The following is a 106,638-nucleotide window of genomic DNA, read 5'->3' as shown; positions in this document are numbered from 1 at the left end:
TACCTACCTACCTATCTATCTATCTATCTACCTACCTACTTACCTACCTACCTACCTATCTATCTATCTATCTATCTATCTATCTATCTATCTATCTATCTATCTATCTATCTATCTATCTATCTATCTATCTATCTATCTATCTATCTATCTATCTATCTATCTATCTATCTATCTATCTAGCCATCCATCCATCCATCCTTATTCTAAATCAGTCTATGAACACAAAGTGTGTATTAGATCTAATCAAAAAAATAAGCTGAAATAAATATTAAAATTTACAAATCGTCAGAATTTTCAATTCAGCGCTTCTTTGGACGACCGAGAGATCTCTTCCCGTTTGGACGATAGTGGAGCATGACTTTTGGGATTCTATCTCTATGCATGCGATGTAGATGATTTATCCAGTTGTTCTGATAATGTTTTACGTGATTAATTACAGGTTCTAGTTGTAATTCTTCCATTACATCTTCATTGCGTTTGTGATCCCATCCTACTGAACTAAAAAAAAAAAAACTTAATTTGATTACAAGTTGTTACAAACTTCAGTCTTTCTTGTAAAATGTAGATAATATGTAAAAGATTATTTGAATTGCTGAATGAACGGAAATCAAATTGTAATGTACACAGTCCTTTGGATGTTGGATGGAATTTCGGAAGGGAGCCTTACGACCAAGCACTGCGAGCTTTCAAGATCTATTGCGCTAATTCTCAAGCTAGGCGCATTCCCAAACCCACACCGGCTGACTACAGTAAGGTTCGTTGCGTACCCAGGTTTCGGGCAGACAACCTCACTCGTCCCTAGGCCAGCCCCCTTCGTGCGTCGCCAGCCTGCATTCTGGAAATTCTATGGAATGATGACGAAATGGAGAAATGTTGACGGAATGATGTAAATGCCTAATGTAGGGACACGGAAGAATCCCGAGAAATACCTCAACTTCGATCTTGTCCGCCATATTTCACTATGGATTTTTCAATTAAAAAAATACCAGGCCTGACCGGGACTCGAACTCGGACAGCCTACGTAATAGGCTGAAGGCCACTCAGCCACCGCAGAAATGCCTTGAATGTTACTCTAAATAGATAATTTTGAGTGAAATCATTTAACGTAGGCCTATAACCCTTCGTTACTCGCGTTAAATTCCGTAACGCCAGTACTCACCTGGATTACAATGGTAATCCACATTTGTTTTTGTTTACAGACAAGGTTTAAACATTGGAATTAGATTTAAATGTTAAGAAATATATTGTTTTCAGTTATTACAGTAATAAGAATAGATATGGTACGCATAACGGAACGTATTAAATATAAATATTAATAATGAAATGGATAGTACACAAATTGCATTCAAGTGACATGTTTGCATAATATTTCAACACTGGTCGTGTCTTTGAGTCATAATTTATTGTTGCATCATAGTTATGAGTTAGTTCACTATCATCATAATTATGTAGGTTATCTAGCATTGTTGCTCACTCGATGTTTGAAGGTCATCTGAACTCTTGATCTCTCTTAATCTCTCCCACGGGAAACGCAAGTTCACTACTGCTGACCTTACTTACGTCATATTTGATAACCGAATACCTCACTCAGGGGTGTAGCAATGAAAAAATTCAGGGATGTAACAATCATTCTCACTTCACTTGTAATATTTTACAGATGTTTTTGTGTATTGTAAGAAGGATATTGATGCACTTTCATGTTTATGTTTGCATTTCACACTTTACACACGTGAGTCTAATCTACATCTGATTCAATTATCTGAGTAGGCCTATGCATTTCTTCTACACAGTTCAAACAAATTACATCTGAATGAGTAGGACAAATTCTCTTCAAGCACTGGGAACAAGATTGTCTTGTGCTCTTGTTTCTTGTTCTACCACACATGTAGCACCTACCAATACCTTCTGGCCGTGTTCCTTCTTCTTGACCTGTTTGTGGAATGCCTAACAGTTGCTCTCCTCTTCTCTTTATTTCTCTTGGAATTGTCTGTTGGGTGATACGCTCGGAAATTAGTGGCTTCATTAGGTCCAGAGCAAGGGTTTTTAGGAAGTTTTTCCGTAGAATTTTTTGTTTGTTTGCAGAATAAACAACAAGAGCATTGACACCTGCTATGTTTAGTAAGTCAAAGAAAATAGTCAGAGGCCAGCGGCGTGAATTTCTGCTTACATCATAGGCTGAGCATAACTGGTCCAGGACATCCACAGCACATTTAGTTCTATTATAAAAAGATATTATTTCAGGCTTCTGACTTCCTCCTGTTTCCTCATCCATTGCCTTATCATAATGCATGGTTGATAATGCTAACACTGTTTTGTTTTTCTTTGGTACATACGAAATAATTGTGCAGTTTTCATGGAATCCAAACAATGTACTGTTAACTTCCCTGTCTTGAGTAGTTGTGAAATGAGGAGGGATTTCTCTTTTGTTTTTTTTTCAAGGTTCCTACAAGTGTAATTTTGTCATTTTCTAGAAGATCTAAACACAGAGGTATGCTCGTGAACCAGTTATCGGTGGTCACATTTCTTCCTGTTCCTTTGATGGGATGAACCAGCCTCTTCACCACTGCATGTGCACTGTTACTTTGGTGAAATGGACCATCTGGTTGAATACCAGCATAAATTTCCAAGTTATGAGTGTAATATGTTTTCACATCCACCATAGCAAAAATTTTGATCCCATATTTTGCTGGTTTAGTAGGTATATACACTTTCATGGGACATCGTCCTCTGAATGCAACCAACTGCTCGTCTATAGTTACATATTCGCTTGGAATGTAGCACCTTTGTGAATTCTGAACAAATAACTCGAACACTTCACGTACAGCAGCCAGTTTATCAATTTCTTTCCTTTCCTGCCTGTCATGAATGTTATCAAAGCGTAGACATCGTAACAAAAATTGGAATCTATTGTAGGTCATAGTCAGGTAAATTGACTCTATACCTGTTCCATTTTTATCCCATAGTTCTCTTACGTTCAGTCTTCCCGATTTCAAAGCACCGGCAAGATACAAAATACCTAAGAGTGCTCGAATTTCAACGTCATTTGTTAATTTGCAATCTCTGTCACGTCCGTAATTACGCTTCACTTTTTCAATATAAATATTAGTACACCTTACTATTACATTGATTATTGTCTGATCAATAAAGCAGTCAAAACACTCTGTGTGTGTCCGCGCATTTTTTGCAGCTCTTTTAGGGCCCGGTAAATGAATCACTATATTTTGTGCTCTTCTTCTCCCTCGTAGAGATACTGGTTCTTCCTGCCAAATTGTAGTGTTGTCTCTTCCCGTATAGCAGTTTCCATCATTTATAGACATTAGTCTTTCATCACCATCACCATAATCATCATCCTCCTCCTCATTGTCTTGTTCTGAATTAGAATCGTGAACTTCATTCAAAAGATCTTCTTTGTTGCTTTCATCATCACTTTCATTTTCAATGCCAACATCCAGATCTTCATCTAGCCACTTGCAAATATTGCTTGTATTTTCCGTACCCATTGGAGCCAACTACAAAGAGGATGGAACGATATCACACACTTTTTTCATAAAGTTCCTGCATTGCATCACTCATAACCATATAAAAACTATTTCACTTACCTGAGCAAGAAACTGACGTCAGTACTCGCGTGGATTACAATGGTAATCCACTCGGAAAAACTGCGTATAACTTGATAAAACTCCGTATAACTTTCCAAAGTGTTGCGACAAATACGTCTAAACACCAGTAATGCCTCACTTAGACTGTGACGAGAAATTGCATTGACGCTCAGCTACGCAGTGCTGCAGACGGTGACGTAATACAGGATTAAATATCAGTGGATTACTATTGTAATCCACGCGAGTACTGAAGGGATAAGCATAATATTACCCTCTACAGCAGGGACTCAACCTTTTTTCGACAAAGACCCAAAGTCAACTAGGTGATCAAATTGCACGACTCTACAGTAGACCTATTTTGTAATTAATTATTGCTAACGTAATAAAACCGTGTAAATAATAATTGTATAAGTTTATCATTATTATTATTATTATTATTATTATTATTATTATTATCATTATTATTATTATTATTATCATTATCATTAACATTATCTATCTATCTATCTATCTATCTATCTATCTATCTATCTATCTATCTATCTATCTATCTATCTATCTATCTATCTATCTATCTATCTATACTTATTCTAAATGCAGTCAATGAACACAAAGTGTGTATTAGATCTAATCAAAAAAATAAATAGAAATAAATATTAAAATTTACAAATTCTCCGAATCGGTATTAAAATAATAATTATCGCAATTAATCGAACAAGAGCTGAAATTATCGATCCTACAATTCTATTAGAAATAACAAATGGACAACGAGCTGAAGTCGACAAGGAAAAAAGGACATATATGAAACTACAATACCGTACCATTGTTTTTATACAAGTATAATATAAGTTTTATCAAAGTGACTGGGCTTTTTTTTTTTGGTTCACGTGGTACAATTCCTAAATTACTCTACACTTCGCTTGTACGACCTCTTTAAACTTATGCAGCGCCAATGTGGGGGACTGCAAATAAGACTCACATGCATCGCCTACAAGTTCTCCAGAACAAGTTCCTGCGTACTGCAACAAATGCCCCCTGGTTTGTAAGAAATCAACAACTGCATCAAGAATTGGGAATTCTTCCACTAGAACAGTACATCCATTCAATGTTAAAATCTTTCTTCAACAAACTTCCTGGTGTTCCTGGAGCTGTGACATATAACATTGGAGCAAGATCTTGTCAGCCATCTCGACTTAAAAGGAAACTCCCTCAAGACATCCTTCTTAGTGATACTGACGACTCTTCATAATTTTAACACAGAAAATCATCATATTTTTATTCACATAATTCACAATTAATTAGAGGAGCCTTTAGAGCCAACCTCAGCATGATATTCTGCATGTGATATTCCATACCAGTGGTCTGTATAGCAAGTTTGCTGGTCGACCAATATTAAACATAAAAAAATCCTAAATTGTTTGTTGAATGGAGGGGAATTTATAAATTTAGAGAACTTTTTACAGAAGAACATTGAAATATGTCTTATGATGCATTCAGTTGCTACATTAAGAAACCATTTAATATGTTATTCAAAATTCTTACAGGAAAAACTTGGGAGCATAAATTTATTATGTATTTCATAGTTTGTATCCATCAAAATAAAAATTTGTAAATTACTGTTTCATGTTTTTATATGAATTCAAAAATTGTGAGTTATTGTGTGTCAAATGGCAAACCCAAATTGGGCCAGACTGAACAAATATATAAATATTGTAGAAAGACTTAGCTACGAGCCATTCAGAGATAATTCTTTTAAATTCACCCTTGCGCTTATAATATAAATGGCGGGGAATTTTATTAGCCACTCTTAAAGCCATGATTTCAAAATTGTCTGTAGTCTTAGTTCACTTAAAATGAGGTAGCCTATGTCAAACATAATTTGCTTCTAGTGTTATAACTATGAAATTCACTTCTCGTAATATATTTATGAAAATTTTGTTTACCAAATAACCATAACTTTACTCAAGTATGTATAGGCCTGTGACAGTCATTACCTTTTCTCTCTTAAAGAGAGGACTGCAGTGTTCGTAAACACAAGAATTTGTAATTATTCTTATAGCTTTCTTTTGCGATGCCAAACACTTTGTTTATGTGAATACTGTATCCCAAAAGTAAAATTTCATATGCTATGATGCTACTAAAATATGCATACAGTTAGAGGAAAGAAAAGCTCAGCTTCTCAATAAATACCAAAATTTTTAATAATTTTTCACATATGTGTTCTATATGGTGTTTCCGAGTGATTTCGCGTCAACTACGATACCCAACATATTATAATATTGTGTATCTGATATTGTTAGATTATAAGGAAAAAAGTAATCATTTGGTTTTAACACAATATAGGTGTGGTTTTATCGCGAAATACAGTGAGTCATTGTAGAGCGAAAAAGTTCGCAGCGCTGAAGTTTCGTATTTTTTCCATATTACCCTCATTGTTTTCAGTGTTTTGTCAATATATACTCTTTGTAATAAGTTTGTCAACACCATATTTATATTTTGTTAATCTGAATTCGTTTTTCATAATTTTATTTAGATTAATTACCAACAAATATTTTTCCTAAAAAAATAAAACTAAAAACTATGAAAACATTACGAAAATGTATTCATATGAATCCACGTGGCATACTATTCTGTGTCCAGGGTTGGGGACTTAACGTGTTCGCGTTTCATACACAGTTTTATTACCGGATTTCTAGGTTGAAAGTTAAATTTTTACTTAAGTTAACTCGGAGGTTGCATACTGTTGTATAAGAGAATTGGAAAGAAAGGTCAACCACCTGTGCAACCTGAGTCAAAGCAAAGCTATATTTAATCTGTGATCGAAATGTACAGAATCGATTCATATATCGTTTTTTCGAAGGTAAAGTTGTTCGATGTCTCGAACATCTCGAAAGTTTGGAGCTTGTTCGAGTCTGTGGGGCCTGATGTGTGTAATGAATGTGAAGTACATCTTTTAATTTGAATTATAATTGTATTTTGTAGATTTACTTTTATGGAACCTAGAGACGTAAGGTATTGCTAAAGTATAGTTTGTTTTTACTAGTATGGTTCTCGTTTTTATTCATAGAATTAGAAATAAAAGATACCTAGTGAACAAAAACAACACCCTGAAAACAAAAGAATTTATGTTTATTACTTTTAATACATGTGCCAAGGAATGATTGAAAACAAAGCGTTGATAACTGGGAATGCAACATATTTCGGATTCCCCATATTTTTTACATTTCTACCTGTACATATTTTAATTCTGTAGTATGCCTTTATGTATTTGCAGGTGGACTGCCAATGGCCTATCATTTTAATGACAATGTTTATACCAAATCATTTACGCCACGGGAATATCAAGTAAGTTGACATGCTATATTATATAGTAATATTTAAATATCGGAACTCTGCTTTCAAAGAAACGGTCATATTTTACAAAATTCAATAGAAATAATCCCTGTCATACTCGAATAGCTAGTTCTAACTTTGGAAAACAATCTGTGCATCAAATAATCTAACTCCGTAATAGATTTACCATTTACGATGAGCTAATAGAAAATCACTAGTAAGTGTAAGATTAATAAATCATATTCTCTTTAACCTACACTTGAGACACGTTTGTGTAAAATGATTAAGAGTGTAATTTTGTATTAGGTGGAGCTGCTGGATGCTGCGAAAGAACGTAACATCATTGTTTGCCTCGGTACAGGATCGGGGAAGATCTTCATAGCTACAAAGCTTATTCAGGAATTGGCCAATGCTATACGAAGGTTAGTGTGAATGAAGGATTGGTAAAAGTATGTGTTGAACGCAGTGGTCTATTATTAATTACTTCAGTTCATATTGTAGCTACAAATCTTAATCACGAATTGGCCACTGCTGTATAACAAAAGCCTAAACCAACCTAACCTGTCACAGATTCGTATATGCAAGGTAGGCCTATAGCGTGAATGTACAGTAGCCTGGAACTTTCATAATGTCACCAAAGCTATATTGGTATGACTGGTAAGACGGTTGAAGGTGCATAAACGGAATAGAAAGGGAACTACCTCAGCGCGAGTTTAACCAAATGGTCATTCCATGTCAAATCAACCAGGTCACCGAACCTTCATGTCTCAGATCTTAGATTATTAGAGGAGAAAAATTCGCTCTGGCGCCGGGGATCGAACCTGGGTCCTTGGTTCTACGTACCAAGCGCTCTAACTGAGCTAAGCCGAAGTTCAATCCACAGCACCGGATCGAATCCCCCTCCTCTAGTGTTTTTCCCTTTGTGGCCTTACTCCATGTTGGACATAATATGTTAACATATGTAGGCCTATATTAAGTCAACTGCCATTATACAAGGAACACACTCAATTGAGTGACATGATGGCCGGGATTCCACAGTATGTAGGCTATATGCACTGTTGGGTGAAGAATCTACGTAAAGATTAATTTTTAGTCGTGCAGATGTTATGGTAACTCGTAATCCAGGTTTTACTGTAATTGTAGTAAAATTTCTGTTTCTGCGACAAGAAATCTTATGTTTTCAAGTTCATCGGTCCCTCATAGAATTCATCTACAACTTCATCAATTCCTTTAACTATTGTTTTAATTATGCAGCGATGTGCAGTAACCCATTGTTTGTAAGAAATTTGGTTAACAAAATTTTCTTCAAGCCTCTGAATTAATTTTTCTTTCAGTCCATCTATCCCAGGACATCCATGACATTTATTTGAGAGACATTCAGACTCAGGACTCAGTTCTGGATTGTGTAACTTTCTCCATTCTCCTGTAACTTCATCCCTCTTAGCCCTAAATATTTTCCTAAGAACCTTATTCTCAAACGCCCTTAATCTCTGTTCCTGTCTCAAAGTGAGAGTCCAAGTTTCACAACCATACAGAACAACCGGTAATATAACTGTTTTATAAATTCTAACTTTCAGGTTCTTTGACAGCAGACTAGATGGCAAAAGCTTCTCAACCGAATAATAACTCGCATTTTTCATATTTATTCTGCGTTTAATTTCCTCCCGAGTGTCATTTATATTTGTTACTGTTGCTCCAAGATATTTGAATTTTTCAACCTCTTCGAAGGGTAAATCTCTAATTTTTATGTTTCCATTTCGTACAATATTCTGGTTACAAGGCATAATCATATACTTTGTCTTTTCAGGATTTACTTCCAAACCTACTGCTTTACTTGCTTCAATTAAAATTACCATGTTTTCCCTAATCGTTTGTGAATTTTCTCCTAACATATTCAGTATTAATCAGCAAGACGTTGCTGTTTACTACCATTAAGTTCGAAATTCTACCAATCTCCGTATTTTCCACTTAAAAATAAAATACAAATTACATTCTTCAATCCGAATTGTTGTTTCTAGCATTATGGAAGAATGTTTATATTTTAACATAATTTATATTCAATTAAAATAAATTTCAGACCATTTCATCATGGTGGCAAACGAACTTTCTACTTGGTGGACACAGTGGCTATGGTGGCGCAACAGGCATCGTATATTCGCCACCTGACGGATCTGAAGGTTGGAGAGTACACTTCCAGTGATGCTATGGACATATGGGACACTGAGGACTGGGAACAAGAATTCCGAGAAAATCAGGTATTAGAAATTAAAATCAGTGTGTGTGTGCGTGCGTGCGTTTTTTTTTTCTCTTTCTCTTCTTCTTTATTCTAATTTGTAAACTATTTTTTAACATTTCTTGGCCGTACATTCTGAATTATTGTTTTAGGTTTTAGTCATGACAAGTCAGATATGCCTGGAGATACTGCAATGTGGGTTTTTACAAATGAACTACCTCAATTTAATCATATTGGATGAATGTCACAGAGCTCTTCAAGATCATCCCATAAGGCAGGTTAGTGTCTACTGTTTCCTGAATTTGTTCCAGTTATAAATTGTGGCTATTTAAATTAAGCAAGTAATACGATTTTATGAGATTTAAGTCTTAATGTTGATTGTTGTAAATAAATGCAGGCTTTTACATATACAGGGTATATGTAAACTTATCAGATTACCAGGAAACAATTGGCTTTCATACAGTCCTCTCTGTAGATTGAAAACCCAAAAAAGTTTCATATCCATTGTTCAAGAATTAAAACAGAAAATGTTGGTGTCTAGTGCCTTGCATTTGGCAATGAAGCCATTAGCAGTTAAAACAGAAAATCAATATCCCGAATTTAAAAGAAAACTTACAAATTAAACCAAACCCTTTAACTCTATTAAATATGGAATATAATCTAAATTTAACAGAACAACAATAAATATTCACGAGAACAACCCAAAGAACAAGAATAAATACCAGAATAATATATTCCATGTTGGCTATATGAATAAAGGTATAAAGTATAAGCAGCACTAAAAAAAAGATAAAAATATTAAAGTAGGCTATATATAGTTAATCATGACCAGCCAACCAAACTATTTAATAATCTAATCTCACCTAATAAATTTAATGAAGGTGGAGCAGCTATATTACAAGATCTTAATAAAAATCACCACATAGTCATTCTAGGTATAAATACCATTAAACTAAGAAATACTGAAATCAGAAGTAAACATTGAAATACTGAAACAATTGTCTTTAGAGGCAATTAATATTAGGTACCCTCCACAAAAATGGCTTCATTTATACACTGACGGATCCTTGATTTCCAGAGAACAAGGTGCCGGTGCAGGTGTTACGTGCTGTCTCTTCTCACTTTATAGATCTCTTGGATATGGAACAAGTTTTGATGGTGAAATCATTGCAATAAGTGAAAATCTCAGGAATCTTCTATGCCACATCAATAAATTTAAGAATGCAGTTATATTGTCAAGACTCCAAAGCAGCTATTCTATCAATAGTCTCTAAACACACACCTTCATCTCAAACAGCAGAAATAACTAAAATGCTCTCTCAATTAATATCACTCAATAAAAGAATTGTATTCCAATGGATACAATCCCATTGTGGAATCCTGGGAAACGAGAATGCGGATGCTTTAGCAAAGAAGGGCAGCACTGCTACTTACAGACCTGTTACTAAATCTACGTATTACTCTGTGAAAAGATTTATTAAATCTACATACTTAGACTTCAACAAACAAAATTTCATAACACAATCTCAAGGGAAAAAATAGAACTCTCTGCATCATAATCCACAGTTAATTCCCGATTTACCACGAAAATCGTCTGTAGCTGCATTTAGATTGGCAACAGGCCATGATTGTTTGGCCAAACACCTGCATAGAATTGGAATATATCAGTCCCCTAACTGCCCATTGTGCAACTCAAACCAAGAAATGGATTCGGAACACCTCAAAATCTGTGCTTCAGTGGCTGGTCATGATAATATCTTTGAAAAATATTGGAGTGCAAGAGGTCAAATGACTTTATTGTCAAACGCCTGGCATTAGAAAACAACAACAACATAGACAGGGTGTAAGTGATTTTCAGAGTGAATAGCGAAGAGGTTTTCCTATAAAATATTGTAGGTGATTTTATGATGGTAGCATTATGTGTTTTAATGATTTGATATACCATCCTATACTACACGAATTTCGATGTTCATTTTGCAGATCATGAAAGAATATGTGACTTCATATGAGCAACCTAGAATTTTAGGTCTAACAGCTCCTCTTCTAAACAGTACTTGTGATCCAGGACGTTTGGAAGGGGAACTTAAGCGCTTGGAGATGGTGCTGCACAGCACAGCTGAGACAGCGAGTGACATAGTGTCAGTTCTCAGGTACGTAAATGGGATGGTGTATCTCTAGTTATGAATGATAAGAAAATATTCAGTTTGATCAACTTTAAATAAACTTAGAATAACAGAGATAGAAAAAAAAAGAATATACTGTACTGTATTATAACTTTTAAATTTCATTTACTGGAATAATGTTTCTCAAATTCTGAAGATTCCTGGGTAATCTTAGCATACTTTACACATGACTACTAATTTTTTTATAATATCGTTGCATTAGTACGGTATTTTAAATTGTTGTGCCTATGAACTGTTAACACTTTCAGTGAATGTGTTCACTAAAATTACTAGTTTTGAACATTTCACTCATCATCATTGTCTCTTAGGATAATACCAATACTAACACTATGTAGACAGCCAGAATTAAAAATAAACACTGGCCACCTTCTTACCTGTAAGAAACTCAACACCACAAAACAGCAGACAGCTAATTTAGCTCAATTGTACTGGGAAATTAGATTCCAAATGAAGTAGATGTTTTCAACTGGAAGGCCATTGGACAAACCAGATGTAAATTTGTAATGAAATTTATTACAATGGTAATTCAAACAGAAGTTTAGCCAAATCTTTAGGCCTATAGTACAGTATTTGAGACCTTTATTGAATTGTGTTGGTGATGTGACAGTAGAACAGGTCAGGACATAATCTTTAATAGTTTGATGATGATGATGACGAGGACGACGACGACGAGGAGGATGATGATGATGATGATGATGATGTAATTTATAAATGCATACAATATGACTTCATGTGAATTTCTGTGGAAGAAGAATTGTGCAGTTAGTGAATACTATAGAATATTGATAACCTGTAGATATTTTTGTTTTCTTTATTAGATATTGTACAAGACCCAAAGAACTGGTGCTAGAATGCAGCTTACCGACACCTGGAACTTTGGATGAAATCTTGGAGCTTCAAGTTCAGAATGCATTCACCTTTTTAAATGATCATCGCTATGATCCATCAGAAGTATATGAAGATGAATTCCAGGAAGAGTTGAAAGGAATTCCAGATCCAAAGATAGATCCACAAAAGATTTTTAACGACTTTTTAGATGTGCTTCACACATTAGGTATAATGTTTGTGATATATCTATGTTTGGCTGAAACCTCGTGTTTATATTTTTTCACCATGTACATTTTTTTTCTGTCCTAGCAATTTTTCTTTAATCTGATTGTATTTAATTCTCTTAAAAAGCACTGTTCGAAAATTTGTTTTCCTGGCTTGTACGTGGCTATCGCAACTTAATTACTTAATATTCTTTTTTTTTTTTTCTCTCTTCATTTCTTCGAAATGTTTCTTGTTGTCTTCTCCCTCCCATAGTCCACATTAAAACTAGTTTTGATCAATCAGCCCTTATCCATTCTTTGCATGTTGCTGAATCTCATTAGTTCAGATTTTATGCCGTTTACTCCTGATTTCTCTCATTTTAATCTATTCATTAACAATAATAATACAGTAAAACTTCATTTATACTTTTATATGGGATCTGAAGAAAAAAAAACACTAAGTGAGAAAAATGTATAACTGAAACTTCCTTTAATAAGATCTGAAATAACATTTGAAATCTATATGGGGAGAATTATAGTCCCGTCACTCTAATTTCCAGCAGCCAATCATGTTGCAGGTCGGCTACATTTAAACGTGTGCATCTTGTGATTAGCTTATGAAGATGTTAAGCATTTCCTAAGGCTCAATAAATACTTAATGTAATCGCCCGCCATTTTGGCTCTTTCGTTTGCATTTGTAGAAAGGACACGAGGACGTTATTTGCCGCTCAATTATTTACTGAATTACAGTGTGTTTGATTTATTATCATAGGAGCTATGACATGATAATATTTAACGATGTGGCAAATAGATTCCTCGTCTGGTAGCTCGGCAACGAAAGAACAAAAATGGCGAACGATACTACCTACCTAGACTTTATAGAGCCTTGACTTCCTAAGACGTAAGTAAAGAGGAGGAGTCATGCCAGGAATAACAGCGTTGCGACTATAGTTAAGTCACTTTAGTCAAATTTTCACAAGAGAAATTTGTAACTTCACAGTTAACTCATCTTCGAGACTAGGCTACAGTACTTAAATTTATAACACATATTCTTGAATACTGTAAAATTATATTCTGTTAGACCCAAAGCTGGCTAGTATGTTACATTTCAAACTCCAGCCTAGAAAATTTTATGGCATTGACTTACTTGTTCTTTCCTGTGATCTTCATTTAGTAATAAGTGATTATTTTACAAAAAAGTCAGTCATTTGGGATTGCTTGTTTCTAAGGAATAAACCATGTCTCAAATTGTATGACTTGAGGCTTTCCCAGCATTTGATATAGAATAACTCTTCTCGGGTTCTCAGCCAGGTGAGTTGGAGATTAGCTTCCAAGCTTTCGACGGCTAGCTCTGCCATCTTCTTCGTCCCTGAAGAGTTATTCCATGTCTCAAATTGTAATAATTCTTCCGAAATTTGTTCATGGTGTGTTACAAAATATTTCACTGTTTCTAGAGCAGTAACAGCATTATTAAAGGACACAAGATTGTTGGAGGCAAGTATAGACAGCTTCAAATGTTCACGGATTTCAAAGTAGCTCCATCTTAACGATGAACACATACTGTATTTTCATTTTCTTACATTTTCACTGCGGCTGCAAAACGGTATTTGTCGAATTCAGGGGGGAGAGCCATTAATCCTTCCCATTGAAGGCTTTAAGGAACCAACCTGGACAAATACCCAATGTCCCATCCTTACCTTCCCGTGGTGCAGCTGTTAGTAAGCATAATTTTACAAGCTGGACTAATGGGAGGGGCTACTCATCCATTAGCACTGGTCAGCTTGATGAGTTAATGACTGAATTTGGTATAATTTTCCTTTATTCAATACCTAATTCTCTCTTTACCCTTTCTTATCCAGTCCTCTGACTGAACTCTTACTTTCTTCGACCCCGACAGTATTAGAGCATTCGAGGCCTAGGGGTTCATTTCACTTTCCTTCCTACCCTTCCTACTTTTCTGTTCCTAGTGCTGACCTGCTATGGCACTAAAATCGTCCTCCAGTGGCTTAAGAAGGGGAAGCTGGTGATCAACAAGATCTCCCAATTAGGTCCAATGGACCCGTCGACCAACAGCAGGTGTGGTCCTCCAGACATTCTGGGGGTTGTGTGTGAATGAAGTACCCACCAAAACGTTGAAATATGGTGTTCACTTAAATCGGCTACAACTTGCCATTTTTAATCAAGAAATGGATTCAGAACATCTCAAAATTTGTACGTCAGTGGCTAACCATGACAATATCTTTGAAAAATATTGGAGTGCAAGAGGTCAAATGACTTTGTCAAGTGTCTGGCATTAGAAAACATCAACAACAACATTTTCATTGCAATTTACATAATATTGTGTAGAACTGATTTAGAATATATAAGTGATGTTTCGTAACTCCTGGGGATTAAAATACGATCGTATAAGTGTAAAAGAAAATGTAGAACCAAAATAAATGAACATGGAAAGTATAGGAATTTTGCCAGGACTTAAGGGAAAAAAAGTATATGTGTAAAAAACGTATAAATGCGAAATGTGTAAAAGAAGTTTTACTGTATTTGTAATTAATTTTCCAATAGCTTGATAATCATAGTGCAGAACAATCAGTAAGAAATAGAACTGTTGGTTCCTAATACAGTGAAACTTCCCAATAGCGGACACCGCCAGGGAAAAATTAAATGTCCGTTATTGAGAAGTGTCCGCTATTTAGAAAATCATTAGTATGTAGGCTATACAGTACATTAAAATTTCTCATACATATTCAACACTATATTTTACAGTACAGTACAGTAGACAGTGAGATTTGCAGTATTCATCCCGAGAGAAATCGTATCAGTAAATGTTTTGTAAATGAAATAAACATCAGTCACTGTACCACTTCACCTTACACAAAGAAATCTAGAATTGCATTCTCTGTGTATGATTTTAAAATAGCATCTATTGTTTTTGAAAATTTCACTAATCTAAGTTTTTCCCACATTAAACTTTGTGGCCAGCTCACAAACACTTAATTTTTCCTTCTCACTATGCTTTACAATATCCACTTTCTCTTTTAGTGACAAACGTTTACGTTTTTGTGACATTTCTGATGTGACTGTACTTCTGAACACTCAACTTGACAAACTAAGAAAGTACGGACTGCTCACGTACAGTATCACAACTAACAAATGTGCTGCTTACCTTCAGTAAAGTACAAGAACGTTCAAATGCATGATAATGATTGTTGCAAAGAATTCCGTTTAATTTACAACCGTCTTTTTCTTTTTTTCTTTCATGGTTTCCGTTATTTGGAAGTTTTAATTGTTGTTGGGAGATAAATTTCAGTGTCTGCGTCCGTTATTGAGAATGTCCGCTATTTGGAAGAATTTTATCATAAGGGCCAATGTTATTTTGCAGGGGAATTTTAAAATGTCCGCTATTGGGAAGTGTCCGTTAAGGGAAGTTTCACTGTACCGCGTAATTAAGATCTGTCCTGTATGTGGCTAATCTGACAGTATTAATATCATTCTTGAGTTAGAAGTGCCTGTGAGACAGACAATCAATGGCAGGTGAGAATGGAGACTAGCAGAATTCAATTTTTGACATAATTATGCAAGAATGGTTGGCAAATTTTTCTCGGAAATCTTACTGGTCTCCATTTCTTACTTCTTGTCCGGAAATGTTTTGCAGAGGATTTTTGTTGCTCTGAAAAGTCCTTCATACTTGACGGAGTTTGAACCTACAACCTTTGAATATAATGTCAAGTAGTAAAGACTCAACTAACAAGGATGATATAAATAAATAAAGTTTATGGCCACTTACATGAACCAGTCAGAAAAAGAACACTAAATGCAGGAAAGTGATGAAATTACGTAATTATTACTGCTACATATACAAGGGGGATCCAGGAAATAACGACCGTTCGTGCATACCCGCCGCGCAGCTGACTCCCCTTCCTTGTTTGAAGGTCAACTGGCTTCCTTAACATGTGTTCTTATAATGTTGTGAGTACTGGTTGCAACAAGTCGCCAATGTGCATTTTGTGTTACTTCAAAATGAACGACGTGATTGATAATCCCGCCGACTGTGAGGTGAGGAGTGTGATTCGATTTTTGAATGCCCGACATTTGAAACCTGCAGAAATTTACCGGCAATTGAAAGAAGCATATGGTGATACTGTAATGAATGAAAGAAATGTGAGAAAATGGTGTGAAATGTTCAACAATGGGCAAACAAATGTCCACGATGAAACTCGACCCGGACGCCCATCACTCATCATAGAAGACCTGAAGACTAAAGTGAACGACAGAATCTTGCAAGACAGGTGCACATCACTCGACGAATTGCATATTGCCTTTCCTGACATTTCTCGTTCTTTGCTTGGTGAAATTGTGTCGCAACATCTTGGCTACCACAAAATCTGTGCACGATGGGTTCCACGGCAACTGAGTGACCAACACAAAACTCAGAGAATGGCCTCAGCATTGACATTCTTGATGCGATATCACACAGATGGAGATGCCTTTCTTGATCAAATTGTGACTGGTGATGAGACCTGGGTGTCTCACAACACCCCAGAGACCAAGCGCCAATCACGTCAGTGGCATCATCCCTCATCACCCAAGAAACCGAGAAAATTCAAACAGACTCTCTCAACACAAAAAGTCATGGTTACTGTCTTTTGGGATCGCAAAGGTGTTCTTTTGCTGGATTTCATGCCAAAAGGCACTACGATCAATGCAAATTGTTATTGTGAGACTTTACGAAAACTACGGCGAGCCATCCAAAACAAGAGGCGAGGAATGCTTTCGAGAGGAGTTGTGCTTCTTCACGACAACGCCCACCCGCACACTGCTGCTTCAACTCGAGAATTGCTGGATCAATTCGGTTTGGAAATCTTTGATCATCTGCCCTATAGTCCAGACCTTGCTCCTAGCGATTTTCACCTTTTCACTAAGCTGAAAGACTTTCTGGGTGGTACGCGTTTTGGAAGTGATGAAGAGTTGAGGAAGACAGTGAACACCTGGCTTAATGAACTGGTGGCAGAGGAGTATAACACGGGAATTCTAAAGCTAGTGAACAGATACGACAAATGTTTAAATGTAGGTGGTGATTATGTAGAGAAGTAAAGGAAGCTTCAGTTATGTAACAGACTTTGTTTTTTTTTTTCAAATAAATATTTTTTTTTAATTATTACAACAAAACGGTCTTTATTTCCTGGATCCCCCTCGTACTTTAAAAGCATGGAAACACATCATTGGGATTTATTAAATTTATCATGAAATCAGAGAACGGTATTGCACATGCTCACACACACATACTTTTCATCAGAAACAAATTTTATTTTGGAACACATTATTAGTTTTCATTGGGTATTTTCACTTACTTTAGGTCCATGGTGTGCAGACCGGGCAGCTTTGGTTTTGTTGATACAGCTGGAAAAACTAAAGGTGAAGACTCCTTATGAGAGACACTTTTTGTTATTATGTATGGTTTCTTCAGTGATGGTGAAAATCAGGTAATTATTATTTTATTTAATTTTTATAAGAAAATACAACTTAATTTGCTCTGCTTTATAATACTGTACATATACATCATACCTTTGTGGAATAAACTCCAGATGTGATCGAATAAGATCTTTCTGGCTAGGATGATCCATTTCCTCAATTGGGCCACCTATATGGCACAATTCATTATATTGATATATGTTATAGGATGATAAACAATGATGATGACTGGAAAAATATGTATATGTTTACTTTAACCCAGATGTGCCTGAAGTATTTTTTTTTGCAATTTTTGTGTATTTTGCAAATCACATTTAATGCAGTATATAATTGAAGTTCATCTATGGCGTCAAAACATTCTAGTTGTAATTGGTTGAGCTAGAAACAGGTGTCCTTTTAAAAGGACAGTAGGCATATGAGCATACATTTTGAGGAAGAATTGTAAACTATGCTTACATGATAGAAAACAATGTAATTGTTATAATTTATTATTATTATTATTATTATTGTTGTTGTTATTGTTACGTTATTTTATTATACTTTATTATTATTATTATTACTAATATTATTCTGAAGAGCGATGCATTGTGGCTACATTTATTTTAACTATGGAATGCTATCGTCATTGAGTAGTATCATACTGCTATTGATACGTAAAAATACGTAATAGGCGAAAAAGTGTATACCTGAAAGCCAGATTTGCATGATATATATGTCACAGAGGTAGTTAACAGAAAACCACAATTCAAGTCACACAGAGTTTGTGTTTGGCTTTCAGGTGTCTTGTCAGTCCACTTGAGGTATTTGGATATAAAGGGAAAAGTTGAGATGGTATCGGGTGTAGTTCCTGGGTAGCTCAGTCGGCAGAGAGTTGATGTGCTAAGCCAAAGATCCCGGGATCAATATCCGGCCCCGGAATAATTTTTCTCTTGAAAGTATTCAGATCTTGCTGTGTTCGCGGAAACAATGCTATGACTTTGTGTCTGCTCTTCACATGCAACAAATTTGTCACCCCATACCTAAACCCTCCCCCTTCTCTTTAAGAAGGCTATGCTGAAATATTTCTGCTCCTGCTGCAAGATGTGAACCAGATAGATTAGTAGGTGTCACATCACGTTTGTCCCCTGAATGCTAGTCTGTTATGTCTTCAGTGGCATTTGTAGGCTGCATTATAGCGATATGTCTGTATTTGAGATGAAAATGCGCTCGTAGCATAATTTTCAAATGTAGATAGCATTTCATGCAGGGAAAATTTACTGAAATTTGAAAAAGCGAAACAATTTCAAAATATATGGGAATATGCCTACTGTCCTAAAAGGACACTTAAGTTTTCGTCATTGTAATGTCGCAATGAATAGATATCTTGAACGCTTTGTGGTTTCATGTTATATTTATGTTTATTAGGAGTCATTTGATCTACAACAATTTGTAAAATAATTTCGTACTATAACAATATTTAACTTTCTTATCTGATTTGCGTCTCGGATGCCATAGCTGAAATAAACAAACAACTCTCACGTCCACATCTCAAACTCAACGGTGACCAGAACTCTCATTACCAGTCTTACCACACCTAGCAAGCCTCTAATTAAGACCAGTAATAGTGACACCTGTGAAAAAACAAAATGCGTTAACTGTAGAGAGGGAAATTTAAAACATTGCCCACTGTCCTTTTAATAGGACAGTAGGCATATCTGGGTTAAGTACCAGAGAACACCATCAGGAGTTAGCTACACAGCTGTATACACTTAAAAATAAGAAGTGTTAGTGAATGAAACAAAGGCCATTGATAATTCTGCTTATGATATTAACCAATCGAATGTTGTCTGGTTCTTTACTATATTCCAAAGCGCTCTCCAGCCAGAAGTCGTTCTTTGTATTTTTTCATTAAAGAAATACATTACCTTCATCCACTTTTATACAATAAGTGTTTGACCCAATGGAAACACAGTAAACAATGGAGAAATTGCATCTTAATTGAAAATAGAGAAAATGTGTATTATCTGCTCGCACATATTTTAGTCATTTCTGTTATTCTTTGCATTTTGTGATAATATTAAACGTATGTTATAATTAACTTAGTACTCTATTTTAGGGCAATTTGTGATGACATCTTCCAGAAATATGATGAGAAAGAGAGGATATACAGATTTTCGTCTCCTAAAGTTTTACGACTTCTAGAGATACTGCGTCAGTTCAAACCAGAAAAGTTGCCCGAAGAGAAACCAGAAGAAAATGAAACGAAACAATTGCATGAAGATGGTGATTTGAAAATAGACACAGAGAGGAGAAACAGTTCAGAAGAAAACATTAATACAGTAAATGGAGAAGAAGATATCGTTAATGATGCCAAAGTAGCGGTAGCCAAAGAGAATGAAATTGCAGAAAGTGATGAAGGAAGGAGTGATGAATTAGCATTAAATGTAAGCAAGAATTCAGTTGCTGAGAAAATTATGTCCTGTGATGCTGAAATAGAATTATCAACCAATACATTTTCAGATGGAAGCATAGTACAAGAATCGGAAAGTGTTCCTATATGTCCCAGTGATGATAAAGAATTGTGTGAGTCAGAAGTATTAACTGAGAAAGAAGAATGTGTGAATAGTGATACAAACTGTGGCATGGTTGATTGTTTGTTAAAAAATAATAATATGAATGATTTATCTCTACATTGTACGCCAGATGAATTGTGTTCTCCAGAGCTAGATAAAATTAATTTTGTTAAAGACGTGCCATCTGTCGAAAATTGTACAGATATTTCAAACAGTTCAAGTGAAATCGGAATTAAACATTGTACAATTGTTCCGTTGCTGTGCGAAGAATTGGACTCAAATGAAAATTCTAAAGTGTCTGTGATAGAGAGTTCATTTCAATACCGCAGCAATGATACTTGTCATTGCACTACTGACTGTGATAAAATACAAACTGATCATATTGACAGTGATGTTAGTAAGGAGATCTCTTTGAAAAACAATGAGTTAAGGAGTGTGTCTGTTACTCCTTCGAACAGCCGTGCAGATTTTTATCCCAGAAACAGAGGTTCGAGGTTTGCTAGAAGAGGTTACCAGAGAGATGATGTATCTGCAAGAGGGAATAGGAATGATGTCACTAACCGTCAGTACCGCAACATGCAGCAGGATGATATGGATGCTTTGTGTGGCATTGTTTTTGTGGAACAGCGGTTTACAGCCAAAATACTGTACCATTTGTTAAATGTAAGTACTAGGTATAGGGTCAACACTATTTTTTTGGGAGAGAGGTGCATATTTTAGTAGATCTTGCTGTATTTCTAAAAGGCTTTCATTGTGATTGCAACTAGAGTATAGTCAACTTAAATAGTGCTGATGTCTCCTTTCAACAGACATCACATATTTCTCTGCTATCACCTTAAGATATTGATCATTAGTGACATCTATATACAAATATGGCCCATCTTTCTATATGCCATACGAAAGTCATTATTATTATTATTACTAGCTGAAAGCACTCGGCATCTCTACAACTCAACCATAGAAAACCAAAACGAATTACTGTCTTTACTAAGCTGTCTTCGTCCCTAAAAGTGAACCTTTACATAGTGTCACTTAATGAATTAATGACCACCTTTGTCAAAATGCCTAACGGTTAGATACAGCTGAAGATCAGGCACTCTTCAATCCCTTTATGTCTGTTTAGCATTGACTCAATGCTCTACATTGATCTGAAGCTGTGATGACATACATTTCATGTAATTTTCTGTCTATGTGTGCTTTTGCTTGATGTTTAAAGACAGTTGGCAATAAATAGAGAATTCTCTTGTTACCAGTCTGATTCCCTGGGGTGTCATGGTGAGTTAAAATTTACCTCTTTATTAGTCATACCAAAGAATCAATATGTAAATAAAAAAAATATGTTATATATATTGGAGGATCGTTCACCCCTAGACCACTGTACACCCACATAATCATACCCGGTTTTTAAAATATGACTTGAAAGATGACATCTTACAAATACAGAGGGGGGAGAGAGCAGGGTTTTTTTTTTTTTGTTTTAGTAAAAAATTTTGGAATGAATTCACTGTTATTTCCAGTGGCCTTACGTATATACATTCCCATACCACATTAGCCACATGTCAAAAGTATCACTGAATTATGAATTATTTTTCACATGTGTACAATTCTTCCCCCCCCCCCTTCTTTTGCACAAATTTGCAAGGGAGAGGAAAGTTACTGGGTTTGAACCCCTTCCTTTGAACTTAAAAAAAATGACATTTACATTTTGAGTATTTTTTTTTTTCTTTCCATAATCTTTTTCCTTCTCTAATTTTGAGTGACAAAGTGGTCAGAGCTTCTGGCTATAGTTCATGGGGTCCTGGGTTCGATTCCCGGTTAGAACACAGAAATTTTTCCTTAAAGGGGATTATTCCTGTGTTCGTCCATGGTCTGGAATTTAGGTTAAGTTTAGGTTTAAGACCTCTCCTGTTACCACATAATCATGATCATAATCATCCTATCACATCATCGGGTTAATGTAACTCCGCCTTCCAGGCACCCCAACCTCAGAAGTGGGTTACAACTAAGCTAGTGCCAGGAGAGAAGACCAGAAATGTCGAAAAGACAATCTGGTGGCATTGGTAAAAAAATATATATATATATTTAAAACTTAGTCAGAAATAATAGAGAGAGTTCACATCTGTTTTTTACGAAATTTATGTCGAATGTTATACCATGGTCATCATAAATAAGGGAAATGTTCTTTCCTTTTGATTATTATAATTATTAACATTGTATTTTTCAGGACCTTAGGCGTCACGACGAAGACTTTTCATTTTTAATGACACAGTATACAGTTGACAAAGTTGCTGACCCAGTTACAGATCCACGTGAAGCCGAAATTGAACATCGGAAACAAGAAGAAGTGCTCAAGAGGTAATGTTAAACATTTACTCATTTTCCTCTGTTATTGTATGTGTTTAAACATAGAGAATTCTGCAGTGTTAATTATAAGCAATAGCTGTAAACTTCTATAGTCTTCTTTATAGTATGTTGTCAGTTTTGAGTGCATATTTTAATTTTTGATAATTAGTTTATTTTCTTGAAAAAATTGCATGCTCACTCTCATATCAAATCCATAATCTTTACATTAATTTTGTGTATGGTCTTTGCTGTCTTCTCAGCAATATTATAATCATGCATATATCCAGAATTGTTTAGAACTTAATCTCTTATCTGCGTGATAGTGATTAGATTCAGATGTAGTAAGAAAGTTGATACTTTAAGAGAAATTTCTGAAAAATAAAACCCCATAAAACTTAATTGAATTGATGAGTTGTCAAAAGAACTAATTACACTTTTTGTGGTTTTCTGTAAATTGAGAAAATGTGTTGGAAGGTTAAATTTTTAATGTTTATATTTAATTTATTTTTCAAACTGGTAAAGAATAGGTAATTGATGTTAAAAATTGAATATAAATTATAATTTTATATGTTACTGTAGTTGGAGAAATAAATTAATGTATTATAGTTCCTTTCAATTCTATATGAAAGTGAGTGAGAGAGAGAGGGGGGGAGAGGGAGAGAGTACATGCGTGCATGTAAAATTTAATATAGGGTGCCATTTAAAAAAAATGTTATTTGTTGCCACATTCTGTACATGAATCAATACTTTTGTGAGATCACAACCATAAGTTTTAGTTAGATATCTCCAGCAACTTTTATTTTTGGTATTTTTTCATAAAATTAATATATAAAAAGTTATTAGCAATATTCCATACTTAATTAACATATTGTATAAGAAACAATGTATAAGTCAAATTACCAAAAAATGTTACTTAGTGCCTTTTAATACTCACTAGTTCAGCGTACTCTGTTGCCAGCCATCCATTTCACTTCTTTCCAGCTTTTCCCACATCTCTCTACTTCCTCCTCTATTGATCGTTTCCATGTTTTTTAGGCCGTCCTCTCTTCCTTACCCCTTGTGGATTCCACTCAATAGCTCCATCTAGCTTTCTCAGTGTGTGGCCTATCCAATTCCATTTTCTTTGTTTTATTTGGTAACTTATTTGTGATTGGTTAGTTCTTCTCCACAGTTCTTCACTTGCTATTATTTCCAGCCATCTTATTAGAATACGTCTCGAACATCTGTTGACGAATGTTTCACAACCATAGAGGAAGACTGATTTTACATTTGTGTTAAACAGTCTGAGCTTTGTCTTCAATGAGATGTTGATATTCCGCCATATGGGATATAGCTGTACAAATGATCCGTTTGCTAGCCGAATACGTCTTTTCACATCTTCTTCCGCTCCACCTGTTTTTGTAACTACACTTATATCTCGTATTAATTTTGATCAAATGTTGTTATGTAAGTGGCAGTAGACAAGCAACTCATTTTTAATGTAACATAAAGCTTAAATTATTTCAAACCATAAATTATATTCTACAAATTATGGAACATGTTTCTGAAATTTCGTCTTTTTTAACATATGCTCAAATGTACAGTGAGGCCTCAAAGTCCCGTTACCCCTATAATAAACAAACAAAATGAAAAGCAATTCTTTATAGTAGCTTTCATTTAGAACTTACAATGAATTTAAGATATTGTGACGCCCACGTGAGATTCGATCTCACGACCGACGGAGGAGAGGCTAAGTCGGCCTTGTGTTGGGCAGGGTGCGCGCGCATCTGCCTCCTGGGGCATGGCTACGCGCGGTGAAGGAGGGGAGCAGCAGCGTGCGAGATGATTCGAGAATGGAGACGCGTCGAAATATCGCGATCTATCCAGAACTCGTACTTTCTCGCAACGATAGTTTAGCTATAAAAGAAGAAACGCCAGCGAACTCGGGCAGTTTTCAGTTGATTAGTCAGCCAGTCAGTGAGTAAGCCAGAGCAAGCAAGCCAGTCTTGTGTACCGGAGTTCGACCCGAGTGTGCGTCCGCAACTGTGTCAGCATCCGAAGGCCTGAGTTCGAGTGCAGTGGACCGCAGTTGGAGGGACCTGAGTTCGAGTACAGTGAACCGTCTCTGAAGGTCTGTGATTCGAGATAGTGTGAACTCGAGTGACTGAGCTAGAAGAACTGTGAACTGAGAACTGATAGTTCTGATTTGTAAATAGTGCTTTGTAAATATTAGTTAAGATTAACAGTTCATTGTTGTTCGTAATAGTCCAAGTAAATTGTCATTGTCGTCAGTGGAGTGCACTAACGAATACTGTGTTGAGTGAAAATCCTATTGTTGACGAGAGCGTTTAAGGTGAATTGTAGAAAGGAATTATTGTTGGAAGAATAAAATCCTATTGTTGAGTTGAAATAAAATTCACAATATTTTCTGTGGTAATATCACTAGGCTCAGTGTATGCACCGTCATTCTCATAGCAAAGGATAATACGCTGCCAAGTTCTGTGCGACATTTTTCGGAGCATTACTGGCGTAACATGAGTGAAAACATGCGTCACAGCATCATTGGTGTAATTAGTCGTTTCAGCCATCGTTTAGTTCATACGACCTGGAACAAACTAATGTAAATTTACATAAGGGGTACCGGGACTTTGTGGCCTGACTGTATAACTGTATAAAATTAACAAAATGACTGCAGCATAACAGCTTTACTATGTGGTAAGACACAAAATAGGTTAAATGTTCTGAATATCAGGCATTGTAATAATTTAACCATATAAAAAAAACATATTTCTGTTACCATCCAGTCTCAAAAATATTACGTTCTTATCATTGTAATATGCCAAGTAATTATTGTGATTTTTTTTTGCTTCTTCATCATCATCATTATTGCCGTCATCATCACCATCTTGTTATATTATGATTACTTCTGTTATGTTTATTGAAAATGCAGATAATAATAATAATAATAATAATAATAATGTTTTATTTTCGCTGGCAGAGTTAAGGCCATAAGGCCTTCTCTTCCACTCAACCAGCCTTAATCAATACAATACATAAATTTAAATTACAAATATTTACACTACACTTAAAAGGTTCTCCAGCAATATTCTTCACTACACATTTATTTAAATTTAGATAAATCTATAAGGTAAAGTAGTAACTTAATTTATGAGCTAATTTAATTCAATGAATTATAATTAATTTAATATTTGAGATAGCTAATAAAATGATGAAAATTAATTTAATATAAGCTTACTAGGACTATGTTACAGGAAGAATATATATATTTCTATTTCTATAATGAGAATTTAATGTAATTGCCATTAGAGGTTTTGTAAATCTATTTAGAAAAATTAATGATAATAATAATAATGGACAGATGTTAGTTTCATTATAAGTAACAAATATTAATCAGCAATTCATCTGTTAAGTAAGAATTTATGTAATTTTGACCTAAATGAAGTTATTGTCCAACAACCCCTTATATCACTCGGAAGCAAGTTCCAATTTCTAACAACTGAAACTGTATAGGATGAAGAATATAAAGATGTTTTGTGGTAGGGTATAATGAGTAAATTGTTATGATGAGATCTTGTAAATTATTGTTTCAATAACCATTTCAATTTGCCCACTCAGCATTGTAATATTATATGTTATGTTATATTCTAATTGCTGTACAGGGATTCTGCATTTGTTTAATATGTAATTCTATCTCTGATTTCTATGCAAGGATTGTTCCAATCAGCCTTTCAACTCAGCCACTCAGCATTTGTTTACATCTTAAAGGTTTCGTATGCGGGAATGTAACCTTCTGGTGGGTACTTCAGTCTTGGAAGAAGGCATTGACATCCCAAAATGTAATTTGGTTATTCACTTCAATGTGCCACTAGTTTATCGATCCTATGTGCAGTCCAAGGGTCGAGCTCGTGCACAGGATGCTTACTACATTCTCATGATAGAAGAGGACAGAACTCAGAACTTTATATATGAGTTGGCAAAATACTTCGAGATAGAACAGGTGGGCACAAGTTATAAGTTAAGCAATATGTGCATTACATATACTATATTCATGTGAAAGTAATTAAAATCCAACTTGAGTTGAGTTAATAGTAGAGGCAATGAATTATAATCAACCAGTAATCTTTTTCAATGTAAATAATAAATTAAGATTTCTTAAGTGCTCTTTAATTTATGAGTAACTAGCCGTACCTGTGCGCTCCGCTGCACTTGTTAGAAATAAATATAAAGTAATTACATAATTAAAATAGGACGTTTGGTTCAGGGAACATTCGTGTTTGATAGAAGGATAAATCGTTTAATATGTTACTTAATTTAAATTGTATTTAAATAATAAAATGCGATCATTTTGGTCCAGAGACCACTCATTTGGTGCAATGATAATTCCTTTAACATGTTTCTAATTGTTATTACATGCAAATAATTAAAATATGATCATTTGGTTCAGAGAACATCCGTTTTTGGTGCAATTTGGTCCCATCAAAATTTTGCTTTGAATGAAACGTATCAGAAATCATTTTTAAAGAAACTTTTGTTATGCAACATTTTTCATGAAAATTAATAATAAGGGAGATATTTCTATTTATTTAATTCAAGCCCCCTTACACCCCCCCTTTTAAATAAAGTATTTTGAATACCATTAGCCTAAAATCTAAGTTACAATGAACTTAATTTATATTTCAATTTTCATATAAATCAGTTCAGTCATTATCGCGTGAAAAGGTAATAAACATCCAGACAGACAGACATACAAACAAAAATTTCAAAAAAGCGATTTTCGGTTTCAGGATGGTTAATTATACATGCTAACACCAATTATTTTTGGAAAATCGAAAATTACCAGAAAAATTTTGGCTACAGATTTGTTATTAGTATAGATATACGAGGCCTGTCTAAAAAGTATCCGACCTTAAATTTTCCCACGCAAAGTAGTGATTCTAAGGCAGCGCCACTGTGCACGGTGGAAGGAGGAACCGTAATGCACATGCTTGAATTTTTTCACCGCATTCGCTTGTGCCAGTCACTGGCTGGTGGTCGCCAAGTAAGGTGCTGTTCTAAGTGTTTGTCGGATTTAGTTTTCTCGCAAGATGACTGAACGAACTGAGCAAAGATACTGCATCAAATTTTGTCAAAAGCTTGGTGATTCTCAAAGTCAAACAATTCGTAAGATTCAGCAGGTGTTTGGGGAAGATGCGATGGGTGTAACACAAATTAAGGAGTGGTTCAACCGATTCAAAGATGGCTGCACATCAGCGGAGAGTGAGCAGCGTTGTGGCAGGCCCCAAACTGCTCGGAGTGCAGCTGTTGTTGAGAGGGTGCGAAATTTGGTGATGGCAGATCGTCGTTTGACCGTGCGGGAGATTGCCGAAGAGGTTGGAGTGAGTAAAGATTCTGCACATGCAATTTTGCGTGATGATTTGAACATGAACCGAGTGGCTGCGAAATTCGTGCCCAAGTTGTTGTCCCCGGAACAAAAAGACCTCCGTCGTGACGTTGCACAGGACCTTCTGGACACCGCCAACACTGATCCTGGGTTTCTGAACACCGTGATAACTGGAGATGAGTCATGGGTGTACAGGTACGACCCAGGAACAAAAAGACAGTCGTCGCAATGGAAGCATCCCGAGTCTCCAAGGCCGAAGAAAGCGCAGCAGGTGCGAAGCAAAATCAAGGTGATGCTGACTGTTTTCTTTGATGTCCGTGGAATTGTGCATCACGAATACGCACCAGAAGGACAAACGGTGACAAAGGAGTACTATCACGATGTTCTCCGGCGCGACTCCGTGATGCAGTTCGGCGCAAAAGACCAGACATGTGGACGGTGAACAACTGGCGCTTGCATCACGACAACGCCCCCGCACATTCATCCCAATTGATCCACACTTTCTTGGCCAAACATGGAATTACAACCGTTCGCCAACCTCCCTACTCTCCAGACCTGTCTCCTTGCGACTTCTGGTTGTTTCCAAAATTGAAGACACCACTGAAAGGATCCCGTTTTGAGAATAGAGAAGAGATAATGCGGAACGCGACGACGGAGCTGAACACCATTCCAAAAGAAGACTTCCAGAGGTGTTTCCGGCAGTGGAAGGATCGTTGGGCTAAGTGTGTGCAAGCACAAGGGGCCTAATTTGAAGGGGATTAGGGTCCCAACCCCGTCAGGTATTTGAAATATTTTTTCTGGCTAAAGGTCGGATACTTTTTAGACAGGCCTCGTAGATGTAACAGTTCTCATTCTACATTTATTTTATGGTAGTCCATCATTATTTTAATATTTTGCTTATATTATCTTCACGAAGATTGTGCCATGCTGTAGAATCTAATTTCTGACATCATCGTGATGAAAATAGGACCTATGTCATATTTTTTTAAATTGAGTGAGTTAGATCCTGCTGAATGTTAAACATAAACGCGGAAATTATGAAGGTTTAAGCATTTAAATTACTTACGAGAATGGAACTGAGTGTATTATAAATTCATTAAAGAACACTCACAATATTACTCACCCGAAAAATCTGTATTAAACCCAGTTTTCAAAGATCTACCTTCTGCAGCAATACATGAAGTCGCCCGAGTATCAACTGTGCACACTGCATTCCCTAACTTTCGTTGTTGGGATACGTTGCACTGGTGTTTCGTTATCTCTAAACCTGACCCTGACGTCACGAGATTTTGTGTCACTGCTATCCGCCGTACTGTAACACACACAGCTCCAGACATCCAGAGAAAGAAGTTCGCAAGAATGCGTGTTACAGAAGGAAGAACCATGATTCAAAATCGGACACATGTATATATAAACTTTTCTTCACAATGATGTCAGAAATCAGATTCTAGAGTCGTGAATCACCCTGTATATAACCAAGATCCAAAGAGATATACCACCCCAGTGAACAAAATACTAATTAAGTGCTAAATGAAAAGTGAAAAAAAAAATAAATAAATAAAAATAAAAACAAAAAATCCAGAGCATTAGCAAACAACAACATATTTTGTATATTAGAAAATTATGACTGCAATATATGTAAGACAGCAAAAGATATCCTCTGAAATAATGATTTAATTGTTATTTTAATGCCATGTTTGAAAATCAGTACAAAATATCTCTTTAGCAATACATATTTCGTATTTTCTGGCATTTACTTGTTTTATACATATTGGGAAGCAAGCTACAGAGATTGAATTTGATAATATTGTTGTAGGGAAGAGTGTTTCATTTTGTTAAGTATAATCTAAATTGAAATTTTATTGCTAAAACGTACAGAAGGGGAACATAGGCTACATTTTATTTTAAATCTTGATAGACACTGATAAACTGAAATGACATTGAGTATTTTTAATATTTTTTCTGCGTTCTGTGTTTAATCATGTATAAAAATAGTGATTAGTAGAGTGAAATCATGTTTTAAACAACAGTTATGACTAAAATTTTATGGTACGTGTATGTCAACCCTGACTTTTCACATGTGTTAGTAATGGAGAGTAGGGTTGTATTTGTGTATATGCAGTGGTGATTTTCCAAATTATTGCATGTGAAATGTCCTTTGTTTCATTCGCAGATGCTGCTGAGAAAGTGTGCAAACCGAGAGCCCTCAGAAGAGGAGGAATTGGAGGCAGATAAATATACAGATCTTGTAGAGGCTTATCGTCCAGGGGACTGTCCAAACAGTCCTTCAGTGAACATGGCGACAGCTGTTGCTCTTGTTAATAGGTAAGTATAGTTGAAAGTTGAAATCAATACAACTATGAAATCTACATCGACATGGGGAACTATTAATAATGGAATTCCTCAAGGATCAATATTAGGTCCCCTACTTTTTCTAGTGTTTATAAATGATCTTGCCCCCCTTATAAAAGATGTAGGTCATCCCATATTATTTGCAGATGACACAAGTATAGTAATTACAGCCAATAACTCCAACACATTCCAATCTTCAACAGAGGAAATTCTCTTCAAAATATGTGACTGGTTCTCAGTCAATAAATTAGTATTAAATTGTAACAAAACTAACATAATTCAATTTAAATCCTGTCCAAATTCAACGTCGCAAATTTCTAGCGCAATAATTAACAATAGATCCCTATTAGAGACAACAACAACCAAATTTCTTGGCTTAAAAATCGATAATGTGTTAAATTGGAAAAATCATATTTAAGAAATTACCCCCAATCTAAATTCAGCTTGTTTTGCTATTAGATCTATGCAAAAGATAGTAAATATCAATACCTTAAAAACAATATACTTTGCATACTTCAACTCGGTAATGAGTTTTGGAATAATATTCTGGGGAAATTCCACAGATAGTAACAATATATTTCTATTACAAAAAAGAGTAATTAGAATAATAGTAGGTGCGAAATCTAGGGAATCGTGTAGAACTATTAAAAAAAACTACAAATAATGCCCATGGCTTGTCAGTATTATCTTTTCATTAATAGTCTTCCTCGTATGTAATTGTGAAAACTTTGTAACTAATTCAACAGTTCATAGCATAAATACACGTCAAAAATGACTTTCATACTCCATCGGCAAGTCTATCGTGCTATCAAAAACGAGTGCATTATATGGCAGTAAAAATTTTTAATAGCCTCCCTATCGATATAAAAAATGAAACTCAAAACATAAGATTATTTAGGGCCAAATGAAAGAAGTACCTAATTTCTCACGCCTTCTATTCTGTAGGTGAATTCATGACATTCAATAACACTTCATGAAATTGATACTAAAACTTTGTGTTGTACTAGTAGACTATATTGTAAATCTCGTCTGTATATATTTCACCTAGACTGTGACTATAAATTAAGATTTTATAATAGTATTAAGTTTTTTGACTTGTTCCATATTCTAGCTGTAAGCATGTATGAATACCATGGAATGTTAATAAATACAATACAATACAATACAATAGTTCAGGAGGCCAGACCTGACATATGAGTTTCGCGAGAAGGGAAAGGTTAGGCGATCAGAAAAAGAGTTTGGCGTGAGAGGTGATGATCATTATTATTGCAGGATTCTATGGATACGGAAGTTCAGTTCAGACTAAAAATTTATATTTCCCCTCCATATCTACCGGTTATATAGACACGGTGCATGATAGGGTCACAGGATAGGTCTTACCTCATCTACTATACCTGATAGTGGGAAAGCTCTACTATGAAACACAGTACATGGACTTTGCTGGTAGTACTTACTTACTTACTTACTTACTTACTTACAAATGGCTTTTAAGGAACCCGAAGGTTCATTGCCGCCCTCACATAAGCCCTCCACCTGTCCCTATCCTGTGCAAGATTAATCCAGTCTCTATCATCATACCCCACCTCCCTCATATCCATTTTAATATTATCCTCCCATCTACGTCTCGGCCTCCCTAAAGGTCTTTTTCCCTCCGGTCTCCCAACTAACACTCTATATGCATTTCTGGATTCGCCCATATGTGCTACATGCCCTGCCCATCTCAAACGTCTGGATTTAATGTTCCTAATTATGTCAGGTGAAGAATACAATGCATGCAGTTCTTTGTTGTGTAACTTTCTCCATTCTCCTGTAACTTCATCCCGCTTAGCCCCAAATATTTTCCTAAGCACCTTATTCTCAAACACCCTTAACCTATGTTCCTCTCTCAAAGTGAGAGTCCAAGTTTCACAACCATACAGAACAACCGGTAATATAACTGTTTTATAAATTCTAACTTTCAGATTTTTGGACAGCAGACTGGATGATAAGAGCTTCTCAACCGAATAATAACACGCATTTCCCATATTTATTCTGCGTTTAATTTCCTCCCAAGTGTCATTTATATTTGTTACTGTTGCTCCAAGATATTTGAATTTTTCCACCTCTTCGAAGGATAAATTTCCAATTTTTATATTTCCATTTCGTACAATATTCTGGTCACGAGACATAATCATATACTTTGTCTTTTCGGGATTTACTTACAAACCGATCGCTTTACTTGCTTCAAGTAAAATTTCCGTGTTTTCCCTAATCATTTGTGTATTTTCTCCTAACATATTCACGTCATCCGCATAGACAAGAAGCTGATGTAACCCGTTCAATTCCAAACCCTGCCTGTTATCCTCAACTTTCCTAATGGCATATTCTAGAGCGAAGTTAAAAAGTAAAGGTGATAGTACATCTCCCTGCTTTAGCCCGCAGTGAATTGGAAAAGCATCAGATAGAAACTGACCTATACGGACTCTGCTGTATGTTTCACTGAGACACATTTTAATTAATCGAACTAGTTTCTTGGGAATACCAAATTCAATAAGAATATCATATAATACTTCCCTCTTAACCGAGTCATATGCCTTTTTGAGATCTATGAATAACTGATGTACTGTACCCTTATACTCCCATTTTTTCTCCATTATCTGTCGAATACAAAAAATCTGATCAATAGTCGATCTATTACTCCGAAAACCGCACTGATGATCCCCAATAATTTCATCTGCGTACAGAGTATTGAAGCATTCTCCAAGAGCAGCTATTTTAGTGATGTATTAATTTTCCATTTTCATTTCTTTCATAGAAGTTATCGTTTAGTTGCTTACTGATACTATTTCTTGCATGTAACAGCATACAAATTCCCTGTCATTCTTTCGCCTCTTTGATGATCTTGTGGCAATTACCATGCTAGCCTTTGAATTCATGGTTCACAAGTTCAAACCTAGCTAAGGGCAATGAAATGCTAAGTAGAGCTTCCTCCAGGAAGGAAGTAAAACTAGTTCCCGTGTCATAGATTCACGATATGTAAAAGAACTCTGTCCCATAAGCGGCTTCCAAGCAATCCCAAACTCCACTCCCTAATCTACGAGTATCCATACATGTATCATCCATTCTTACCTGTCACTGCATATTAGTTTACATTGTACATGATGATTCAGGCTAATAGAACCTAACCTATTACAGGCTGTTTCCCCCCTCAACATCTAAATTGACGTGTTTTTTTGTTTAAATAATTATGACTGTACTACTTCCAGCTTATACAGTGAAACCTGTTCAAGACGGAAGTGACATGGTCCTAATTTTTTTTCCGTTGTGGACAGGTTTCCGTATTATTCAGGTGTGACATTAAAATGGAATATTTTGTCATTCATATACATGAAAAACAAAATGGCATGCCACAAATTGCAAGAAGTACAAAATATTTAATTTAACACTAATTACATTAAATCAGCTTTCTGTCACTTATTACGTTGGTGAATCATCTTGATTAAAATCTCATTTTCTGTATAAATATTATCGTAACTCACTCATTAGTCATTAAACATTACTAAAGTTTACTAATCTCATTATATTTAATATCTAACACTATACTCTAATACTGTACTGCATATCACTGCACATTATTAATTAATTGGACTAGGAGCCATCTATTAGAAGCCTTGAATTCTGGTTTATTTAATTTCTTCCCCAGTTCAATAGCTTGCTTTGCAGAACAGATCCAGAAATTGGCTTGTTCTTTGAAAGGTCATGAAGAACTCACTCTCACAACAGTTAATTTATTTTCACATAAACAGTTGCTTTCTGGTTCCTTTTGTGTCACCAATATTGGCCGCAAGCCACTCACTCATTATGATCTTTAATTTTTAAAGTGTCACACCTGAGTTTTCCACAACTGAACTTCAACATTAATTCACATAGACTTTGTTTCTAATTTTCCTTTATCTCGATAACTTTTACTTCATCACTTAATGTTAATGCCACATTTTATGCAACTTTTTTTTTTACCTGGAAATCACTACATTTGCGCTCTGTTTAGCTACGACAGTATACGGGTGTGAAGCATTGAAAATGTTTGAAGGAACTCGTCTGCCTAGTCAACAGGGTAATAAAATTTATGACCGACAGGCCAACACACCCTCGTACCCTCTAAAATTTTGCAAAGAAAACTTGTTTTTATCTTAGTGATCTACATATTTCATATATTCCTTGAAATTACACGCTGTTTCAAAATATAGTGTGTCCAAAATATTGTTTCCGTTCTGAACAGTAGCATATAGTTTCTGTTTCCGCGTTGGACAGTTTCCGTTTTATTCAGGAAAAATTACACATAATACATACAAATTTCGCCGGGACCAATAAATTGTTCCAAAATAGACAGGATTCCGGATTATTCAGGTTCCGATTTGAACAGGTTTCACTGTATTCTGGTTGGGAAACTTGATGTATAACTAAGATTATAAGTTTCAAGAAATGAATTCAGTTTGCTTTTACATAAACTTTCTGATAGATAATTATTTTTATGTCGCCACAAATAACAAATTCAGTGGGCGGTTAGCGAAGCGTTTTCAATAATGAATCTAAGTTAGTTATAATTTTTTTTATGCTCGACCGTGCCGAAATGTAGTAATTATACACCTGGTAGCAGACCTTTAATGGACCTCATTAAAGTACACCTACTCATTAAAGGTCAGGTCTTTCAGCCAATGACGACTCAGGTTACAACTGTTCAGCCAATGACAGGTCAGCTTTGTACCGTTATAAAACCGCAAGTATCGATTATTCTCGGATATGCAATCGAAAGAGAATTAGCGAAAAGTCACGGAGGCTGGAAATCCAATACTGTCGCAGAAGGTTATGGTCTGTTACTATAATAATTAGCGTTAATTGTAAATAATATTCAAATAAATTCAATTTGTCATCTCGTTTTTCAATGTCGAATTCAATAATCAAGGTTATAATATTATAATATTATCAAGTTTAACGGACTATGTCAAGGTCAATGACATTATTGCTCCTCGGAAAAAAATCAATACTTTCGCGTCTGCGCACATCTCACAATTCACGACCTAGAACAAGGTCACTTCCGATCTTGTCAGATACAAATAAAATGTATACATCTGAATACCGGTAATTTCAAGTTAGAAATATGGTATGAAACTCGCCTATAATGGTAATTAAGAAGCTCGTATGAAAATTATTAAACTTGCTTGCGCTCATTTCATAAATATCCATACTCGATTCTTAATTACTATCATTATAGGCTCGTTGCATAATGTACTATTATGTATAAATCTTCAATTGGCGTTCTAAAAACACATAAGATAATTAAATTTGACATCTCACGACCAACTTGTATTCCACAGATTTTAATATCTTGTTCAAGATAAAAATCAAATATATCAATTTTACTAAATAATAGATACTCTCTGATAAAAATATACACACCCCCTTTTTGGAAGACATGTCTACAGAGATGAGAACCTAATAAATATCCATATAAAGACAGTTGTAATATTTCCTGTTGTTTCATATGATGTTTACATAATATCTGAGGGTTATAATTTTGAGATGCTAAAGAAGAAATTCATGGTTTTTTATTTAATCCTATAATATTTTGATGAAAAAGAGTGAAGTTACTCTGTTTAGAATATTCATTGAGGTCCCGGGTTCGATTCCCGGTTAGAGCACAGGAATTTTTCCTTAAGACCTCCTGGCACCACATTATCATAATCATCCTATCACATCATCGGGGTAATGTAACTCCGCCTTCCAGGCGCCCCAACCTCAGAAGTGGGTTACAACTAAGCCACGGCCAGGAGAGAAGACCAGAAATGTCGAAAAGACAACCTGGTGGCATTGGATAAAAAAAAATTACAGGATGTGCATTGTGGAAAAAAAATATATTTAATGCTTATTAAAACGCAACCAGCAATGTCCTGAATAAAACCTAGAAATATAGATTGTTGCTGTTCTCGATGAGTAAGATTAAGTCCTATTGGATTGTTCCCCCTCCTTCTTTCTGTGTTCCATTGCTTATCTTGATTTACAACATTATTTCCTCTGTTTTCCACCGTTTTATAATAAGCTAATTTTTCTGAATGATAGGATTACAGTGAAACCTCTCATTTACGGACATCGAAGGGACGTAACAATCTGTCCGCATCTGGGAGGTGTCCTTTATTGGGAGGGAGGCTCCCCAATCTAACAGTAAATTTATAATATGCATTATGTATCCCTTCACGCTTTAAATGAAATGTATTACTGTAGTTTAATTCTAAATACAGTCTACTGTACTACAGTAAATTCTTTGCGACCTTGAACTACAGTAGATAAGACCGAAAAACGAAAATACAGTACTGTGCCATGCAATTTTATTCTAGTTCTGCAGTTATGCAGTATTATAATTTACAGTTTTCCACTTAATCTTTACGTTCAGGTGCCATGTCTCTCGAAACCGAAAAACTGATTGAAGTGAAGAGAATAATCCTACTAACCTTGTCATGTATCGAATAAAATTTCACGATCTCAGAAACCTTGGATCTATCAGACAGGTTAAATTTTATGACTTCGTTTATCCACCCGCTTCCAGCTAACAAAGGGTAGCCGGTTGGGCTAGTGGTAGCCTACGAGACCCTTATTGTCTTCTTTCATGTTAAAGAATTTCTGTACAGTACTCAAAACTAAATTTTCCATTTTTGTAACACATTAGGTCTTGAAATCCAAGTTCTGTCCGCAGTCAGAAGGTAAAGCAAGCTTTAGGACTGTGAAACAGCTGTCCGTGTCCGTGTCTGAGAGTGTCCATAAACGAGAGTTAAATTTATTATTATTTCTATATTATTTCAGTTGGGACATAAAAATCTGTCCGTATATTAGAAGTGTCCGTATCTTAGGGGTGTCCGTAAGGAGAGGTTTCACTGTATTATTCTTTTAACAAATAAATAAAAAGAAAATTTCTTTACTGCCTTTGGTTGCTGATGATGTAGTCATGTGAACTTGTAAACAAAAAAAAAAACTAAATACAAGTTACAAATTACTTTCCAAAATTCACTGACACAACTAAAAACTTGCTGTGTAGAAAATTTAATGATCATAAACACCAGTAAAACGACATGAAATTTTCTCATTTGCAAATAAAGAGGTAATTATAACCTGATGAATAATGCCGTAAAATATCTTTGAGATATTTCTGAAGTTAAACCATCATGGAAGAACCGCATAGATAATATTACAGTGAAGGGAGCAAGAAGACTTTCACTTCTAAAAAGACAGACAAGAAAATAATGGGGATGCAGAAGAGAAATTCTCAATACAACAATTTTAAGAATGATCTAAAATTGATTTAAACATGCTTTGGTATGTTAATGTTCATGTTGAATGCTAATGATAGTAATTTATACTGGGTGTTCAGTTCAAAATGTGTCATGGTTCGCTGTATGCCGTCATGTGGCTAGCCGATGAGCCTAGAGAATTCAATCTTCCTACACTTCCGCAAAGGCGTATTACCTAAATGCGAGAGAAGTTGCCTAGCAAGTACAGCGTTCATTCTGAAGATTACTTACCGATACATACGGTACCGCCAGTAGTGGCAAGAATGTGAACTGTTTGGAAACACGTACTGAAGTGAGTTTTTTTCTTACTGTCGGGATATGGGGAGAGGGTTAAGACGATTACTTACGTATTTGTTGACATTAACTTGGACGGTCAACATCGACACGGAGGTCCACACCTGTGGAATAACGGTCAGTGCGTCTGGCTGCGAAACCAGGTGGCCTGGGCTCGAATCCCGGTCGGGGCAAGTTACCTGGTTGAGGTTTTTTCCGGGGTTTTCCCTCAACCCAATATGAGCAAATGCTGGGTAACTTTCGGTGCTGGACCCCGGACTCATTTCACTGACATTATCACCTTCATATCATTCAGACGCTAAATAACCTAGATGTTGATACAGCGTCGTAAAATAACCCAATAATTAATTAATTAATGGACACAGAGCATTTTGATTTGTGTTGTGGAATGTTGCCGTACGCAATCGATGATAACAAATACCCTGCGTACGACTTGCCCACGCAAAACACAGTTCGAAAGAGGTTATGGTAGCACACAGACTTTACAGACCGCCATCTGTTGCTACGATGTTCAAGTTATACCGTATACGTTCTCAAGTTCAGATTGAACGCCTTGATTAATAGGCAACTTCTCTGACATAAAAGCTGAAACTCGCTTCCAATCGCTGACTCACAACAGTGACGTTATGACACACTTTTAAATGAACACCCAGTAGTAAGAGAGAGTAAAATTAGATTTTATCCGCAAGTGGTAAGTTTAGTGCCAGAAGCAAAGCCGAATGTGATCATTTCCACAAGCACATAAAATCTGTTTCCTCTTGTGTGCTATACAATATTTTATCCATTACTAGTATCTAAATTTAATTTTAAATTGTAGGCCTTTTCTTTGTAATGAATTGTTTGTGAAAAAGTTATAAATGAATGAATGTATGAATTTTATTGTTGCTAATGAATTGGTTGTCAAGGTGAAAGTAATTTTAACGAATTTAATTCACATGTGAATTAAAAACTTTTAATTCACTACTGTGAATAAAGCCATTGTTTAGGTTGCTAAGTATGACAAATAAAGACCAGTTTAGATACCAGTTATGGATAAAAATAATAAATTAGGACACATGTTTAAGTGAAGTTATTTGAAATGTATCAGGTCTTTCTAGCTCATTCAATAGTATTTCAAATATTTTAATAAATTTCTGTCTTTTGCCATTCATTTCATAACATTTGTCTTCCAGATATTGTGCCAAACTTCCAAGTGACACTTTCACACGCCTCACACCATTGTGGAATGTCAAAACTGTTACAGAAAATGATCATACATCATATATTTGTACTGTGCGTCTGCCTATCAATTCACCTGTGAAACAAGATATTGTGGTAAGTTTAATAAAGAAAACAAATAAGCATATTATTTCAGTAATGAGTCAAACTGGTAGTTGGTAATTGAAATTGGACTAATGATTGCAATTTCAAAATCCATAGATGTATTTATTTTCGTTTGTCTCACTTTAGTTCAGGGTGCAGTTGGTATAATACAATATTTGTTACTTATGTATAAAAAAAAAAAAAATTCACGTAAAATGATTAAGTACTTGACCTTCTTATCAGGTTAAGTTTCACTCAGTGAATTTTCCATAAAATTATACAATTGAAAATAAAAAATAAAAAAACTTCTTTCAGAAGGATCTGCGTTTTTCTTTATAGAAAACAATACAGCGAACTTGTGAAATAGTTTAGAAGACATTCTACATTAAATAATTACAATTATTATTGATTAACAAATGTATTATTTTTTTAATGTCTGCTTATTAAGCTTGGGCACCAGATATTCATCGTTCCATTTTTTATATTCGAATGAATTATGCTTCAAATTTAACAGACATCACAGAATCAGGTCCATGATTGCCAAAGCCTTAAGAAAGAAAGATCTCACTGTGCACGAAGAAGTCCATGGCATCTCTCAAGAGGGATCCTGTCGGCGAATTGACATGCTTGCCATTCCACCAGGCTCTACATCCGCCTACATTATCGACCCGACAGTCAGGTTCGAGGCACAGGAACAACAGCCCGCTGACGTCCATGCAGAAAAATGCAGAATTTATGAGTCCACAGTTCCATTCTATTTGGAGAAATATCACCTCACCTCCATTGAAGTAGTTGGGCTAATGGTTGGCGCTAGGGGCACAATACCTCGCCTCTTTGTCAGTTTCTGCAAGAAGTTCCAGCTGAAAAAGACTTCATTTGTGATGTTTCCCTTACTGCTATCAGAGGATCACTTGCCATTTTAAATACCATCTGTACTTTGTTTCCTAAGAAGGAAGAAGTTTGTTTGAACATCTAATCTATTTGTTTACTAAGTTTAGGCCTGTTATGTGTATGCTATTATCTGTACTTAATTTCCCTTTTTTTTTTGTTCGTTCCCCACATTTCTCTTTTGTGGTCTGTTTTCGTTTTCACTCTGTGTTTGTTATGCTTTGTCCAATGAGGCAGTCCTGTTATTGGGAAAGCTGACAGACTGTCCTTCTCTATCATGATTAGAAAACGGATTTCTAGGTGCTAAAAAAGGGAGATTTAGGACTTTATAAAATCCAATTTAAAACTTTTAGGAATTTATATGAAATTAACTATTAATCATTTATGTATGAAGAAGTCATTTGTTGTGCAATCTTCCCCAATACTGTATTTGTCATAGTTTTGCATAGTTTTTAGACATTTATAGGAATTTGGCGTTTTAGATCCTATAGAATTCTTATAGGGGGATCCTATATATGTTAAGGTTGTTAAGGAATAATTTACCTAACAAGGTATTGTTTACAATATTTCATAGCCATATACAAAGTCATTTAAATTATGGTATTATTCTTTGGGGTCACCATACTTCTGCTCAAGCTCTTTTCATATTACAAAAGAAAGCTTTAAGATTAATTTATGGAGTGCCAAATACGACTCATTGTAAACCTCTTTTTATAAGGTCACAAATCTTGACATTGCCGTCTATGTATGTATTGACCTGTCTTCTTTACATTCGGAATAACATTAATAATTACACAGCATGTACTTCTGTTCATAAATATTCTACAAGAAATAATACAAATTTATATACTGACAAATGTAAATACAGTATTACTCAAAATAGTTTTCTATTCTTTGCTTTTAAATTATTTAATAGTCTACCTATTGATATAAGGAATCTTCCATTCCGAATTTTTAGGACACGAATGAGGACTATATTATTGGCAAATCCATTGTATGATGTCGATAAGTTTTTTAATATTCATGTATCTTAATTTGTATCCATTGTATGATATCATGTATTTTTAATGTATATGACGATGCCATACATGTTCCACATGTTTTTGCAAAATAAACTATCTATCTATCTATCTATCTATCTACCTATGCAGCCTACAGATACAGAATTAAAATTTGTAGCGAGTCTTGATGGGGGTCCACCTCTATGTGTGCACAAGTAGCATGTACTTATACAGAAGGTGTTGCTTATTGCACGTGCACAGTGTGTTGTAAGCAAAACTTATACAATAAGGGAGCTCGAATTTTCACAGTTAATTTTCTTTTCACATACCACTAGCCTCCCTCCCCCCTCCCTTTACGTACAGCTTCCTTCTCTCATGCTATATGCCCTTCTTTAAATTCATCTTCAATTTACTAACATAATATAATTTTTCATCTCCAAGCTACGCTCTGTCATGTTTTAACGTATTATCAGATTATGGTTACCTTTCTGTGTGTGTGCGTGTCACTCATGTGAAAATCTGTAATAACATGCTGTACTTTCACTTTCAAAACAATTGCCTATATATACACAAAATCTGAAGGAAAAGATTTCATCTTCGATTTCAGTAAATATTGGCGTGCGATTAAGTTTTGTTATTGCATTGTTTTCAGGGACCTCCAATGCCTACCAGAGTACTGGCTAGGAGAATAGCAGCTTTAGAAGCATGTAAAGTGTTACACAGAGCACAAGAACTGGATGACAACTTGATGCCTGTAGGAAAAGAAAGTTTTCGTGTTCATGAAGAAGAAGAGACAACTCTTGCACTTGAAGAGCTTGAGGAGATGGTTCCCAGAGATTCCTCTGAACCTCGTCCTGGCACCACCAAGAGGAGGCAGTATTACTATAAAAGGGTTCGTACCAGCTTTATGCTTGCCATGCAGAGTGATCATAAATCACGAAGAAATATTTGTTGTGCATATTCCATGTTTAGAGTTTCGACATGTTACTCGTGTTTTCATTTTAGTAATTTTAGAAGAAACTTAATTATCAAATCTTTATATAAATGTGAGCAAATTTCCGAAAATAAATGTATATAATCAGAACTTCTATCATACTGATAATTATTAACCCATTAATGAATAACATATTGCCAATAGAGAACATAAATGGTAATTTTTTATATAATAATTATTAACTCGATACCAAAATTCTGGGAGGTGGTGCAATTTATGTTGCCGCTACTGTATTTGAAGGGTACACGGGAATAACGATCAAGATCCGTTTTAGAAAGTTTCAAGAAAAACGAATTTTAAAGTTTAAGCACTTAATACTTTGTTATGTGTGTATTTAATAGAAATTGACGTAGTGGAATGCCAAGAACGATGATTTCTTATTACTAGCTAGACCACATGATAGTACTTCCTTTCCACTATAAGATAGCATTATTAACTCAGTTTCGATTTTTGATGGACCTTGATCGTTTTTCCCCGTGTACCCTTCATTTATCATCTTGAATTGTTTATAAAATCATGTTAAATGTTAATCTTAATATGAAGTTTATTTTCAACCACAGATTGCAGACGCCTTAACAGATTGTCGACCAATCCCAGGACAACCAGCATATTTGTATCATATCAGCATGGTGCTGACATGTCCTCTTCCTGAAGAACAGAATACAAGAGGAAGAAAAATTTATCCTCCTGAGGACTCACCCCAAGGTTTCGGTATTCTTACTCTCAAGCAAATTCCAAAGGTATTGTAATTTATAAATTCTTTCTCATTATACATTTTTGCTGCACCTATTAAAATAAACATTTTTCGGGAATTTAAATAACTAGATTGTATTAACAATGAAGAGAGAAACATCTGCAGTCTTACTAATAAAAACTCTATATACAGACGTTTAAATGTCTTATACTTATACAATGAGTAGCTCATTTATACGTCGTATGTAAATTCCTTACTAATAATCACTACATACGTCGTGAATAACAGTACAACTGTAACACAGCTACGTCATAATTTCGTCATTACTTCGTTACGAAAGATAATAGAATATCTGAGGTTTTCTATTGCATCCGGTAGGGCGCTCTAGTGTGCCGTGTTAAGTATCGATAGTACAACTGGCTCTAATCGATTACCATACTATATTTTGGTCAAAGAGTACAAGCTACAGTAATATTATTCTAATTATTCTGTGCTCTTTGGTTTGTTCTTCTTTGGTTACTAGGCAACCACCATTATAAAATGACAGTCGATAAGAACAGCTGTTAGAGGGGCAGCCATTTTTTCTCTATATACAACGCTTAAGGGGAGAGGATGGTAATTTTTAAAACTGTTTTCCTATTTGGTGTAAAATATTAATTATTTGTATGTAGAGAGCTCATGGCTATAGCAACTCAACAAAATATAAATATTTTAAAAAAATTATTTGGGAGCCAGATTTGAAAAAAAAAAATGTACCCAATGCAGGATTTTACTAAACTCGATATATGTAAGCCATTTTTAAAGATAAATTCAAACAGTTTGTTACAATTTATTTTAAAAGCACGCTCTTCAAACTGTCTGTAACAGAATTTTGATAATAGTTCGTACATTTGTAAAATGAACAATTAAAATTTAATAACATTTTTTTTTATTTTCTTTCTTGCAAACAGAGATACTTATTTTTAAAATGAAATTAATTAGGGAAATTCTGTTACAGAGAAAAGTTTCCTAGTAGTCTAGAGAATGTGTATTCTAAATTTCATTCATATATCTTTAATAGTTCAAAAATTATATCGATTTTTGTCTGGCAATGTAGAAAAAAAAATAAAGTTCCAGAAACAGCAATCAAAGGGGGTGTGATTTAATAATCCAGAGCGCAGGAACTTTAAAAATGGCGTCTCAACATCCAAAAGGGCACAGATACCCACAAAATGTTATACAATGTATTCCACACACATCACAGAATATTTTAAAGAAAAATTTGGTTTTGAAAAAAAATAATAATAAAGTTCCGGAAACAACAAACAAAAGGCGGTGTGATTTAAAAATCCAGAGTGCAGGAAGTTTAAAAATGGCGTCTCAACAACCGATAAGGGCACAAATACCCACAAAATATTATACAATGTATTCTACACATATCACAGAGTATAAGGAAAAAAAATTGTTTTTTGAAAATTTACTAATTTTTCACCAAAAAATACCATCCTCTTCCCTTAAACAAGGGGTTTCGTGTATATAACTACTGCAAAGCAATTCCCATTGTATAGTTACAGCCTGTTTACACGTCCATCACTTCTGCATGGTTTATTAGTAACGTTTTCTGTCCCAACTCTGCATAAGTCTAATATAAAAACTGTACACGGTTTATTAGTAAGACTGCTGATGTATTAGGCTATTCTTCCACCAGTGCTATGCTACTACAATGCCACCTGCTGACAATGTATTACGTAGAACTCGACATGTCACTCTTCTTGCTATCTTGCTGCTATTAGTTGTTCAAGATGGCTAAGAAGTAAAGAACAATATTACCTTTGTTCAATTAGTAGAAAAATTTCCAATTTGGCACATAATGCAAGGAGAAAACATGGGCAGAAATTACAAAACAGTACGGTTAAGCAATAAAGACTAATACAGGTATTTGATTACATTACACTTCTTGTAAATGCCGGGTTTCAGTGTAGTTCGGGTTCAACCAAACAGAAAAATATTTGTGGCTCACTATTTGAAGAGTTAGAAAATATTATAATGAAATGTATTGTAAATAATAATTGTAGGCCTAATTAAATAATTATAATGTTTGGTATGTAACACACATGTTAGTACTAGTTATTTTAGCGTTTTCTTTCCATTTTATGTAAACCCCCCTTTTAAGGAAAAAAAAAAGCAGTTCCTCAGAGATTCATTAAAAAGGGGTTCTACTGTATAATATATATTTTATTTACTTGTGCTTACCTTAAAGTTATTATGGTCAAACCTCAACAGTCACACATCTTCTAAAATGCGTGTCTTGTTTGCAAAATTAGGGCCAACTAAGTCAGCAAAAACTTTAAAACATACTATAGACATTTGATAGAATAATTGAAACCTCTTTTCGTCATTTTGCAGTTCTTGGGCACAAAGTAAGTTTTTCTATTGACGTTGTTTCTAAAACATGGCTTCATTCAATAGCTCCACTTTAGATAGTGATAAAGAATAACAACATTCTCATCATCCATAGACATCTTCCCCATAGTTGTGTAGAAGCCTTCGATTTTGTCACTACAGTATGGTAGCATCGTAGTAGCGTAACACTGGTGGGGAGACAGTCTTAGTCACAATGAAGTACATCTATTGGATGAATAGACATGTGTGCAGAAGTTTAGCAGAAACAGTCTGCTTGATGTATTAGACTACGGCCCGATTGTATAAACCATTTAATCTTAGATCAAGGTTAAATTGATCCTTGTTTCAGCTGAACTTGGAATTTTGTGTTGTATAAAGTCTAATCTGAGATTAATTTGTCTCAAACTAAAGTCAACTTTGACTGAAGAAATTTCTCCGATTAAGTTAGATGATCCAAGTTCAGTTATTTCTTTTCTGTTTGAAATATACGAGTGACAGATTATGCAAATAAAATATCCATTATTATTAATATTAATAGATATGTTAGGTACATTTATATATATTTCTTTCAATTTCTTGCCTTAATACACAAACATTCTTATATTTTATAAGGCTCTATCGTGTTCAGCAGTATCAAATAACATAACCTATAATTATATTATGTTTATAAACAATGGATATGATAGGTACATTCATAAATGTTCAATTAACTGTATTACTAAACGAAAATTGTTGTTTTATAAAGCTTTATTATGTTTAGCCGTATAAAACACCATAACATGATAACAACTTGGAGAACAGTCAACCTTCTTCTTATTGTCCGCCATTATTTACAGTGCAAAAAAAAAACAGTGTCTCCAACAGATTGTAATATGGAAATTCGCGAAAAAGTAGTTGTAAAGTCGCTAGATTTCTCATTATCAACAAAGAAAGATTAAATTTTGTCACTATAGGGTGCTAAAAAGGTCACTAAATCCCTATTTAAGCAATATAAAAGTTAAAAGAAATTGTTGTTGAAAAAGAGTTAAAATCGCTACATTGGCAACACTGAACAAACCTGTATAACATGGTCCGCGCATCACGTATTTCACCTGTTTATGCGATGTTGCCAAATCCTTTTCACGTGAACTTAGATTGCATTTGAACCAAGGTAATTTGATTGCAGAAAAGTTTTATACAATAGAAGAAGTGTCTGAACTCGGTTTACTTTTCGATCTTCGATCAAAGTTGATCTTTAGTCAGGGAGTTTTATACAGTTGGGCCTACTAATTTTACATCAGTCTTAAGCTAATTAATTTTTATACATATCTTTATGCCTTATACTTTCACTCAAAGAACTTCTTGAGATTGTGTAGTGTCCATCTGATATTGAATATGGTTGAATTATTGTTGAAAGTGAATAGAGTTGCGCCAATGTTTAAATCTGGTTGTGTGTATTTGGTAAAATACGAAAACCTTTGTTTTAAACTGTTTAATACGTGGTGCAATGGTTACAATTGATTAGATTGGCAATTTCAATGTGGGGAAAGACAAATAACCTATAAGTAGTGTCATCTATTCAACTAGAAGTTGTTTTATGTGTGTTTGGATGAAGATGGTTGTAATGAATTTGTCGTAAGTTGTTCACTGATAGAAGACTCAGAAGGGATTGCATAGATGAAGATGACCTCAGTAGGCAGTAATTTAACTTCTGACGTATTTCTTTTTGTTCTCTTTACTTGTGATATATCATTAAAAGCTACCCGTTTAACAGATTGAGGACAAAGTTCACATCTGGTAAGATGTTCATTTAGTCGTGATGCCAGAGCTTTATGATAAATACTCTTACAATATGTACAAGTTGCCTCTGTCTTAATATTGACATGTCTTGCATCAAAAAGATTCCACACTTCCGATCAAGGGTGCATTCCACTAGAATTAGACTCTTCGGTTTGACTGAGTATGTTATAGTAATGCAGCACTGTCTGGCTTTATATAGATCAGTAACCTGTCTTCTAGACGTCTCTTGGTTCATCTAGTTCATTGGTTTTTGATAACCCCTGTAGCATATGTATTAGGTATAGCTGTCCAGTATCCAAAGTTGTGTGACACACTGAGTCAAATGAACCATTTCTTACAGGGTTTTAAACGGTTTAAAACAAAGCCTTTATCTATTCAATAACAGCATTAAACCGTATTTTTAAAACCCTAAAGTGAACATCTTTAAGTTATTATTAAGTTAGCTGTCTTGGTATTTATTTCAGATTTGTCCTTTTCCAATTTTCACCCGCTCTGGAGAAGTGAGTGTGAAATTAGAGTTGTCGGGATCTGGGGTGATCCTTACACCAGATAAATTAGAGAAAATCGTCACCTTCCTTAATTACACTTTCACCAGTGTCTTGAGGCTACAAAAGTACTTGATGATGTTCGACCCTCAAGCATCAGAGAACTCATATTTCATTGTACCCACTAGGAAATGTAAGCTGTGTTCATAATATTGCATGCATTATGTCAGGCTTGTTGCATGAATATTTCAATTTGCCTGTAAGCAGTTAGTGTTCAATAAAACTGAGCACTTAAATTTAAATACTGACAAGCTCACATTTCTTTAAGACAGTCTTCCTTTTCTCTTTATTTTCGTTTTCTTCTTGTTTTACGGCCAGTCATTTGGTACTATTAATCTATTTATAATCTTGCATTAAACTGCAATTTTGTGAGATGTGTCTGTTACATTTTCTCTGTTAATTTTCCTACAATCTTCCTTGGATCCTGCCTATTCTTATTTCTTTCAAGGTGTACGACTTTGTTCATGGGCAATGAGTCAGTTATGTCGTGTTTTTATCCGAGAATAGTTATTACTGTACTTTTTTCGTAGTTTTTTAATTTAATCAGTGTTGGTGAAGGTTAGTCCACTCTGGTATGTGTTCTTGTTTTTTCTGTTCCCCTCCTACTCCTAACCCTCAGCGGTCTCTTTCTCGTCTAATGTTTGTTGTTATTGTTATTATTGTTATTATTATTATTATTATTATTATTATTATTATTATTATTATCATCATCACTTTCAAGGAAAACCTCTACACTAAAATATAACTATCATCTAAAAAATGTATTAATTAACCACTTCCCTTATTATCCCGAGTTAACTCGGGTTGCTAACATGTGTCAAAATTTATTAACCCGAGTTAACTCGTTTGAGTCCCATTGTCTACTTCATAGTGATTTTTTAAGTATGTAAGAAAATTAGTGATGTACAGTGATTCTGCAATATTAAATGACCTCTTTACGAAAATAAAAAAATATGACACTTTTTTTTACAAAACTGATAAAATAAATAGTAAGGGAAGAGGTTAACAGAAAAGATTGTATTAGAGACCTCGGTGTATTAATTGACAATAAATTATATTTGTGCGAGATCGTGCGTATTTGCTTGGTTTTCACACAAAACCAATCTGCGGAAAGTCTAAAATTCCACATTCAGTATTCCCAACCTAACACACATAACAATTTCCCTCTTCTTACCGCTTAAGTGACATATTGATTTTACTGCTTTAGGCTTTTAACATATTATTTTTAGAGACGTTCAGTATAGTAATAATTATGAATTGGAAACTTACCACTGCAATTTCACCTAAATTGCACTGTTAATTATTGTTTTTAAATATTTGCAAAAATTAAGTAAACTCTACAACTCCACTAAAGTTACTGCATTCGTGATGCAAGTAACATTAAGGAAGCTGTGAAAAAATCAAGATTCCAAACTCATCATAGATGGGGGAAAAAAAAGACAGACGTATATCATGGCTTGCTGGAGTATAGTAAACACAGAAAACATTTTAAAGCAACAATGTTAAAGATAGATATTTTTGTTTTGCGAATTTGCCGTCATTGAACGGAAACCAAGATGGAGATTTTATTGCAACTAATTAGAAATTCCTCTTTCAGGTAGCCTATATAATAAATGATCTTCGCACAAAATAATGTACAATACACGAGCGGTATGTTTTCTTTCAATTCTCGGAAATTAAAAAAGCTCAACTACGTTTCGCTTTTTCAAACTTTTCCTCGAACATGAAAACTTCAACATACCACTCTTGTAACGCATATTACTATTTCACAACCACATTGATTATATTTATAACCATGCAATAAGAATGTTAGGAATAATTCGGTCAATTGCTTATTCTTTTTCAACACCTGACTCTCTTTTAATACTATACTATACATTAGTGAGATCGAAACTCGAATATGCATCTGTAGTTTGGAACTCTATTACTAGTTCTGATTCGGAAAAAACTGGAAAATATTCAAAGGAAATTTATTTCATTATGTTCTTAGCAATTCCTGCCTAATAACTCTGAGTATAACTATGATAAAAAATGCGAGCACTTTAAATGTCGAAGCCTGTATGCCAGACGTCATGATCTCGATTACTTATTCTTGTGTAAGGTCCTTAAAGGTGACATTAATTGTCAATTTTTCTTAAACAGTGTCAGCCTTCGTATTCCTATGAGGGACATGAAACATCACAAACTCTTCTATATTAGAAATTCTAAATCTTCCTCGCCGGTCTACAGATGTATTAAACATGCTAACTTACATGTAGGCGATTTCGATCCATTCAATGTATAGAAGTATTAGAACATGGTAGTGTCTCTGCTAATATTAATTGCGTTATCTTTTTACACATATTGGTAATACTTTTGTATGAATCAACTCCTCTCCATAAAATATTATAGTATTAATTCTTGTAAACTAATCATTGTAATCTATGTTCTTCATTTTGTTGTTATCTCTATTATGTAATGTGTACCATAGTTGTTCATTTTATTGCATTATTTGTATCATTGTGCTGGACTTTTATTGGCCTATGGCTGTTGTCCAGCACATAAATATCAATAAATAAATAAATTATTATTTATTACTTATTTATTAGTGTTATCAAGAAATATAGAATTTTATTAGTGCATATTTATTGGCATATTTTAAGGTTTTTAAAAATCTTACTTGCATGCATATTTAGTGGGTTTTTAGGGCATGAACTTCCTGGCCCTAGTCATGACTCTTTAAGTAAATATCTTAAAAAAAAAAAAGTGGAATTCTTAATTCATCAAATTGTTTGCTGTGTAATAAAAAAAAAAAGAAGAAAAAAATTACCATGAAGCATTTAATAAATTGTGAAGAACTAAAATTATATATCACCTCTAAATATTGGGAAGCAAGAAAGAGAGTGATTTTATTGTTAAATACAGAGCATTAGATACATACATACAAATTTTGTCATTATAAACTAATCATGAACATCATTTCGCAATAATTTATTAAGTTAATCAAATACATAATGACATACTTCTACCAAATACCTCTTATAATGTAATTTTATTGTATTATTGTGTGTATTTATTTTTAAGTTCCAAATCTTTTCAACCCAACTATGACATTGCCAAAATAATTAAATGTTCGCTTAATAGTTGTTCATGTCTGATAATCTCAGTTAGTTTTTAATTTTCATTTGTGGTATGTTGTCTTTTTTCAAATTAAATTCTTCTTCCTTTCTAGATAAGGGAGGCATAGCAGAAGTCGACTGGGATTTTCTAGACCGTATTTATGAAAATCGAGATCTGCGACCTCATCCAGTGCCAGAAGAAGATAGAGTGGGTTTTGCATTTGAAGCAGCAAGATACCATGATGCTGTTATCATGCCTTGGTATCGCAATCAAGATCAGCCTCAGGTATGTTCAGTTATTTGATTTTTTCTGCTTTGGTAAAATGTATGAAGTAACAATATGGATTTATGAAATAAAGCACTTCTATGCGCATACTTTTCGTTGCATGCACACTTACATGTGCTTGCCAGCAAATAAACCAACCTGCTTTCCAATAATATGATATTTCAAACATTGCTTTAGAATATTGTCTTAGTTCCAAGACAAGATAACTGTACCATTCAGAAACAAGACTTGCCAAGATTAAACACAGCAGAGATGAGATTTCTAGAACATTTTCATACGCTTTGTTACATCACGAAATAATCCGGGGATTAGTAATAACTCCTTTCTCGACAGTTAAATGTAATGTGTTACAATATTAATTCTTTATATTTTGAACTGCTGGTCCCAAGAGAAAGGAAAACTAGGAAAACGCTTGATGGACAGCATTTACTATATTTTCTCGAATACCCCGCGCATTTTTTCCCCGAAATATACAAGTAAAAAATACAAGTGCGTGGTTTATTCGAAACCAAGTTGGCAACATTGCCCGATTTTCTTCCTGTGCAATTCCTAAGGTGGTGGCACATGCCATTATCTTCCCACACAGGTATTTCAGTTGTTAACCATTGTTAATTTGTATTTGAATTAGCAGTGCATGTGTCAGAATCAATTTCAATGTGATAAGTGTATAGTTTGTGCATCTTATATTTTCAAATAAATATTTTCACTTGGTAAAAAAGAAAGAGAATTCAATATCCAATACAGTGGCCAACCCCTTCCTAGGACTTATGAATCCAAATACCTTGGAGTTATTTTCAATAGTAAGTTAACATGGAGCAACCATTTGAAATACATTTCTGAAAAAGCTCGTAAAAGATTCTTCCTTCTAAAAAGACTAGCAGGAAAGAAATGGGGGTGCTCTAGGAATATTTTGAACACTACATACAAAATGTTTATACAGCCAGTGCTGACATACTGCGGAGAAATTATAATTGCCTCACCTTTCATGAACGAAATAGAATATGTTCAAAACCAAGCTCTCAGACTCATTACTGGTGGAATCAAAACAACTCCAATAGATTCTATGAGATTCCTCACTAATATTAACAGCATCAAAATGACAATAGAAGAAAAAGCACTGATTCAATATGAAAAACTTATTAGATTACCAGGAAACAATTGGCATTCATACAGTCCTCTCTGTAGATTGAAAACTCAAAAAAGTTTCATATCCATTGGTCAAGAATTAAAACAGAAAATCAATATCCCAAATTTAAAAGAAAACCTACAAATTAAACCAAACCCTTTAACTCTATTAAATATAGATTATAATCTAAATTTGGCACAAGAAATACTAAAATCAGAAGTAAACACTGAAATACTAAAACAATTGTCTTTAGAGACAATTAATATTAGGTACCCTCCACAAAACTGGCTTCATTTATACACCGATGGATCCTTGATCTCCAGAGAACAATGTGCCGGAGCAGGTGTTATGTGCTGTCTCTTCTCACTTTATAGATCTCTTGGATATGGAACAACAAGTTTTGATGGAGAAATCATTGCAATAAGTGAAAGTCTCAGGAATCTTCTATGCCACATCAGTAAATTTAAAAATGCAGTTATATTGTCAGACTCCAAAGCAGCTATTCTATCAATAGTCTCTAAACACACACTTTCATCTGAAACAGCAGAAATAACTAAAATGCTCTCTCTATTAATATCACTCAATAAAAGAATTTCCAATGGATACCATCCCATTGTGGAATCCTGGGAAACGAGAATGCGGATGCTTTAGCAAAGAAGGGCAGCACTGCTACTTACAGACCTGTTACTAAATCTACGTATTACTCTGTGAAAAGATTTATTAAATCTACATACTTAGACTTCAACAAACAAAATTTGATAACACAATCCCATGGGAAAAAATGGAACTCTCTGCATCAAAATCCACAGTTAATTCCCGATTTACCATGAAAATCGTCTGTAGCTGCATTTAGATTGGCAACAGGCCATGATTGTTTGGCCAAACACCTGCATAGAATTGGAATATATCAGTCCCCTAACTGCCCATTGTGCAACTCAAACCAAGAAATGGATTCGGAACACCTCAAAATCTGTGCTTCAGTGGCTGGTCATGATAATATCTTTGAAAAATATTGGAGTGCAAGAGGTCAAATGACTTTATTGTCAAACACCTGGCATTAGAAAACAACAACAACATATTTTCTCGAATACCCCGCGCATTTTTTCCCCGAAATATACAAGTAAAAAATACAAGTGCGTGGTTTATTCGAAACCAAGTTGGCAACATTGCCCGATTTTCTTCCTGTGCAATTCCTAAGGTGGTAGCACATGCCATTATCTTCCCACACAGGTATTTCAGTTGTTAACCATTGTTCATTTGTATTTGAATTAGCAGTGCGTGTGTCAGAATCAATTTCAATGTGATAAGTGTATAGTTTGTGCATCTTATATTTTCAATTCACAAAGGGCATGAGATTGTGATCCTTTATTTGCAGCAAAAAACTTAAAATTACCAAAGATGCAGAGGAACATGGAAATCTGCTACATTCCGTAACTTTGATGTAAGTGTGAAAATTGCATCAGAGACTGGAGAAAAAAGAAGGAACTGTTATTAAACGACAGTGGGAACAGAGGAACTTTTCGTGGTCAGGAAGCTAAATTTCCCAGCGTGGAGGCCAAGCTAATCGAATATTTAATGGAGAAATGGCAGCTTGGAACTTCAGTGTATTTTGTTTAATTTGTTGTGAATAGATTTGTTGAAAGTTTTTTTCCCCCCCGTCCCTTCCTCCTAAAAGTGGGGTGCTTGGCTTATTCGGGGGCGCATGGTATTCAAGAAAATATGGTATTTGTTTGCCAAAACAAACCACCTGTGCTAACATTCTTGAAGTATTATGATGATGAAACTTTTTGCCCCAAACTACACATCAATATTAAATTAAGTGCAGACATCACTTTGTGTTACTAATTACTGTATTTCAACCAATAAAATAATGTGACTTCAAGCCTTATCTGTTAATCTTCCACAATTCACAATATGAATTTATATGACTTTGTTACAGCAGTGTTTAATATTAATTTTCATATGGACTTTGTTATTCAGTTTACGACTACTTACTCTTACAAACAATTGAAAGTCATTCTTCTGTTGAAAAGAATATAATTTTTTCTTTTGTAGGTTTATTATATAATTAAGCATTTTCTCAGAGAGAAGTTTTATTTCTTTATTCACTTAGTCATTTAATTAATTATAATTAGTCATTTATTTAATTAATTATGTTGTTGTTTTCTAATGCCAGGCGTTTGACAATAAAGTCATTTGACCTCTTGCACTCCAATATTTTTCAAAGATATTATCATGATCAGCCACTGAAGCACAGATTTTGAGGTGTTCCGAATCCATTTCTTGGTTTGAGTTGCACAGTGGGCAGTTAGGGGACTGATATATTCCAATTCTATGTAGGTGTTTGGCCAAACAATCATGGCCTGTTGCCAATCTAAATGCAGACGATTTTCATGGTAAATTGGGAATTAACTGTGGATTTTGATGCAGAGAGTTCCATTTTTTCCCTTGGGATTGAGTTATCAAATTTTGTTTGTTGAAGTCTAAGTATGTAGATTTAATAAATCTTTTCACAGAGTAATACGTAGATTTAGTAACAGGTCTGTAAGTAGCAGTGCTGCCCTTCTTTGCTAAAGCATCCGCATTCTCGTTTCCCAGGATTCCACAATGGGATGGTATCCATTGGAATACAATTCTTTTATTGAGTGATATTAATTGAGAGAGCATTTTAGTTATTTCTGCTGTTTGAGATGAAGGTGTGCGTTTAGAGACTATTGATAGAATAGCTGCTTTGGAGTCTGACAATATAACTGCATTCTTAAATTTATTGATGTGGCATAGAAGATTCCTGAGACATTCACTTATTGCAATGATTTCAATGATTTAATTAATTATAAATGACTTTATTTTGCAGTACTTCTATGTTGCTGAAATTTGTGGGCATTTAAATCCAAAATCTTCATTCCCTGGCTCTGAATACAAAACATTTGATGAGTATTACTTCAAGAAATATAGCATTCAAATCCAGAATAGCAAGCAGCCTCTTTTGGATGTGGACCATACATCAGCAAGACTGAACTTCCTGACACCAAGGTAACATTTGTTAGTTTAACTGTGGGTAATATTTGTATTTATTTACATTCCATGATATTCGTACATCTCTTTACAGCTACAACATGGAACATGTCAAAAAAATCTTAATAGTACTACAAAAGTCTTAATTATTATTATTTTTTTTTTCTTTTTTTTTTCCAATGCCACCAGGTTGTCTTCTCGACATTTCTGGTCTTCTCTCCTGGCCGTGGCTTAGTTGTAACCCACTTCTGAGGTTGGGGCGCCTGGAAGGCGGAGTTACATTACCCCGATGATGTGATAGGATGATTATGATAATGTGGTGCCAGGAGAGGTCTTAAATCTAAACTTAACCTAAATTCCAGACCATGGACGAACACAGGAATAATCCCCAAGTATACCTATGTACTGATTTTCATAAAACATACGACAGTATAGTGCGAAGTAAACTTTGGAGCTATTCACACGAATTTGGTACACCGACAAATTGATTAGACTACAAAAGCATGCTATGATGGATCTAAATCAAATGTACAGTGCAAGTTAATGGGATTCTTCAAAGTCTTAATTATAGTCAGAGTCTAGTTCAAATATTCAGGGTGGAAGTGAAATAGCCTTGTAGATTGAAAGGGATGATAGGGCACACTAAAATGAATAGAAAATCTTTATTACGTTTTGTGATTAAATGCACGGTTAATTAGAAAATTAAGTTTAAAGTTTCAGCAGTCTGGCAACATCGCTGCTAACACACTATTCGTGATACAGATGTAAGAGGTCAACAAACTCAGTGTGCATCAGTAGGTGAACTGCTCTTTGCTGTAACATTGTAACTTGTTCGCATCGTGCAATGGCTTGAAATTAGAGGTTTTTAAAATTAAATTTACACAAAAACCGTCCATGCTATTGAAATACACCAGAGGGATAAATTATTCTTTATTAGATTCCTATCAATATTGACAAAAATCATGATCCTATTCGCAATAGTTACCAAATAAGAGGTTAACAGTATATACCTAGAGGACATCATCGACCAGGAAGACCTTTAAGAAGACTGCTAGATGGGGCCGAAATAGGTCTACAGAGGCCTAATTCGTGAAGGATGATGATAATGATGATGATGATGATGATGATGATGATGAAAAAAACATTTTTTCCTGAAAAAACTATGAACTTTCCACCAATATGATACAGTTTTTTGTTATATTCAACATGAGCTATTCGCTCTGAAAATCTGTAAGGCTACTTCACTTCCACTCTGTATACAGAAGAGTGTTACACCATGTTAGTACAACACAAGGGGTTAGTATTGATACTTAATACAAGACAGAAATATTCTTGCTGCATTGTTGAACGTCATAAATTCACCTACAGAATAGAAGACATGAGAAATTAGGTACTTCTTTAATTTGGCCCTAAATAATCTTATGTTTTCAGTTTGATTTTTTATATCTATAGGGAGGCTATTAAAAATTGTTACTGCTATATGATGCACTCCTTTTTGATAGCACGATAGACTTGCTGATGGAGTATGAAAGTCTTTTTTTTTTTTTTTTACGAGTATTTATGCTATGAACTGTTGAATTAGTTGAAGAAAAAATGCTAAACACAGGGGAAATTTCCCTTGCAACATTCGTTATTACCAATCCTACTTTTCATACAGTCCTCTTTCGTTCTGTGTATGTAGTACACTTTAATTATATATCTGGAATACAGTTCGTCATTCAATGATATTGAATGCTTTAAGATAAGTAATGAGCTGTTATGGAAATCATAACAAGTTGTTCAAAATAAGATAGAAATAATCCATGAAGTGCCTTGAGAGCATGGTGCATTGTATGTTAGACATGTATTTAATAATCACGAGGACACAAATCCTATCCAAATTCAACCTCGCAAATTTCTAGCGCAATAATTAACAATAGATCCCTATTAGAAACAACAACAACCAAATTTCTTGGCTTAAAAATCGATAATGTGTAAAATTGGAAAAATCATATTAAAGAAATTACCCCAAATTACCCCCCAAACTAAATTCGGCGTGTTTTGCTATTAGATCTATGCAAAAGATAGTAAATATCAATACCTTAAGAACAATATACTTTGCATACTTCCACTTGGTAATGAGTTTTGGAATAATATTCTGGGCAAATTCCACAGATAGTAACAGTATATTTCTATTACAGAAAAGAGTAATTAGAATAATAGTAGGTGCCAAATCTAGGGAATCGTGCAGGACTATTTTCAAAAAACTACAAATAATGCCCATGGCTTGTCAGTATATCTTTTCATTAATAATCTTCCTCGTATGTAATCGTGAAAACTTTGTAACTAATTAAACAGTTCATAGCATAAATACACGTCAAAAAAATTACTTTCATATTCCATCAGCAAGTCTATTGTGCTACCAAAGAGGAGTGCGTTATATGGCAGTAAACATTTTTAATAGCCTCCCTATCGATATAAAAAATTAAACTCGAAACATAAAATTATTTAGGGCCAAATTAGAGAAGTACCTAATTTCTCATGCCTTCTATTCTGTAGGTGAATTCATGACATTCAATGACGCTTCATGAAATTGATACTAAAACTTTGTGTTGTACTAGTAGACTATATTGTAAATCTCGTCTCTATATATTTCACCTAGACTGTGACTAAAATTTAAGACTTTATAATAGTATTAAGTTTTTTGACTTGTTCCATATTCTAGCTGTATGCAATGTATGAATACCATGGAATGTTAATAAATACAATACAATACAATACAATACAGGAAATGCAGCATATCATAAAGGTCCAATCCTGAAATCATTAATTATTCTGTATATAAAAATTGTGTTGATGTAAATTATGTTACAAGTTGTGTGAAATTACAGGTATGTTAATCGTAAGGGTGTGGCACTCCCAACAAGCAGTGAAGAAACAAAGCGTGCAAAAAGAGAAAATCTGGAGCAGAAACAAATTTTAGTACCAGAACTCTGCACCGTGCACCCTTTCCCAGCCTCTCTGTGGCGCAAAGCTGTGTGCCTCCCATGCATTCTGTACCGCATAAATGCTCTTCTTCTCGCAGATCAAATTAGAAGACATGTTGCATCCAGTATTGCTCTTGGACATGAAAATCTTAACCCAGGTGATAAGCATAATTTAAATTTAAGATTGTATTCCTTATGTTTTCATATGTTTAACTGATTTTCAGTTGTACTTAAACCTCATGCTATATTGGATTGAGGATTTAATGTGAATTAGAAATATTAGCAGAACTTTCTTGTATAGAAAAACATAATTTAAAATTAATTTGCTAAAGGGAATTTATTAACTTTGCAGAGTCATATCTATCTTCTCAAAATGGAATATACTTTTTTCTAGAGAAATGAATCTAGCTATAGCTGCTTTATTAATTTACATAGGTTGGATAAAAAGTTATGGCAACACTGCTGTCACGTGACGATGGTGCGTTCGAGAGTTGCCACCTGTGTGGACATGAACAAGGACTGTTAGATGAGTTAGTGCAGCCAGCAGCGACAGTACTCTGTCAATCTACTGCAGTGTGTAGAACGTTGACTTTCATAGGGATCGCGTCCTAAGATCGTGTTTACAAAACTAGAGCAACGTTCCTCGATCAAAATTGAAGTGACATGAGGTCGTAGTGCCCAAGAATGTTTTCAGGGACTGCGTGAAGCATGTGCTGGTGCAGCGTTGCCATATCGCACAGTGGCACAATGGGTTAAAGCGTTCTGGGAAGGCAGGGATGCCATTCAGGACAACCTCCATACAGGACGACCTCACGTGAAGGATAACACAGTTCAACTCCTTGCTTCCCTGTTGGATGCTGATCGCCGATGGACTGCGCGTGAGTTAGCAGCGGAAGTCGGAGTATGTCACAAAACTGTGCTCCACATTCTGCAAGACATTCTGGGTTACCGCAAAATTACAGGGCGTTGGATACCCCATGAAATTTCCGAGGTTTAACAATGGCACTGCTATGCAGTCGCATAGGCCTTGTTGGACCAGTACCAAAGGAAAGATGACGACTTTCTTGGACGAATCGTCGCTATGGACGAAACCTGGGCTCGCTCATATGAACCAACCAAACTTGAAACGTCAGTCAAATGAATGGAAGCATCCAGGTTCTTCTCGTTCGAAGAAAGTGCGCCCTACACAAAGTGCTGTAAAGGTGATGTTCATTGTGGCATATGACATTGATGGGGTAATACTGCACCACGCTGTACGTCCAAGGCAGATGGCAAACGCGGACTACTACTGCAGGTTCCTGCAGCACCACCTTCGTCCAGCCCTCAGGAGAAAACGACGACACTTGGTGGTACAGAATCCCATCATTCTTCATGACAATGCAAGGAGTCACACCACTGCTGCTGCTGTCAAGGACCTCTTGCATCACTGGCAATGGGAGATTCTGGAACATCCACAGTTCTCACCCGATATGAGTCCATGCGATTCGCCAAAGTGAAAGAACCACTGCGAGGGACCCGGTACAATACCAGAGATGAACTTATCCGTGCTATAGGGCAGTCAATACGGAACATCAACAAAGATGGACGCGCTGATGTTGTACGACGCCTTCCAAACATTTGGCAAAAAGTAATAAATAAGGGGGACGACTATATTGAAGATATGTAAATGTTGTACCCCCGTGAATAAAGCCATATCAGAAATATCGAACTGTTGCCATTACTTTTTATCCAGCCCTAGTATTTACTGAAGTATAAGGATTTCATAAAAGCTGTTTTAAAATATTTACCGTGTACAAAATTTTAAATCTTCGATTTTCATTAGTATGTTAATAAATGCAATTAAACATTAAGTGATGGTTAATTACTTATCCCAATGTTCACTGTTTACAAATGACGAACAAGTTAACATCGTTATCATTTAAACTAATTACTAAAACTTGGCTTCTCGAGGCAATCAAATGCCAGAAAGCTATGCTATCTGTAAAGTAAAGTGCAGTAAACCTGACTACATTTCATATTGTTTGCCAGCAAAAGAAGTATAGAGAAAATATTGTGTTGCTGCAAAATGTTGTTGTTTTCTAACGCCAGGTGTTTGACAATAAAGTTATTTGACCTCTTGCACTCCAATATTTTTCAAAGATATCATGGTCAGCCACTGAAGCTGCAAAATGTGACTTTAGAGATTTTTCACGACAGTACACATTTTTAGTATCTTCCCAATATTTGTAATATTTTTTATGTTGTTTAGGTTTTGAATGGCCTCCTTTGGATTTTGGATGGAGTTTGGCAGATGTTCTCAAAAAATCAAAAGAAAATGCAAAGAATGCAGAACAGAACAAGGACAAACCTGGAGATGATAAAAATGAGAAGAATGATAATGAAAAGAAACCAGAACTTGAAGGTATAGAAGAGAAGAAAGAGGAGGATTCTGAAATGAAGGAAAAATCTGCAAATGAAATATTAACAGAAGAGGAGAAAAAGCTTCGTGGTGATTGGATGGAAATTGGAACATGGTCTAATGACATGGCAAATCATGAACCTATGTCGGTAGGTATAATAGTGAATACTATTTTTCTGTAAATAAAAAGCCAACTTACTAGAAAAGAATATATGAATAGTTTAATATCAAAGACGGACATCTGTCGTCTCCATAGTTTTGATCTAGAGGCACTTTTTTGTTTCACAGTGTTCTTTGTAGTATTTTAACAAAATTTATTTTTATAAATGTAGTGTTGGAGTTTGTATATAGCTTCACCATAACTGAAAAAGCATGAAAAAATGTGTAAGAATCCACATTATTTCAATTTCTTGTGAAGGTCAGATGTCCGCCTTTGATATTAAGCTACTCATATTACTGCATTCCATAGATTTTAATATATAATGTTATAGAATGTAATAATTTCATTATTCAAGAATTATGACTTCATTTGTTTGGCTTCTTGTACCCAGTGTTTCAAGTATGCATCTCTGAATGTGCTACATTGTGCACTCATTAAATCTTTTATAAAAGTTGTAAATTTACCATTTGTAAAGGTGGAAAAATTAAAATACTTTGAAGCAACAGTAACAAATATAAATGACACCAAAGAGAAAATTAAACACAGATTAATTATGGGAAATGCCTGCTATTATTCGGTTGAGAAGCTTTTGTCATCCTGTCTGCTTTAAAAAAAAACTCAAAGTTAGAATTTATAAAACAGTTATATTACTGGTTGTTCTGTATGGTTGTGAAACTTGGACTCTCAGTTTGAGAGAGAAACAGAGACTAAGGGTGTTCGAGAATAAGGTGCTTAGGAAAATATTTGGGGTTAAGAGGGATGAAATTAAGGAGAATGGATAAAGTTACACAACGCAGAACTGCATGCAGTATATTCTTCACCCGACATAATTAGGAACATTAAATCCAGACGTTTGAGATGGGCAGGGCATGTAGCACGTATGGGCGAATCCAGAAATGCATATAGAGTGTTCGTTGGAAGACTTGAGGGAAAAAGACTTTAGAGGAGGCTGAGACGTAGATGGGAGGATAATATTAAAACGGATATGAGGGAGGTGGGATATGATGGTAGGGACTGGATTATTTTTGCTTAGGATAGGGACCGGTGGTGGGCTTATATAAGGGCAGCAATGAACCTCTGGGTTTTCTAAAAGCCATTTGTAAGTAAGTATGAAATGCAAGATTTGTACTCTTGTAATATATGATTATTGTATCACCCTCGTGTATTACCTAATAAGCTTCCATTCTGCTAGTTGTGTTATTGCTTCTCTTCTTCAAAGTTAAGTGAAGTTATGTTGTCATGTTTAGTTTTCAGAGTTGTCTGACGCAGATGATTTTGATATGAATGTTGCTCTACCATCAAACCTCACAATGGTGGACGAGGATGCAGAACTAGCAGGACTGCATTCTGGTGGAAGTGACTGGGGAACTGGTATCCAAGCCCGCAAAGGACGTGAGCGCGTTCGTTACGGCTCACCAAGCAGCTGGATGGGGACAGGTGGTTACTTCGGAGGTTTGGAACAGGACCTGGAAGGCTACGAAACAGACGACACCTGTAGTGAGCCTGGCAATGAATTTGACCAGTCGGACAGCAGTGATCTTCAGGTGAGCAAAAAAAGTCATAATTTGTTAAAAGACTTATTCAGATAAATGTATTTTAGTAATTAAAAGTGAGCCAGTATTTATTTCGTTGGATTGATTGATTGATTGATTAAATATGCTAAGATTCAACTTGGTAGCATTGATTGAATGTAATAATTAGAGCCTGGATGCTTAGGCATTTATAACAATTAAAATAGGCAAGCAAAAAAGGCAATAAAACGTAAAAAAAAAACACAATACATTTTGAAAAAACCATTATAAATTTTAAAAAGGCATAATATATTTTAGCAATAAATTTAAATTATGTCAACATAACTCACTTACTTACTTCGTATGTGACACATGTTGACTTAGGGGAGAGTCGGGTAGTATCGGACAGTGCGTTTCTTTCATCTACCACCATATGGTAGAGACTGGAGTAATCTTGCTCAGGATAGGGACCAATGGCGGGCTTATGTGAGGGCGGCAATGAACCTCCGGGTTCCTTAAAAGCCAGTAAGTAAGTAAGTAAGTAAGTAAGTAAGTATGAAAAATAAATAATTTGGACTTTGCCCCAAAATAGATGTGTCTCAAACTTTAAGATATATTGCACAGCAATCTTAGATCATAGAAAAAATTATTTTGGAGAATTGATTAAGAAGCTGAAAAAAAAAATTAAATTTTTTAAGTGTAATGTATCTAATCTACTGCAACTCCATTAGTGTTTACATTTCTCTATATGCTTACTGTCACTTTTGCTAATAAAATAGTAATCAAAAGACTCTAATCTGAAGAGAAATATATGTATTTTTTGTTCAATTAAAAATAGAAAAAAATAAGCAACAATAAACCTGGGAAATTCAACCAACACATAATGTAATCTGTTGAACTGTGCCTCTTGACTATGAAGCTATGCATGTTCGTTTTGATACAGTCCATTTTGAAAATACAAGTTCTTTAGATTCCTTTGAAATTAAGTTATATTTCTGCTGTTCTTTATCATCAGCCTGTGTTAAATTGATAACATTAGATAACATATAATGTTGGACAAATATTCTTAACAGCTCATCATCATCATCATCATCATCCATCATCATCATCATCATCATCCTTCACGAATTAGGCCTCTGTAGACCTGTTTCAGCCCCATCTAGCAGTCTTCTTAAAGGTCTTCCTGGTCGACGATGTCCTCTAGGTTTATACTGCATCATAATTTTTGGGATTCTTGAATTTTCCATTCTTCTTACATGATCTAGCCATTTAATTTGTATCTATTGATTTTTTCTTCTACTGACTCTACTTCTAATTGTTCTAAAATTTCTTCATTCCTTTTTCCATCTAAAAGAGTATATCCTGCTGTCCTCCTGAAAAATTTAATTTCCGTTGCTTTGATTCTGTTCATGTCTTTTTTCTTTAATGTCCAAATCTCACTTCAGTATAAAAGGGAGGGTAATGCTAGTGTATTATATATTTTTATTCTTGTAGATTTTTGTACTAATTTAGCTTTTAATGTATTGTTTATTATTCCTAGAATTTGTGTAAATTTGGTAATTTTCTTGTTCACAGCTTTTGATTTTGAGAAGATATTTCACAACCCAGATAATTGAATTCAATTACAAAATTTCAATTCTTAACAATTAAATGATATTATTCTGCTTACACATATTATATTCTATGATGTAGGTGCATTGCTAAAATCCCTAATAATTTAGACAATAAAGTAAACCACTAGAAATATTAAAATGCATTGCTTTGCTTTGTTATTAGGGATCATCTGGACTTCGAATTGAATTTAAGAGTGAAAATGTGGCAGAAGCAATTGAAGACGAACGAGAGGTTCAGAAACGTGAGCGGAGGCACGCTACCATTCGGCAAAACTCTGACTCATCTGGAAACGACGATGAGATTCCTTGGAACTGGGAGAAAGACAATGACGATGACTTACATAAACTTACAGAAAAATATATTGAACAATTTCATGAAGCCACAGAAAAAAACCGTAAATTTATTGAAGATAGTGGAACACTTATAAGAAGCAACCAACCTCTAGTGATAATTAGGAAAGGCAGTCAGCATTCCCCACAGAATCAGAATATAATGAGTGCCCCTGATGTGAACAAGCCTGAACCGAAACCTCCTGTCATGGATACCAAGAAAGCGTCACAAGAATTAATTCTGCCTTGCAATCAGTTCACCAGTCTTCAGATCACTACTGTAAAATTTAATCTAAAATTATCCCCAGAGAGAGCAGACAATAATGACAGCGGTCTGTCGGTGGATGGCAGTTCTGAGGAGTCAGAAGTCGAGGGAGTGGACAGCGTGCACAGTGAAGCATCAGATTCCGATGACACATGGAGAGAAAATGATCAGGATGAGGATATCATTAACAAATTCAGCTTTGATGCTCAGCCTGACTTACAAGGTCATCCAGGACCAAGTCCTAGTGTGATCCTACAGGCACTTACCATGTCAAATGCCAATGATGGAATCAACCTGGAACGTCTTGAGACAATTGGAGATTCATTTCTCAAGTATGCAATTACAACATATCTCTATTGCACATACGACAACATTCATGAGGGTAAACTGAGTCATCTCCGCTCGAAACAGGTAAGAATTATGGGTCACGTTTCTGAAAACTAAATAAGGCAGACAGTATATCAGGACTAGGCAGAAGTGGTGAATGAACAGTAAAGAATTCAGTCAGTAGGCCTGTGCATTCTCTGTCATTTTCTTTGTCACTCATCAGTGACATGCATTTCTCTTGCAATCCTTACTGCTTTCTGCACTATTGCCATAAAATGATTTCACAAATGTGATAAAAGTTTGCTGAAGCAGGATTGTGCCACATAGTACACATTAGAATAGCAACAGATGACTATGAAATATGTTGTTGTTTTCTAATGCCAGGCGTTTGACATTAAAGTCATTTGACCTCTTGCACTCCAATATTTTTCAAAGGTATTGTCATGGTCAGCCACTAAAGAGATTTTGAGGCGTTCCAATCCATTTCTTGATTAGAGTTGCACAATGGACAGTTAGGGGACTGATATATTTCAATTCTATGCAGGTGCTTGGCCAAACAGTCAATCTAAATGCAGCTACAGACGATTTGTATGGTAAATCGGGAATTAACTGTGGATTATGATGTAGAGAGTTCCATTTTTTCCCTTGAGATTGTGTTATGAAATATGAAATGTTTTTCCTGTCCCATTGTTCTTATTCTTGCAGAAAGAGAAATGAAGAAAGTGTGTTTCTTTGGGTATAGATTTAGAAAAGAAAGGTGACACACAAGCAAAAGGTAATGGGAGTATGTCTCCAATAGTCGCCACTTCTGGCTAGTCCTATTAAAACAGAAGACTTTTATTTTTAATTTACATTTTTAAACAAATTAGCTTATGGAATTAGCATTAGAGGATCTCCTATGTTGATATTTTAAATTATATCAATAAATATACATATTTCTTGAGGTCAAATTACAATCAGAAACTTATAAACTGCGTGCGCTTGCATGTTTCCCCCCCCCCCCAATAGCAGGTACATTGCATGTCATCTTATCAAAGGAATACCAGTGTATAGATAATTGTACAGTATGGACACTTCGCGTTGGTACCTTTGATGTAGCAGGACTGATTTCAATACCTTCAAACCAGTTTGAGCGTGAGATTCTGCTTTCTCCCTGGAGTTGGCACTGACATCACACCATCTAGCAGTCGACACAGTGAAAATATAATACATACAATTAATACATCTACGTACATTATGTACGCAAATAAAATAAATTGGATCGATGAAATAATAAATCCGTCATTAACTGTAATGTCTAGACTCCAGAGTTCCTTTATAATGAGAGTTGAGACATTGACTTCAACAACAATTAAAATATGTAATGATTTGATAGTGCTGAAAATGGAAAAACAAAACTCCTATGAGTAGTAAAACCATATACTTATATTATATCATATACAAATATTAAACGAATTTGATACGTAATTTTATAATGTATTATATTATTTTATAATATAATTTATGCTCGACCATGCCGAAATGTAGTAATTATACACCTGGTAGCAGACCTTTAATGCATGTCATTAAGGGTCAGGTCTTTCAGCCAATGACTGAGGTTACAACTGTTCAGCCAATGACAGGTCAGCTTTCTACCGTTATAAAACCGCAAGTATCGATTATTCTCGGACATGCAATCGAAAGAGAATTAGCGAAAAGTCACTGAGGCTGGAAATCCAATACTGTCGCAGAAGGTTATGTTCTGTTACTATAATAATTAGCGTTAATTGTAAATAATATTGAAATAAATTCAATCTGTCATCTCGTTTTTCAGTGTCTAATTTAATTTCAATGCTATCTCTGTAGGTTCTTATGGCCTAGCAAGGTCAATGTGGACATCTGTTCCTCGGAAAAAATCAATGCTTTCGCGTCTGCGCACATCTCACAACATACGGAACATTGCTCCAGGTTAGATACAATAAAATTAATAATATCAAGTTAGAAATATGGTCGAGCATAAAAAGTCGTATGAAACTCGCCTATAATGGTAATTAAGAAGCTCGTATGATAATTATGAAACTCGCGCTCGTTTCATAAATATCCATACTCGCTTCTTAATTACCTTCATTATAGGCTCGTTGCATAATGTACTATTATTATACCGTATATAAAACATAAAAAAAAAATATTTTTACAATTAGTTTGTCACTGAGAAATAAGGAAAAGCTGTTAACTTGAATTTATTTGAAGCAAAGCGTTACTGGATTATGCAATAAGGTAGGCGATGTTTGGATCCTGTGTCTCAACTCTTACACTCAATTATTGTATTGTATTGTATTTATTAACATTCCATGGTATTCATACATGCTTACAGCTAGAATATGGAACAAGTCAAAAAACGTAATACTATTATAAAATCTTAATTTATAGTCACAGTCTAGATGAAATATATACAGACGAGATTTACAATATAGTCTACTAGTACAACACATAGTTTTAGTATCAATTTCATGAAGTGTTATTGAATGTCATGAATTCACCTACAGAATAGAAGGCGTGAGAAATTAGGTACTTCTTTAATTTAGCCCTAAATAATTTTATGTTTTGAGTTTCATTTTTTATATCGATAGGGAGGCTATTAAAAATTTTTACTGCCATATAACGCACTCCTTTTTGATAGCATGATAACTTGCCGATGGAGTATGAAAGTCATTTTTTTGACGTGTATTTATGCTGTGAACTGTTGAATTAGTTACAAAGTTTTCACGATTACATACGAGGAAGTCTATTAATGAAAAGATATACTGACAAGCCATGGGCATTATTTGTAGTTTTTTTTAATAGTCCTACACAATTCCCTAGATTTCGCACCTACTATTATTCTAATTACTCTTTTTTTGTAATAGAAATATATTGTTACTATCTGTGGAATTTCCCCAGAATATTATTCCAAAACTCATTACCGAGTGGAAGTATGCAAAGTATATTGTTTTTAAGGTATTGATATTTACTATCTTTTGCATAGATCTAATAGCAAAACAAGCTGAATTTAGTTTGGGGGTAATTTATTTAATATGATTTTTCCAATTTAACACTTTATCGATTTTTAAGCCAAGAAATTTGGTTGTTGTTGTTTCTAATAGGGATCTATTGTTAATTATTGCGCTAGAAATTTGCGACGTTGAATTTGGACAGGATTTAAATTGAATTATGTTAGTTTTGTTACAATTTAATACTAATTTATTGACTGAGAACCAGTCACATATTTTGAAGAGAATTTCCTCTGTTGAAGATTGGAATGTGTTGGAGTTATTGGCTGTAATTACTATACTTGTGTCATCTACAAATAATATGGGATGACCTACATCTTTTATAAGGGGGGCAAGATCATTTATAAAGACTAGAAAAAGTAGGGGACCTAATATTGATCCTTGAGAAATTCCATTATTTATAGTTCCCCAAGTCGATGTAGATTTCATAGTTGTATTGATTTCAACTTTCTGTTCCCTATGTATGAGATATGAGTGAAACCATTGGTGTGCAACACCTTTAATTCCATAATAATCTAATTTATCTAGCAGCATTTTATGATTTATACAGTCAAATGCTTTGGATAAATCACAGAAAATCCCTCCAACTTGTAATTTTTTATTTACTGCCTCCAGAATTTTGTCAGTTAAACTAAATGTTGCATTTTCTGTGCCTTTATTTTTCTAAATCCAAATTGTTCTGGGACTAAAATGTTGTATCTTTCTAGATTATGATATAATCTTTTATACATTACTTTTTCAAAGATTTTGGAGAAGACTGGTAGAAGTGATATGGGTCTGTTTCTCCCTTTTTGAAGATAGGAATAATCTCTCGGGAAATACACCATTGAACATTGAATAGTTACATAAATAACTTAATGGCCCAGCTATAATATGTGAACTCACTTTTAATATTTTGCTTGTTATTTCATCATACCCTGAGGAGTTTTTTGACTTTAGATTTTTAATAATTGCAATTATTTCTTGTTTGTTTGTTGGAAATATTTGAATATTTGGGAATTTTGTCGGAAAATATTGTGTTAAAGAATCTAAACTGTTAGTAACATTATCTTGGGGGATGTTGAGGTTATCAGTTATTGTAAGAAAATATTTGTTAAATATGTTTGCAATTTCATTTGGGTCTGACGTTTTTGTATTGTTAGATATAAGATTATAGTTTGTTACTTTACTTTTTGATCGTCCACTTTCTTTTTTAATTATGTTCCAAGTTGTTTTGATTTTATTATCAGAGTTTTGTATTGTTGTATTATAGTGTAATTCTTTAGCTTTTTGAATTACTTTGTGTAATATTTTTGAATAATTTTTGTAGTGTTGTTTTAAGTTTGTATCATTACTATTTGTGCTCTGTATGTATAATGATCTCTTGGTTTTTGCATGAGATTTTAATACCTTGTGTAATCCATCTATTGTTACATATTATCTTAGCATGTGTTTGATTACACTAACCCCTAGCACTTAAAAGTTAAATGAAATGCCGGCGCACAGAGAAACAAAACAGGAAAATTCGCTCAGTGTCCATTTTATATAATCCCTATTCATTGGGAATAGCAGATAATTAAATGTAATTGAATTGTTAGTAGTTCATTACTGCTTTTAAATAGCTGTAACATTTTTGCAGGTTAGCAATCTCAACCTCTATCGACTTGGCCGACGTAAAGTATTTGGCGAAAGTATGATTGCTACAAAATTTGAACCTCATGATAATTGGTTGCCACCTTGTTACTATGTTCCGCGAGAGCTAGAACAAGCTTTAATAGAAGCTGGAGTTCCTGCCAGCCATTGGAACCAAGCAGACCTCCCTGCTCTTCGAGACCTGTCACGTGATGAGATCTGTGAACTTGTACGTGAACGGAGTGAAAAATTACGCAAGACCAGCACTGGAGAAGATGGCATTACTGAGGAAGTACTAATAACATCTGGGTCTTATTCCAACATTGAAAACCTTCCTTGCTTCATTCCATATAACCTCATTACTCAACACAGCATTCCAGACAAGAGTGTGGCCGATTGTGTTGAAGCATTAATAGGAGCATATCTGATAGCTTGTGGTCCACGTGGAGCTCTTCTGTTCATGGCATGGTTAGGAATTTGTGTACTTCCAAAGGAGGAAGTCTCATTTTCTGTTTCATACCCTGATATTGATCACTCAAGACCAGTGGGAAGTTTGTTGCCATTGAAAAGCAATAGTGAAGAAAACAGTGTAACTACAGTGAAATGGAAACAGGTATGCTGTATTCATATTTACCTTTTTATTTAAAATAATACAGTTATGTATATACTGGAACAACAGAACAAAATACATCAGTACATGAATAATGTGTAAAATTGCGAAGACATATATTTTGACACAATAAATACCACATCTAGTTTATTGACTGCAAATTTGAAAATACTTGTCTTCTTAAGGGAAGAGGATTGTATTTTTTAAAACTTTTTTCCTATTTCGTTTAAAATATTAAGTTTTTGTATGTAGAGAGCTCATAGCTGTAGCAACTCAACCAACTATAAATATATATATAAATATTTGGGGGGTCCAGATTTGAAAAGAATATACCCAATGCAGGATTTTACTAAAACCGATATATCTAAACCATTTTTAAAGATAGATTCAAACAATTTTTTGCAATGTACTTGCAAAAGCATGCTCTACAAACTGTCTGTAACAGAATTTTAATATTAATCCTATGTTTGTAAAATAAGCAATTAAAATTTAATAACACTTCTTTTTATATTTTTTTTTTTGCAAACAAACGGACGTATTTTTTTAATGAAATCAAGTAACAAAATTCTATTACAGAGAAAAGTTTCCTAATAGTCTAAATAATGTGTGTTCTAAATTTCATGCATGTATCTTTAATAGTTCAAAAATTATATTCATTTTTGTTCGGCAATGTAGCAAAAAAACGAAGTTACCGAAAACCGATCAAAGGTGGCGTGTGATTTAAAAATTCATAGCGCAGGAAGTTTAAAAATGCCGTCTCAACATCTGGTAGGGGCACAAATACCCACAAAATGTTATGCAATGCATTCCACACATATCAAAGAGTATTTTAATGAAAAAAAAAAAAAAATTTTTTTGAAAATTTAATTTACCGGAAACAACAATAAAAGGGGGCGAATTATTTTAAAATTCATAACGCAGGAAGTTTAAAAATGGCGTCTCAACACCCAACAAGTGCACAAATACCCACAAAATGCTGTGCTATGTGTTCCACACATATCACAGAGTATTAATTTTTTTTTTCTAAATTTACTCATTCTTGACCAAAAAATACCATCCTCTCCCCTTAAAAGAAAACGAGTCTGTAGTTGTTTCAGGACTGAATTTTATCAAATTCATACTGCATAGAATTTAAAAGTCTCCCTCGATAAATTTCTTCACTGCATTTCGTTATATCAGTCACTATATACTACCATTTATTTTTGCCAATTTCTCTGGTATTTACAGATCTATACTAGATTCGATTAGTTTTAAGGTATTTAAGTATATCTTTATTTTTCATATGACCCCACTTGGTGACTCCTACTGTTTGTTTCATGAACTTCATTTCATTAGCTTTTATTCTGTTTTCATTATACTGTTGTAGGGCCCAAGCTTCACTCCCATAGCAAAGAATAAGTCTTGCTGAAGTAAAAAAAGATGCAAATGCTTGTGTTTTTGCACTAAAGACTCTTTGGAAACTGATTTATGATGCCCAAACATTTGTTATATTTGGAAATTTTTTTCTGAAATATCCACTTCTTCCAGAAATGATAAATTGTATCCAAAGTACTTAAAAGCAATTACCCTTTCCAAAATGTTGTTCTCCAAACGGATTTTACAAACAATTTAATAGAATGGTTTTTGCATCTGCAAACTTATCAAGTGTAATGATGGTTCAATAACCTATAACAATATTATTTACAGTTGTGAATTGGTTTAATTAATTAATGTTTTCGACCAGTCATTGGTCATCTTCAGGTTAATTAGATACATAAGTAAATTTAAACACAAAAGTCTATTGAATATGATATATAGTGTTACAATATAAAAGACCGTGTGTTTACATAAGGTTAAAAGTTAAAATAATGGTTGGTAAAAAGTGTACACACTATAATAAAATAACAGGTGGCTAAGAATCAACATGTAATATAGGTTATTTTAACAAGATAATTACAATTTCATAGTATAAAATACAAGTTGACCAATTAGAACCATTTCACAAATATCTTGTTAAAATAACCTATGTTACATACTGATACCTAGCCGCCTGTTATTTTATTATAGTGTGTACACTTTTTACCAATCATTATTTTAAAAACGTAAAATTACTTAGTCATACGTTACACATCACACCAAAAAGTTCACAGTTAAACATCCTAGAACAATACGGAATATATAAACATACAACAACATACCCACAACATATACTTAACACACAATTACAGTTCAATACTCACACATTATTCGACGTCATGATACGTCATAACACACAAACAACCAGCCCTCACTATAAGAGCAACACATCCCCACCCCTACTATCGACAAATGCACATCGCAGAATTCAAGATCACCAGTAGTTCAGGAGACACTGAAGAAGATGTGACATAATGTCGAAACGGGCCATCTGTCGAAGGTAATATACTTTTTTTAAAATTGTAACACTTTTTAACGTATGAATAAGTAATTTTATGTTTTTAACAAACAAAGTGTTAACGTGAACTTTAATCAATGCATTATTTTAACTTTTAACCTGATATCAGTGAAAGTCTCAGGAATCTTCTATGCCACATCAATAAATTTAAAAATGCAGTTATATTATCAGACTCCAAAGCAGGTATTCTATCAATAGTCTCTAAACACACACCTTCATCTCAAAAACAGCAGAAATAACTAAAATGCTCTCTCAATTAATATCACTCAATAAAAGAATTGTATTCCAATGGATACCATCCCATTGTGGAATCCTGGGAAACGAGAATGCAGATGCTTTAGCAAAGAAGGGCAGCACTGCTACTTACAGACCTGTTACTAAATCTACATTTTACTCTGTGAAAAGATTTATTAAATCTACATACTTAAACTTTAACAAACAAAATTTGATAACACAATTTCAAGGGAAAAAATGGAACTCTCTGCGTCAAAATCCACAGTTAATTCCCGATTTACCACGAAAATCGTCTGTAGCTGCATTTAGATTGGCAACAGGCCATGATTGTTTGGCCAAACACCTGCATAGAATTGGAATATATCAGTCCCCTAACTGTCCATTGTGCAACTCAAACCAAGAAATGGATTCGGAACACCTCAAAATTTGTGCTTCAGTGGCTGGCCATGATAATATCTTTGAAAAATATTGAAGTGCAAGAGGTCAAATGACTTTATTGTCAAACGCCTGGCATTAGAAAACAACAACAACAACTTTTAACCTTATGTAAACATATGGTCTTTTATATTGTAACATTTTATACCATATTCAATTGACTTCTGAAACTTACAACTTTGTTTTAATAGACTGTGTCAATAAATTTTATCTCTGGTCGTTATGTTGTCTCAAATTATAATTGTAAAATAAAAAAGTGTGAACAATTGACTTTTGTGTTTAAATTTACTTATGTATCTAATTAACCTGAAGATGACCAATGACTGGTCGAAAACGTCAGTTAAACCAGTTCACATCTGTAAATAATATTGTTATGAGTTATTAATCTATCATCACACTTGATAAGCTTGCAGACGGAAAAATCATTTGTCACTTCTCGTTTCTGTGGGATGCATAAATTTCCATATACACATAATATGTATTGAAATAGGTTTGCATGCTCATACTGATTGTTGATATAATGCACACTATGCATATCGGATCTGTTACGGTAGGAAAATTAATAACAATATTAACATTAGTAAAATGTGTGTACAAAGTACATTTTAACAATTTATAACTATAGTCCCGTCGCTCTTATTTCTGGCAGCCAATCACGTTGCAGGTCGGCTACATTTAAACATATGCGTCTTGTGATTTGCTGATGATGACGTTATACATTTCCTAAGGCTTGATAAATACTTAATATAATCGCCCGCCATTTTGGCTCTTTCGTTGGCGTACGCAGAAAGCACACGAGAACGTTATTTGCCGCTCAATTATTTGCTCAATTACAGTGCGTTTGATTTATTATCATAGGAGCTACGACATGATAATGTTTAATGGTGTGGCAAATAGACTACTTGTCTGGTAGCTCGGCAACGAAAGAACAAAAGTGGCGAACGATACTAGCTACCTAGACTTTATATAGCCTTCACTTCCTGAGACGTAAGCAAAGAGGAGGAGTCACACCAGGAATAAGAGCATTACGACTATAATTTTCTGTTCTTGCAATACACCTCATAAAACTTCAGGTGTGGTTAATGATAACCTCACCAAAGGCTGTAAACATTCTGTTTATCAGACAGTGATGGCACAAATCGAACAACATTGGGCAGGAATCCTGTGACATATTCCAGAATTTCGCTTGTTTTTAGGAGCACAGATTCGTTTTCAGACAGCGAAATTGTTATTTTTCTCTTTTACCAACTCATTTATTATGATGGCACTATGATATTTGAACAAGTTCGAAGTATTCTATACAAATAATTATGCTTTTATCATTATTTATAAGTCAATAAATAACATTTTATTTTAGGTGAGATATGGAACACTGAAGGCACCCAGATCACCCCTGTTGAGGAATGTGAGTAATCCAGAGGCTGAACTAAAGAAACTGCTGGATGGTTATGAAGTGTTTGAACGACGTATTGGCTACAAGTTCAGAGACAGAAGCTACTTGCTGCAGTCACTCACTCACGCTTCTTACTCTCCAAATAGACTTACTGACTGCTACCAGAGACTGGAGTTCTTGGGAGATGCTGTGCTAGGTATACTCATTCACATGAAAAGTATAATTAGACTAGACGGCATTTCGGAAGGCAGTCAGCTGCTATATGCGCTGTAGCATTTCTGGTATGTGACATCACAAGCTTTACAGTAGAACCAATTGGAATCAGTCTGTAAAAAGTACTTCCAGAGTTTGTTTGTTCACGTGTGAGTGTTTCAATACATTGAATAAGTAAAACTAACATTTACTGTGTGTGTGTAAGATAAATAAATGGAAGAAGAGACTGTAAAAGACAAGTATTGCACAGGCAGGCGCAGAAAATAGTGTTTAAGCTGTAGCCTATAATTATTTTAAAAACGTTGATGAGCAGAACGCTGTCGGCCATCTTGATGCTGGCTGCAACATTGCCAGCATGCAAGAAACAACTGCAGAAGCATGTGGTGTGGGATTGAGAAACGTGCAAAGAATATTGTTAGTGAAGGAAAGAGGGTTTGTTTGGTGTCATGCTTACAGTAATCAACAGCTAAGGTCATTATTGTCTTTTGATAATTTAAATTCTCTCCTGCGCTATTTATATTGCACGTGCTCGTGAAGTACGATGTGGCAATGTTGTACGCTGCCTTGCTCTCTCTATCTGTGTCTCTCGATGCAAACGCTAGCTAACAGACTACCTACCGCCTTCCAAATTTCAATTGACTCTAGTATAATGTGTGTATATATAACCCCATTTTTCTCGAAAACTATATGACACTGCGAATTCATGAAAAAAATTTCGTGACCAAAACCTATATAAAGAATTGATTGTTGGTAGTTCCATTTTCCAGGACAAACCAGAATTAGGGGTACCCAGGGTCGACTTTGAATTTTCAAATGAGAACCTAATTCATGAACAAGGAAGTTCAATAGCTCTTTATCCTTGTGGTTTGTAATTTAGTACTATTTTCTATAGTCTATTATTGTTCATTCTTAAAATATAATAGTTGTGTTTTTGTTGTGTAATAGTTTCTTCTAAATTACATATATTTTGTTATTCACAGATATCTAATAATAATAATAATAATAATATTTATTAATACTATACACTTGAGCTACATTAGGCATTGCAGCCCGAAAGAGCAGAAGCTCGTGCTCGGGCGCAGTTCAGATCAGTTATACAAAATATATCACAAAATTACGAGAGTTCATTGAGCACAATCACATTAATAAATGGTAAAATACATACAGCATGTAATAATAGGGTCTATATACAAATAGAAAATACAAAAGTACATGAATATTAGAGTATCAATTTTTAACTCAATTAGCTTAAACAATTAAATAATTAATCTGATTTGTTTCTTAAATCTATGTGTGTTAAGTGTACTTAGCTCAGGGTAAGCTCTAATTAATGTATTATATATTTTGGGTCCAAAATTTCTGCTGTGTTTTAATCCAGCAGTTGTGTGGCATGTGGGAGTATTTAGAAAGAAACTGTAGTTTTGTCTCGTCTGGTATTCATGAAGATCAAATTTAAATTTATTGTGATTTTTATGGAAGTAAATCAGCAATTTTTGTTTATAAATTTGTTCTAGATTTGATACACCAAATTCCTGAAAAATTAATTTTGTTGGGTAATCAAAAGGTTTATATAGACAAATTTTGATAATTCTTTTTTGGAGCAGATTTAAAGGACGGAGAGTCGATTTTGCGATTCCTCCCCAACCTAAAATACCATACTGAATTATTGATTGAAACAGAGCTAAGTACACAGTACGCAGAACATAAACAGGTAAATAAGAGTGTAGAATGGAAAATTTGTGGATTGTTGCTGTTTTCGTCTAAACTAGTAACATCAGTTACTGCTCTCAAAAAGTTAATTTCTGTAGTTTCTATTCTTCTTTTATCCTTTTTCTTTATTGTCTTGTTCTCGCAGCTATACAGGGTGATTCAGATCACCTGTAACTGTCATTTATTTCGGAAACTAGTGCATTAAAAGTTTCGAGGAAAGAATATTTATAACTAAACCACATGTGAACTTTCACTTGAGCTTGATTTCATTAATCAGCTCTAACAGGAAGTAGGGTCAGTGGCGTATCACTTTAAAATTTCAAATGGGAGTCTGGGTCAAATAGGGTACCATTTGATAGAGCTCTTCAAAACAAACAACTTTCATAGGAAACGTTCTTACCAATTCCTACTTTTTCAATGAGAAAACGTACAAAAAGATAAGAAGACGAGTTACGGGTGTGTTCTGCTCAGAATGGCAGACAGTTTGAACATTTATAAAAATTAATGGAATTGTCCAGTCTTTCAGTAAAATGTCAACATTAATTGTCTTGTTTACATTTTCGTCTTTTAACATTTCTTAATATTGATGGCATTAGTCCACATCTGTGGAGTAACGGTTAGAGCGTCTAGCCGCGAAACCAGGTGGCCCGGGTTCGATTCCCGGTCGGGGCAAGTTACCTGATTGAGGTTTTTTCCGGGGTTTTCCCTCAACCCAATATGAGCAAATGCTGGGTAACTTTCGGTGTTGGACTCCGGACCCATTTCACCGGCATTATCACCTTCATCTCATTCAGACGCTAAATAACCTAAGCTGTTGATAAAGCGTCGTAAAATAACCCAATAAAATAATAAAAAAATAATAATTGATGGCATTATGTTTTTATACGTTTTCTCATTGAAAGAGTAGGAATTGGTAAAAACGTTTCCTATGAAAGTTGTTTGTTTTGAAGAGCTCTATCAAATGGTACCTTATTTGACCTTGACTCCCATTTGAAATTTTAAAGTGATACGCCACTGACCCTACTTCCTGTTAGAGCTGATTGATGAAATCAAGCTCGAGTGAAAGTTCACATGTGGTTTAGTCATAAATATTTTTTTTCTCGAAAATTTTAATGCACTAGATTCCGAAATAAATTACTTACGTGTGGTCCGAATCACCCATTGCTTTTTCGTACGTTTTCTCATTGAAAGAATAGGAATTAATAAAAACGTTTCCTATGAAAGTTGATTGTTTTGAAGAGTTCTATCAAATGGTACCCTATTTGACCCAGACTCCCATTTGAAATTTTAAAGCGATACGCCACTGACCCTACTTCCAGTTGGAGCTGATTGACAAAATTAAGCTCAAGTGGAAGTTCACATGTGGTTTAGTAATAAATATTTTTTTCTAGAGAATGTTAATGCATTAGTTTCCGAAATAAATTACTGTTATGGGTGGTCTGAATCAGCCTGTACATCAGTGTCAGAGTTGCTAAGACTTTATAGAATTTTATTTGTGTATTTGTTTGTGTTTTTTGTCATAAAGATTTTCTAATATTCTCACATATTCTTTCAAATTTGTTTAGTTTAATATCTGTATCTTCACTGCAGTCTTGTGATATATTGAAGCTTAAATAGTTAAAATTCTAAACCTGTTCAATTGATTTATCATTAATAACTAATTTGCATCTGATAGAATTTTCCCCTGAAAGGTCTGTGACCTGTATTTGAGAATTAACTGTGGAATTCCGTCCCTGTCCGTTCTCCATACATGTTGGATCCAGTCACATCTGTATTTCTCAGTTTCTTTTACTGATAATCTGGGCTCAGCTTTTAGTTCCTGATGGATGTCTTCATTTATGTTAGTAATCTTGGTGTGTGTATTGTTTTCTTTAAAATGTTTATTTCTGCTGCTGTGATCCTTGATTCAAGTCCATATTTCACATCCATGTTATTATTGTTATTATTATTATTATTATTATTATTATTATTATTATTATTATTATTATTATCACTACTGTTGTCACTGCTATGACTGCCATCACTGTTACCACCACCACTAATTGCTTACAGAAGTATTTTTCACATAATTTCTTCCTACTTCAAAAGGGCCTTTGTTGCTATAGAGTTAAATTTACTTTTGTTAACAGTAATTGAAAATACTGAAAATATGTACGTAAAGTTGGTTTTATTTTATTGCTAGTACTCTTTAGGTCCAAACTGAAAATAATGTTATGCTTTTGTGCTGCAGACTATCTTATAACACGCCATCTCTACGAGGATTCACGTCAGCATTCCCCTGGTGCTCTGACTGATCTTCGTTCTGCCTTGGTTAACAACACTATATTTGCATCTCTTGCTGTCCGGTATGGATTTCATAAATATTTTCGACATCTCTCACCTGGACTCAATGAAGTAGTGGATCGTTTTGTACGCATTCAAGAAGAAAATGGCCATACCATAAGCGAAGAGGTGAGTATAAATGAATCGCACTTTTTAGAAAGAAACTAAATAAAAATTTGCCATTTTTATTTTTACTAATGAAATGATTATACTGTTTTCACTGAAAGAAAAATCCTAATGTAAACATAAGCACGTTGCTGTCATACCCGTGATTGGCTCCCAGTCGAAACACTCGAATGACGCAGGAAAATATAGTTCGTATTTGGAAACCATAATCTTGTATTATTTGACAATAAAAAATTGAATTCTAGTCGTTAAATATGATGAAATATATAACTTCAGTCATATTTAAAACTCTATGTAAAAGAAAGCTACTTTTATATTTTGTTACATACTATGAATGCGGATGAATGCCAACAGTAATACCGAGGTAGACTAGTCTGTTCTTGTAACAAGCTGGCGTCACGTAACCACGTGGTACTAAAATATGGCTTCTGCATCCTCGGTGTGTGTGGTTATTAAACATAGGAGTGGAAACCCTCTGAAAAGCGGTGAAAAACAAATAATCTTAAATGTATATAATAAGTGAGTTTTAATTACAGTAATTATAGAGTGAAAGTTTCCTAAGCAAACAAATGCATAGTAGTGAGGTTAGGCCTACTTGACGAGTAACGGGAAATGTTTAACATGAAACAGAATGTACAACAGTAGGCGGGAACACATACTGAGAATCTATGGCGCCAAACAGCGGCCAATGAAGCCTCACTTTAGTCACGTGCTATTGTTTACATTAGGATTTTTCTTACAGCGAAAAGATTATAGTATATAGAACCCCTTTTTAACGAATCTCTGAGGGATTACTTTTTTTTTCCCCCTTAAAAGGGGAGTTAACATAAAATGGGCTAAAATAACTGATACTAACATGTGTTACATACCAAACATTATAATTTTTTAATTAGGTCTACGATTATTATTTACACAATACATTTCATTATAATATTTTCTGACTCTTCAAATGGTGAGGCACAAATGTTTTTCCATTTGGTTGAATCTGAAACACACTGAAACTCGACATTGAAAATTTCCTCTTTCTTCTTCATTATTCCCCATTAGATATGAAAGTAATGACCTGAAACATTAAAAATTCGTAATGAAAAATGGACTATATTTTATTCTTTAATGAAAATTATTATTAAATTTGAATTATTGATTAGTACGCTGTGCATGTATTGCATCTCCAAAATGAAGCAGCTACACCTACTGTCAATAAATAAGTTTATTTCATCTTCTCCTGAATGTAATGTTCCTCTGGTCTTTGTTAATGGGTCTTTGATATTCCCGTCTACTAATAAGAAAATTTACAAGTTTTGCGATTTTTTTTTTTTTACTTCATAGACAAATTGTTTATTTTCAGTATTACCTCATTGAGGAGGAAGAATGCGAGGAAGCTGAAGATGTGGAAGTTCCAAAGGCTCTTGGTGATGTTTTTGAATCTGTTGCCGGTGCCATCTTTCTGGACAGTGGAATGTCCCTTGATGCTGTATGGAGAGTGTATTATCGTATGATGAAGACAGAGATAGGTACGAATAGTTGTTCATTGAAATTGAATATATATAGTATATAAATAAGAAGGCAGATTTTTCAAAGTTTATATTTTGTTATAGCATTGATATATATACGGGCTATTCCATATGAAATCGATCAGTAAAAAACCTCGCATTTTTTTAATACTCTAATTTTTTCCCTATTTATACAAGGTGCTGAGGAGAGTGCATTTTCAAAAATATACAATCGAAAGTCAAACGGTTTTCGTATTATTGAGCGACAAATTTAGCGTATTTTATAAAAACAAGCCTCTTTCAGCGCTCAGAACTCTGGAACCATTTACTGCAGAACATTGAACGGGAGCTCATTTTGAAGCTGACATTTGATAGGTTATGTTAAGAAGTAATCCTTATTTTTATTGTATACAGAGAGACATATAATCTGATTTTACTTACTTTTAGGCTTTTTGCCGATTTGTAAAAATGTAAAAAAATATTGAGGAAAAAACCTTGCATTATTAAGAGAGATTCGGCATTGTTTGCTTAGTGGCTTGTCAATAAGTTTCGAGGGTATTAAATAAATTATTTTCACACGCCTGGACTTGAACGGCGCAGTACTGCACGCACTGGCCGAGAGCTGAAGATAAGCGAGCGTTGGGCGTCATTTTACTCCTGTATTTATGAAAACTTGTGATAAAGCTAGCCCAGCTATGCGCTACTAGACGAAACATCACGTGTTTATGTCTCCTGGCCTTGCTTGTCTCGGCTAACTCCCACCTCACAATCAGCTGGTTACTTCACGCGCGTACTATTTATTTTCTTTATTTGATATTTTCAATACTTTGTTATTAACGGTGCACCAGTAAAAAATATATGTTTATTTGTACTTTCAATGTGGAATCTAACCATACATTTTAAAAATATTTTTTCGTGGTCAAAGGCGTCTTAATGAAGAAAAATCTAAATTTCTCCATTTCCATAAAAAGTAAGAAAAACTATTTACATGTCAATATAAACTTTAATTTCTCAGCATCAAAATAAACCATGATTTTGATCATTGGGTGAAAGGGTTTCGGAGCTACAACAGTTTAAAGTTGCTAATTTTATGAAAATACGATAAATTTAAATATTTTTAATTTAAACACTATGAACTTCTGATGCCTCAAACTTTGCACAAAGCATTGTATCACAGTTGTCAACGGACAGATAAAGTTTCATTGTATTTAAAAATTGCAAGGTCAATTTTCTCTATATTTCGGTCGATTTGAGATGGAATAGCCCGTACTGTATACTGAGCAAAGTGAAGGACATTCCTCTTACAAATCTATTATGCTGCAGTATTGTATGAAGCAATCATAGCCTTGCCCACAGGAGTTGCGAAGCCTGATTAGTCTAATATGTAGCTAGTCGGTGATGTATGCAATGGACGGGGAAAGGAACTGCCACCCTACCCCATTATCTCTTGGCCTAGTTGCCTCATAAGTGGTCCCTTGTTGGTATCACTTGTGAGGTTCAGACCTGATTTCGGACAGTTGGCTAAACAACAACGCAATACTGTTTCTGTGTAAGTTTTTGCTGTTAACCCAGATAAGACTGACGTCCTATATATAGGACCTGGACGTTTTATTTTTTTAACATTGCTGTGTAAGATTTTCATAATCGGCAATCATGATACCATAATCCTTATGTGTTATAAATTGCCTCCAATTTTTTTTCTTATATTTAGTCTGTCATAGTCAATGTTATTATCATATTTGTGTGAAACGTCTGGTGTCCTATATGTAGGACGTCAGTCTTATCTGGGTTAAATAAAAATTTACAGTAAATTTGTATTCCGTAATAATATTCTTGTTTTGCAGAACAATTCAGTACTAATGTACCCAAGAGTCCCATTCGTGAATTGCTCGAACTTGAGCCTGAAACTGCAAAATTTGGGTAAGTGTATTTTGTTACTGAACTTTGTAATTTGAAAATAGTTATATCAATAAATATGACAGGTAAATATAGTTAGACCAGATATAATTATGTAATAAAAATTGTTTTCTATTATTCTTCATACATCATAGTGTTGATGAAAAGAGTTCAGAATTTTTCTGTAAACATAATCTTTTGTGCGAGATCGTGCGTATTTGCTTGGTTTCCACACAAAACCAATCCGCGGAAAGTCTAAAATTCCACATTCAGTATTCCCAACCTAACACACATAACAATTTCCCTCTTCTTACCGCTTAAGTGACATATTCATTTTACTGCTTTAGGCTTTTAACATATTATTTTTAGAGACGTTCAATATAGTAATAATTATAAATTGGAAACTTACCACTGCAATTTCACCTAAATTGCACTGTTAATTATTGTTTTCAAATATTTGCAAAAATTAAGTAAACTCTACAACTCCACTAAAGTTACTGCATTCGTGATGCAAGTAACTTAAAGAAGCCGTGAAAAAATCAACAAGATTCCAGACTCATCATAGACTGGGGGAAAAAAAACACAGACGTATATCACGGCCTGCTGGAGTATAGTAAGCACAGAAAACATTTTAAAGCAACAATGTTGAAGATAGATATTTTTGTTTTCCAAAATTGCCGTCATTAAACAGAAACCAAGATGGAGATTTCATTGCAGCTAATTAGAAATTCCTCTGTCAGGTATGTAATAAACGATCTTCGCACAAAATAATGTACGATAGACGAGCAGTATGTTTTCTTTCAATTCTCGGAAATTAAAAAAGCTCAACTACGTTTCGCTTTTTCAAACTTTTCCTCGAACATGAAAACTTCAACATACCGCTCTTGTAACGCATATTACTATTAAAGTGACATTTGTTGACAGTTTCTATTAGCGATTAATACTTCATATTGTATTATTTGTAGAAAACCAGAAAAACTAGCTGATGGAAGACGAGTGCGGGTGACAGTGGAAGTGTTCGGTAAGGGCACCTTTAAAGGAATTGGACGCAATTATCGCATTGCTAAATGCACTGCGGCTAAATGTGCTCTTAAACAGCTGAAGAAGAAGGGCCTCCTGTCCAGAAAAATGTGACATAATAGTAGGATTCTGTAAGTAGAAATTAGCGATACATCATATTGGTAACCGTTGTCATTTTAGGGCTTGTGCAATAATGTATTTTTATTTTTTTCATGATGTTATCTTCGTGTACGATCATTTTCTCATTGTCATTGTCTCAAGCCATCAGATGACATATACCGTATTTGTTTTGCAATAAAATAATACTTAGAAAGAGATACTTCCCAATAATATGTAATGATTCATATTTAGTATTTTAATGTCTTAAGTCACTGAGTTTAAAATTTAATTGTAATTAATTGTTACAAGTATAAGATACGTTCTGAGGCCAGATTTGTGCATTTATTACATGTATGATGTCTGTTTTTTTTTCTTTGACAAAGCACCAGATAGTGAATTTTCTACAATTGTATGTGATATATAATAACAAATTAGCAGAAAATGGACACCTAACATAAGGAACTTGAATACATTTGTAAAGATACTTAAATTTATCTTAAAGATGAAGTTTAAGGAAACTTTTATGACAGAACTATTTCATCATAAAATTAGGATATTATAAATACTGGAACAGTTGCTCATTTCTGTATTATATTTCCTATATCTTGTAAATTGAAGGAAATTTTAGTCATTCTACAGTTAATATGCACGTGCACAAAAATTTTTCACTTATGATTTTGTGTGAAATTAGGTTTTTGTTAACATTTTATTAACGACAAAAAATATCTGTGGTCAGTGTTAAAACATTTATCATGTCAGAGTTTTTAGTCCATAAATATCAAAAAGAGTAATTTATGGAATATGAGGCACAATGTTTTTTCTCTCTCTCTCTCTCTCTCTCTCTCCCCCTGCAGTGCTCAGATTTTGAAAATCGAACAGTATTGTTCCTTAAAATTACAGCACTGGATTTTATTCTATGTCATATTTTCTTTTGGGCAGTATTAGAAAGAGATGCTGGCAATTTTTCTGTTAGTACATTAATTCAACCTTCCACTGCTTCAGACAGATATCTTCACTTATCGACTGGTTTTGAAAAAGAAAAGAACTTATAAGATGGTCATTCACATTATTTCATTTAGTATCTCCAAATAATTTATATTTTATAAACCCATTTTGATTAAGATTGATGTACATATATAAGGCAAGTTATTCGGTTGCACATGGCATTGATAAATGTATGATGAGTGCACTGCTTGAGTAATCAATTAAAGACAGCTACTTAACCATTCAAAACTTTTAGTCAATTGACAGCTCTTCTTCATATACAGGGTGATTCACGAGGAGTTACCGCCACTTATGTAGCTTATTTTCGAAGACATTCTGAGCAAAAACTGTTACAAATTTAAAAGGCATGATGGGACCGATAAGCTAATTTTCAATAATAACAATCAAAGTTTTAACATATACCGTCTATGCTTATCCATTTAACAAATTTATTGGTTTTACAATAATTTGTTACATTTATTTGATTTTGAACGTTTTCGGCTCTATTGAGCCATCTTCAGAGTCATTTATGTCCATATGCATGAGAAAGGTACACATATATGCCATACAAATAAATGACCAAATAACATCAATAACATATCATTCTATAAAAGTGATTAAACATGTGGCAACATTAAAACATTACTGACTATGTAAGCCATAATCAAGGTGTTAAAATTATTATTGTTGTAATTATTACATGCTAAATTTAAAATTATAAAATTATGATACAGTTGTAATTAAACGGGTTGAAGTCTATAATTTTAAATTTAGCATGTAATAATTACAATAATAATAATTTTAACACCTTGATTATAAAATTATGATACAGTTGTAATTAAACAGGTTGAAGTCTATAATTTTAAATTTAGCATGTAATAATTACAACAATAATAATTTTAACACCTTGATTATAAAATTATGATACAGTTGTAATTAAACGGTTTGAAGTCTATAATTTTAAATTTAGCATGTAATAATTACAATAATAATAATTTTAACACCTTGATTATAAAATTATGATACAGTTGTAATTAAACGGGTTGAAGTCTATAATTTTAAATTTAGCATGTAATAATTACAACAATAATAATTTTAACACCTTGATTATAAAATTATGATACAGTTGTAATTAAACGGGTTGAAGTCTATAATTTTAAATTTAGCATGTAATAATTACAATAATAATAATTTTAACACCTTGATTATAAAATTATGATACAGTTGTAATTAAACGGGTTGAAGTTTATAATTTTAAATTTAGCATGTAATAATTACAACAATAATAATTTTAACACCTTGATTATAAAATTATGATACAGTTGTAATTAAACGGGTTGAAGTCTATAATTTTAAATTTAGCATGTAATAATTACAATAATAATAATTTTAACACCTTGATTATAAAATTATGATACAGTTGTAATTAAACGGGTTGAAGTTTATAATTTTAAATTTAGCATGTAATAATTACAACAATAATAATTTTAACACCTTGATTATAAAATTATGATACAGTTGTAATTAAACGGGTTGAAGTCTATAATTTTAAATTTAGCATGTAATAATTACAATAATAATAATTTTAACACCTTGATTATAAAATTATGATACAGTTGTAATTAAACGGGTTGAAGTTTATAATTTTAAATTTAGCATGTAATAATTACAACAATAATAATTTTAACACCTTGATTATGGCTTACATAGTCAGTTTTGTACAGTAATGTTTTAATGTTGCCACATGTTTAATCACTTTTATAGAATGATATGTTATTGATGTTATTTGGTCATTTATTTGTATGGCATATATGTGTACCTTTCTCATGCATATGGACATAAATGACTCTGAAGATGGCTCAATAGAGCCGAAAACGTTCAAAGTCAAATAAATGTAACAAATTATTGTAAAACCAATATATTTGTTAAATGGATAAGCATAGACGGTATATGTTAAAACTTTGATTGTTATTATTAAAAACTGTTATATAAACGTGGGTCCTCAATTTTCAGAGTTACACTAATGTGAAGTTGTTAAAAAATACCTTTTTTCTTTAGTTATAATTTTGAAGAATTTTGAAGTATTAATTTCTTTTATATCAATGTATTATGAAATTGTGTCTTAATGTTACGCCACATCAGAGAATTATTTATTAATTCATTTATTTATTCATTCAAATGCAGTGGGATTTGACAGTTTGTCGTTTCCCATAAATACTGATAAACCATCAGAAACACAATAAAAATCAATTTATAGAGTTTTGCTCTTGCTCCCCAGTATCTGTCATGTAGCATAATATGTGGTCTCTGTCCATGTTGTTGTTTGTATTACAAAGTGAGCAGCGGGTGCTGTCATAAATTATAAGCCAGAAGAGTTGAGTTGCAAGGCAGTCATGCCTTGTATTCAAGCGAAAGTATGCAAAAGCTTCTTTCCTGGGTGCATCTGGTGTGATTGGGTTATGTTTCTCCTCACACCTATATATGACAATCAGTTCTATCCAATTAACTGTCAGAGAGATCTTTTTATGAGAATACAGTACACTCACACTATTTAATGTCTCAAAATTGAACTTCCTATTGCTTCTGATTTCGTTTTTTAGTTCTATAATGTTTTCCTACTTATTGCAAGGTTTATTAGTACCTAGTCTTTCGTTAATTACTTTTGTGTCTGAATTGCACTTCATATCAGTCTCAACAAATTATGCGCAAAGTAGATGTTTTGTGTGCGACCAGACACCTAAGTTGAACACAGATCACGGCAAATGTAACCCTAATAATTTCTTACAATCTATGACACTTCATGAATCTTCCTGAACTGCTTGGTTTGGTTAGTTTCTCGGAATATTTAATAGTTTAGATCAGTGATCCTCAGAACTTGCTGAAATGGGTAATGGGTAAGGAGTGTATCGCAGTATGCACCATTGTGCGGAAGGCAGAGGTAGAAAGCATACCCGCCAGCAGCCACAGATGCATGCTAGTGCCTCTCTTATCCGCGGGTAAGAGACGCTAGTCCGAGGGTACACTGTGCTGATGACCGCTAGTTTAGATAATACTCATGTTATAAAAAATAACTTTATTTTACATCTCTTTGTTACAAGATGTGAACACTAAAATATCACAATGAATTAGGTTTAAATGCCATGTGCATTTTATCCTACAGACAGCACAGGTGAATTTAAGTAAACAACAGCAAAAGATAAAAGGTCGGAATTTTAGGTGCTCAAAGTTAAGAATGACACTGAGTGTAGACGAATAGAAGTGGTTTTAAGCTTACACAAGAGTCCGATATGTAATAATAGACAACAGAGTCAGAAGGACTGAGCAATGGAGCTTGTAAACTGTGCGCTAATTTGTAAGTGGTGGTTAAGAGGATTAAAGACCTTTAACGATACCAAAGGGAAAATAATGAATGACAAGAATGACATTTCAAAGAAGTGGAGGTATGGCAATGTTCTTGTAAATCGTGCGCTAGTTTGTAAATGATGGTTAAGAGGATTACAGACCATTAGCTGTACCGAAGGGAAAATACTGAATGACATCTCAAAGAAGTGGGGACATGGCTTCTATTATAAACTATAGCGAAGAACAGTATTAACTTTTAGCACCTAAAATTCCTTGCTCTACTCATAACAATATAGTAGAAGTTAAATTCTTAACAGATAAAGGTTTAACTGTACTGCATTTGAAAATACATCTATGATTCAGTGGCAAAAAGTTTTCACATAACGAAAGTCTGAAACAATATGTGAAATGATTTTTTGCCGTTGAAATTCTGTTATATTTGAATTTTTCCTCAGGTTGTGTATTTTCTTAACAAAGAATTTTTGAATACAGTTTCTCAATTTTTTGGGGAGCAAAATCTTGATCATCATTAAAATCTGGAAATATCACATCTGGTTCTTCAGTATTTAACAGTGCACCATAAAAAATCATTTTATGGTGGGCTCTTCATTCTGATTTTTTAATTTGAATTGTGTAATTGGCAATGCAGTTATGCATATGTAAATTCATCATCCACAATTTTAATAGTTTCTGAAGAAGAAAATGTAATATATTGCTTAAGAATAATGTGTATCAATTACACAGTGTCTGGTCGATAGTAATTTTGGATAGAATGTTGTTGCCTATTATTTATAAGGAACAGAATGAAATTACATTTTCTGTTAAATTGTTTTTGAAGTTGTATATTAAACTTTAGAATTTCAGTGAATACTACGTAAATTATCATTGTGTTTAATCGAATATAAGCTGCATTCTTCTTGAGATCGTAAAATATTTTAAATGATGCATGAGCAGTTTTGAATTCAGAGATGGCACATTTTGGCAATTTGGGTATATGATTAAAGAATATAAGTGTGCAGTATGTATGCAGAGTTAATGAAATGTATGTAAAATTGTACAGCAAATCCCCCCATTCAGGCGATGAATGCTTTATGAGATGTGTATTTTCAGTTCTGAATTAGAGTATGATAGAAACATTTCATCTTTATAATATTTCATGTATGAAATTTTAAAATTCTTTATAGATGTATGTATGTATTTATTTACACTGCAAGTGGGCAAGCACCCGGTGGCAGAGGTATACAGAATATAAACAGTACACAATAAAATTGCAATACACAATACAATTTTATACAATACACAATACAATTATACAGTACACAATACACAATACAATTTTATACAATACACAATACAATTATACAGTACACAATACACAATACAATTTTACACAATACACAATACAATTTTATACAATACACAATACAATTATACAGTACACAATACAATTTTATACAATACACAATACAATTATACAGTACACAATACAATTTTATACAATACACAATACAATTTTACACAATACACAATACAATTTTACACAATACACAATACATTTATACAATACACAATACAATTTTACACAATACACAATACATTTATACAATACATAATACAATTATACAATACACAATACAATTTTACACAATACACAATACAATTATACAGTACACAATACACAATATATTTATACAATACACAATACAATTATACAGTACACAATAGACAATACAATTTTACACAATACACAATACAATTATACAGTACACAATACAATTATACAATACACAATACAATTATACAGTACACAATACACAATACAATTTTACACAATACAATTATACAGTACACAATACACAATACATTTATGCAATACACAATACAATTATACAGTACACAATACAATTTTACATAATACACAATACAATTATACAGTACACAATACAATTATACAGTACACAATACACAATACAATTTTACACAATACACAATACAATTATACAGTACACAATACACAATACATTTATACAATACACAATACAATTATACAGTACACAATACACAATACAATTTTACATAATACACAATACAATTATACAGTACACAATACACAATACATTTATACAATACACAATACAATTATACAGTACACAATACAATTATACAATACACAATACAATTATATAATACACAATACAATTTAACACAATAATTACAATAATAAAACATAAAATACGTAATTTTACAATACAATCTATATATATATATATGTATAGGCCCTACATAAGTTTCAATAGTCTTTCACTTTACTCTCATCTCACTCCCTGTAGTGGCACTATGACGCATTTCACTGACACTTTAGCACACATTTCACTGACACTATAGAACCCATTTCATTGACGCTATAAATTATCACTGATCGGAACTATTCACTGCACTGTAAAACCATAACTTCACTGACTCACCTCGCTTCACTGATACAACAGTTCAAATAAGTCAAATAATTACACCCTTATGCATACTTATAAACAGAACTACATTTAAGCTAAACATTTCTAGTCTAAGGCCCTCTTACACGCTATTTTTAAATAATTTACAATTCAAACCAAGGGAGTAACTCGTCAGGCTAAGTAAATACATGTCACCTTAAAAAATTAAATGTTAAATATCGCCTTAATTTTAATTTGCACTTTATACACAACTTTTTAAGTTATTCTTGAATCTCCTTAAGGAAGGACAGCCCTCAATGAAATGTCCTTGATCTGAAAAAGAAACAGATAGGAAAAAGTACAGTATTTCATTGTTCAATCGATGCCATTACATAATGGTCGCACCCTTTATTTAAAGACAAATGATAAGGTCTTTAAACTTTCACCGCATAATCGTCACATGGATATTTCTATTTATCACAGTCAAAAAGTATTTAAAAATAATATGCCGCCAGCAACACAAAATATCGTTACACTCAAGGTCGAATGTGCAAGAAACAGTACTGGCAGCTGACGAAAGTGAATGGAATGGGAGTGCGAGATGTTAACACAAAGCCAATAGCCAGAAATGGCTTCAGTTCAGTACAATTGTTGGTTGTGAGTGTTCAAATACTTTTTCTTAGGTCTAGACCAATCAACTTTCCATATAATATCAACTTCAATTTATCAGATGTACCATTACATGTGATTCAGCAATACCGTGAATGTTTTTAGTCAGTAAAATAGTGTTTTTAACCTTATAACTGCTGATTTTATACATCTTGATTACACGCTTTTAATATTTATATTATCATTAGTTTGGTGAATTTATTATATAAACAGCTATCCTATGTTAATGGAAACTATTATGGTATTTTACCTTAGTTAATGTTTAGTTTCTGCTTGATTGTGTCACCTGTGCCGTCAAAGTGACTGAATTACTCTGACAGGTCATGACTGCCTGGTGCATCACTTGAACAGGATAAAAATATTCAACATGAACACCTGTATCTTATGCAACACAGACGCTGTAATGACTGCAAAACACCTATTAGTACAGTGCCCTAAGTAAAGACACAAAATGTAGAAGATATAACTAGCTTATATTGGGAAACAAGAAGGAAAATGGTGTAACTACCAAGATTCGGGTCATTGGAAATCATCATCATATTTAATACTTTCCTCTAATGCGAATCAGACAGCTACCATTTTGTTCTCACCCCACAGCAAGGCTACAAGTACGTAAGGTGAATAAAATGCCTTTAAGGAATGCAACAGAGATATCTGTTTTCCACATTCTCAGTTCACTTGTTTTCTGTTTCTTGCAACCAGCAGATATACATTTGTCCTGTCAAGTGAAAGTTATTCTTTTTTTACATCCTATTACGTCTTATATTCCTTTTATTCCATCTAATTGTGGAACCAGTTATGGCTGAATGATAGGGGATAACTTATTCCGCGTGTGTTCACTTCTATCATTTTGCAAATGTTTTGCTAGTGCACTACCGAAAATAGTAATTAGGGATTGTCCGAGAAAAAAAAAACACGTTGCCATAAACAGCTCCTTTGGTTTGGATAAACAGGTTTCTAGTGTAATATATTTTAAATAAGAACACAGCATTTCTATAACATTTTCCAATGCTCAGAAAGACCACTTGCTGAGGGAAAGTCACCGTGTATAGTCCGGGTCAGCTTACTTAATACCCTAAGGTTGAAACCTAACCATTTTTCCCCTATTACTACATATGCTAGTGGATTATAGCGATTTTCTAGCTCTCAGGTTGAATTTTCTTTTACCAACTTCATTTCAAATTTCGGGTACTGACAAATACTACAACTTGCAGTTATTTTCTAACTGTTATGTTGGCAGCAATAACTTCGGTTTGCAGTAAAGTAAACTGGTGAAAATGCAAGTACCTAGGCTTGTGAATTAATAATTAATTAGTAATATTGGTATTAATATTACTATTTTTTATTTAACGACGCTCACAGCTGCAGAGGTTGTATCAGCGTCGCCGGTGTTCCGGAATTTTAATATCTATACACAATTCAGTTCCGTTGGGTTGTGATTCCAATTCAACTCTATATTTAGATAAGTGTAATTAAATAAGAAATAGCTTATAGACCTACTTCGTATGAAACATGCACGTAAATAGCCTACATTCGACATTTTAATGAATTTCTTTCGTGTTTAGATTTTTATTAAAATGTCCAAGAGAGGAAATAGCATGGTAGTGACTTCCCAAAGAAAGAAAGTGCTTGTAAGTGTTTAAGTAAGCTGTACATTTTAAAGTGTGTTCTGTTTTCGGAATTCGTACTAATCATTTCACATGATCAAACTACATTTTTAGGTTAGGTCTCGTGAATTGTAAACTGTATAGTTAAAGCAATGAATTTCATGTTGCCAGACAAAATAAATTTTAATATTAGATCATACTAATCCTAATTACCAACATAATATGCGAGAAGTCCAAGAGGAATATATGCTATTTCATAATTTATTGAACCATTTAGAAAACACCTTGCAACATAAAGATGAGATGTGGTAAATAAGTAAGACATTGTTTTTGTTAATTACTATATTATTATTATTATTATTATTATTATTATTATTATTATTATTATTTCAGTACGTAGCATTGTGATTTTTCCCTCTTCAGTGATAACTGATATTAGTTGGCAACACTGAAGAGACGGCCAAATTAAACTTTTAGGAACTACTCTTACGTGATCCTCACTATAGATAAAGAAATCCCATGAACCAGTCATGCTTGGAGTGATACAAATTACATTGTTTGTGTGAGGTTTCTTTCTTGAGCTGGATGGATTATAATAGCATAATTTAAATGTTTTTTCTCTTAAATCAAGCGTGAACTTATTTCATTGTAACTTTAATCAGATGTTGAACATACATATCTTGTAATGCACATCCGTGATAAGATTGCTGTATTGCAATTCTTGTTAGCATATGTATTTGTTAGTGACATCTCTCTTTCATTTCCTGTAATGATCTCATATTCATACATGATTTCAAGTATAGTTATAGATATGTACACTGTATCTTGTATATACCAGTACTTTGTCTCATGATATCACCTATCTTAATTCCCTGGTATCAGATAAGGGTAGTCAGATGTAAGGTTGTGGATAAAAAATAAGACAAGATAGTATATCTATAGGCGGGGAACCTATGGAATATTATCTTAAGAGAGGATGTTGACTATAACTAGGAGATAATATATGCACATTGCTCTCAAAGAGTGTGTTTCAGAATAAAATTTATAATTTGTTTTATCTGTCTTAGTATGCAGGAGATTCAGTTAAATATTTGTACTTTAAAATAGTGCTTAATTAAATTAGTGTTATTTTTACACTTTGAAAGCATCAAGGTTGCTTGAATCTATATATATAATTTGAACTAGTAATGGAAATTACGGGAAAACGGCTGAACAGATTTTAATAACTGACCCCTCATTTTGAAGCTTGGAACCCGACGTTTTTCAGAAAAATAGTAACTTTCAGTGAAGCGTTAGTTTTCCTACATAATTTTCCTATTTTCCAAAATCCATTTTTCGTCAGTTTTGAGAACTAATTAGATTTTAATATAAAACAAAACACACACTACAATAAACAATAGGATATTACACGAAGGCCATGACCTGCAGGATTGCTGACATATTTAGAGCTCAAATTCAATTATTGGTTATTAAAAACTTCAAGAATTACTAAAAATAATTTACAAGTCTGATTCTGCGGTGTGTAATTTTCTGAATAGAGTTGTGGTGTATTGGATATTAAAATCTATAAAATTTGAGGTGGTTTGATGACATTATTACCATTAGAAATGAAATATTATTATAGTTAATGCCATGATGTGACTACTTTTCATTAATATTATACATATTAATGCTATATTGATGATATGAAAGTGAAACGTTTTGGGGTTATAGAATAGAGAATATCTTAAATTAGTTCTTCATTTCTATAATTTACTGAGTGATGGCTATATAATATATAGCTACAAAACTTACGTAATATTTTTATAGTTATAGTGAGGTTGGGTCTGTTTTTATATATTTAATGGCAGTGTGGTGTAGATATTTATATGCGTCATTCTCTTCGGTATTGGCTCGAGAAAGCGCAAAAATTACAGTTCCTGAGGAAAGACCAAAAGGTATTACTTACAGATAGAATAAGGAGCCTACAAAATTATGTAGTCTCCCGATCATTTCAGCAAGATCTCTTAGCAGGATAAAATGATTTTACCCTCTACATTTCAAGCTCTACATGCAGATGCTATGTTATTGTTCGAAAGCATAGCAAACCTGACATTTTTTTAAGTTTCACCTAGAATCCACAATTACCTGAAATAGTTATTGCTTTACTCCCACATGAAAAACCCACTGATCGTCCTGACATTGTTACTTGCGTTTTCACGTTGAAACTCAAAACCTGAAGGTGGATAGGTTCAAGAGAAAATATTTGCCATAAAAAAACCATTCAGAGGGAGTATGTTTCATTATTACGGAAGGAAATAACTTTCAAAATGTCTTGTATTCTTTATTGAAAATAAATCTTACAAATTTTTATTTGAACGTCTAATGAATTTAGTTTGCAGCATTTGCTGCACAAGCCACTAGTATTTTTATAAAGTATCTTGCATTAAAACAGTTACATATTATTTTACATTTTAAGAACTTCTCTGTTCAGCATAAACATTCAATATACACTGAAGTCACTATTACAACCCAGCTGACTTAAAAAACGAGTCAATTTGAAGTCTGAATTAACTTACTGTTATTGCTTTAAGAATTCTATTTAGTACATAAATTAATTGAGGGAGACAATGGAACCAACACTATGAATTTGTTGTAACTCCTGAATTACCGATATTTCTCAAATATATGGGCAACACTTGTACAAAATATTTAGAATATATTTCTGTTCCATAGATCTGCTCATTTTGTTTACTACAGGATTCTTAAAATGAAAATTTTTGCGTAGAAATAAATCGGATATATTTTTAAATGTTTCTTAACTTAGGACTAAATTCTGGGTTTGACATCTTGTCAGCTTCGCTTGGAATAAATTTGAACAAAAAGTTTTTCGATAATATAATTTTCTGGTACTGCAATTTCTGTATAAGTTGTTTGTCTAATCATCATCATCATCATCATCATATCCCTCACGTATTAGACCCTACAGGATCTGTTACGGTCTCATGCCAGCGCTTTCGTGGTCTTCCCAATTTCCTCTTTCCTCTTGGTACATAAGTAAGAATCTGTTTAGACCATCTAGTGCGATCCATCCTTTCGACATGTTTTTTCCACTGAAGTCGATATTGTTGAACAAAATTAACTATAGGATCCATTTTGAGTTCCTGCAATATGTCCACATTTTTACGGTGTTCCAGCAAAGAGCATCCCGCTGTTCGTCTCATGAACCTCATTTCAGCTGTCGTCAGCCTTTGCTCATCAGCTTTTCTGATTGTCCATGCCTCGCTACCATAAGTGAGGACCGGTCGAGCTAGTGTTTTATATACCTTTAGCCTTGTATGTTTCTGAACATGGGAGGATTTGTGTTTGTCTAATACAGAGTTGAATTTTGAGATATTCCTTTGGGCAGGAATAAATCGTTGGAAAGTAGTTGATAAATGAATTATGAACTGTAGTTAAACAAATCTGTGAAAAAATACTTTCATCAACTTTTTTTTTCAATTATGTGCTTACAATATATCATTTTGACATGAGAAAAATATTTATTATAGAGTGTACTTTACGATCTATATTAAGATTTATACACAGTCTTGTTTGCTTTTGATTTTAGATTTACACATATAATTTCAATCACTCAGCAATTATTAAGATTTATACCCAGTCTTGTTTGGTTTTCATTTTAGATTTAGACATATAATTTCAACCACTCAGCAATTATTAAGATTTATCCAGTCATGTTTGCTTTTCATTTTAGATTTACACACATAATTTCAACCACTCAGCAATTATTAGGATTTATACCAGTCTTGTTTGCTTTTCATTTTAGATTTAGATATATAGGGCCATATTCATAAACATTCTTAGCGCAGGCTTCTGGTGGATGATCAGCCAACTAACGTTTTTCGTATTCATAAACCAGTGTTAGCAATGTGATATGATATGAATCCTGTACAAGTAATGTCGATAGCCAGGGCTAGTTTAGCACACTCGTACCGCGGGCTAGCGAAATGTCTATGAATAGCACCCTTCATTTCAACCACTCAGCTATGATTAAGATTTATACCCAGTCTTTTTTGCTTTTCATTTTAGATTTAGACACATAATTTCAGCTACTCAGCAATTATTAAGATTTATACACAGTCTTGTTTGCTTTTCATTTTAGATTTATACATATAATTTCAACCACTCAGCAATTGTATTGTTTATTGGTGTCTACAAACAATGGTACATTATCGAGAAATGAATAGTTGATCGATTTTATTATAATTTTCTCTGGAAACGAATTAATTTTCTCTATGGAAAAGGGACAAGAATGGTTTCTTTGGCCACTCCTCGAATTAATCATTGGTTTAAAAACAACCCTGTTTTTTGCATTTTTTTTTCTAAAACATGTATGTGTAGTTAAAAAGGGATACTGTCTAGGAAGTTTTCGATGTGTGTGTGTAAGAAAGATTTTTGTTGTTTTTTATTTGAATAATCTGTTCAAATTTTGTTTCTCACTTTATTGAGTCTTCATATTTACATTATCTGTATTTTTGGAAACAAGATACAAGAACTAGATTTTCACTATATATTTTTTATGGCTTTGGTGATGTATCGCAGATCACAAAAGTAACAAATCTGTACAAACTTACGAACTCAATGTTTCTTATTCTTCCCGAATAACCAACTGAGAAAATGAATAAATGGTTGAAATTTGTAAACATTATGACAATCGATATGTGATACTATTAAAATCAAACAGAATTCTGTTTCGCTTCAAAACTGCTTAACTAAATATTTACCTAACTAAACAACTTCGTAACTCACTACCCAATTAATTTACTATAGAAGATAATTCTAAAATTGCGTAATTCAAACTTCATCATCATCATCCTTCACGAATTAGGCCTCTGTAGACCTGTTTCGGCCCCATCTAGCAGTCTTCTAAAAGGTCTTCCTGATCGACGATGTCCTCTAGGTTTATATTGCATCATAAATTTTGGGATTCTTGAATTTTCTATTCTTCTTACATGATCTAGCCAATTGAATTTGTATCTGCTGATTTTTTCTTCTACTGACTCTACTTCTAATTGTTCTAAAATTTCTTCATTCCTTTTTCGGTCTAAAAGAGTATATCCTGCTGTCCTCCTGAAAAATTTCATTTCCGTTGCTTTGATTCTGTTCATGTCTTTTTTCTATAATGTCCAAATCTCGTTTCCTTATAAAAGGGAGGGTAATGCTAGTGTATTATATATTTTTATTCTTGTAGATTTTTGTACTAATTTAGCTTTTAATGTTTTGTTTATTATTCCTAGAATTTGTGTAAATTTGGTAATTTTCTTGTTCACATCTTTTTCATTTTGATAAGATATTTCACAACCCAGATAATTGAAATTTTGCACTTGTTCGAGGCATTGGTTCTAGTGAATCATCTTACTTCTGACTGGGTCTTGTCCCAAAAATGCCATTACTTTTGATTTTTGTGCTGAAATTTCCATCCCAAAATCTTTTAATATTTTATTTAATGTATACAATCCTCTTTGTAAATTATCCTTTGAATTGGAAATTATGACTTGATCATCGGCATAGAGTAAGATATTTAATGTTAGAGCACTGGTTATTTTGATTCCTGATGTGTAGATTTGGTTCCATTTTAAAATAATTTCATTTATATAGATATTAAATAAAGTTGGTGATAGTGGACAATCTTGTCGAACTCCATTATTAACTAATTTTCTTTCGGATATACAGTTATTTATTTTGACACTTACTTATTTTCAAACTTACTGTAATTAATTTGTAATAATCTTAACTTTAAATTAAAGTTTGACTTAAGAATACTTTAATATAAACTACAAATCGTTAACTACAATATTCACAACACCAAACAACAAAATCTCAACGGTAAGTGAATGCTTGCATAGTTTGCAAAACCAAGTTTTCAGGTCGGGTGTCATTGTGTCTTGTTTATCCCAGCCAGCCAATGACACCACCCCATCCACCTGCTCCTTCAGAGGCACTGAGTTACCCTCTCCTCTTACCCCACAAGGATCATATTCCCCTCACATGGATCCTCTCGTGAAATTTGTACACTACAATTCTCAGTGTGGAATTTTATGCTTTAGTTAGTTTTCAAGTCATCCCTTCCAACAAAGACCAATTTGTTGAACTCTGTGATATTTGTATAAGTAATGCTATCAACTTACAGCCATAACTTACGTGATTATTCCCTATTTTTACTTGTAAAATTATTTTGTGCGAGATCGTGCGTATTTGCTTGTTTTCCGCACAGAACCAATATGCGGTAAGTGTGAAATACCACATTCAGTATTCCCAACGTAACACACATAACAATTTCCCTCTTCTTACCGCTTAAGCGCTACATTCATTTTACTGCTTTAGGCTTTTAACATATTATTTTTAGAGACGTTTAACATAGTAATAATTATAAATTGGAAACTTACCACTGCAATTTCACCTAAATTGCAATGTTAATTATTGTTTTTAAATATTTGCAAAAATTAAGTAAAGTCTACTACTCCACGAAACTTATTGCATTCCTGATACAAGTAACATTGAGGAAGCCGTGAAAAAATCAACGAGATTCCAGATGCCGATGTTATTACTGCAATATGTTATATAAATAATATTGTTAGAATATTAAAATGAAAAATAAATCATTACATAACCTTACCGTTTGTTTTAAGTTCGCATTTATAGACTGGGGGAAAAAAAGACAGACGTATATCACGGCCTGCTGGAATATAGTAAACACAGAAAACATTTTATAGCAACAATGTTGAAAGATATTTTGGTGTTCCGAAGTTGGCGTCATTAAACAGAAACCAACATGGAGATTTCATTACAGCTAATAGAAATTCGTCTTTCAGGTATGTAATAAACGATCTTCGCACAAAATAATGTACGATACACGAGCGGTATGTTTGTTTTCATGTTCTCGGAAATTAAAAAAGCTCAACTACGTTTCGCTTTTTCAGTCTTTTCCTCGACCATGAAAACGTCAACATACCGCTCTTGTAACGTATATTACTATTTTGTGTATAGTCCATTGTTTTGTTAAATTCAAGCATTGATTTGACTCGGGTATAGTAATCTGATACTACCTGAATTTTTAAAGTGAGCCTACAGCTCTCCTTCGCCCGGAAGATTACTCTCGATTGCTCATGCTGTTTTTCCTGTACAGCATATGCATGGACCAAAACTGTTAATTTTTAATATCAGTAATTTGCCTCAGATTCTAAGCAAATCTATATGTAAATGATAATGAAGATTGGCCACATCTATGGAATAATGGTTAGCGCATTTGACCGAGAAACCAAGTGGTCCATGTTCTAATCCCAGTCAGGGCAAGTTACCTGGTTGAGATTTTTTTCGGAGTTTTTCCTCAACCCAATATGAGCGAATGCTGGATAACTTTCGGTGCTGGATCCTGGACTCATTTCACTGGCATTATCACCTTCATTTCATCCAGACACTAAATAACCTATGATGTTGATACAGCATCGTAAAATAACCCACTAAAAAAAAAGATAATGAAGGTTTATGCCGATGCAGAGGTTGAATTTCGTTCACACTCAGTAAATAGCATACTTGCCTCTTTCCTGTGACAGTTTCATTAGTGCACTGTCATCATGTTTACAATCAGTGTCAGTATTGTGAAACAAGGTCACAGCCATGTTTATCTGCGAGGAAAATACTGCTTCTACATTAAGATGAATATCAGTGCATATATTTTAAATACGCAGAAAACGAATGAGATGACTTTGTAGCAGCAAAATTTTACTTAATGTTTGATAGTTCGGCATTTGATCTCCAAAGTTGGTTATCTTAATTGAATAGTGGAATTACTTCATAGAATACATACAATTTGTTCAAACTATGTGTTGTAAAACCGTTAAAATATTTCTTCAGTTGAATGACAATATGTTTAGTTTCTGTAGTCAAAAGAAATTTCAACAGTAATGTAATATAGTAGTATATTTATATTGAATCTTCTATGCCACATCAATAAATTTAAGAATGCAGTTATATTGTCAGACTCCAAAGCAGCTATTCTATCAATAGTCTCTAAACACACACCTTCATCTCAAACAGCAGAAATAACTAAAATGCTCTCTCAATTAATATCACTCAATAAAAGAATTGTATTCCAATGGATACCATCCCATTGTAGAATCCTGGGAAACGAGAATGCAGATGCTTTAGCAAAGAAGGGCAGCACTGCTACTTACAGACCTGTTACTAAATCTACGTATTACTCTGTGAAAAGATTTATTAAATCTACATACTTAGACTTCAACAAACAAAATTTGATAATACAATCCCAAGGAAAAAAATGGAACTCTCTGCATCGAAATCCACAGTTAATTCCCGATTTACCACGAAAGTCGTCTGTAGCTGCATTTAGATTGGTAACAGGCCATGATTGTTTGGCCAAACACCTGCATAGAATTGGAATATATCAGTCCCCTAACTGCCCATTGTGCAATTCAAACCAAGAAATGGATTCGGAACACCTCAAAATCTGTGCTTCAGTGGCTGGCCATGATAATATCTTTGAAAAATATTGGAGTGCAAGAGGTCAAATGACTTTATTGTCAAACGCCTGGCATTAGAAAACAACAACATATTTTACAGCATAAATTGTATATGAGAAATTATATGTGATTTATTTATTTCGTCTAAGATAAAAAATCCGATTCTAATGTTCCTAATTTCAACTCATCCGTGACAGTCTGTAGTATATTTAAAGTATGATTTTCATTTTTAAATTAATAATTATTTGTAGCACCTTTGCAATTCCTAATACTCTGAGCTTAACTGATGTCTCTAGCAATTAATTATTTAAGTATTTTGATAATAAATTTGACTTCACTCAGTTATTTTATTGTATTAGCATAAAGATCAATACTTCAAAAACATAATGCAACCTTGATGCTGGATTTGTGCACAAAATCAGATTGGAAACTAGTTTTTAAATATATTTTATTTATTTACAAATAAAGTACTGTAGTTTCTGTTCTTTCAAATACGTAATTACCTCTTATCTATGTTTTAAGTTTTTAGACATATGATTATTATTGATCTATATTACTTTATTTTTACTGACAAGTGGTGTATGGATTGGAATTTAATTAATTAAAAATTTAATCTTGTCACTCTCCACAGAGATAATTTATAACTAAGAAGAATGCAAACATTAGCATATAGACAATTAAACTTCTGGTGTGTGCATGTGTGCATTTGCTAGTTAATTACGATTTTCTAGAGAAGTAACATGAACGTGTATTTTTATGATTTCGAGTCTATACTGTTTGATTATTATTAATTATGTAAAAAGTAGACAATAGTGGAAGGAAAGTCAATTTTACTGTAGTTAATATAAACAGATATTAGATTTACGGATACATAGAATGGGTTATTTCAGTTGGTCACCCAAAATGGCTTACATAAATGGAGAGTTACAAAACTGGCTGGAAACTAATCTCTCTCTCTCTCTCTCTCTCTCTCTCTCAGCTCTGTCCGCTTTCTCTTTAAAATGTAACATTTATATTATTAAAAACGTCATTGTAACTGTAACATACTGTTTTCAGTATCAGATTTAGCTAATTCCTTGTGCTACATTGTCTTGTTATGGACTTTTATAATTTTTTTACAGTATAGTAGTAGTAATTCTGAAAAAAAAAAAAAAATATATATATATATATATATAATTTTGTTTATAGTATGATGCACAACACAAAACAAACGAAATCTAAAAATCAGTTACATGGACACAAGTAATTTCATCATATCCCAAGGAATTTTTAGACTTTAATTCGTAACAGGTTGAATTTATGGTCTGTCACTATTTTTCTGTATATAGTGCGTGTGTTTTTCAACGAAGCGGTCCGTGGTTCGATTCTTGCCGTGAGTGGAGTTTTATCTTCAATCTAGGGGCTTCGTACTTCACCCTTGTCTTGCTTTCAGACATTCAAATAAAGAAAATCTCATCCAGAGAATTGGTGTCTGGAAAGGATCCCAAAATGCTGGCTGCGTTTCCACATTGGATGGCTATTCCTATTCGTTGCCGTAGGTAATTGGTATATATATTTAATAGCCATCTTAAAATAAGCTTTTCACTGTTTTCTAATACTTAAGTTCAAAAATGTTTACACATCAAAAAAATCAAGATACAAAGAAAAAATTAATTTGGTCCATGTAAAATATGCTGCTAGATGAAGTAATTTTGAGCCAAAATTTCATTGAATAGAAATACAGGGTGGAAATGAAATAGCCTTGCAGATTTCCAGAGCAAACAGCTCATGTAATATGTAAAAAAAAAAACTATAATATCATATTGGTGGAAAGTTCATAGTTTTTTTTTTTTTCAGAAAAAAAAATTTTTTTTTTCCAAATGTTTAACACACTCTTATTCGGTAACTATTGCGAGTAGAATCATGATTTTGTCCATATTGATAGCAAATCTAATAAAGAATAATTTATCCCTCTGGCGTATTTCAATAGCGTGTACGATTTTCGTGTTAATTTAATTTTAAAAACCTCTAAATTTAATCCATTGCACAAAGTGAGCAAGTGACTTTGTCTTGGTAGATAGCAGCTTATGTACAGAGATGAAGAATGAGTGGAACGGAGGAAAATTCTCTCCGGCACCCGGATTTGAACCCAGGTTTTCAGCTCTACGTGCTGATGCTCTATCCACTAAGCCACACCGGATTCCCATCCCGATGTCGGATCAAATTCTCTCAGTGTAAGTTCCACCTCTTGGCTTCCCTCTAGTGGCCTACCCTCATGCGCTGCGTCATAGATGTATGACAGTGGCACAATGTCTACATATGTGCAGAGATGCACTCGTTATGAGTGACTAAGTGGCCGGGATCCGACGGAATGCATGAGGGTAGGCACTAGAGGGAACTCAAGAGGTGGAACTTAAACTGAGAGGATTCGATCCGACATTGGGATGGGAATCCAGTGTGGCTTAATGGATAGAGCGTCAGCACATAGAACTGAAAACCCGGGTTCACATCCCGGTGCCGGAGAGAATTTTTCTCCATTCTACTCATCCTTCAACATATGATGACACAGAATTTCTGCACGGAAATATCATATGTACTTCGGTATATCGTAATAATTATGTATAGAGACTCACAGAGTTCGTTGATCTCTTACATATGTATCACTAATACAGTGTATTAGCGACAATGTTGCCAGAATGCTGAAACTTTAAACTTGATTTTGTAATTAACCGTGCATTTAATCACAAAATGCAATATGGGTTTTCTTTTCATTTACGTGTATCCTATCATTCCTTTCACTCTGCAAGGTTATTTCATACCGACGCTACTTTAGAATATGTAAATAAACACAAGCTCTCCTACATACTACATACACTTACATACATGCATGCATACATGCGCATGCTCACACATACACTCACACACACACACACACACGTTGGGTTGATGCAGAAGTTTGTAGCGTTTTTTGCTGTGACAAGTTTTTTATTTGAGATGAATAGAAGATAAAGATTAATCAGTTAAGATTACATTCTCTACGACTCTGCCAATGGTGGGGTAGATTTCAATTCCGCATCTGAAGAAATCTGTTGGTTTGGAGTTAAAGAAGTTGTCAGGTCAAGTTTGTAAAGCATCTCCATTATCAAAAGGATTCCCTTGAAGGTTGTTGGATAGAACGGAAAAGGTAGAAATCTGAGGGTGCAAGGTCAGGAGAATATGGGGGATATGGAATCACCTTCCAACCAAGCTCCTGGATAGCTGTTTTCATCATGCTGGTGGAGTGGAGACGTGCATTATCACGTAACACCAGCACTTGATGCAGTCTTCCCAGTCGTTTTTCTTCAGTTACGGCCGCAAGGCATCTAGGTTGTTAACAGTTATGGTTACATTCCTAGGAAGCAATTTGTAGTGCATGACACTTTCTTTATCCCACCAGACGCATAAACATCATCATATGTGGATGGACACTAACTTTTGTATGGGGTATTGTGTGTTGAAATGACAGAACCATTTTCTAGCAGTCTTTTCTGTGATGACATTCTCCCCGAACATGGCATAAATATTTCGACCCGCCTTCACTGCCTTTGCTCCTCTATTAAATTCAAATAGAAGAATACGTCGAAAGTGTTCGTTTTTTCTACTCGACACTCCATCATCTTTAGCCCATAAATTGCACAAACTTTCTTCAAATCCACAAAATTTAAGGTGTATTTACAAGCACAACACTCCAAACGAACTTATGCATTAACCTAATATGGAATACACACAAACTCACAGAATTATTGTTACATGAATATGCTACTTTCTTCTTTATCACACATGATTAGTAACTGATAAATTTGGGACTGTATTTCTGTTTTTCAAGTCATTCATAAATTCGGCTCTTAGTTGGATAAACATAGTATACATCCCAGCGTGTAAGAATGTATGACTTTGCAGTTTAACATGTTGAACGAGTTAGTTTTGTTGGTATTAGAAAAAATATATAATGGGTGACCTATTGAAGTGAACCATTCTGAATACATTTGTATGTTTTTGACAATGGTGAATCTTTTGATGTCAATATTATAAGTATTTAAACATATATGGACATTTGTATTTGTAGAATGTAATGATTCATGTGAATAATTATGTAATAGGAACATTCTCATAATCTCTGTTGTGAGTCCTATGTAAAATTGATAGCTTGGCAAATTCGACGGTTTTTATCAATTTTTCTGTGATGTTTATAGCAGGTAAAATGTTTTAATGAAAGTTGGTTTTAAAAACAATCCTAATAAATATTATAGACAGAACTTTCTTATCGACATCTACTGTACATTTATTATACATGTAAGTGAACATTAGATAGAAAAGTGTGCATTTGGAAGTTTATAATTTTATTTAACTGTTACGTTTGGTATTGTACAATATTGTGCTTGTAACTTCAGACTCTAAGTTGACCGGAGTTAAATTATACTTTGCATAATTTTTCTGCAGTGCAAATTTAAACAAGGATTCAGCTACAATATTCTATTACATTTTCTTTCTCTCTTATGAACTGTATTAATGCATAATTTCCATTGTTTCAAATTATGTTTGTTATGAAATGTGAAGCACTCAGGTATTTGGCAGCTAAACAATATGTTTTAGCTCCTGACCAGAAAATCACAAGTCTTGCCACACATGTACCTAAAAAGATCTCATTTTAAGTTAGATCTGTTTATATGATCTACTGCACTCAAATTTTTCACAGTAATTTATAGTAGTTAATTACTTTATGGTGTTCATTTGATATCAGATTAAAATATACATTGTACAAGATAAGGTATTTGTTTCTCTGAATACAGGGTGTAACAAAAAAGTATGTCAAAATTTTAGGGAAATATTCCTCAGATGTAGAGGATGAAAATATGTTATATAAACATGAGTCTGGAAACTCTTTGTTTCCGTGTTACAGCTCATTTTCTACAACTAGTCCTTTCCCATTTACAAACAAGAGCTTGTAAATGAAAGCTTGTTTACAGACAGCTTATAATCTGACTGTAATAGTGTTTACGTTTGATTAAGGGTAGTGGGGTCGTGATGTAATTCTTAGCTTCACCACCAGTGTTGATTTGCAACTGTACGTACAAAGGTCGTGCGACTCCATTGCTTGACTACATAGCATCAAGCACGTAGTACAAAGCTGTTTGTGTTCATCATGGATTAAGAGTTTCATGTGGTATGTTCCTGTGTGTTTCCCATGATATGTACGCAAAGTTGTAGAAAATGAGCTCTAACACAGAAATAAAACATTTCCAGACCCATGTTTATACAGGGTGTATCTAAATTGGTGTCAAATATTTCGGGGACGTGTTCCTAGCATCAAAACAATTTAAAAAGTTAATAAGAACATGGGTCTGAAAACCATTCGTTAGGGAGTTATTAAAGGATTTGTCCCTTCATTGACCGCTGATTGTTTGATGGTTTTTTGTTTGCTTGTATTTTGTAGAGCAAAGAAATCAGAAGAAAATGTATTCTTTGAGTGAACAGAACGAAATGATTTGCATCATTTAATTGATGATGTGCTTCTGGACGTCATCCAACGAATGTGTTTTAACACGATGTTGCTCCAGCTCATTTCAGTCTGATAGTTCGTAATTTTTTAATGATCGATTTCCCCAAAGATGTATTGGTCGAAGGGGATTCATTGCATGGCCTGCTCGATCGCTTGATTTGAATCCAACGGATTTCTTCATCTGGGGACATTTAA

At 33.9% G+C, this 106,638-nt stretch overlaps 1 protein-coding gene across 1 annotated transcript; it reads left to right on the top strand.

Moving 5' to 3' along the window:
- The first annotated feature begins 6,509 nt into the window (after positions 1-6,509).
- Positions 6,510-84,936, top strand: Dcr-1 (Endoribonuclease Dcr-1). The gene is made up of 28 exons (XM_069840328.1): positions 6,510-6,614; positions 6,877-6,947; positions 7,242-7,357; positions 9,013-9,190; positions 9,321-9,446; positions 11,149-11,318; positions 12,170-12,405; positions 17,736-17,862; positions 19,947-21,066; positions 22,628-22,758; positions 26,512-26,743; positions 30,300-30,451; positions 39,264-39,405; positions 41,935-42,174; positions 42,837-43,016; positions 47,596-47,809; positions 50,888-51,060; positions 55,041-55,219; positions 58,072-58,325; positions 60,416-60,714; positions 61,973-62,269; positions 64,013-64,855; positions 69,419-70,024; positions 74,461-74,692; positions 78,650-78,870; positions 80,216-80,381; positions 82,205-82,280; positions 83,222-84,936. Exons 2-28 carry the CDS (start codon positions 6,888-6,890, stop codon positions 83,388-83,390), a joined length of 6,939 nt encoding a protein of 2,312 aa, XP_069696429.1. The 5' UTR covers positions 6,510-6,614; positions 6,877-6,887; the 3' UTR covers positions 83,391-84,936.
- The last annotated feature ends 21,702 nt before the right edge of the window (positions 84,937-106,638 follow it).

Source organism: Periplaneta americana, chromosome 11, assembly GCF_040183065.1.
Source record: "Periplaneta americana isolate PAMFEO1 chromosome 11, P.americana_PAMFEO1_priV1, whole genome shotgun sequence".
Lineage (NCBI taxonomy): Eukaryota > Metazoa > Arthropoda > Insecta > Blattodea > Blattidae > Periplaneta > Periplaneta americana.
Note: the sequence above shows the minus strand (reverse complement) of the source record. Positions and strands in the feature narration are given on the sequence as shown.

Bases quoted from the DNA above. Each gene is read 5' to 3' on its own strand.
- Dcr-1 (XM_069840328.1), top strand. From the start codon at position 6,888: ATGGCCTATCATTTTAATGACAATGTTTATACCAAATCATTTACGCCA. The intron at 47,810-50,887 runs GTAAGCTGTGTT...CTTCCTTTCTAG, and splicing joins CATTGTACCCACTAGGAAAT to ATAAGGGAGGCATAGCAGAA. The intron at 82,281-83,221 runs GTAAGTGTATTT...TATTATTTGTAG, and splicing joins CCTGAAACTGCAAAATTTGG to AAAACCAGAAAAACTAGCTG.